This window comes from Peromyscus eremicus, chromosome 8a (assembly GCF_949786415.1).
Source record: "Peromyscus eremicus chromosome 8a, PerEre_H2_v1, whole genome shotgun sequence".
NCBI classification, from domain to species: Eukaryota; Metazoa; Chordata; class Mammalia; order Rodentia; family Cricetidae; genus Peromyscus; species Peromyscus eremicus.
Genome location: NC_081423.1, coordinates 88,489,433 through 88,611,328, shown reverse-complemented (window position 1 = coordinate 88,611,328; position 121,896 = coordinate 88,489,433). Strand labels below are relative to the sequence as shown.

Genomic DNA, 121,896 nt, shown 5'->3' with positions numbered 1-121,896 from the left:
AAAAGTGACACATCTTCATACAGGGTAAACAAATATTCCCCAACAGTCTTGTTTTTTTTTTTTTTTTTTTTTTTTTTTTTTGGTTTTTCGAGACAGGGTTTCTCTGTGTAGCTTTGCAACTTTTCCTGGAACTCACTTGGTAGCCCACGCTGGCCTCGAACTCACAGAGATCCGCCTGTCTCTGCCTCCCGAGTGCTGGGATTAAAGGCGTGCGCCACCACCGCCCGGCCAACAGTCTTGTTTTAAAGGATAATTCTTAAGAGTAAAATTGCAATCTCAAACACATATAAAATAAATATTTATCAAATATTTTCTTACCAACTAATGCAGTCAGTGAGAATCATCATTTGCCTGAAAGAAGAGCATATATATATATATAATCCTAGCACTGGCTGAGGTAGGAGGATTGTCATAAATCTGAGGCTATCCTGAGCTATACAGAGAATTTGGGGCCAACTTGGGTTACAGAGTGAAACCCTGTCTCAAAAACCAAACCAAGCTCTTCCGGTCCCAGGCGCTTCGGGAGCCATTCCGACATGGCCAAGTCCAAGAACCACACCACACACAATCAATCTCGAAAATGGCACAGAAATGGTATCAAGAAACCCCGGTCACAAAGATACGAATCTCTTAAGGGGGTGGACCCCAAGTTCCTGAGGAACATGCGCTTTGCCAAGAAGCACAACAAGAAAGGCCTGAAGAAGATGCAGGCCAACAACGCAAAGGCAGTGAGTGCGCGTGCAGAGGCCATCAAGGCCCTTGGGAAGCCCAAGGCGGTTAAGCCCAAGATGCCAAAGGGCCCCAGCCGCAAGCTCAGCCGTCTCGCTTTCATCGCTCACCCCAAGCTCGGGAAGCGGATTAGAAGCTATGTGGCCAAGGGTCGTAGGCTCTGCCAGCCAAAGCCCAAGGCTCAAACCAAGGCAGAGGCCTCAGCTCCAGCTCAGGCTCCCAAAGGTGCCCAGGCCCCTGTGAAGGCCCCATAGAAAAGGTTTCTGTCTGTCAGACAGATAGACTGGTGTAACACACCTACACACTATTTGCAGATGATCAGGACCCCATGCTGTTTTTACAAATAAACTTGAGGCAGGATCTGTTAAAAAAAAAAACAAAAACAAACCAAACCAAACAAACGACAAAATAATATATATGCATATATGATTAGCTGGATGATGGACTAGCAGATCAATTCCTCTGTAGATACCTATCTGCCATGAAAGATGGTGAGATGAATTTGCTTAATGGATGTCAAATCATTCCATATGATTAGGACAGAAATAAACTGCACCATCCCCATCCCATCCAAGTTGTGTTTTTCTGGATGTCAATCATCGGTGTCACTGCCAGAATTCTACAATGTAGGGAGATATAAAGTATTCAAAGGCAGTGCAAGGCACAGATAATCTATAGAATCAGACAGTCTACAAGAGTGAGATGATTGGGGGGGGTGTAAGAGTGCTTTGCCACCAAGATCAACAATCTGGGATCAATGCCCAGGACCCCCAGAGTAGGGGGAAACCAACTCTCTCAAGCTGACCTTTGACCTCCACATGTATGTTGTAGCAAGTGCATGCTCCCCCTGTACTAAATAAGTAGTTGTAATTTTTTTCTTTGCAAAATTGTGCTTGACAATGACTATCTTTTACTAGAGGTAACCAAGAATGTTGTTGATCTATTACAAAATCTTCCCCAACTTTTCCTGGTAGCTGTTAATTTGACATAAAGTTAAGTCAAAAGGATAACATTTGAAGTTACCTAGATCTCTGAAGACCCCCTCTGCCCCCCTCTCTCTTTCTCTCTCTCTCTTCTCATGTAGTCTGGGCTAGCCTTTAGTTTAGGAGGTAATGAAGTATGACCTTGAACTTCTGATCGTCTTACCTCTGACTCCTGAGTGCTGGAATTACTGGCATGAGGCACTGTACCCGTTTTCTTGATGCTGGGGATCAAACCCAGGGCTGTAAGAATACTAGACAAGCTCTTTATTAGCTGAGTTACATCCCTGGCCCTCCTTGGTGACTTTTCTTATGCTAAGACCCATGCTGGCCTTGTAAAGATCAGTCTTTCTGGATGAACTGGGGTGTAAGGAAGACTTGGGTCCAGGAGCTTGGCGCCTTTCCATGCTTGTGAGATGGAGGAAGATTAATCTTCAGCCTTTGTCAAATAGATGTGTAACGCAGGTTATTTATAGAGCCACTTAAAAAATGAAGCCATCCCCCTGCCTGTTTGTAGCTGCATGTCATGCCCAACACAAAAGACCAGGAAATTCCTTTGGCTCTGTGCACTCAGGATCTGAGACCTCCGCCCTCCCTTCATGGAGCATCTGAGTGGGTACTCTGACACCATCAGCATGGCTTCAGAACTAAAATGACCCAGCAAAGTGGCCATGCACAGAGGCCCAAGGGGCTGGGGCTGGGGGAAGGGTCCCCTGTGCACAAGGTTTCCAACCTGTCCGATGGACTTCCTGAACCTGTAAGAATGAATGGCAAATGTGTGGCCTGTGCTGGGCACTTGAGGAAGCCGCAGGAGCAGGGAGGGTAACTGTTTGACTTGTACTATGTACTAAGTACTGTGCCATAGTCAATCATGAGAAAACAGTAGCAGTGTGTGTGGGGGCGTGAGGAGTGGGCCACTTTTGCCAGGAAATCTTGTAAAAAGCCATCAGATCTGAGGTGTTCTTTTTTCTTTCTCTCCCCCCGCCCCTCTTTTTTGCTGAAAATCAAACCCAGGACCTTGTACACACTGGGTGGATGCTCTACACCTGAGCTTCAGATCCAGCAGTGAAAGTCTTCCATAAATTGGCATGGAGGTACATGCTTACAATCCCAGCACTTAGAAGGCTGAGGCAGGAGGCTTGCTGCGAGTTTGAAGCCAGAAGGGATTCTATGAGACCCTATTGCAAACAAAACCAAAACAGCCAAAAGTCTTCATGTGAGCCATCAAAAAGCATGTTGAATGGGACAGAGACAACAGCTAGGCAGGCTGGGAGTGAGCCCCAAGGGTCTTCCTTCCTGATGTGTGACAGTTTCCTCTGCTTGAAACATTCTATCCTGCAGGGAAGCTCCTTGAGCAAGAAGGTAAACAAACACAAAATAGCTTCAGGAAGTCCCTGAAACTGAGCAGATTCACTAGGCCTCTCCCTGTCAGAGTAAGCAATAAAGATTACTGAGAATCCCTCTCAGACAAGCCAAGCTGTGAGGAGGACTCTGAGACCAGAGCAGCTGCTCAGAGGAAGCAGAAACCAGCCTGGCTGCCTAGAATAGGTTTAGACCACTGGGTCACTTGAAAAGGACACTTCCCAGCCTGTTGGACTGCCTACACGCTGTGCAGTGTGCTTCAGGTTCCAAGCTTCTTTGAGCGGTCACCCGTGCTGAGATGGGCTTTGATCATGCAGCTGTCTTTGAGACATTTCTGCTCCTCTAAGTAACCCTTCACCCATATTCCTGTAAGTAACTCCAATAAAACCCATGGTTTACCAAGTTGGACTCTGGTCTGTTATAGGCTTCCTTTCTGGAGTGAGTAGACGTGTCTCATCTCCCCAGGAAAAGTCTGGTCACACAACTTGTCTCTGCCTCCCCAGCTTGGCTCTGTTTTTTACGTGGGTGCTGGGAATCAAACTCAGGCCCTTACCTTTGAGTAACAAGCTGAGTACTGATGTCACAGGTTGGAACCCCTATATCCAGTTTATGCAAGGCTCTGCCAACTGAGCCACACCCCCAGCCCTGATTTTATTTTTTGAGACAGGGTGTGGTTATGAATCCCAGGCTATCCTAACACGTTTCTTGGTATTTTAATGAACCTTTTCTTTTTATCTCTTTCTTTTCTTAAATTCTCAGAGTTGGTTTGCAGAAATGGAGCAAATTGTACAGTGGGCAGCATGAAGGCAGCCATTACTCTGTGCCCCCACTTCTTGGATCCTGCTTTATTCTTGATGATTTATCATTATTTATTATGAATTTTTATTTATCATTTTTATTAATTTTAAATTTTGTTTTCATTATTTATTTACTATTACTTCTTATTCTGTATTATTATGTCCTTATTACAGCCCAGCAATCCCAGGTTTTAGAAATGGCTGCCACCTTTTCCTAGACCATTAGCAAGACGCTAACACTGCTGGGGCAGTGTGATGTGTATAGAGATAGGGGCTCCTGTATGTCAGGCTGGCTTCGAAAGTGCCGTGTAGCAGAGGATGGACTTGAACTCCTGATCTTCCTGCCCCTACCTCCCAAGTAAAAGTTGTAGACTTGGGACTTAGAAATTCCTACGGACAAGCAGATGCTGGGTCCTACCTGCTGCAGCTGGGTCCTACCTGCTGAGAGGGAGCAAGCTGGTTAGCCTCCTCAAGTGCCCCTCTCCCCACTGAGGCCAAAGGGGTTCAAAGCCTGAAGGCCAGAAGTCTGAAGAGACTCTGGGCTTAGGCTTAATGGTTCCATCTCTTTCCTTCCTTCCTTCCTTCCTTCCTTCCTTCCTTCCTTCCTTCCTTTCTTCCTTCCTTCCTCCCCCCCCCCTTTCCTTTCCCAGCAGGGAACCCAGGTCTTTGTATCTCCTATGCAAGTGTCTTCTCAGTGAGCCTCCTTCCCAGACCCTAACACCTTAAGAGTGCAGTTTCAGCCTCCCTGTGCACAGCGGGCTGGGGGAAGGTGTGGCTAGAGAACTTAGTGGGTATTTGTCAGCTTGCTCAGCAGCCAACTTAAACGTCTGGATCAAAGCCTGGTGATAAGCTAGTGACTGCCTGTCCTTCCAACCAGTGTTACTGTTCGTACCCAAGGTTCTCCTGCTGACCTCTAGATAACCACAGCCATTTCTCCCAAGCTGTTCCTGGCAGGGTAAACTGCTCCCTAAATTTTTGATAAACCAATTAGAGGTTTCCTCTTATTTTACCAAATTTCCTTTTGTCTGAGATAGAAAGGAGAGAGAGGAAGGCAGAGGACAAAAAGTGCTCCTGAGTTGGTTTGACTGTTAAAAGCATCACGGTTGCTATGGTAGCAAGAACAGCCCCCATCTATTGCATTCAAGTGTCAAGTCTCAGGAGGGAGAAGGCCCAGTGGGTAAAGCGCTTGCTCTGTGTGCAAGCATCGGGATCTGAGTGAGTTCAGATCCTCAGCACTTATATAAAAACTGGTGTGGTGTCAGCTGTCTGTGAGTTTGAGGCCAACCTGACCTGGTCTACAGACTGAGTTCCAGGACAGCCAGGGCTAAACAAAGAAACCCTGCCTTAAATAAAAAAAACACCCAAAACCATCACCATCACCAGGCATAATGATACCTGCCTGTATCCAAGTGCAGTGGAGTTCAGGCAGTGTTGGCGGTGCAGCAGGAGGACGAGGAGATGCTATATAGTGGTTAGCCGGGACTCTAGGAAACTCTGTCTGAAATCAACAACAGTGAAAACTAACCAAACAGGCGGAACAGTAGTAGAGGAACTGTCCTGTAGGCAGACCGCATTGTCTAGCGTGGAGGTGGAGGGAGGTGGAGGGAGGAGGAGAGAGAGAATGGATGGGAGAGAACGAATGGACCACTCACGTCTCTCACCTGGGGCCTTCCTATTTTGGGCCTCCCAGCACTCACTCAGCCTGGAAAATATAACTCAACATGGAAAGATCTGCTGATGAACCAGCCTCCCACAAAGCTCTGAAAGGCAGGGCAGTCATCCGCCTCTTTCCTAGGTGTCCAGCCCAGAGCCCCTCCTTGTCCCATGGCCTCCTTCCTGGGCCTCTGGATCCAGGCCTGTCGTGGAGAAGCATCTGACCCCTTGAAGTCTCCAGCCTTACTCAGTGCTGTCTGGTTTGAGAAAGCAATGACATTGGGAGACGGATTGCTTCAGCCCTGGGGAGGTCTGTTATTTCTGTGCAGGGTGCTCCAGAGATGGGCTTCAGCCCCACAAGGTCCTGAGGAGGCTGACATCAACACAGGATGTTCAGTGACTGTTGAGTCCCAAACGAATTGGCTTTTATAAGATAGGATTCTGAGCAACTAGCTGGAATCACCTCTGGCTCTTGATTGCCACACCTGTAACGTGGATCGTGACACACTCCATGTGGGAGGCTGAGAGCGGCCCCCAAAGTATGAAGTAAATCCTGATTCCCATCCTGTGTGATGCTACCCTATGTGTGGGTTAGTCCCTTGGGCTGCTATACGTAATACCATAGAGTTATTGAAAACAGCAATGCTGGATGTGGGGACTAGAGAGATGGCTAAGTGGTTAAGAATATTTACTGCTCTTGCCTGGCGGCAGTGGCGCACACCTTTAATCCCAGCACTCAGGAGGCAGGGCCAGACGGATCTCTATGAGTTCAAGGCCAGCCTGGTCTACAGAGTGAGATCCAGGCCAGGCACCAAAACTACATGGAGAAACCCTGTCTCGAAAAACCAAAGGAAAAAAAAAGAACAACAAAAACAACAGACAGAGAGAGGAGAAGACAGGAAAGGAGAGAAAAGAAGGGAGAATAGGAAGGAAGGAGGGAGACAGGGAGGAAGGGAAGGAGGAAAAGGGAAGGAGGAAGGGAGGGAAGGAGGAAGGAAGGAGGAAGGGAGAGAGGGAGGAAGGGGGTTACATGTATAGTGCTCTTCCACAGCTCGTATCAAACAGTTCAGAGCAAGGAATGATTTTCTAGGCGGAAACCGTCATTTTTTGGCTCTTGCCTTGAGACAGAGAAGACTAGTCCTCATTGAAATGTGTCTTCGGTGACCCTGTTAGCCGTAAAGGGTGGTGCGTCAGACACAGCATGGCAGGCCAGGCTCGTTGCTGCATGCTGGATGCAAGCAGAGGTGTTAGGGAGCAAGGAGTTTCCACATAGTGAGTTCAAGGCTGGCCAAAGCGATATGAGATCCTGTTCCTAAAACAAAGAAGGGAGGGAGGAGGGAAGGAGGGAGGGAGAAAAGAGAAAGGAAGGAAGGAAGCTTTTCTCTGTCCCACCCCGTCCTGTAGTCCTGTAGCCACTTTTAAATAATCATTCAGAGGCTTATATTAATTACAAACTGTTTGGCCTGTGACGGAGGCTTATTGCTAGCTAGCTCTTATATCTTAAATATTCTATTTCTATTCATCTATGCACCGCCATGTGGCCGGTGGCTTACCACTACTTACACATCTTGCTTCTTAAGCATCTTCATGGTGTCTCCCAGACTTCTCCCTTCTCCTGTGTCTCTGCTTGAGTTTCCCGCCTGCGTCTATCCTGCCCTGCCGTAGGCCAAAGTGGCTTTATGCATTAACTAATGGGAGCAACACATATTCACAGTACAGAAAGACATCCTGCATCACAATGCAGGAAGGAAAAGGCACCATCAAAGCAGAAATAATCCAATCCTAACAATACACTAATTCCAATCACTGGCCTAGACAAATACCAGACTCATGCTCCTTGGGATTTGTTGGTTTGTTTTTGTATTGTTTTGAGACAGAATCTCACAATGTGGCCCTGGCCTGGAACTCCAGTCTAGCCTTGAACTCATAGATTTCTGTCTGTGTGCCTCTGCCCCTGGAATCCTGGAATTAAAGGTGTGTGCCACCATACCTGACTCTTGTGTTTTGTTTATTTGTTTTGAGACAGGGTCCTCTGAAGTCCAGTCTGTCCTTAAACTCACTCTGTAGCCAAGAATGACCTTTAACCTCTGATCCTCTCCCGCCGCCGTCTGCAGTCTCCCAAGTGGGATTACAGACATGCCCCTCGCATCTGATTTATGGGGTGCTGAACATCAAACCCCAGTCTTCCTGAATGCTAGGCAAACACTCTGCCAGCTGAGCTGCAGCTCTAGTCTCTAATGTTTTTTATTTATTATTATCATTTTTTTTTTTTTTTTGAAGACAGCGTCTCTCTGTGTAGCCCTGGCTGTCCTGGAACTTGCTCTGTAGACCAGGCTGGCCTCGAACTCAGAGATCCATCTGCCTCTGTCTCCTGAGTGATGGGATTAAAGGCGTGGCCACCATCACCCAGCAGCTTTCAGCTTTTTAATTTTTTAAATTTATGTATATGTATGTGTCTATATGAGTGTCTGCTGCGTGAGTGTGTGTGTGTGTGTGTGTGTGTGTGTGTGTGTGTGTGTGCTCGAGAGTGTGTGCCTGCACAAGTGCACTCAGAGGCCGGAAGAGAGCATTGGCTCCCCTGTGGCTAGAGTTCCTGGCAGGTCTGATGTGGTCCTCCAGAGGAGCGCAAATGCTCTTAACCACTGAGCCATCTCTCTAGCCCCTGACTAGTGCTTCTTGATCGCTAAGTGCGGTCACTTCCCCTGCGATCATTGACGTGTCAGTCTACTTGAGGAGAACAGACTGTCGCCACATGCTGTAGGGAGGGCCTGACACGGAGAAGGTGAAGGAGGTAAAGGGGCATGTAGGAAGTCCTCTCAGTCGAGAGAGCGTGGGGAAATCTTTAGAGAAACTGATATCTGAAATGAGTAATAATTAGTCAGCAAAGAGGAGAGGAAGGGATGCTTCAATGGGCAAATAAGCGATGGGAAACGCCTGTGATGCATTCTGGGAACGGTACGTTTCAGGAGCCAAAGCCTAGTGTAGGGAAGGACACAGTGGTAGGGTGGTTTCAAGCTAGAGGGGTCAGCAAGGGCTGGGTAATGGAGGCTTGGGGTCTGCCTTTCCCCCAGTGTTACAACCTTTCAAACATCGAAGCGGGAGAAACCCATTTATAGTCTAGAACATTCCCTAGGAGGCAAGGCCGCACACATCTGTCATCACAGGGAGGATTGTGTTCAAAGGTAAGCCTGGGGAATTTAGCTAGCCCTTGCATCAGAATAAAGGAAGGAATGAAGGAAGGGAAGAGGGAATGTTAGCTCAGTGGTAGAGCACACACTTGGCATTCCTGACACCCTCGGGGGAGGGGAGGGTGTAGGGAGGAGGAAGAAGGGTGAACTGGGACTGGAGAGATAGCTCAGCAGTTAGGAGCTGGGCCATCATGAGGACTGGAGTTCGGATCCCAATAGTCAAGCAGCATCAGTTCTGGAGGACCTGACACCCTCTCTGGCCTCCAGGCACACACAGGCATACAGACACCCCTCTCACAACCCACATGTTCATACTCTCGGAAGATACATAAATAAAGGGGGTACAGAATGGTTCACTGGGTGAAGGTGCCAGCTGCCAAGCCTGATGCTCTAAGTTTGATCCGAGTTTGATCCTGGGACCCCCATGGTGGAAGGAAGGAGAGGATTCCTACAGGTTGGCCTCTGAGCCCACCCACACCCCCCAAACACACAGCAGCCCACATGCACTCTATGCCACTTCCGCATACACAAATAAATAAATGTTTAAAAAAAAAAAGGTTGGGGGTAGGGGGAGACGAAATTCCCTATGGTCTAGTATGGACTACATATACATACATACACCTGTGTATGGCCAAAGGGGGCTCTGAATGGTGCCTGGGTCAGTAATTAGAGCCCACTGCAGAGGCTGAAGAAAGTCCCTGTTGTTTTTTTTTTTTTTTTTTTTTTTTTTTTTTTTTGGGTTTTTCGAGACAGGGTTTCTCTGTGTAGCTTTGCGCCTTTCCTGGAACTCACTTTGGAGACCAGGCTGGCCTCGAACTCACAGAGATCCGCCTGCCTCTGCCTCCCGAGTGCTGGGATTAAGAAAGTCCCTGTTTCTACTGAATCGTGAGCCCCGTGCTCGGGTACAGTGCTCTTCACTACAGTGCTCCTCACTACAGTGCTCCTCACAACACTGCTCGCTGTCAGAAAAGCTAGCTATGAAAGGTCAGGAGGCCCAGATTTATGCTGTATGGACACAGGCCCCTTGGGGAGCCCACAGGAAAGGCCGACAGGCCTTACTGGGTATCCCACAAAAGGACTTTGGTAGAAGCCGAGGAGAGAACCCCTCACCTTGTTTGAGGAAGGAGTCCCCAAACCCAGATGAGGCAAGAGACTCAAGAACTCTGAGGCAAATGTCACTTCTGACTTTTTGTTGTTTTCTCCTCCTCTAGACAAAGCCACTGGATTCCGTGGTCCCTCCGGAAGGCCAGTCATTTCCTGAGGAGATATCAGGCCAGGCCAGACCTCATTGTTCTTCGTTTCCAGCTATGGCCACCATTACCTGACAAGCACCAGCACTGGTCTTTCTCCGGCGCCTGGAGAAGCTGTCAGAGTAGTTTCTGCTTTCCCCGAGGCGGGTTTCTGGTCTGTGACGGGGAAGAGGATTCTGCCCCTGAGGCATGGCAGGAAGGCAGAACTAACTGTGAGCTTCAGTCTACAAGTGTTCCTCTCAGGATGCAGCTGAGGTGGGCCTCAGTCAGCAAGATGCACCGGGTTGTCCTGCTCACACTGCTGCTCTGTGAGTTTTGAACTTACTTTTCTCTTCAGTTTCATGAGACTTGAAGTTAGTGAAGTCAACAGATTTCTTTTTTCCCTCTCTCTTCCAGATTCAAGCCTCCAGGCTCAGGAAAACTGTAAGTCCTGGTGTTTTTACCTACCCTCCTTCTCCGTGTGTCTTTTCTGAGATTCTTAACTCGTGCTTGGGGTTGGTATTTGTAACAACTGAGAAAAATATTCCAAAGGAAAACTGAAGTGGACTCTGTCTTGGCATTTTTTTTTAAAGAGGCTTTTAGAACAAAATCTTGTTATAAGATTCCAAGAATATGTTTTAGAAACATGGCTGTAGATCTTTCCAGAATATAGTCTTAGATCTTCGTGGGCTGCCATTTGTTGGTATTGGGGAGATGATTTCTTAAAAATCCAGTGATCCATCATTTGTTTTCAGTCTTTCTATTATAAACTGTTTTTTATCTCACACTGCATCTCCAACTGTTTACTTTCAAACTCTTCTTTATTTGGTTGGGTTTGGTGCCTGTAATCCCAGCACTTGGGAGACAGACACAGAAGGATCAGTACTCAAGGCCAGGTTCAGTTACATAGCAAGTTTGAAGGAAGTCCGAGCTATATGAGATCCCATCTGAAACAAAACAAAATCAACTCCTCAAAACCAAAACCTAAAAAAAAAAAAAAAGTGTTTTCTTTTCATTGTTTTGATTTACAAATGAGACACAGTTCACTTGACAGACTCATAAAGAAGAAGGAACCGATTGTAAATTGGTATTAGGACTCCTTTTCTCTTAGGAGATTAAAAGGAGAGACCAGATCTCCTTTTCTACCCACCTAGGAAGCTCCATTTCTACCCCAGATCTTCTGTACCTGCACACGGGGAAGGGTTCTGTCTTGAAATCCCACCCATCATCCCTTTGAGATCTGATTTGGAACCTTGGGGATTTCAGAGAAGGAGTTTTGTTCTGCTTGGTCTGGGACACTGAAGGGTCCCGGGGCTCAGGCCAGCCCAGGGGCTGTGGGCTGGAAAAAGGCCACAGGTTACATTCTCAACAGTCATTCTGGTGTGGGAAGAGGAACCCTGGGTTGCAGGCTCACCCCTATAGCTCTTTGGACTATGTCGTCAGTCTTTAGCACATGACGGAGTTGAACCAGGGATGGAGCTGTGGCCCCAGGCTGGGGAGGGCTGTGGTCCATGAGTCTCTGATTAGTCTGTGCTTCCTTAGGCATCTAACTCCCTTGACAACTCATGGAGGCAGACTATGTATTATCTTCAAGCCATCCCCACGTAAGGATGGGATCACTGAGCCTCAGAGAGACGTGACTCAGCCTGAAAAGCCAGGGGTGGTCAGCACTGTGTTCCGATCTCCACTACCTAAAACCCAGATGTCTGTCTGTCTGGGGCTCATCTTTTGCTTTGCTTTGCTCGGTCTGGTTTGAGACAGGAGTCTCACACAGCAGCCGAAGGTAGGCTTGAACTCACTGTGTAGCCCAGGCGCCTTTGAACTCTCAGTCCTTGAACTCTCGCCTCTGTCTCCCTAGTGCTGGGATCACAGTCGTGTGACGCCACCCCTGGTGTCCCTCATCTCCTTTTAAGTGCAGTTTTGCTTTGTTTCCTCGACCCTCCCCCCTTGCTATAAAATGGAACGGCCCACAGACCCTGTGGCATGGAGTAGGGTAAGGTTGAGATCACAGTAGAGGAGGTGACTCGCTCGCCCTGAATGCAGGGGTTAGTAAGTGACAAGGGTCTTCACTCCTAGCCCACCTTTATAATTTAAACTTCTGTCCCATCTACCCCCCACGCCAGCATGGCCCCCTATTTCTCTGTCGCTGTCTCTCTTTCACACACTGGGCGTCATGTACCTCAGACTCTCTGTGTAGCTGAGGACGACACTGAGTCTCTGCTCCCCCTGCTTTTGTCTCCCAAGGCTGGGATTATAGGCACACATCTCACACCAGGTTTATGCAGTGCTGGGGATCAAACCCAGGGCTGTAAGCCTGTTCAGCAAGCACTCTACCGACTGAACCACACCCCAGCTCCCCCCCACCCCCATCTCCTGTCTGGATTCTGCTCTGCCAGCCCTAGAGGCTTCTTGCTTCTCAAGATCCCATAGCCTGTTTTCCTGGCACCCAGTGTTCTCTCACCTCTTTCTCTGCTTCAGACGACACCAGCTGTAAGAAAAATGAGGCTGCTTTATTGGAACAGCTAGGGGCCTCACTCAGCCTTTCTGAGGGATGAAGGCTGAGCATGCTTAGAGCGGTTGGTGTGTGTGTGTGTGTGTGTGTGTGTGTGTGTGTGTGTGTGTGTGTGTGTGTTTGGACTGAAGCAGGGTGGGTTCTCTTAGATACCCAGACATATTGTTTCTGCAGGTGGAGTGGACTGGTCAGGCCAATGCTGAGCCATTCTTTATGGCTAGGGGCTTTTGCTCAGTACAGCCTGACTCAATTCCTTGTGACCTGAGGCGACTATACGATATGTCCCAACTCTGGGTGGGTAAGAAGAAGAGGGGAGAAGGGTTGTAGTGGAGGGTCGGAGGGCTTCTTCCGGCTGGAGGACGGATGGTCTCAGTGGTGGAGGGAGCACGCAGAAGTCCCTTCCAGGTGGGATAGGGCGGGTGGTTTTTGACCATGAAGAACTGAGTGAACCCCTGGGAGGTTAGAGCTTGTCGTCTTTGTTGGAAGAACCTGGTGAAGCATCTGAAAAGGTTGGTACCAAAGACAAAGTTAGTGCAATCCTAAAGACTGGGTCTGCCAAGGGGTGACCCACGCCCCCAGCAGCTGGGCATCCTTGCGGAGAATACTGTCACCTTTTCTCCACGTTGATGCTTTCTAAGAAGCATTTAGCATTTCCCTGCACTAGGCCATGCTGGTTTGCATAAAAACAGCCCCTTTCCCTCTAGGTGGGCCTAGGCGCTCCCTTTTTGGCCATCACTAATTAAGTCTAGCCCTCTGTAGCTTCGGAGGACCACTGCAGCCAGGGGATTTGGTTTTGTAGGGTGATTAGGATTTGCTGTACCAAGATCAGGTCTTCCTTAACCTGACTGGTCACTTGGCTGTGTTGTACCTGTTGGGGCCCTATGGCTTGTGGTAGGGTCACAGTTTGGGGGGCTTACCTATAAACACTTGTTCCGGTATAAGGGAAGTTCAGAGGGTAAAATACTTAATAACCAGGTAAAGACGTGAGTATGAGGAGAACAAGGAGGAAAGGAGTGACTGGGAGAGGAGCCAGAGTGGGAAGGAAATAAAAACCCGTACACAGGAGAAGGCTTATGGCTGAGTTTTTGTCTGGTACCTGTGGCTTTGGGTGCCATCTCAAGCCCTTTGTGATTTGTTGGTGTGGAAGCAGCATCATTCTTGCAGGAGGGCCCAAATCCCACCCCCAGCCCTCATCAGATTTAGCTGTGGAGCACACTGGAGCAGCCGACGTGTGGAGCTGGTTCTGAAGGATGTTAAGCGGATCTGGAGCTTCTCTTAGGTTTTTGAGAGCTGGGGAGGCAGCGAGGCTAATTGATGCAGCAGAGACTTCGGTTGCTGCCCCAGTTCTGAGTCCCAAAAATGATGTCCATAGTGGCAAAGAGAGAGATGAACCGGATGGAGTTGGATCCCCTTCAGGGGTCCCCTGAACTGCTTTTTGGAGTTTAGTGTGCAGATTTCTCTTTGTTGACAAGAGGGGCAACATAGGAAGCTGCAGGAGGAGGAGGAGAGTCCATCCAAGGGGCCTCATGAAACTCAAGACAGCAAAGATCTGGAACAAATGTTAGGAGGTAGTAACTGTACAACCTTGTGGGGAACATTAAGAGTCAAACTTTACACCAGCCAGTCCCTTTCTTGGGTTCCCAGGGAAGGTCCTTTATTCCTCCAAGGGAGGCTGTGGAAAGAGGACTCTCCTGCTGACCCCTCGGATCCCTGCTTTGTTTCAAGATCAGGCTAGGCAAGGTCAACACTAGGGGTAACCAAGCCAGGCTCCACCTCTGCCAGCCAAGCAGAGTATGAGAAATGCATGTCTTACTGGTTTATTCCATGTTGGCCACTCCTCAGGTCATGTTCCCGCCAAACTTGTCCCTTGTCCCTCCTATCTCAGGCCCCTGGGCCATCTCTAGCTCTCACCCCACCGCAGCCTGCCTCTGTTCATTTCAGAAGATGACTTCAGCTCCATCTTCATCTAGAAAACAGCGGGCCTGGAGGGAACTCCCTGGACTTTCCGCCAAACCCTGGCTGATGGCTGCTCTGCCTCCCCACCCATCCTGCTGGCGCCTCTCCTGGCTCAGACAGAGCACAGGTCCATCCCACAGGCTGGTCAGGGACCCTGTAGGACAACCTGGGCCCGCGCCTCTCCCTCACCACAAAAACCTCACTGCTGCATTTATTCCTGTCTTCTTTCCCACTTCCACTTCAAGAATCTCCACTTTACTTCCGGTTCCTTTCTCTGCGTAGACAAACCCAATTGGTGGCTATTGTTTTCTCAGAAAAAAAAAAGGGACAAAAAATCATCCACAAACTCCCCACCCACCCCACCCACCCCTCCATTTCCCTGTGCTCCTCACCCCCAGTTGCTTCCATTCTCAGTGGAACTTGGAGGCTGGTTTAGAAAGGCCAGTCTCCTCTTCCTCCTGTCATGGCCTCCCTGCCTGGAATCTCCGAGCCCTAAGGAATCGCCAAGGACCTCCTGATGATGCCGGGTCTATTCCATCCCAGAACTTTGGCAGTCCTTGACTGAAGATCACACCCAGCATCCGGCTTCTCTGACCTAGGATTTCCTTCCCGGTGTTTTCTCTTTCTTAGTAAGCCCTCCTTCCTCACCCCCAAGGAGGCCAGACTCTGCCCTGGTTCTGGATCTAGACACCACCCCACCTCCCACCGAAGCTCCGGGTCACAGTCTCTCCATAGCCAGTCTCCCTCCTCAGCATGCCAGGCCTTCAGATTTTCCCACAGTGCCAAGGTTTTATTTCCTCTCTTAGCTTTTACCTGGCATTCACTGTAGTCAGGAACCTGGCTTCCACTTCTCTGTATTCAACCAAATTAGGCATTAAAAAAAAATGTGGTAAAATATAAACAATCAAAAATTTATTCTTTAAATTCTTATTTATTTATTTTTGAGGCAGAGTCTCACTATGTAGCTCTGGCTGGCCTGGGACTTGCTATGTAGACCAGGCTGGCCTTGAACTCACAGAGATCTGCCTGCCTCTGCCTCCTGAGTGCTGGGATTAAAGGCATGTGCTACTTTGCCAGACTTTAAAGTGCATTATTAGTGACATTTAGAGCATTTACAGCACTGTAGAGTTCTAGAATATTTCTGTCATTCTAGAAACGAATCCTCTTTGGTCCCCCTGATAGTCTTGTATGTGCTTTGATTCTGCCCCACCTGCCTGCCCTGCCTCGGCCACTTTCATCAGAACTACACCAGGCTTCCTGCCGCGGAGTCTGAGGCCTCAGTGACCTTTCTAGAACCCTAATCCGTGACCTTTCTAGAACCCTAATCCATTCTGGCACTACCATCCTGACCCACCTGACCCTCTTCCCCACATTCTGCTTCCCTCCCAGAACGGTCATGCCCAGGATGTACAAGTGTCTCATGCCCTGGTACGTGCTGTTCTGGAGGACCCAGAGCTGGCCTGCCCTGGGGGTGTGTCCTGCACACTGCACGCGTCCTTGTGCTCTCGAGCAAACCCTTTCTGTCTGCGTCATCACCCTGACTGAGCCGTAGCCAGCCCTCCACCAGCCCGCAGTGTCTCAGGCAGCAGGGGTAATTTCTTATTTTCCCTGGAAGCCCAGCACCTGGCACAGGTGTTGGATAATGTCACCTGGCTGGGAACTTGAAGTGAACTTGGAGTTGCTTGAGTGTGTCATGGCGGATGGGTCAGGCATGTTCTCTGACACCACAGGAGTTCCTTAGGGACCCCATGCTTCCAGGAGCTTTGTGGTTTTCCTGACAATAGTGGCTATCGCCTCCTCCTCTCCCTCAGCTCTGAGTCATTTCCAGTTTGAGAACCAGGTGGCTGGATGGGGTGGGGGTGGGGCTCATCTTGCCAAGGGGCCTTGATTTTGGAAGGGAGGCGGTCGTTTTAGTGTTTGGCATTGTATCTTTTTGTTGTTGCTGTTGTTCGAGACAGGGTTTCCCCGTGTAGCCCCAGCTGTCCTGGAACTCACTCTGTAGACCAGGCTGGTCTTGAACTCAGAGATCGGTCAGCCTCTGCCTCCCAAGGGCTGGGATTAAAGGTGTGCTCTGCCACCACCGCTGTGGTTGCCACCACCGCCTGGCTTGGCATTGTGAAGGTTTTGTTACTCTGGCTCTCTTCATCGACCTTCTCTCTCAGATCTCTTTAGGCTGTTCTGAGTCCTGTTCTCCATAACAGTTTTGAGCAGTCTGAGGCTTAATGAGGAGAGTGGAAGGAGTGGAAGGCCCCCCAGAAAGATACATTTGTGCCTAGCAGGAGGTCTGTGGGGTACCTCCAACATCATGAACACCTCCCAGAGCCAAGGTAACCCAGGCGGGTGAATAGTTACCCTCCTGTGTGCAGTTAGACCTCTGTGCGGCACCTCAGTGAGTTTCTGCTCCAGGGACTTGACTTAAGAGAGGAGTAAAATTTTTGTTTTATAGACATGGAGAATTCAAGATTGGCTAGTTGCAGTGGGGTGTAGGTGGCGCTCGCCTTTAATCCCAGCACTCGGGAGGCAGAGCCTGGTGGATCTCTGTGAGTTCAAGGCCAGCCTGGTCTACAGTGTGAGATCCAGGTTTGTTTTTTGCAAAACAATACCAAAGACCAATAAACAAGACCAGGTATGTTCCTTAGCATTGTTTATCACTCATAGAGCCCTGGTCTTGATCCCCATCACTGCCTAAACCACACATGGTGACACATGCCTGTAATCCCAGGACTTGGGGGTTAGAGACAGAAATCATAAAATTAAAAACTCAAGCTAGTCCTTGGCCACATAGTGGCTTCAGACCAGCTTGGTTTACAGAACTGTTCCAGGACAGCCAGAGCTACACAGAGAAACCCTGTCTCAAACAAACAATAAATGAAATAAAATTACCCCATGGGCCAGGCCCACGGGCACAGTCCTGTTCTCACACTTACGTGGGAAGCTGAATCTGGGAGGTTGTACATTCTAGGGCTGCCAAGGCTACAGGGGGAGTGCGCACCCAAACTGGGCAACTTAGTGTTACACAGTCTTGAGGGTAACTCTGGCTCGAGGTCTCATGTGATGATAGACAAACTTTTGGTCAAGGTCAAAGTTATTTCATGAAGGTGACTGAGCCTGGACCATCTGCTTCTGAGCTCACTCTCATGGGTGTGCACTGAAGGTTCCAGTTCCTCATCCGGTGAGACATCCCTTCCCTAGGCTGCTTCTGTGGGGTGGGACAGCTGGCTTGGCCCAGTGCCAAGGTCCTGGAGGAGCGAGCTTGTCTAGATGGAAACTGTACATGTCTATAACTGACATCAGAAGGAACATCTCGGCTCTGCTGGAGTCCCACAGATAGCCCTGGTATAATGTGGGAGGTGTGATAAGCAGGGGGCAAGGGGTCATTTCGAAGGCTGGCTAGAGCAGGTTGGTTGCCATGATAGTGAACAGTTTGTTGTGTCCATGTTTTCTGTTAGGGTGAGGAGCTGGGCTGAGCTTGTTTGGGAAATTTTTCTTTTCTTTGTTTTTAGTTTTTAATACATTTTTATTTATTTATTTATTTTGTGTGTGTGTGTGTGTGTGTGTGCCTTGCTTGTGTGTGTGTGTGTGTGTGTGTGTGTGTGTGTGTGTGTGTGCATGCCATGATGTACTTGTATAGGTCAGGGGACCACTTGCAGGAGTTAATTCTTTCCTACCATGTGGGTCCTAGGGATCCCCAAAACTCACCCAGTCAATCAGGCACGGCAGTAATAACCTTTGTTTGCTCAGCTAGCTCAACAGCCTTATTTTTATTTTATTATTATTTAAAAATAATTTTCTGTGTATGGGTATTTTGCCTCCAAGTAGGTCTGTGAAGCATGTGTGTGCAGCGCCCATGCAGGCCAGAAGAGAGCATTGAATCTTCTGGAACTGTAGACCAGACTGGCCTTTGGCAACCCCCCTGTCTGTGCCTCCTGAGTGCTAGGGTTAGCAGTGTGTGTCCCTGCACCTGGTTCCTTGAATTTCCCGCAATGTTTCTCTCCTCTTCCATCCTGCAGTACTCCTGCTGGCTGGCAATATAAAGTTCCTCCCAGGGAGCCGGGTGAGCGGTACACAAGCGGATGTGTGTTGGAGAACTCGCCCATGGTGATAGACACCAGCCTCACTACAAAAGCCACATACTTGCCAAGCATGGTGGTCACACCTTAATCCCAGCACTGGAGGCAGAGATGGGTAGACCTCTGTGAATTCAAGGCCAGCCTGGTCTACCTAGTGAGTCTCATGCCAGCCAGGGCTACCCAGTGAGTCCTTGTCTCAAAAAAGAGCCACACTTGGAGCTTAAGTTGAGTTTGCTTTGAACTTTTCTTTCTTTTTTTGAGACAGGGTCTTTCCGGGTAGCCTTTGCTGTCCTGCACCACTGGCCCAGCTTTGAACTTTTTTTTTTTTTCTTTAGAGTTTAGGACAGTTTTATTAGTTTATTGAAAGAAAAACAATAGAGTGTGAGCTATAAAACTTCAGGGAAATGGAGAAGAGAGAAAGCCTTTTGCAATGGGGGGGCAGCTAGCAAGTAGCAGCATGGCAGGGGGGTGGAGAGGTGGAGGGGTGGGGGGTGGCTCAGGCCATGGAGGAAAGCATGCCCAGACCTGGGAGGAAAGGAAATAGAAAAGAAGGGATGTTTACAAGGGCCAGCGGTGGGACTCTGCTAACAGCTGCAGACAGCTGCCCCGAGGCAGGAGACTTCTAGGATGGAAAAGTCTCTTATCTCATTAAGGGGATAATTAGGCCGCCCTTGCCCTAGCTAGGCTTTAGATGGAGCAGATTTCCTGGAGGGGAGGTGTTCCTGGCAAGTCTACCCGGTTCCTGGTGATTGACTGGTCGGGTTGGATTAAGAGGCAGGGGAGAGAGAGAGCTCAATAGTTAAGAGCTCTTACTGCTTGTGCAGAAGACAGGACTTGGGTTCCTTGAACCCATGTTGGGCAGCTTGCAAGTGTCTGTGACTCCAGCTCCAGGGACCTGATACCCCCTTTAGCCTCCTTGGACATCGCACTGATGTACATAAACCCATACACAGGCATGTACTCAGAGACATGATAAAACATTTAACAAGGGGACAACGGTATGTAATAGTTGGTTTGAATTTTTTCTCATTTTTTTTTAAAATATGTATGTATGTATGTATGTATGTATGTATGTATGTATGTATGTATATAGTGTTCTCTTGTCAATATTCTGATCCTGTCCCTTGGGGCCACCCTGTGTCCTGATGTAAAAGTCTTTTAAAGGAAAAAACTCCACCCCTTTCTCTCTTCTCTCCCTCCACTACCACGAGGTGTTCACCCTTTGACCCCCTTTCTCTCCCTAACCCCCTTCTCTCTCTCTCTCTCTCTCTCTCTCTCTCTCTCTCTCTCTCTCTCTCTCTCTCCCAAATTTAACTTTTTTTGCATGTATTATTTTTGTGTGTGTGTGTGTGTGTGTGTGAGAGAGAGACAGAGAGAGAGACAGAGAGACAGAGACAGAGCGCTCCTTAACCACTGAACAGTGGGGACAGTGCCTGGCCTGGAGAGGCCTCTGTAGTGTTTGCTGTGAATGGTGTGAAGGAGGAAGCAAGCGAGTATCCAGCAGTTCCAGGCCCCTTCAGTACCACAGCACCCTGCCTCAGTCATTGTCCAAGATAAAAATATGGAGGTAGGGGAGTGAGGTGAGGTTGGGCGAAGTGCGGCTCAGTGGCCGAGTGCTTGCCTAGCATTCAAAGCTTTGATTCTCCAGCAACTAAGACAAAAAATAAAATAAAATAAAATAAAATAAAATCCCAAGGAGTGTATGTGCTTACATTCCCTTTCAACATATAGAAGCAGAAAGCCTATAGGAGTACAAAAACAGAAAGCAAAACATCTTCCAATTAGCTGGGATTAGTGCCCCACACCTTTGATCCCAGCACTCAGGAGGCAGAGGTAGGTGGATCTCTGAGTTGGAAGCCTGCTTGGTCTATAGAGCAAGTTCCAGGATAGCCAGGGCTACACAGAGAAACCCTGCTTCGAAAAACATAAAATAATAATAATAATAATAGTAATAATAATAAACCTCTCAACTCCACCCAGCTAAGGGCTATGGACACAGGCCTTTGATGAGAACCTGCCTATCTTTCCACACTTGGGACCCTAACCCAGCCTGAGGGCAACTTGTTCCGGATGCTGTCCATACAGTAGCCCCTAATTGGGGTGGAGACCACACATGAATATAAACAGATCTGGGAGCCTGCTTATTTCTGGCAGTCCTGTGGATCGAACTTAGGAATCTTTCACATGCTAGGCATGTGGTCTACTGCTGAGTTATACCCCCATTTTGGACATTAAGATGTTACAGGTTGTTCCTCATGAAATAAATCTCTAGAGAAGAGATGAACTTTTCATGTATTCTGAGACAGACAGAATCCAGCTACCATTTCCCAAGCCTGGCCTGGCTGAGAACCATGCTGGGTCTCCAACGGTAGAGTGCTTGCCTGGAGTTCGCCAAGCCCTCGTTCAGTCCTCAGCACCTCATAAACCAAGTGTGGTGAGCCCTGCCTGTAAGCCGGCACTTGGGAGGCGGAGGCAGGAGGATCAAAACTCTGAGGTCATCCTCCACTACAGAGGTGGGACCCAGTGTTAACAACAGATTGGAGTAACTGACTGTCCTGCCCAAGAAAGAGGTGCTCTGTGTCTCTTCAAGGCCTGATAGGAACCTGGTCAAGTCTTCTTCTTTCTTTTTTTCTGTTTTCTTTTGGATTTCCTAGACAGAGTTTCAGAAAGAGGTCAAGTCTTGAGAATTTTGCATTTTATGTATTTTATTGGAGCGTTTCTGAATTTCTCGTTTTTTTTTTTTTTTAATGTGTGTATGAAAATTTACGGTGAATAGTTACTTTAATTTCATCTTTTCCCTATTTATATTCACATTACGTTTTGGGGGACATGCACTCTAAAACCTTCATGAAGAAGCGAGCAGGGCATGGATAGCAGACTCTGAGAAGTTGGAACATGTGGGAACTTCCGGTTTGTTAGCCCCCTCTTTTTTTGGACACAGGGTCTCACTGTATAGCCCTGGCTGGCCTGGAACTTTACCCACCGAGCCCCAGATCTTGCTTTATGTGTCTTTTTGAGACAGAGTCACAATATATAGTCCAGGTTGGCCTCAAGCTTGCTAAATAGCCCACGTTGACCTTGAACTCCTGACCTTTCTCCCTCTACCTCACAAGAGTGGAGACTAGAGCCAGGCACCACCCCGCTCAGTTCATTTGAAATTAGAGAATTTTGGGGAACCCAAAAGGGAAACAAACAAAATCCATTGGTGGATTATGAGGCCAGAAAGGAGCTAGCCATGCTTCACGGGCGTAGCTCCGTCTAGTGCTGGACGCCCAGCTCCCAGGTTCTATTGTGGTGGTTGTTTTTCTCTTTTCCTGGTGCTGGAGGCTGAACCCAGGCCTCACACATGCAAGCATGTAGAATTATACTCTCTGCCCTCTATAAGGCAGTTTTGTGAATGTTGGTTTGGAGGGGGTTTATTTGTTTGTTTTGGGAGTTGTTGTTTGTTGGTTTATTTTAGACAGGGTCTTACTATGTAGCACTGGCTGGCATGGAACTTGTTTTATAGACCAGGCTGGTCAACTCACCTGCCTCTGCCTCCTGAACGCAGGCATTAAGGGTATGTGCCACCAGAGGATAACTTGATGGAGTAGGGTCTCTTTCTCTCCATCATGTGGGTTCCAGGGCTCAAACTCAGGTCAATAGGCTTGGTGGCGGGTCCCTTTACCTGATGAGCCATCTTGCCAGGTCTTTTCTTTTTACAAATATAGTGGTGGAGATTGTGGCCTGGGCTTCATCATGCACGCTAGGCAAACATCCAAACGTCAACTAAGCCATGTCACCGGCAAGGCAGGCTTTCACTATGTAGCTCAAGTGGGACTTGAACTCACAGCAATAATCTTGCCTCAGTCTCCTAAGTGCTGCGTTTATGGGCGTGTGGCACCATGTGTAGCTCCATCTGTGTTAGTCTGTGTAAGCTAACGCAGCAAACACCACAGACTGGGTGAATTGAAGAGACCCTGTCTAAAACAAACCAACCAACAAACAACAACTCCCAAAACAAACAAATAACCCCTCCTCCAAAATAGAAATATATTGCTCTTCAGAAGGCTATCAACTTGTGTTGACCGGCTTCTGTGATCTCTCCTGGATGACTGCCTCTCTCTCACTCTCTCTCTCTCTGTCTTTTCTTTCCTTCCTTCCTTTTTAAAGATAGGATCTAGTGTGTAGCCAGACTGGCCTCATTTCAGTTTAATGCAATGGCCGCAGTACCAGCCTGAGGTCCACACAGGGTCATATTCTACAAGACTGGAGAATAGGACTTAACGTGTGAATCTGGCGAGGGAACAGAAGTCAGCCCAGATTCCTTCCCTCCATCAGGCTGACATAGTACCTGTGGGTATAGCAAGGTGGTCCAAAAATTCCTGGCAACCTTTCCTGGTGACAATATGGTGATGTAGACCATCATGTAACAGACATGGTAGTCATGACCTATGGATATTTTCCTCTTGCCAGGGAATCTGGTAAGAATAGAACTTTTAGGGGGCCTTATTTAAGCCACAGGATCCTATTTGGCTGGCATAACTTCTTTGTACCTATCTTAGTTAGAGTTTTATTGCTGTGATGAGACACCATGATTACGGCAACGCTTATGAAGGAAAACATTTAACTGGGGGTGGCGGTTTACCATTCAGAGGTTTAGTCCGTTATCATCATGATGGGAAGTATGGCAACACTCAGGTAGACATGATACTGCCGAGGTAGCTGAGAGTTCTACATCTGGGTCCACAGGCAGCAGGAAGAAAGAGTGAAGCCGCCAGGCCTGGCTTGAGCATCTGAGACCTCAAAGCCCACCCCCAGTGACACACATCCTCCAAAAAAGCCACACCTATTCCAACAAGGCCACACCTCCCAATGTGCCACTCCCCATGAGCCTATGGGGGCCATTTTCGTTCAAACCACCACAGTACTGGACATCTTCCACCACCTTATCTAGTCTCCAAATTTCTCTTAGCCACATATATTTCGGGTTTACCGTGGTCAGCTGCCCAACTTGAAGGTGTCAACCTATGTGTGGTGTGTGGCATGCTATCTCTGTGTAAACTAGGCCGGAGGCATAACCAGGAAGTTATGTTTCAATTTCCTTACGTATGCATGTACACCTGGAACCCACAAGGAACTTCCTGCCTCAGTTTCCTCGTGCAGGATTACAAGTGTGAGTCAGCCACTCTGCTCCGTTTTAAATTCTCTTGAAATTCTCTCTCGATTTCTTTTGAGGTTTATTTATTTTATGTGTGAGAGTGTTTGGCCTTCATCTATGTCTCTGTAAACCTGGTGTAGTGACACACACCTTAGTCACATCATTTAGGACCGTGGTTCTCAGCCTGTAGGTCACAAGCCCTCTGGGGTCAAATGATATGTCGCAGGGGTCACATATCATATCAGAATTTACATTACAATTCATAACAGCAAAATTGCAGTTATGAAGTAGCAATGAAAATAATTTTATGGTTGGGGATCACCATGACATGAGGAAGTGTATTAAAGGGTCGCAGCATTAGGAAGGTTGAGAACCACTGCCTTAGGAGGTGGAGGCAGGAGGATCAGAAATTCAGTTATCTTTAGCTGTATGAGCTAGAGACATTATAGGCCACATAAAACTCCAACTTGAAAAAAAAAAAAGAAGTGGTTTTAGGTCTTCCCCATCTGGTGACATCCCAGAACCCACTAAACGGCAAACACCAGCTGGCCACAGCCCAGGGAGTTTTAATTAAAGATACCTATTTTGGACCCTGTCTCGAAAAAACAAAAAAAACAAAACAAAAAAAAAAGATACCTATTTTGGGTAATGACTATTATTTTAAATGTTGTTTTTTTGTTTTTTTTGTTTGTTTGTTCGTTTTTTTTTTGGTTTTTTTTTTTTTTTTTGTTTTTTTTTTTTTTGGTTTTTCGAGACAGGGTTTCTCTGTGTAGCTTTGCGCCTTTCCTGGAACTCACTTAGTAGTCCAGGCTGGCCTCGAACTCACAGAGATCCGCCTGGCTCTGCCTCCCGAGTGCTGGGACTAAAGGCGTGCGCCACCACCGCCCGGCTAAATGTTGTTTTTATTCCCTAATGTGCTTTCTGAACTCATGGCCTAGGGACACTCTCTGTGAGCTCTGACTCCAGCCTCAATACATACACATTTTTATTAGTGGCACGAGGGGTTGAACCCAGACCGTTGTGCGGGCTAGGCAGGCGCCCTGAACTGGGTCCCGGTCCTCTCTCAATACATGTATTTATTTATTTATTTACTTACTTACTTATTTACTTATTCACTTATTTAAGATTTTAGCATTTCCCTGGCTTGCCTGAAACTCACTATGTAACCTAGACTGGCCTTGAACTTGCTATAATCCTACTGTTCTCTCTCTCTCTCTCTCTCTCTCTCTCTCTCTCTCTCTCTCTCATTTATTTATTTTTACTTGAGATGCAGTCTCACTTCAGACATAGTCTCACTCTGGGACCTGGGCTGGCCTTGAGCTCCTAGCAATCCTCCTGCCTCAGCCTTCCAAATGCTGGGGTTTCTACATGTTAGTCCCCACATCTGACCAATACTCTACCTTACTTTTGTGTAATGTGGTCTGTATTTTTCCACAGTGTCTTGAAAACAGTTACTAGAGGAAACATTTTAAATGTAACAAAGGAAAAAAAGGGGAGAAAAGAGGGAGACAGAGGGGGACAGGAGGAAGGAAAGGAGAGGAGGGGTAGAGGTGGGTAACGGGAAAGGGAGAGAACGAAGCGACGACTAGAGCCCCGCTGGACCCACGAGGTCTGGAGCGACCTGGATCTGTCTGACTTTAGGATGGAGACTCACTGTTTCTAAGCAACCACTGTGTACCACGTTGTACTGCATGCTTTCTGGCCACTCTCCTATACTTCTTTTCTTGTTTGTTTGTTTGGGTTTTGAGACAGTTTCTTTGTGTAGCTTTGGAGCCTCTCCTGGAACTGGCTCTGTAGCCCAGGCTGGCCTCGAACTCACATTGGTTCACCTGCCTCTGCCTCCTGAGTGCTGGAATTAAAGGCGTGAGCCAGCACTGGCCACCTATGAATTCTTTTTTTTTTAAGGACTTATTTTGTGTGATGTGTGTGTGTGTGTACAGGGGGTGGGTATTTGTGTGGTGTGTATGTGTTTGTGGTGTGTGTATAGTGTGTGTGTGTGTGTGTGTGTGTTTTGTGTGTGTGAGTGGTGTGTAGTGTGTGTGTGTGATGTGTGTGTGTGTGTGTGTGTGTGGTATGTATATCCATGTGTCCACCTCTTGATGATGCTGTTTCTATGGTAACAATGTCTGCTTTGCCTTTAGCTTTCACCATTAACAGCATCCACATGGAAAGCCTGCCAGCCTGGGAGGTATCGAACGGGCACAACCTGACCCTGAAGTGCCTTGTGGATATCAGCACCACCTCGACAGTCAGGCCCCAGCATCTGGTGCTGTTCTATAAGGACGATGTGCTGGTGTACAACGTCTCCTCCAGGGAGCACACAGAGAGCTTCTTTATTCCCCAGGCTCGGGTCTTCCACTCAGGGAGGTACAAATGCACCGTGATCCTGAACAACAAGGAGAAAACCACTCACGAGTACCAGGTGTTGGTGAATGGTGAGTCCTGGGATTTATTTGTATGTGGGCAACACGAACAGTAACTGAGAAGGGACGGTCCGCTGGCTTACCTTTCCATCCCGCATCACCCTCCCACTCACTACCTGCGTTCTTCTATCCCGAAAACGTAGGCTTTGGAAACGCTCCCCTTGTAGGAGGGCGTTTCTGACTTTTGCTTTTGGATGCTGTTCCCCCTTGTGGGAACACCCTTCCCCTTCCTTATCTCACAGACTACACTGTCCCCTTTTTTCCTCAGGACTCTACTCAATGACTTGTTTTATTCACCGGCCCCCCAAACACACTCTCCCGGCAGCCCCTGGGCTGGCCTCAAACTAAGACCTAGGAACAATCCTCCTGCCTCAGCCTCCTGCAAACTGGGGTTGCAGGCATGTGCCCCCACACCCAGCTCCTGAGTTACTTCTCTAGTGTTTTCTCAACTGAGTTGATTTCTCCTAGGGTGCCAGTGCTTCCAGCTTTTATGCCCCTCTGGCCTCAGTAGAGTCTATTTGCAGGAAAGCCACTGTGAGTCTGGAGTGGTGGCACACACCTTCACTCAGGAGGCAGAGGCAGGAGGATCTCTGTGAGTTCAAGGCCAGCCTGGTCTACAGAGCAAGTTCCAAGAAAGACAGGGCAGCTACATAGAGAAACCCTATAGAAAAACAAACAAGACACCAGACTGTGCAGTCTCTCTCCTGGGTTACCACATGGGCAGGTCCTATTCTAAACTTCAGAATCAGGGGCCACAGAGGTGGCTCAGAGGGTAAAGTGTCTGCTGTCAAGCCTGATGGCCTGAGCTCAGTGCCCTGAACCCCTATGGTGGAAGGAGAGAACTGACTCCCAAACTCCTGTAGCGTCCTCTGACCTCCACATGCGCACTATAGCACCCTTGGGACCACACACAACACCAAACAAATACTAGATAAGATGTAATAAAAACATTAAACTCGACCGGCGGTGGTGGCGCACACCTTTAATCCCAGCACTCGGGAGGCAGAGCCAGTCGGATCTCTGAGTTCGAGGCCAGCCTGGGCTACAAAGCGAGATTCAGGACAGGCACCAAAACTGCACAGAGAAACCCTGTCTTGAAAGAAACAAAAACACAAAACCCCATTAAACTCTGGAGTCCTCCTGAGTGCAATGAAGGTGACCAGGTAGCCCGTCAGGGATATGGAGAGGGGTCACGTGGTAGAGTGCACAGCCCCCAGCCCACTGGTGGACCACACGGACAGCTGTATGATGTACACTGTTTCAGTCAATGATGAACAACACAGACAATAGTAGACCCATGGGATGTATCACCTAGTGATATTATGCCACCTTAATCCGGGTAAATGTCCTCCTGGGATGACATCACCTAACAGCATTTACCAGGCTGTGTCTTAGCTGTTATGAAACTCATGACTGTTTCTCACACATCTATCTGCTTTTTGGGGCTATGAAATTTCAAGAGAGATTACATTTGGCCTATTTTCTATATCCTGGGTGAAGAACCAGGCTAGTAGTAGGCATTCAGGAAATGATAACAGTAGCTGGAAGATGACTTGGTCAGCAAACTGCTTTCTGCTCAGACAGAAGACCTGTGTGCAGTTCTGAGTACCCACGTGAACAGCCAGGCCTGGCATGTACTTGTAATCCTGGAGCTGGGTGGGACGCAGACAGGAGGATCCCTGGGGAGAAGTGGGGACAGACAGGAGGATCCCTGGGGGGAGGGGGCAGACAGGAGGATCTCTGGGGGGAGGGGACAGACAGGAGGATCCCTGGGGGGAGGGGGCAGACAGGAGGATCCCTGGGGGGAAGGGGCAGACAGGAGGATCCCTGGGGGGAGGGGGCAGACAGGAGGATCCCTGGGGGGAGGGGGCAGACAGGAGGATCCCTGGGGTTTACTGGTCAGCCAGCCTGGTTGAATCAGTGAGATCTAAGTTCAATGAGAGATCTCTAAAAGTAAGGTGAGGGACAACTGAGGAGGATGCCCAACATTGGCCCATGGCCTCCACACACACAGACACAATTAAAACAACAGACACACAGACACACACAGACACACAGGCACACAATTAAAACGTCAGCTGTAGTAATATTATTATATACTGACTTTTTAAATAAAAATTTTCTAGACAGGGTCTCTCTGTGTAGCCTTGGCTGTCTTGAAACTCACTCTGTAAACCAGGCTGGCCTCGAACACCCAGAGATCCGCCTGCCTCTGCCTCCCAAGAGCTGGGATGAAAGGTATGCGTCACCACACCAGGCTTCTTTCTTTTTCAACTGTACCAGTTGGGAATCTAATTGCACCACCTGTGGAAGGGGATTGGAAACCATCGGGAACACCAATCTATTATATTTTTAAAGTGCCCAGTACAGTGCCAGGCACATACATGTCCAGTGATTACCTGGGGCAGCTGAGTGAGTGTTCAGGAATAAAAGGCCCCCGGCTGATGAGCCACCGTGACAGATAAAGGAGACTGGGCCATTAGGAGCACCTGATCCTAACTGCACTTTCTCATTCTCCAAAGGTGTGCCCAACCCCACCGTGACACTGGACAAAAAGGAGGTGACAGAAGGTGGGGTTGTGACCGTGAATTGTTCCGTGAAAGAAGAAAAGCCACCAATTTATTTTGAGATTGAAAAAGTAGAACTGGATACGAAAATTGTCAAGCAAAAGAGACAGAAGACGTCGCCCCAGAATTTCGTGCTGATGGACTTCCCCATTGAGGAGCAGGACCACGTGCTGGTGTTCCGCTGTCAGGCTGGGATCTTGTCCGGGATCCGACTGCAGACCTCAGAATCCACCAGGAGTGAATACGTTACCGTGCGGGGTCAGAATCCTGATCTCCTTACAGTCTTTGTGGTGACAGGTTGCATGTAGCAAAAAGGAGCCCAGAATAGAGAAGCTGGGCCGTCGTTTGGGGTGGTTGTTCTCAGAATTTAAAACCTGGTAGCACAGACTGTAATCCCAGTGCTGGCAAAGGCAGGAGAGTCCGGCATTCAAGATCAGCCCTCAGCTGTGAGACGCTTTCTCCCCAGAGCCAAATAAATAAATAAAGTTAATTAAAAGAAATAAGCCAGAGAGAGAAGAACAGCAGCTGGGTGTGATGGTGCCTGTAATTCCCACCTACTCAGGAGGCAGGAGGATTGAAAGTTCAAGGCTGGTCTCAGCTGTAGAACAAGTTCAAGGCCAGTCTGGGCAATTTAGTAAGACCCTCTCTCAAAATAAAAATGAAAGAGAGAACTGGAGATATGGCTAAGTGGTAGAACACTGGACTAGCATTTAGGAGAACCTGAATCCATTCATGGAGGGGGGCAGTGGGAGGGAAGGAGCCAAGGAACCCAGGTTACTGGGAGACAGTTCAGTCACTAAATGCATACAAAGCCGGGTATGGTGGTGCACGCTCGTAATCCCAGCCCTGGGGAGCCAGAGACAGACAGATTCCTGACACTCCATGATTACTCAGCTTAAACTAGTTATCAAGCCCCAAGCCAATGAGAGGTCCTGTCTCAAAAGACCAAGGCAAATGGTGCTGGAGGATGGCTCAGTGGTTAGGCACACTGACTGCTCTTCCAAAGAACCCAGGGATGGATTCCTAGCACTCACGTGGTGGCTCACAACCATCTGTAACTCCAGTTCCAGGCATCTGATGTTCTCCTCTGGGCTTCATAGGCAGCAAGCATGCATGTAGTACACAGACATATATAGTTGTTGTTTTTTTTTTTTTTTAAGAAGAAAAAAAAATAAAAGATACACCAGTGTCTGAGAAATGATATCTGAGGTAGACTTTTGGCCTTCACACACACACACATGCACTGGAAACCCCACCCCCACCACTGACACACACACACACAGTTCCTCCCACACAAATATTAAGAGTAGGAACTGCCCAGGTTTGAACCTGAGTCCAACTGGCTTATCGTCTACTTTCTTGCAGAGTCCTTCTCTACCCCCAGGTTTCAAGTCACGCCTCCTAGAGTGATCATAGAAGGAGACCAGCTGGACATTAAGTGCACAGTCCAAGTGACACACTTGGTCCAGGAATATCCAGAAATCATAATCCAAAAGGGCAAGACTATTGTGGCCACCTCCAAAGAGAAGAATGAGGCCGTCTACTCAGTCATGGCCATGGTGGAGAACAGTGGCCGTTATACCTGCAAAGTGGAGTCTAGCCGCATCTCCAAGGTCAGCAGCATCGTGGTCAACATAACAGGTAGGGATGCTGAGGAAAGCCTGGCAAGTGGTAGGCTCAAGAGGCAATTGTGGCTGGGCGAAGTTCCACGTGTCCATAATGCCAGCGTTCGGGAGAATCATGAGTTCGAGGCTAACCTGGGCTACCTAGGGAGACCCTGTACTACAATCCAGGGTGGCCAATGGGAGTGATGCCTTTTCTGCCCCTGGTTGTCTTGGGTGTGTTTAGGCTGGGCGTTGGGGCTTGTGGGAAAGAGTCAGCGTACAGCAGTCGGCTGTGGGTGGCTGAGTTCAGGTGTTGGCACTGACCCAACCCTGATATGCTCACTACTTCTGTGCCGAACTCTTGAACCTGCCTCAGTTGTGTGAGATGCAATGGGATGGGATGGTGCTTGTAGGATGTCACGTTTAAATGAGATAGCTGTGGTCTGCATTCAGTGAGTATTAGCTATTATCTCTATAGGTACATAGCTTTCCTCTCTGACAAACTAATCTCCACCTCCTCCCACTCCCCAACCCCCCACCCCCCACCCCTGCCCAGAGACAGGGTTTCTCTGTGTAGTCTTGACTGTCTTGGAACTCACTCTGTAGACCAGGCTGGCCTCGAACTCACAGAGATGCCCCTGCCTCTGCCTCCCGAGTGCTGGGATCAAAGGCATGTGCCGCCACCATCTCGCCTAAACTTTTTATTTTATTTTGTATGGATGGATGTTTTGCCTACAAGTCTGTGCACTACTTGTGTGCTTGGTGCCCATGAAGGCCAGAAGAGGGTGTAGGGCATCCTAGAACTGGAGTTGTGAGTTACTGTGTGGGTGCTGGGTATCAAACCTGGGTCCTCTGCAAGAGTAGCCAGTGCTAGGCCGGGTGGTGGTGGTGCACGCCTTTAATCCCAGCACTCAGGAGGCAGAGGCAGGCGGATCTCTGTGAGTTTGGGGCCAGCCTGGGCTACAGAATGAGTTCCAGGAAAGAAAGGCTTCAAAGCTACACAGAGAAACCCTGTCTCAAAAAAAAAAAAAAAAAAAAAAAAAAAAAAAGAGTAGCCAGTGCTCTTAAATGCTGAGCCCACACTCCAGCCCAAACTCTTTTTCTTAAAGATTTTTAATGGGCATGGTGGCACACACCTTTAATCCCAGCACTTGGGAGGAAGAGGCAGAGGCAGGCGGATCTCTATGGGTTTGAGGTTAGCCTGGTCCACATAATGAGTTTCAGGACAGCCAGAGCGACATTGTGACACCCTGTCTCAAACAAACAAACAAACAAAAAGATTTTGAAAAAGAACTTATGTATGTCTGTTTGTATTTCTGTATTTCTGTTTGTATGTCTGCATGTGTGTTCAGGTGATGTTGAGGCCAGAGGATGTCAGATCTCTTGGAACTGGAGTTACAGGTGGTTGTGAGCTTCTTATTGTGTGCTGAGAACCAAACCCAGATCCTCTGTAAGAGCAGTAAGTGCTCTTAACCACTGAGCTATCTCACCATTTCCCCCCAGTTTTTAAAGATGAGATCTCATATTAGCCAGGCTGGCCTTGAATTTACCGTATAGTGCAGTTTGGCCTTGAACTCCTGATCCTTCTGCCTCCACCGTCTAAGTACTAGGATTCCAGGCATGCACCACCATGCCCAGCAGCATAGTTTATTAAAGAAAAGCAGTAACAATCTCCCACTGTTGAGTGCCATGTGATGGGTTTATATGGGTTTTTAGTTCATGCTCATCTCAATCCTAGGTGTCATGAGACACATTGTATGACATGGAGACTTAGACTGGAATGTTAGCAACTAGCCTCATGATTGCAAAGCCACCCAAGTGGCAGAACAAGATACTCCCTAGGCCTGGTTAGATTGCCGACCCTGTGCATTTTAAAGCTCTCTCAGACTTCTTCTTCTTCTTTTTTTTTTTTTTTTTTTTTTTTTTTTTTTTGAGACAGGGTTTCTCTGTGTATCTGTGTAGTTTTAGTGCCTGTCCTGGATCTCACTCTGTAGACCAGGCTGGCCTTGAATTTACGGAGATCTGCCTGGCTCTGCCTCCCGAGTGCTGAGATTAGTGCGCCGCCACCACCGCCCAGCTCTCTCAGACTTCTAACCCTTGTACCTGGCTTCATTTCTCTAAAATACTTACCACTAAAAATATCCTTATTTATCTTGTTTGCTGTGTGTATTCAGCCACTAGAGTGTTAGCTGCTGAGGGCAGAGACCTCCACTCTTCTGCTCAATGCTATATTCTTAACTCACAGCCCAATAGGAGTGTAGCACTATTGTTAGATGGAGGACTGGGCTGAGCCGTGTGTTATAGTGTTTCTAAGGACAAGGTCACCTCTTCTCGATTCTCCATTGAAAGTCTTTGTTCATACATGAGTTCATCCATTCATTCAATAACTTCCTCCAAACCCCTAAGTGTCAAGCTCTGAGCGTGCACTCACGGCCACTGTCCCCAGTCTTCCAGGTAGGCAGGTTGTCAACTGGCCAATTGAGGGATTAGCACGACATAGTAGAGCCTCCTGTTGTAGGGTGTGAAGTCACGTGCTAGCAATTTAGTTAGATATTTATTTGTTTATTTTTGAGACATTACCATCATGTAGCCCTGGGAACTCCCTATGTAGACCAGGCTGGCCTAAAACGCACAGAGATCTATCTGCCTCCCTCTGCCTCTTGAGTGCTGGGATCAAGGGTGTGCTCCATCATGCCTGGAGTAGATTTATTGATAATGACAAATATTTGGAGTGCTCTTGATAAGGTATACATTCTTTTGTTAGAGAAGGAAAACTATCAATTCATCATATGTACTGGACACATTCTGTATGCTGGGCTGGTTATTAAGAATGGAGAGCACTGGGCAGTAGTGGTGTATGTTTTTAATCCCAGCACTCAGGGAGGCAGAGGCAGGTGGATCTCTCTCTGTGAGTTCAAGGCCAGCCTGGTCTACAGAGTGAGTTCCAGGATAGCCAGGGCTACAGATACAAACAGGCCGGGTTTGGCAGCCATTTTGAACTTTCAATGCTGTCTAAAATACTTTCTCGCTAGTCAACCGCCTAGGACAACTTCCTTCCAGGACTGGTCCCTTAATTCCCCCAAGGTGAAGTTAAGTTTCCTCTCTGTGAGCTCTGCCACAGACACTATTCCGGAACTGAGCACTAGGTATAAGTTCTTTGAAGCTGGACTGTGTCATAGGCACTGTTATCTCCCCAATGCCCAGCAAAAGGTCTTCCCTACAGTCAATACTCGTGGAAGCCAGGCATAGTGTTCTCCCCACACCAGGAAGGTGGAGCTAGGGGGACTGGGTGTTCAAGGTCAACCTAGGCAACTTGAGACCTGCCTCAATAAATGAATGAACAAATGGATGAGTGAATTTCTGTAGCCGGAAATGTAAGAAGCGTCTGCAGTGAGACCTCAGGTCCAGAGTGAGCCTTGGCTCTTTTTTCGGAGCTGAGGATCGAAACCAGAGCCTTGTGCTTGCTAGGCAAGTGCTCTACCACTGAGCTAAATCCCCAACCCCAAGCCCTGGCTCTTTAAAGCCGTGCCCATCGGGCATGTGAGCGGCTTGTGAGGAAGATGTTTGGCAGGCTGAGAGGAGCTGGACCGCAAGCATCTCCAGGCAGTGGATTGAGGTAGTAACCAGACACGTCTCCCTCCTTCCCACCTGATGTTCTTCAGAGCTGTTTCCCAAGCCCAAGCTGGAATTCTCCTCCAATCGTCTGGACCAAGGGAACATTTTGGATCTGTTTTGCTCTGTCCCGGGCACACCTTCAGCCAACTTCACCATCCAGAAGGAGGGGATGGTCTTGTCTCTGAATCAGAATTTCAGCAAGATTGCTGAGGAGAGGGACAGCGGGGTGTACAGCTGTACCGCAGGCATGGACAAAGTGGTCAAGAGGAGCGGCTCAGTACAGATCCAAGTGTGCGGTGAGTGTGTCCCCAGCTCCTCAGATACACGATGGTTGAGTAGGAACAAGGAGTGAATGGCCAGCCGTCCCCAGTGTGGTCTCAAAGGCTGACCAGATTCAGGTAGGTTGAGAACTCCAGGAAGGGCCAACAAAATGGCTTAATGGGTAAAGATGCTTGCTGTTAAGCCTGACAACCTGAGTTCAATCCCTGTGACCCACATAGTTGAAGTGGAGAAACAACTCCTACGAGTTGTCCTCTGACCTCCATATTCATCCTGTATGTGCGGTGGTGGCGCACACCTTTAGTCCCAGCACTTGGGAAGCAGAGCCAAGCAGATCTCTGTGAGTTCGAGGCCAGCCTGGTCTACAGAGTAAGATCCAGGACAGGCACCAAAACCACACAGAGAAACCCTGTCTTGGAAAAAAGAAAGAAAGAAAGAAAGAAAGGAAGAAAGGAAGAAAGAAAGAAAGAAAGAAAGAAAGAAAGAAAGAAAGAAAGAAAGAAAGAAAGGAAGAGAGGAAGGAAGAAAAAAGAAAAACTAGGTGGTAGTGGTGCACACCTTTAATCCCAGCACACAGGAGGCAGAGGCAAGAGGATCTCTGAGTTCGAGGCCAGCCTGGTCTACAGAGTGAGTTCCAGGGCAGCCAGGGCTGCACAGAGAAACCCTGTCCTGAAAAACTAAAACCAAAACAAAAAAAAGAAGGACCTACAGGTAGGCATGTGCCACCACACCTAGCTCTTCCACCTCCGTTCTCCTATCACTTCCTCCTCTTCCTCTCTCCTCTTTCTCCCTCACTTCTTCTTCCCCTCCTCCTTCTGAGACAGGGCAGGGTTACACTATGTAGCCCAAGCTAGCCTTCAACTTGCTATCTCCCTGCCTGCCTGCCCACCCAGGTGTGGAATTACAAGTGTGCTCTACCACCCCCAACTTTTATATCATTATTTTGCTTATAGAAATTAGATTAAATTTTTTTTTGACCTTTTGACACAGGGTCTCACTATGTAACCCTGGCTGGCCTCAAACTCACAAATCTCTTCCTGTCTCCACTGCCTTAGTGCTGGGAATTGAACTCAAGACCTTACACATGCTAGGCAAATGCTCTAATGCTGGGCTACATCCCCATCTGTCTAAAATAGCTTGTTTTCTCCCTTGTTACCAAATGCACACACATAGACAGGCATTGCCTGGCAGCCTTACAGGAGCCCCTTGAAGGTGAATAAGGCAGGCAGGCAGGCATTTGAAATCATGATCTTGATGGAGAAAGCCCAACCCAGAGTCTGCAAAAGGAAGGCTGAGTTGTTTCTGTTTTACTTGGATTGTTTTTCTCTGTTGTTCTAGAAATGCTCTCTAAGCCTAGGATTTTTCATGATGCCAAGGCTGAGATCATAAAAGGACGTCCCATAACCATCAGCTGCCAGTCAACAAATGGAACAGCACCTGTCACTTACTACCTTATGAAAGACACAAACATCTTCCGGAATCTCATGATGAACTCCAATGACCCAGCAGCATTCACAGATACGCCCACCAAAGATGTGGAATACCAGTGCAGAGCGGATAATTGCCATTCCCACCCTGAGTTGCACAGCGAGATCCTGAGGGTCGAGGTGATAGGTAAGCTGTTGTGCTGTGAGAAGCAAGAGAGGGAGGGGTTTTAACGGGCTGGAAGGTTGGGAGCCAATTAGGGATTGTGGGGAACAGGGATGATACTTGTGCATCCCACAGAGCAGATCAAAGCAGAACCAAGCCCCAGCAAGTGGGTCTGGGAAATATCTGGGGGCTCTTCGCACAACCATTGGAATCCCTTTTGACCTTTCAAGTGACAGCTGAATCCCCTGAAAAGGGAAGGTGGCTGGACTTAAAGAACTGCTGCTGTTGTGTACTTGGGCTTTTTTTGGTTTTCGCGCCTTTTCGGGTGAATAGAGTGCCACCCCCAAGAGCTGCAGGCCAGAACTCTTTTCTGCTGTTGACCTGGGCAGAACATCTGGGTTCTGCAGGAAACCTGCAACAGGCGGGGTTTTAGACCCTTGGCTCATGGGAATCGCCTGGGATTCTCACCATGGTCTTGGGGATGGATCTCTTTATCTCCGCGTCTGACATGTGCCTTTGAGTGGCCTTTGCAGTAAGTAGCACTGCTTACCTTGCTCTGAACCCTGTTGAGAGATGCTCAACCAGCCTCCCTCCTCTTGTCCTTTGTCAACGTTTGTTTAACAACTCTGTGTCGTCAACACACAATTTATAAAGACATACTGTCTACATGTGCTGGTGTGGGCAAGAGTTGTCCACAGGATATGGACAGTGAGCGAGGTAGACAGGCCTATAAGCCCAGCACTTAGAGGCAAGATCTGCAGTTCAAGGTTATCCTTGGCTACATAGTGAGATCAAGGCCATCTGGGGTTACATAAGACCCAAGTCTCAGGGGACAAGAGAGAGAAGATGGGCACAATAAGAGTGGGTTTGGGGAAGGTAAGCCTGGTTGCTGTGCTTTCGGCTGTTGGTGAGGAGCAGAGACTTGCAACCTCCAGATGTTAAGAAGCCAATGTAAATGCCCATGAGAAAGCTGAGTTTAAACAGAGTCAGTGTTAGCGGCTAGCATTTACTAAGCCCTCTTCATGTGTCCAGCCCGGAGTGAAGCGCTGTAGCCAATTAAACCTAGTAATACTTAAAACAGCACATGAGATTCATCATAGTTCACCCTTGGGTTTGCAATGAAGTCACTACATGGTGGGTAGTCGGCCCGGGATTTGATCCCAGGCCGTCTGGCTCTTGAGACCAATTCACCACTAATCCCTTTTGCTTCCCCGTGGGAAAGGCTGTCAGGTTTGGCAATGTGCTCAGGCTGTCTGTCCCTGTGTGGAACACTATCATCCCAGGCCTGAAGCTTGGCTTCCTTCAGTTCTGACCCCCCTTTGTGCTCAAGAGGCGACCATGTCTGTCTGCTGGCCAGTCCATTGTGACTAGTAGGGAAGGTGGCCTGGGACAATGACATACGAACGAACGGAATTTGAATGGTTAAAAACGCTGCTGAGGAAAGGGGGCACAGTAGGGGGTATGGCGAATTTGGCTTTCTAAGTCTCCAGGTGGGAAGGGAGCCTCAAGGTTCCGGGAAGCTGTCTGGACAGGAAGCTTCTATTTAGGTTTCAATACTCAGAAATAAAAGCTGAGTGTGGAGGTGAAATCCCCAAGAGTGGAGATGGAAGGGCTGGCGAGATGGCTGAGCAGGTTGAGATGCCCGCCCAGCCCGATGACCCGAGTTCAATCCCCTGGGACCCCACGTGGTGGAAGGAAAGAGTCTCACAAATTGTTCTCCGACTTCCACACGCACACCCGTGCATAGAATAAATAAATCAAAGTGTTATTTTTTAAAAAGAGTGGAGTTGGAAGACTGAGGGCCAGCTTTGCAGAAATTTCGTATTTCACTGTCAAAACCAGTAGTAAAAGAGAAAGAAGGTAAGAGAGAAGAATCAGCTTTGGAAACAGCACAGCTGGTGAAGCCACATCAGCAGGAGGGGCCGGTGACAGTCTGGCTGTAGGAGGTTAAAACCCGGAAACCGCCTGAGGAACAAATGACCTCCTCCTTTGACTTTACTCTGCTGGGCCATGGTCTGAGGGTCAAGTGACTTTTCCAGTTTCTGTGAGACTAGAAATAACAACGCAGTTTCAAAAGCAGATAGGTATCTGGGGCTGGTGGCACACACCTGTAATCCCAGCATTTAGGAGGCTGACACAGGAAGATCTGGAGTTCATGGCCAGCTACATGAGACCCTGTCTCAAAAAAAAAAAAAAAAAAAAAAAAAAAAAAAAAAAAAAAAAAGGCAGAGCATGGTGGTGTATGCCTTTAATCTCAGCATTTAGGTAGAGGCAGGCAGATCTCTGAGTTCAAGGCCAGCCAGGGCTACATAGTGAGACCTTGTCTCAAATAAATAAATGAATAAATTAAATAAAATAGAAACAGCCAGGTGGTGGTGGTGTATACCTTTAGTCCCAGCACTCAGGAGGCAGAGACAGGCGATTTCTGTGATTTCCAGACCAGCCTGCTCTACAGAACTAGTTCCAGGACAGCCAGGGCTACACAGAGAAACCCTGTCTCCAAAAAAAAACAAACAGGCAAACAACAACAACAACCAAAAAACCAGAAACAATGGCAATAATAAAGAACACTAACAAAGCCAGATGGAGGGAAGGCAAACTGCAGGGATAGCAGAGAAATGGGAAATGAGGCTGTGAGAGCAAAGAGGAAAAAGGAAAGAAACCAGTTTAAGTGCTGCACATCTTTGTAAGCAGAAAGACAGAGAGAAAGCGTTCAAACATATGCATATGCACTCATGTGCGTATACACACACACACACACACACACACACACACACACACACACGTCTCCAAGAGAAAACACAAGTTAATCTTGTAGTGCCGCTGCATGGCCAGTCATGCTCAAGAAGGGAGGATGGGGACACATCCCTAGTGTGTAGAAAGAGTTTTTTTGTCAGGACTGCCGGCTCCTCAATAACCACATAGAGACTTATTATTAACTATAAATGCTCAGCCTGATAGCTTAGGCTTGTTACTAACTAGCTCTTACAACTTAAGTTAACCCGTATTTCTTATCTGTGCTCTACCACAAGGTGGTACCTTTTTCCAGCATGGCATGTTCTTCTTGCTTCTCTCTGCGTCTCACTGGTGATTTGCCTCTCCTCACCAATCCCTTTTTGTCTGCAAGTCCTGCCTAACCATTTCCTGCCTAGCTATTGGCAGTCGACTCTTTATTAAGCCAGTGAAAGTAACAAATACTCACAATGTTCAAAAAGATTATTCCACAGCATTTCTCCCTTTTTGTCTAATTAAAAAGGAAGGTTTTAACTTTAACATAGTAAAACTATATATAACAAAAACAATTATCAAGTAAGAATTGCAGTTACAATATCCAGGCTATTTATAGAGAAAATTTATTGGCAAAATTAGAGAAAAGACTCTATTATCTATCTTTGTGAGTCTAAAGTTTTATACCTAATTTACCTTTTATCATAACTAAGGAAAAAGTCTAATTATTTAGTCTTTAACTCCATCAAAGACCCCAGAAAGGTGTAATGTTACCTAATGACAGGAACATCTGGCTGCCTGGCCATAACCCAAAGTTCTGTAATGTTGGGGCATCTGTCTTGGTCTATAGGCTTAGTGTATTTGCCAGACTTTTCTGAGAAGCAGAGAATTTTTTTTTTTTTCATTTTTTCGAGACAGGGTTTCTCTGTGTAGCTTTGTGCCTGTCCTGGAACTTACTCTGTAGCCCAGGCTGGCCTCGAACTCACAGAGATCCGCCTGCCTCTGCCTCCCAAGTGCTGGGATTAAAGGCGAGCGCCACCACCGCCCGGCTGAGAAGCAGAGAATTTTGAAGGACTGTCCTACTTTGTCTTGGCAAACTTCAGCAGTCATCTTTCTTGCGTCTTGCTGGTCCAATTTGGACAGTAACTGTCAGCAATTGAGACAAGGGCGGCTTCTTTACTTAAATGGCTATTTTTGCCATAAAGAAAGCAAACTCTGTACAGAATTTCTTCGATGTCCATCATCTTCTCTGAAGTAAATTGGTGCTGCCAGGAGCAGATGTATCTCACTGTTAAGAAAAATCTTATGTTATTAAAACATTTTAGCCGGGCGGTGGTGGCGCACGCCTTTAATCCCAGCACTCGGGAGGCAGAGCCAGGCGGATCTCTGTGAGTTCGAGGCCAGCCTGGACTACCAAGTGAGTCCCAGGAAAGGCGCAAAGCTACACAGAGAAACCCTGTCTCGAAAAACAAAAAAACAAAACAAAAACAAAAACAAAAAAAAAAAAAACATTTTAAATGCCATATTCTATATTTGAATCTGTATTGAATTCTGTAATTGTATCAGGTCTTTGAAGTATTTGAAGACCATCTATCTATCTAAATATATCTGTTTAACCTTGAAAACATATCTAATATGACTACAAGTTTGATTATTATAGATGGCTAACTACTAACTTGTATTTCATAGTACATTACATTTTTAAATGAGTTGCATAAGCACAATACCCCAAACAAGAGTAGAAACATACATATAGTATTACTAAACTAACTTTAAATTTGTATTTAAGTAAACCAAAATCCATACCAATGTAAAATATTGAAATTAATAGTTGCTTTTTGGATTAAAGTAGTTACAATAATCTACCCTTTTATCCTATCATTTCCATATACCCCCTTTTTCTTCAGAAAGATATCTTTAAATCTAACTCCTTTGTTTAGTTGTTTTTGTTTTTTGTTTTTTTCATGACCAATAACAACTTGTAACCAACCTCCATAAATAGCGACAAACATCCATAGCCCATCTCTAGACTGTTTCTTGTTGTCTGGGAGTGCCAGCATCTTTGGGGAACCCTGAGAAAATTCAGGATAATGGTTAAGTCTTGGCTGGAGTAGTCAGTGAGGCTGGACCATCTCAGCCAGCAGTTCTGAAGCTGTTCTGGATACAGATCTCTGAGGAAATTGTAACAGAAACATTTTGAGATGTTGGATATCCTGAGCCATTTGTTTTTATTGGTGTCTGGTCTCCTTGTTCTAAAAATATATAAACTTTAAAAAAGAACATACATATCTGCATTAATACAAGCATAGACTGTGCATTGTACACAAGTCAGCCAAAGATGATTTTTTTTGTTTTATGTTTGAGCAGGTAAAATATATATTACGTGTCTTATAGTTTTTCTAGGTTTATTTCTTTATGTCTGTAGCTAGGATTTTCAGGGGGTCTTCTCCAGTCAAATCTGATCCATATCAATCTGGAATGAATCCACAGCCTCTCATTTCCTGTGGAAATAAAAGCATAACCTCTCCCCCAATGTAATACAGCTTTTGACTTACATTTTGAAGTGAAGACATCTTAAAAATATATAGGTTGGTTTATTTTAGCAGTTTCCACAATCCAATGACTCTTAGAAGCTATCATTTGTTCATCAGCAATCAAAAATTTCAAAGACAACACAGTAACATGCAGGATCCAGGCTTTTTGTGTATTTCCCATCTCTATGTGGCTTATTCCTTTTTTATTATTTTACTTCTCTCTTTAAAGACTTAACTTTATTATCCTTAACCTATTTTTATGACTGCCTATATCCTCTCTCTTTTCTCTCTGTATGCACATTTTTAAACACACTGTATCCCATTTAGAGTTGTTGTGGTTTTTTTTGTTTTTTTTTTTTGTTTTTTTGTTTTTTGTTTTTTTCTCTTCTGGGTCTGTCTTTACTGAGTATCTGAAATGTTCTCTGACTGTATGAGATGAATTTTAAGCTGGTATGTCAGCTACCAGCATGGCTCAGCTCAGTGGATGGCTCTAGCACATGGAGGCTGGCAGCCGGCTCCACCCTGCAGGCAGCTGTCAGGAGATGCATCTCTGTATTGCAGCTGGCATGAGAAGCCACCTTTGGCTCCATTTTTGTGTATTTTGAAACTTTTTTTTTTTTAAGATTTCTTAGGTTTTATGTGAATATATGTTGCCCCACATTGGGCACCGTGTGTAGGTAGTTTTTCATCAGGACTGCTCACTCCCCAGTAACCACACAGAGACGTTATTAATTATAAATGCTTGGCCAAACTGGGCAGTGGTGGCGCACGCCTTTAATCCCAGCACTCGGGAGGCAGAGGCAGCCAGATCTCTGTGAGTTCGAGGCCAGCCTGGGCTACAGAGTGAGTTCTAGGAAAAGCGCAAAGCTACACAGAGAAACCCTGTCTCGAAAAACCAAAAAAAAAAAAAAATGCTTGGCCAATAATTTAAGCTTGTTACTAATTAGCTCTTACAACTTAAAGTAACCCATATTTCTTATCTATACCGTTCTACCACGTGATGGTACCTTTTTCAGCGTGGCATGTTCATCTTGCTTCTCTCTGCATCTCACTGACAACCTCACCCTCCTTCTTCCCCACATTCTCTTTTTGTCCCCAAGTCCTGCCTAACCTTTTCCTGCCTAGCTAGCTATTGGCCAGTCAGCTCTTCATTAAACCAATGAGAGCAACAAATATTCACATTGTGCAAAAAGATCATTCCACATCACTAGTGTTTTGTGTTTTATCGATGAATGAGAACAGGAAGTATCTGTTACTGTCTTTTAGGGCTAATCAGGAAAGGGACCATGTGTGAGTGGGGAGCAGAGGATTCAAGTCCTAGGTTGGTAGAAAAGTTGACAAGAAGTGGCTTTTCCGTGTTCCTTTGTTCCTTCTCTGTTTAATTCCCTTCCCCTCCCTCCTGGGTTCTCTGTGACAGGGTCTTTTTATGTCTCTATGTTGCATGCTGGCCTGGAACATGCAATCCTTCTGTTCCCATCTCCCAAGTTCTGGGGTCACAGGTATGTACCCCATTCTTGCCTCTGCCCTTCTCTGCTCAGGGCTAATCCTTTGCTTGCTTTCCAGCCCCGGTGGATGAAGTTACGATTTCTATCCTGTCGAGTAATGAGGTGCAGTCTGGGGATGACATGGTACTTCGATGCTCCGTGAAAGAGGGCACTGGCCCAATCACGTTCAAGTTTTTCAAAGAGAAGGAGGACAGACCCTTCCACGAAATCATCCTGAATGCCACTCAAGCGTTTTGGATCGGGAAACAAGCTAGCAAGGAGCAAGAGGGACAGTATTACTGCACAGCCTCCAACAGAGCCAGCCTGACATTGGCCAGCCCCCGGAGCAGTACTCTAACGGTCAGAGGTGAGTCCAGGCCTCACCAGCAAGGTGCAATATGGGGGCCTCCCGGGGGATGAAAGCACACACGCTCCTCGTAAAGGGGAGAGGAGCGGAGACTAGCTCATTTGAGTGAAGGTTAAGAGACCAACGTCTAGCCAGGCATGATGGCACACGCCTTTAATCCCAGCATTCCGGAGGCAGAAGCAGGTGGATCTCGGTGAGTTCGAGGCCAGGTGAGTTTGAGGCCAGCCTAGTCTACAAATCAAGTTCCAGGACAGCCAGAATTGTTACACAGAGATACCCTGTCTCAAGGAAGAAAGAGAAGGAGGGAGGGAGAGAGAGTGGGGACAATATCTGATTAGTTACAGCTGGCAGAAGTCTACTCATATGAACTGGAGTGAAAAAAAAGAGATGATTAGCTATAAGGATCTGAAAATATTTTATCCAGTTCCAATTCCAAGTATCTAACAGAGAGACACCAGATGTCCATTTGTGAACAAGCTGTGTCCAAACACAGACATGTTTATAGGAGCCTAACGGTGTGCTTGACTGGGAGAGTTCTATAGAGACGGAGGAGGATGGAAAGGACACCCCAAATGGAGCCACATCTCAGCAAAATTGGCTTGGTGCCTTCTTGAAGACTGTAGCTGACCTTGGCTTCTAGCAGAAACCACCATCTCTGCACCGGCTGAGGGCAGAGTCCCTCGCAGGCCACCGCCAAAGCAAGATGCTATTTACAGGGATCGCAAAAAAACGGGTCTGCGCTGCTGCTTAAGTCTGCTGGTCTTTTTTGCTGTCAGGAGAAAAATATGTCTTTCCTTTTTCCTCCCCCACTTCCAGTCTTCCTTGCTCCGTGGATAAAAGGGCTCATTGCCGTCATTGTCATTGGAGTGGTCATCGTTGTCTTGATAGTTGCAGCCAAGTGCTACTTCCTGAGGAAAGCCAGAGGTGAGCACCTATCCGGATGTCATTCTTGCTAGGAAACTGGCCATGGCTACGAAGCATCCCGGAGGAGGCTAAGGAGGCACCCATGGATTCTCCTTCTTGGGATGTCACTTTGATAACTCAAGGTTCTGGCTTTGGTGGGTGTGAAGCTTTTGTGGCCATGAAAGTGGGTACTTGTCTAGTTGCGGGGAGCTGGATGACATTATGTCTAGTGTAGTCAAAAGAAACTATTTCTTGGAGTGTGCTGTGCGTGGGAGTTACACACGCACACGTGTACACACGCACACTTACACTGTGTATTTCCCAGATAATCTTCCAGTTTGTGCCATGATCTTGTACCACGTACATTTGTGGAAGCTAGGAGCACTAGCTAGCACTTGGGAATCGGGTCTAGCCCAGGCTCAAGGAAAATGACACACAGTACCAAAGCATTCTGGGGCATGTGGGGAGTGGGGCAGAATGACGGAGAGGTAGGTTCTCAGGAGCCTCTGGTGCTACTGTCTGGCCTGGGAGAGCAGATGGGAAGGGGAGGGGTCTTTCATCTTTTCTGAGGTAGGAAGATTGCAGCTCCTTTGGGAACAGACAGATCTCAAAGAAACTTCTTCCTCAGGTTGATCCTGACTTTGGTCTCAGGCCAGTTTGGACCCGAAAGCACAGGAATTGGCTTAGGCTTTGCCTTTTGCAATCATCTTGAATCCAAGAGATAGCTGCCTGCCTTTCGGGGAATCTGAGTCCTGTCCCTGGTCTCGGTCACATGCTACGAACTAAAATTGCTTCTGGCTAAAATGTTGCATGTATCTGAGAAAGTTACATAAAGTCTCTTGCTGTACAGCCAGGAGAAGGGGAGGGGGTGCGGCTCAGTGATGGTAGCGTTTGCTCAGCGGGCTTGAGACTCTGGCACAGCTCCTCGGCTGCTTGGAAGCAAGCAAGCAAAAGTGTTGAGGGGACCCTGCCTTCCCCTCCTTTCATTGTGAATGAGTATGACTTCATCTGGCACATTCTCTCTCTTTCTCACCCTCAACCCATCTACTCTCTTACCTTAGGCTAGCCCCAACTGAGCTAAGGATGCCCTTGAACTTCAGATCCTCTGCCTCCACTTCTGGAATGCTGGGATCACGGGCAAGCATGCGGTTTCTGTGGTGCTGGGGACTGAGTCCACGGCTTTGTGCATGCTTGGCAAACACTCTACCAACTGAGCTACACCCCCAGTTCCTCTTTCCCCTTAATTTTTATGGATATTCAGTCTTTAAGAGAGTCAAGAGAAAGACTGTTGCTGTCCAGCATACTTATACTGACCTACATTTTTCTTTCTTTTTTAAAGCCAAACAGAAACCCGTGGAGATGTCCAGGTCAGTGTCTTTGTATGGCTGGCAAGGGTGAGAGTGGGGTTGCTTTGTGGGCAGGGCTGGATTTGTCTGCAAGCACAGTCTGGTCATTAGGAAATTGTTGGAAATTCTTGGCAAACTCATAAAGAATAAGGGCCTTGGGTATAGTGTGTGTATGTGTGTGTGTTTCTGTTTGTATGTCTCAGTGAAAGATTGCCTACGATGCATACTTAGAATAATAGAGTTAGCCTTTTTTGTTTTGTTTTTTTGAGACAGAGTTTCTCTATTTTCTGTGTAGCCTTGGCTGTCCTGGAACTCAATCTATAGACCAGACTGGCCTCGAACTCACAGAGATCCACTTGCCTCTGCCTCCTGAGTGCTGGGATTAAAGGTGTGCACTACTACCACCTGGCAAGAGTTGGCCTTTTTAGAAAAAAAAAATGTTTTTACCATGTTGGAGAGATGCCTTAGCCTCTGCAGGTACCCATACACAATGCACATGTACATATCACACACACACACACACACACACACACACACACACACACACACCCCTAAAAATAACAAAAATTTAAAAAATGTTTTTATAACCTTTATCTTCTGTTTTTATTTTGAAACATGATCTCACGTAGCCCAGGCTGGCCTTAAATTCCTGATCCTCTTGCCTCTACCTCCCAAGGGCTAAGATTACACATGTATGCTTCCATGACAAGCTATTTGTGTCTTACTGTGTAGCCCTGGTTGGCCTCAAACTCACAGCCATTCTCCTGCCTCAGTCTTCCCAGTGCTGAGATTACCAGTGTGTAATGACATATTTCTTCTTGCTTTTTCTTGATCTTCCATTGATGGTTTTGTTGGTTTGGGGGTACAGTGAAAAATGTTAACATCTATTTTTCTCTTTCTTTTTGATTTCCATGTGAAGACCAGCAGCTCCACTTCTGAACTCCAACAGTGAGAAGGTTTCTGAGGCCAATGTGGAAGCCAACAGTCATTACGGTAAAGCCAAGGCTTCCTGTAATTATAAAGATTTTTACCAACTCAGAGTAGGTGGGGTTGGGGTAGAAGGGAACCCCTGGCAGCAGTACCTAAGCTAATCCACCATTGGAAGATAAGCTAATAAAAAAACAAACTGAGCCTGGGCTACCAAGTGAGTTCCAGGAAAGGTGCAAAGCTACACAGAGAAACCCTGTCTCGAAAAACCAAAAAAAAAAACAAACCCCAAAAAACTAAAAGGACTCCTTCTGTTTTTACCCTTCTATGTTTCACTTCTCTGGAATGAAAAATGGAGACTAATCTTAATGCTTGTTGCCTCCAAAGACTGAAATTGCCCTGGAGAAACCCAAATTGTCCTTGTGAGGCAGAAACCACATGTGAAATTAAATTGTCGGTAACACATCTCAGATAGAATCTCCACCACTTCACTTAACTTTGCCACAAAGGGAAACCAATGGAAATATTCTGCTCTTAGCAGAGGCATTTTTGAGAAATGCTGAGATACCACCACCACCCCACCCCTGAGACAGGGTTTCTCTATGTAGCCCTGGATGTCCTGGAACTCACTCAGTAGACCAGGCTGGCCTGGAACTCACAGAGATCCGCCTGCCTCTGCCTCCTGAGTGCTGGGATTAAAGTTGTGCGTCACCACCGCCTGGCTAAGAAGCTTAATTTTTAATTAATTCACTTAGAGCAGACCCTTCTGACTTCCAAATAACTCTCAAACAAAAGTGCTCCACGTCAGCCATGCATTCTACCCTGCAGTGAAGGGGTCCAACCACAGTTAGGAAAAGACCACACAGCAGAGAGACCCAGCACCCAGAGGCAAGGGTGTTTGTCACCCGTACTGAGGAAATCACACTCTGCTTTCCTAGCAGTACTAGAGTTGTTAGAAGTTACAGGAGGCTGGGGAGATGGTGCTGTTTATGGTGCGAGCATGAGGACCTGAGTTCAATTCCCCTGCACCAACATAAAAGCCAGGCGTGGGGGCATGCACCTATCACCCCAGCACAGGGGGAGGTGGGGGTGGGTAGAGATGGACATATCCCCTGGGCTCGCTCATGAGCCAGTCTAGTCAAAACAGCAAACTCCAGGTTCAGCAAGAGGCTCTGTCTCAAAAGAATAAAGTTGAAACCTGGCGGTGGTGGCGCAGGCCTTTATTTCCAGCATTCCAGAGGTAGAGGCAGGCGGATCTCTGTGAGTTTGAGGCCAGCCTGGTCTACAGAGTGAGTTTTAGGACAGCCAGGGTTACACAGAGAAACCCTGTCTTGAAAAAAGGTGGCGAGTAATAGAGGAAGACGTGTGACATTGACCTCCGGCCTCCACACACACGCATGGGGAAGAGCATGCGTGTGTGCACACATATGCACTCGTGGCTACAGGAAACTGATTTCTACCGTCACTCACTGTGATTGTTATTTTCAACCAGGCTATGACGATGTTGGAAACGATGCAACAAAACCGATAAATCAAAATAAAGGTAATTATTTATATGTTTTATTAGAAACATTTACATTAAAAAAAAAAAAAAGATTCACAAGCAGCTCTGTGTGGTGGCACATGCCTTTAATTCCAGTACTCAGGAGACAGAGGCTGGTGGATCTCTGTGGATTCAAAGCCAGCCTAGTCTACATAGTGAGTTCTAGGTCAGCCAGGGCTACATAGTGAGTAGTAAGGCCCTGTCTTTATAAATAAATAAATAAACAAATACCCACAGGAAAAGGCAACTTAAACTCTGAGGTGGCAGGATAATTTCCCACTCCTCTTCAAGGCCCTGTGTATGGTAAAGTATAGACCAAGTGTTTTCTCCAAGAAGGCTAGCCAGTGTTCTGAACGGTAATGCCTCCTAATCCAAGTAGAAATGAGTGGTTACACCAAAACAAAGCAAAACAAAACAAAAAACTTCATGGCACTCGGAGTGACGTTAGGAGGATGTTTCTCTTGGGTGACTGAGGTGGAGCTCTTTAAGATTTTTTAAAGACAGCTAACAATAGACAGTTTGTTTCTGCCTCAAGCATAGAGGTGTTTTTCTAGTGCATGCTGCTCTCATGAGAACTGAAATGCCCGACCTCCTTCTGCAGAGTCTCTTTGGCTACACAATCTATTTTAGCTGCTAGCAAGAGCTGCTCATTCTGTGGAGCCTTAAAAACAAAAGAAAGCCAGACACAGCTTACACCTGTCATCCCAGCACCCAGGAGGCTGAGGCAGGAAGACCAGGTATTCAAGGCTAACCTTGGCTACCTAGCAAGTTCCAGGCTGCCCTGAGATATACCTGACCCTGTCTCAAGAAACAACATCAGGGGGTGGAGAGATAGCTCCGTGGTTAAGAGCACCGGCCGCTCTGTCAGAGGACCCGGCCTCAGCTCCCATACAGTAACTCCAGTCCCAGAGGACCTGACACCCTCTTCTAGGCTCCTTGGGTACCAGACACAAACAACAGCGGCAGCAATACTTGAAAACAAACTCATTTCCTGCGTGTCTCCATGGAGCCTGGAGATTTCATCACCTCAAATGTTTTAGCTCTTGGAACACTTAGATGCTGGTAGCCTGGTCCCATAGCACTCAAATCCTTTGCCATGTCCTTGAGACCGGGTAGGAGTTAACTGTGGGGGTATGCCTGGGCTGTTTTCCATGCCCATTAACCTGTTGAAAGTCTTCCCACACTGTAGAAACTGGACCTTGGCAGAGGTTCCAGCCACACTCAGGTAACAGGAGTCAGAGAGGCTGCCCAGACAGCATAGGGCTAACTGCAGTGAAGGTCTCTAGTGTGGGTTGATACCTCTAGAGGAGATGCAGTCTAAAAGGTGCTCTGATTCCTTTGAACAGACCCTCAGAACATGGATGTGGAATACACAGAAGTGGAAGTCTCCCCCCCTGAGCCTCATCAAGGTAAGCATCCTCACCAAGTGAGCCAAGACCACATTAGGCTCTGGGTTTGGATGGAGATACCTCATGGGAGTGCTTTGCAGTCAGAACTGTCAGAGGGAGGTGGTCTGCAGGCCTACTGGATGTACCTGTCTTAGTTAGAGTTTCTGTTGCGGTGAAGAGACACCATGACCAAGGAAACTCTTATGAAAGAAAACATTTAATTGGGGCTGGCTTACAGTTCAGAGGTTTAGTCCACTATCATCATGGTGGGAAGTATGGCAGTATGCAGGCAGACATGGTGCTGGAGAAGAAGCTGAGAGTCCTATTCACAGGCAACAGGAAGTGAACTAAGACACTGGACATAGCTTGAGCATAGGAGACTTCAAAGCCCAACCCATGGTGACACACTTCCTCCAGCAAGGCCACACCTCCTAATAATGCCATTCCCTATGAGATTATGGGAGCCAATTACATTCAAACTATCACAGCACCTAAGTCTGGTCTTGCCCTGAGTATTCACTGGGTGCCAGTACTAAGGTGCAGGCACTAAGAGCTAAGCACCTTGTTTCTCTGGAAGAGTCTTTGTGGGGAGCCCCCTCCACCCTACAGGTGTTCAGGCCTTCGTTCAGAGGCCAGCCCCTACCTAGATGCACTGGGTTCCTAGAACAGTTGCCTGCGTGAACCAAACATGTCAATCAAATGCATGTCTAAAATGGGGAATGTAGGGCTGGAGGGATGGCTCAGTGGTTAAGAGCACTATTTTCCTAGAGAGCCTAAGTTTGGATCCTGGCACTCATATTCAGTGACTGACAACCACCTGTAACTCCAGCTCCAGGGGATCCAGTGCTGTCTACTCCCAGCTCCAGGGGATCTGCTCCTCTAGTCTCTGTAGGCCCTGCACATACATTTGCACATGGCAGTCCCCCCAACTCCACGCCCCACCCCACCCCCACACAGTAATAAAATCAAACAGGGACCGTGTATATGTTACTTACTTTGTTGCTGTGACCAAGTGTCCGACAAACTAATTTAAGGAAGAAAGGGTTTATCTTGACTTACCATTGGAGGGGATGCAGTTCTTCATGGCAGGGAAGGTGTGATGGGAGGGACTAAGGGAGGTTTTGACGCTAAGTCCCAGGAAAGCAAAGTAATGAGTGCTGGGTTCCAGGTAGACTTTTCCTTTTTATGCAGCCTGGGACCCCAGCCTTTGACATAATACCACCTCAATTAACCTAACTTAGAAACTCCCTCTCAGACATGCCTAGAAGTAAAGCTTCCATGCTGAGTCTGAATCTATTCAAATTAACTTGAAGATTACCCACCATAGAGGACTTTCCTTTTTAGAGGGACTTCTGGGCAGAGTACAGAGTCCCTCTTTCAATGTGGTGTTGGATCTGTGCCTCAGCTTTTTTGTTGGGTGTGTGGTTCACACACAAGGGCAAACTGCCTGTAAGTAACCATCTCCGATTCAATGCTGGGAGACTGACGCACAGTTAGGTAGGCCACAGCAAATACAGAAACATAGATCTCAGCAGTTTGGGGCATCCGAAAGCACACCTCCCAATCCTCTTCCGCCTTAGCCCACCCTTGGACTCCTGCATGCTTCAAAGGAACTGGCCATCCCAAGCCTTCCGGCCCTTGGGGGAAGCTCCCTGGACTGTTCCCATCTAGTGCCCTTTGTGTTGAGGCTAAGGCTGTGTGCTGTGTTCTCGGCCAAGCAGACCTGGGCAGTTTTCCAGGCTGGGCCTGCCAATCACTAGCTGGAGCCACACGGTGATGGCGTCCTGAAGCTACCTCTTGCTCAATGATTTAGGAGTAGTTCTGGAGTTTTTCCTCCTTCTCTTGCTGAGCACGGTTCCAAGTGCCACATCCGTAGGGGTGTGTGTGTGTGTGTGTGTGTGTGAACTTTCCGCTCAGGGGACATGTCCTGTACTGTCTCTGTGTTGCACCACTGGCCCCTTTCCCACGGTCTCTGGTCAGAACTGCCCCCAAAGGTGTGTACCAGAGATCTTAATGTGCTTAGCTTTATGGGACCCCTATGACATCTGTGTCTTGACTGGATCTGAGGGGTGAGGAACGTGGAAGGCCTGCTGTTCTTGTCTTTTTATTTTATAGTAAAGTGTTTCACTCATTTTGGTAGACATAAAAGGTACCAGCTACTGCGCAAGACACAAAGGCATGGGTGGTCCCTCCCTGGAGGGAGTATAGAAGAAGTGGGAGCTGGGAAAACTGAAGACTAGTTGATATCAGGTGACAGGAGTTCTGGGAATGGGTAGAGTGGAGTATGAGAAGGTGTGAAAGGGGACAGATGTCTGTCTGGCCTTTTCTGGGCCATGCAAGAGGGCCTCGTTGAGAGCCATAGATTAAGCAGGACTGGAAGTCTGTAAAGCAGGCCCCTGCCTAAGGGTGGGAGTGCTTAGGAGGACCCAGGGAATAGGAAAGGTTGTTTCGGCAGGTCAGAGCTAGCTCATTTATTTTGGTATGAAAGGGGATCTGGCTGTGGTGGTACATACTCACACTCAATCAAAGCCCAGGTGATGGTGGTGCACGCCTTGGATCTCAGCACACTCGGGAGACAGAGGCAGGTGGGTCTCCGTGAGTTCAAGGCCAGCCTGGTCACAAAGTGAGTTCCAAGACAACGAGGGCTGTTACACAGAGAAACCCTGTCTCGGAGGGGGAAAAAAAAGTATCTAGTAGGTTCATGTGTCTGCAGAGACAGAAAGGGAGTGGATGGAGCTAGAGGGACGGGTGGAGGGACCGGGTGGTGGTGGGAGCACATGGGGCCAAGTCTTATTCTAAATGGATGAGCGAACATTTTGGAAGGCTTTAAGCTGGGAAATGGCAGGTTCTAAGTTCCTTCTCTAAAAAAATAAATATCTTTAGGAGCTGGGGAGATAGCCCAGTAGATAAAGCCCTCACCTCACCAGTGGAAGGACCGGAGTTTGGGTCTCGAGAGCCCACATAAATACTGAGTGTGCAGGGTAGCCCTCCCAGAGTTCCAGTATTCCTCACAAAGTACACAGGGACTTCCCAGAGCAAGCTGGCCAGCGAGAACAGCTGTGTCAGCATCTGGTCTCAATGAATACGGTAAAGAACTATTTTTTTAATTAAAAATAGATTTTTTCCCATACACTATATTCTGATCCAGGTTTTTCCTCCTCCCTCAACTCCTCCCAGATGCTCTGCAACCTCCCCCACCCACCCAAATCCACACCTTATCTTTCTCTCATTAGAAAACAAACAGGCATTTCCATTTCGTTTTTTGTTTTTTGAGACAGGGTTTCGGGGTTGGGGATTTAGCTCAGTGGTAGAGCACTTACCTAGCAAGCACAAGGCCCTGGACTCGATCCTCAGCTCCAAAAAAAAAAAAAAGAGAGAGAGAGAGACAGGGTTTCGATGTGTAGCTTTGGAGCCTGTCCTGGAACTTGTTCTGTAGACCAGGCTGGCCTCGAACTCATAGAGATCCACCTGCCTCTGACTCCCGAGTGCTGGGATTAAAGGTGTGCGCCACCACCTCCACCACCACCACCACCTAGCACAAACAGACATCTTTTTAAAAAAGTAAAGTGCAATATAATACAATAAAATGAACAAACCAGAAAAGTACAAGAAATACATACGGACTCAGAGACACACCCAGAAGTCCATAAAGACACAAAGGTAGAGAACTATTGAGAAAGACTCCCAGTGTCAACCTTAGACCTCCACAGGGGCATTCACAAATGCCCCAACACATGCTTACACACACACACACACACACACACACACACACACACACACACACCCCATACATACATATGTATATAAAAACAAACTCAGGACACGAGGAAAATGGCTTACAGAACAAGAATGAGGGAGAGATGAGTGTGCTGTCTGTAAGGATTCAGTCCTTAATTACGCCATCAGCCTTCGACGGCATCCCAGCCTAAAAAGCGGGTGGGCCCTCTGTGTGTCCCTGTCTTTCCCTTCTGCTCCTTCCTTCCATCTGGACCTCCTCCTCTCCCCCCCCCCGTCTCCCTCCCTCTCTCCCTCTCTCCCTCTCTCCCCCCTCTCCCTCTCTCCCTCTCCCCCCTCCCAATAAAGCTCTAAAAAGTTAACCATGGCTATGATTCTTCCAGTCAGCACTCTCCTCTGCAGCGTAACCAACACTGTCTCCATGCCAGAGATGAGACGGGGCTAGGGGAAGGGTGGGCAAAGTGCCTGCAATGGATGGAGTCTAGGTGTGTTTCTGAGACCGATCACAGCCCCTGGCCAGGACAGGGGAGCCAGCACCCCACGTTTCTTGCTGGAGTAACTGCGTGGATCGGGTTGCTGTGGTGTTTGAGGATGAGATTTGGCTAGATTAAGTCTGAGATGCCTGTGAGACACCAAAGAGGAGGAAGCATTGGGGTCTGGGGCTCAGAGGAGTCTGTGTAAGCTGTGATAGCTGAAACTGTGGAGTACTCAGTACTGGCTGTCGCTGGTCCAGCCTGGGCTCGGAATATCCTCCAACCACTGGGCATCGTGGGCTTGGCAACACAAGTAACAGCTTTCTCCTTCCTAAGGCGAAGAAAACAGGATTGGAGATAAGGGGAGGTTAGCAATAAGGGCGGGGTGACAAGAAGCAACGTGGCCCACAGAGCTGGGATGGAAAATCCCACCTGCCTCTCTGTTCTTGACCTCCACACTCCACGGAACACTCCAGCGGATGGTGAGGAGTGATGCCAGAGGGGGATCCTGGAGTCCCTGCCACCCCGGGCTCTGGCACCAGCCTGCTTCAGTCCTCCCACAGTGATCCAGTTCCTGAGTCTGGGCAGGGAGAATTCTGAGGAATCTACCTGGTACCTGGGGCACCAGTGCCCTTGAGAAAGGCTCGATTTCCCCGTCGTTGGGAATGTGTCCTTGTATCTGGTGTTCTTTTGCTTTCTTGAGGGTGTGGGGGATTAAATGGAGGAAGTTCAGCAGTTCCTAGAATAGGGTGGGACCGTGACAATTGCCTCCGGCTTCCCTCGCCAGGCTCCGCAGCTGTCCCCTGCAGCCAAGCTGTCAGCCACATTTCTCAGCTTGCACAAGTTGCTGTGTGCTCAACCAGGGCTCCGGGGAGATTCTAGAATAAAGGTCATTCGGGTGGCAAGGGGGAACTTTGGGGGAAACAAGCTGTATGTTTTTGTCCCAGCCTCCTCCTTGTTGGCACAAGGGTGGCGAGGAACTCAAGTCTGAACCCCTGGTGCGGGGCCCCTTGTCCCCTCCCAGGCAGGGACTAGGGCGTTACTAGATGGAGAAAGAGCTTTGTGGATTCAAGGCCAATGATGACTAACCGTGAACTAGTGTCTGCCAACCTGGAGCCCGGTTCTCAAGATCTCCCATCCTTCACAGTTGGAGGAGGCTAGAGGACCCTGTCCAGCTCTAACCCTGGCTGGCAGCTAACCAAGAGGGATGGGGATGGAGGAGGGCGGGAAGGAACTCATTAAATCCTAGTTTGCTCTCTGTTTGCCTAGAGGCTAATTGCTGGGAAAACCCCATGACGTTGGTTTCAACCATCTCCTCTCTCTCTCTCTGTTAACACAGAGAAAAACAGAAACCAGAATAGAGTCCCATCCGGAAACGCCTCTGACAGCGGAGACAAATGGCCTGTTGGCCTGGGTTAGTCATTAGCAGGCAGCTGCTGCCACAGGGACATAGGAGGAGGAAGGGTAGCAAGCAGCTGCACCCTCCCCCACCCCCCACCCCCCACCTCCACCCCCCCACTGAGCTGGGCAAAACCAGGGGTAATGATAGACCACGGATGCAGCTCAGTCTAGAAGTAGAAGCCGTCCCTGACTGGCCTGAGTTAGGCACAGATTGAGAGTATTAGAGTATCGCCAAGGAGACCAGAGGGGTCTCCTGACCACCCCTGCATGCTTTGGGGGACGGTGGTGTTCACAAGATGCCCAAGTTTGGCTGCCCAGCCCTGCCCCAATTCATCCTTTTTTGTCTTAGCTCTGTGTTAAGATAGGGCAGAAGACCTGGCCATCCCTCTCATGGACAATATCTTATAGCAGTTATCATAGTATAGTTTTAACTCTGTGTGTGTGTGTGTGTGTGTGTGTGTGTGTGTGTGTGTGTGTGTGTGTATACACATGTCCCTGAGCACATGCGGAGGCCAAAGAGGGATGTCAGATGCCCTGCTCTATCCTTTGCCATCTTATTCTTTTGAGATAGAGTCTCCTGCTGATTCTGGATCTAGGCTGGCAGCCAGCAAGTCCCAGCAATCCTCTTGCCTCTGCCCCTGACATGCTGGGATTACAGGTACCTATAGCCATGCCCCAAATGTTTTGTGGAGTGCTGGGGATTCAAGCCAGGTTCTTATGTTTGTACAGCAAGTGTTCTTAATAATATTTGAGACTTACCCACTGAGCCATCTCCCCAGCCCTGTGGTATTTGCTGTTTCTTTGTTTGTGCCGGGACTTAAACCTGTGCATGCTGAACCAGTGCTGTACCACTGAGTGACGCCTTCAGCTCATTAACGCTCTTTGCGCATCTGTGTTCCCCGAAGCCGAGAGCATCTGAAAGGTAGGACTAGGTCCACATTTTCCTCTTCAGTGGTTCAGGCCACATAGGAGGTGTGTACAGTCATATGGAATGGGTCTCTTGGGTATGTGAACAGCCTCACAGCAGGTTTGGAGATCCCAGGAGTTTCCATCTCCGCTTTCAGAACTGGAATGTAGCAGCTTGGGTGGGCATCTGTGCCCTCTCTGATCAGTCACCCTTGCCCTGGGAGACTGGTTCCTCAGCCGCTCTACTGAGCTCCGACTCCTGCCTGGAGAGTCACTTTATTTGCTTCTGCAATGCCTTCATCACTATGGGTACCCCAAGTTCTCCTGTGGGGATGTGGACTACTCCTGGGCTTTCTCTGATGTACGGGACTTATACAGCCACCAACATCCCATGTCTGATGAAGAACCTGGACTTTAGTCTCTCAGCGGCCTCCCATTTGTCTAGTGGTATGCTCAGGAAACCTGGGAAAGGAGCTGACTGTGCCTAGATCTTCTGAAGTTCAAGGGTCTGAGACAGAGATGCCTTCAGGGCACGAACTAGTGTTTTTACCATCACTGCTGACAGTGACAGGTACCCCCTGGGAAACTCTGCACAGCCTGAGAGTGAGATGGGGCATAAACTTGGGCTTTGGTCTAGAAGAGCTTGGGTTCCCCCAGGGCAAACAGCTGTGGGAGCGAAGGAAGTTAATGTGCTCTGGGTAAGCGTCTCTAAAGTGCTGTGGGGGCCCAGGAGCTCATTAACTGCTCAGGGCACAGAGGGGAGGGAGAATGCAAGTGTGTGTGTGGGGGGTATGAATGTGGCTGTGGGGGTGATGCATGGTCAGAATCTTGGAGCAGTGGGGTAAGAGAAAGGACAGTGTCCGCAATGGAAGTGTTCAGGGTCCAGAGAAAGGAAGAAACCCTGGAGGAATGGCCTCAGAGCAGAGCGAAGAGAAGGTATCTTCGGTGTCGTTAGAATCCACGTGGTGCCCCAGGCGTCTGCAATGAGGACAGTGTGCCCACACGACACTGTGGCGGCAGGGCATCTCAGCCTGTCTGGGGGAGACAGGCAGAGGAGGGTGCTGGCCCATACCCAGCCAGCTGTGCAGGGAGACTTCCTGATCTCTCCCGCAGGTGGAATCTAGGATGTGTTCAGGTTTTGTCCTGCTTCCTCAGGGTCTCTGGGTATATGTATGCATGCCTGTGTTTGTGAGTATGAATACTGTGCACAAGTGGGTATACATAGATACATGTCTGTATGTATAGTGTGTTCATGCTCTGTGAGTGTATATGACGCCTGTGTATACACATCCTGTGAGTGTATTTCAATATGGAATAAACGGGTAGCCTTGTCTTCTGTTCTGAAAGGGTCTAACCCAGAGAATTATGACCCTGGCTACAGCTTTGAGGCCCTGCAGAGCTCTAGACCAGTGCGCCTAGGTATGACGGTACAGGTCTGTAATCCCAGTACTTGGGAAATGAAGGCAGGAGAGTCAGGAGTTCAAGACTATCCTGGATTACACAGCAAAATCTGGGATAGCCTGGGCTACATAATAACAGAACAATAAGACAGTACAAAACATCAAACTAATGCCAGGACAGGCCCCCCAGAGTGCTTCACTTAGAATCTGTGCTGAGCCCAGATGTTGTCACCAAAGGTAGCTAACCCAGCCAGCTCTATCTGCAAAGTAGCCATTGTCCCAGCTGATCTATACGGCCACTGCTGATGCTAGGCTCTAACCCAGACCTCAGGATCCAGTTCTAGTTCCTAGGATCCAGCCTCTGTGGAGCCTTAGTCCTGATAGCAAAGTCCTGGCAGAACAGCTAGTACAGGGCCTCTGTGGCAGGGGAAGAATGACGGGGACACTAGGCTAGGGACTTGGGGTCTGTGCAGAGTCCCTCTCTTGGCTCCTCAGCCAAGATTTCTCTCTGCAGCTTTCCTCTTCACAGGGTGGCCTGTTAACCTACTTTCAATCTCACTGAGCCTCTAGTTAGGTCGGGATATTCTGAAGTTGGAGAATGGCATGTCTTTTTGTTTTTGTTTTGTTGTTGTTTTGGGGGGTTTGGGTTGTTTTGTTTTTTGTTTTTTTGTTTATTGAGACAGGATTACTCTGTGAAACAATCTTGGCTGTCCTGGAACTCACTCTGTAGACCAGGCTGACCTCGAACTCACAGAAATCTGCCTGCTTCTGCCTCCCGAGTGCTGGGATTGAAGGCGTGCCCACCACCGCTGGGCTGAGAATGGCATGTTTTGTGACGCTCTGGACAGGGCACTGTTGGGTGGTGGGTAGGTACAGCAGTGAGCTGGCCTGGGTCCTGGAGGCAGCTACTGACCTGTGTGCCTGGTCCCTTTTCAGCTCTGGGAACGAGAGCCACAGAGACGGTGTACAGTGAGATCCGGAAGGTCGACCCTAGTGAGTGAGGGGCCCCTGATTCTCGGAGTGGGAGGGTCCATGCTAGAATCATTGATGGGGTCTTGAGAGTGGACTGAGGGAAAAGCCCAGGAGAGCATCAACTCTTAGGGTCTGACTCTTTCCCTCCTACCACCCTTAAGAATACGGAGGCACAGACAGTGTAAGACACTTGCCCAAGATCACGAAAACATGCCTCTAAGTACCAAAAGCTAGATTCCCCATTCCTGATCACTGAGCTTCATTGTCTTTGGCTGGGGGTGGGGTGGGAGTGGGGGAGCGGGGAGAAGCTGGTAGAATAGTTTTTTTTTCCTTTATACTTCTGGGTTTCTGGTTTCTGCCTGAGGCCTTGCACATGAGACAAGTCTGACCGACAAGGGATGAACAAACTGGGTTAACTAACATGCAGGAGAAATCTCAGTGAGGAATGACGCAGAAAGGAGATTAGAGGACAGGGATTTGTGTAACTGCCTAACAAAGGACCATTAACATGGAAAGGAATGACAAGATGCTGAGCACCACAGTACACACCTGTAATCCCAGCACAGCAGAGGTAGAGGCTGGAAAATCAAAAATGTAGGTCACCACTGCCTATATATCAAGTTCAAGAATAGGCTGGGCTACATGATACCTGTCTTTAAAAGATGGAAGGAGGGAGAGAGAGAGAGAGAGAGAGAGAGAAGAATGAGGAGCCGGAGAGATTGCTCAGCGGTTAAGTGGTTAAGAACACTGGTTGCTCTTGCAGAGAGGATGGGCTTTGGTTCCCAGCATGGACATGGTGACTCACAGCCATCTGTAACTCCAGTTCCGAGGGATCTGACACTCTCTTCTGACCTTCAGAGGCACCAGAAATACACTTGGTACAAGGACATACATGCAAGCAAAACACCCATACACATAAAGTTTAAAAAAATAATAATAGTTTGAAAAGAAAAGGAAAGAAAAAGAGATAGACAAGAAAAATGAAACAGAGCTTTAACCTTCCAAGGAAAGCAGACTACAGGAAGTTATCTGGGGCAAACTGTCCTTATGCTTCTCACTTTCTCCATTGTCCGTCTGTCTTGGCTTGGATTCCAGTCATCACCAGATCCATTGAAGAATCCAACTCTACCAACTGTAGAAGTTAAAATCAGCATCCTTGTGTGGCCGGGGTGGCCCTGGGTGGTCCTGGTCAAGTCATGGAACATTCCAAGACTTCCATAACTGTCTTAGTTAGGATTTCTATTGCTAAGATAAAACATTATGACTAAAAGGAACTTGGGGAGGGGAGGGTTTATTTGGCATACATTTCTACATCATGCTCTATCACTGAGGGAAGTCAGGACAGGAACTCAAACAAAGCAGGAACCTGGAGGCAGGAGCTGATGCACAGTCCATGGAGGGGTGCTGCTTACTGGCTTGCTCCTCATTGCTTGCTCTGCCTGCTTTCTTATAGAATCCAGGACCACCTGCCTAGGGTTGACACCACCCACAGCGGGCTGGGCACCCCACATCAATCATTAATCAAGAAAGTGCTTGCCTATGGGCAATCTGATGGAAACGTTTTCTCAGTTGAGAGTCCCTCTTCCTAAATAACTCTAGCTTGTGCCAAGTTGATATAAAACTAAAGAACATAGTTACCTTGCCTGTGAAATGAGGGGATGGACTGGATTCTAGGTTCTCAAGATTTGTTAAAACTCAGATTTCCCGATCCACTCCCAGCCTGAATATTTAAGTCCTTTAGGTTGAAGAATTCGCATTTCCAACCACCCATATGCTGTTTGCCTGGGCTAGCCTGGGGACTTAGTGTCAATCTGTGGGTGCTGTTAGTGTGCCACACAGGTCCTGCTCCTAGGGTTTCTCTTACTCCCCAAGCATCCTGGAGTGATCAGCCAGGGATGCTGAGAGAGAAAACAGAAACACTGTGTGTGCAGAGGGTGACATGGAAGGAAAGTGGAATCTGGACAGCCAGGAGCTGGCTGGGTGTAGGGCCGGGTCTTAGCAGACATTCTGGCTGGGTGTAGGGCTGGGTCTTAGCAGACATTCTGGCTGGGTGCAGGGCCGGGTCTTCTTAGCAGACATTCTGGCTGGGTGTAGGGCTGGGTCTTAGCAGACATTCTGGCTGGGTGTAGGGCCGGGTCTTAGCAGACATTCTGGCTGGGTGTAGGGCCGGGTCTTAGCAGACATTCTGGCTGGGTGTAGGACCAGGTCTTAGCAGACATTCTGGCTGGGTGTAGGGCCGGGTCTTAGCAGACATTCTGGCTGGGTGTAGGGCTGGGTCTTAGCAGACATTCTGGCTGGGTGCAGGGCCGGGTCTTCTTAGCAGACATTCTGGCTGGGTGTAGGGCTGGGTCTTAGCAGACATTCTGGCTGGGTGTAGGGCCGGGTCTTAGCAGACATTCTGGCTGGGTGTAGGGCCGGGTCTTAGCAGACATTCTGGCTGGGTGTAGGGCCGGGTCTTAGCAGACATTCTGGCTGGGTGTAGGACCAGGTCTTAGCAGACATTCTGGCTGGGTGTAGGGCCAGGTCTTCTTAGCAGACGTTCCCCTCTCACATTTTTTGCTCTCTTTCAACCAGTGGCTGTTTGGGGAAATGGCTCATAGGGCGTAGTTTTGGCTCTTAAACCCTTTTCCCCTGAGAAACTCAAAGGAAAGCCACTCCCCTAGATAAGCAGAAGGGCATGGGCCGGACCAAGGAGCTGCCCTTGGAGAGATTGGGGGTGGGGTCACAAAGAGGCAGGAGGGAGCTTGCAGGCCATGGGAGGTGCCATGGGAGGTGAGTGCTGTTTGCAACTGTGGCCTTGGACTTTAAGCTTTCCTTGTATTGTAAAAATGTATAAAACTTAACATTTCAACCATTCTCAAATATTGAGATCTTTTTTTTTTTTTTGTCAGAGCTGAGGACCGAACCCAGGGCCTTGCACTTGCTAGGCAAGCACTCTACCACTGAGCTAAATCCCCAACCCCCATTCTCAAATATTGAGATGGCTGATTTAGTGTCCTTAAGTCCTTTCACACTGTTAGGCAGTCATGGTTCCCAACGTCCATCCTCAGAATCTTTTCATCTTTCCCGTTCCTTAACCAGTAACTTTATCCCCACCGGCTGCCTGCACCAGCCATTGGTCAGTTTGGCCAAGCTCAGCTTTTTCATCTGTCAAATGAAGGGACTGAACCAACACTTTCAGGCTCTCTTATAATCATAACATTCCAAGAGTCCCAAGGTTGCACTGGCAACGTGGCTCAGGGGGTCCAAAGGCACTTGTCACCAAGCCTGACAACCTGAGTTCGAATCCTGTGATTCACATGGTGGAAGGAGAAACTGAGCCCTGAAAGTTGTCCTCTGACCTCCAAATGAACACTGTGGCATGTGCACCTCCCCCCTGCCCTCCCACCTCCCCCCTGCCCTCCCCCCTGCCCTCCCACCTCCCCCCTGCCCTCCCCCTTGTCCTCCCCCCTCCCCCCTGCCCTCCCCCCTGCCCTCCCCCCCCATTAAGTAAATGTAGTCAGAACAATTAACTAAGCTGGACATGGTAGTGCACAACTTTAATTCCAGCACTCAGGAGGCAGAAGCAGGCAGATCTCTGTGAGTTCAAGTCCAGCTGGTCTATAAAAAAGTTCCAGACTAGTCAGGACCGCTAAACCAAACCAAGAAATGAATAAATAAAATAGTTTCAAGTTCCTGGCATTTGAAAATTGAGATCATTTCCTCAGCATTGGTCCCTCTAGATCTGTCTACTAGGAAATTCAGAGGTGTAGTCACTTTAAGGATTAGTCCAGCCTTTAGTCTCAGCACTCAGGAGACAGGCAGACAGATCTCTGAGTTCGAGGCCAGCCTGATCTACAGATCACAGATGGAGTTCCAGGACAGCCAAGGCCCAGAAAACCACTGAGCCTGGATATGGAGTTTAGCATTTCATGTTTTGTGTCTAATTTTAGAAAACATGGGCTGGGCAGGAGGTGCCAGAGCATGGGGCTCATTCTCCTACAGTGTAGACTTGGGATGGGAGGTGCTGTTATGGCCTCCCTCATGGGTGGAGGTTGACAAAATGATTGACTTGTGCCTAGGCTGACTCACACATTTACGGGAGGCCAACTACCTTTGGCCCAGCTAGGACAGAAGAGGGGTCCCCTTAGGGATGGCTGTTCCTGTTCCCTCTAATGGGGAACAATGAAATATTCTAAGACAGGGTTTAAGGGCAGGTAGAATTGAGAAAAGCAGGTTTTTATTTGTTTGTTGTTTTGAGTCTGGAACTCTTGGTAATTCTCCTGCTTCAAATCTTTTTTTTTTTTTTTTTTTTTTTTGGTTTTTCGAGACAGGGTTTCTCTGTGTAGCTTTGCGCCTTTCCTGGAACTCGCTTTGGAGACCAGGCTGGCCTCGAACTCACAGAGATCCGCCTGCCTCTGCCTCCCAAGTGCTGGGATTAAAGGTGTGCGCCACCACCGCCCGGCTTCCTGCTTCAAATCTTGAGTGCTGGATTTACAGCAGTGAGCCTCCATATATGGCTCAAAGTTTTTTGTTTTGAGGATTTTCTTGTTTTGCCTTCTTTCTTTCTCCTCCTCCTCCTCCTCTTCCTCCTCCTCCTCTTCTTTCTTCTTCTTCTTCTTCTTCTTCTTCTTCTTCTTCTTCTTCTTCTTCTTCTTCTCTCTGTCTCTCTCTGAGACAGGGTCTCCTATATACCTGGTTAGCCTTGAACTCACTACGTAGCTGAGGATGACCTTGAACTTCTGATCTTCCTGCCTCCACCTCCCTAGTGCCAGGCATTACAGGCCTGTGCTGCCACACCAGTTTATATGACACTGGGGGCAAACCCAGAGCTCCATGCATTCCAAATAAGCACTTTACTAGCTGAGCTACGCCCTCCTCCCTGGCCTTCTCACTGTGACCTCTCCCACCCATGAGGGGAGCCACCCACCTCCACCCTCAGCACCACACAGGAACCTTTCCTCAGAGAGCAGATGAGGTCCCTCCTTGCTACTGTTTCCACAAGTCCATGTCCTCAGTGGGCTGTCTGGAGAATCAGCTCCAACACTGAGTCTCTGGGATGAGTGGGGGTCTGGTCTTGTGCAAAGAGGCAAATCATCCTCCCCATCCACCCACGCTGCCTCCGTCTTGTGGTGAAACACACCTCTCACTGATGAAGAAGGCATTGACACGATCCTTCCGTGCAGGTCTTCCTATTCTCCTTGACTTTCTCTCTCCACTTCCAAACTTTTGGCCAAGGCCATATTCACAATGGCGGCCTGAAGCCAGGTACAGTGTGCATTCTGGCAAAAGGATGAGTCAAGATGAGCCTTACTTGGGAAAAAGGAAATGGTGGCCCTGTCCTTCAGGCAGTTTGGGCATGATGTCAAGAGCTGGAGCCACCCTCCCGCCTCCTGATCCTCCAGCCTCACTCCTGGGAATGGGCAGACAAAATAGAATGATCTAGAGAGCAGCTTTGCAGCCCAAGAGGATATTGGCGGCATTCTTTAAAACAGCAAAAACCTGGGAGCGACCTTTTTGTTTGTTTATTTATGTGTGTGGGGGGGTTCTATTTGTATGTTTGTCTGTGTGCCGTGTGTGTGTGTGTGTGTGTGTGTGTGTGTGTGTGTGTGTGTGTGTGTGGTGCCTGAGGAGGCCAGAGAGGTTGTTGAATGCCCTGGGACTAACGTTACAGCAGTTGTGAGCCACCATATAGCTGTTGGGAATCAAACTCCTCTGGAAGAGCAGGCAATGTTCTTCACCACTGAGGCACCTCTCCAGCCCCAGAACCCACCTTTTTAAAGTAGAGAACTGGTTAAGTAATCAGTTGTGCAGTCACTTAACTTGATGATGCAGCTATTTAGACAATTGTGTTTGAGAAGGTGCTTGAAAGTTCTATAAACCATAAAGTTCTACATCAAAGGATAGGGTAGAAAATGTCACAGGCCCTGTCATCATAATTTCCCTGGCCCTCTCCAGGGTACTCTACTCAGGACACCACTGGGGAAGAGGGAGAGGCCAACAGTGTGTGCAGGGTGGGAGCAGAGATCACTGTGAGATGCAACTTCCTAATTTCCTATTTTTATATATGAATTAAATGTTCCCCATTCTTTAAAAATATCTTTATTTGTTTTTTTGTTTTTTTTTTTTTTAGTTTTTTTTTTTGAGACAGGGTTTCTCTGTGTAGCTTTGCGCCTTTCCTGGAACTCACTTGGTAGCCCAGGCTGGCCTCGAACTCACAGAGATCCACCTGGCTCTGCCTCCCGAGTGCTGGGACTAAAGGCGTGCGCCACCACCGCCCGGCTAAAAATATCTTTAAAATATTTTATTCCGGCTGGGTGGTGGTGGCACAGGCCTTTAACCACAGCACTCGGGAGGCAGAGGCAGGCAGATCTCTGTGAGTTTGAGGCCAGCCTGATCTACAGAGTGAGATCCAGGACAGCCAGGACTGCTTCACTGAGAAACCTTGTCTTGAAAAACTAAGCAAGCAAGCAAACAAAAAATCAAAAATAAAATAAGGTGGTGGTAGTGGCACACATCTTTAGTCCCAGCAGAGGCAGTTGGCTGTCTGTGAGTCTGAGGCCAGCCTGGTCTACAGAACAAGTTCTAGGACAGCCAGGGCTACACAGAGAATCGCTATCTTGAAAAACCAAAAAACTAAAATAAAAAACAACTTTAAAATGTCAAATGAGAAGCCAGGCATAGAGCTATATGCCTTTAATCCCAGCATTCCAGAGAGCAGAGGCAGGTGGATTTCTGTGAGTTTAAAGAAAGCCTGATTTACACAGAGAGTTCCAGGATATCCAGAGCCATATACTGAGTTCCTGTCTTAAAAACAACAACAACAACAACAAAAAGGCACTGGGCCGTGGTGGCGCATGCCTTTATTCCCAGCACTTGGGAGGCCAGCCTGGTCTACAGAATGACTTTTGTTGTTGTTGTTTTTGGTTGTTGTTGTTGTTTACAAAAGTGTTCTACAGAACAGTGAACTATTTCCCAATTTGCCCAGGGTCTGCTTTCCACTAATTCTTCCCACCACCTCATTTTAACATGGCCTGTTTGAGACCAGGAGCCCTGGGCTCCTCCAGCAATCTCAACCAGCTCCAGGATTGGTTCTCTGTTCCTGTTTACACCATCACAGCTCAGCGTGTGATGAGAAGACAGTGGCATGCCTTAGTACTAACATGTCTGAGGTGGAGGCAGAAGGCAAGCCTGGACTAGAGTAAAATCTGTCTCTTGTTAGCTAAAGGAGCTTTAGGTCTTATATTTCAGTCTCTTAATTGTATCATGAGATGTCAAATGATTGATCTGGTAACATTTGCATTTGTCCACACACATTTTAAAATGTTCCCACACTGTCACAGAAGGGATAGGGTTCATGAGGGAGGGCCCTTCATTCCCTGAGGGTTTGTACAATTGATGGTTGATGAGGCAGAAAGATAACTCTTCCCTTGTATAGACACTGGTTAGGTGCCCATGCTCTTGTAAGTAACCCTGATGAAGCTCATTGGGTCACCCCCCCCCAAAAAAAAAGACATGGAAGCAGAAGAGGAGCTATGGGGAAAAGGAACTGTTTTGGGGTGGGGGGGAGATGATGTGAATGTGTGATCCAAACACAGTGTGAAAATGTCATGAAATCCATTGTATATAATTAATATATGCTAATAAAACTTTTTAAAGACAAAAAAAATAAGAAGACGGTCTCAGGCATAGCAATGCAGGCTTGAAAGGAGAGCTGGAGTTCAGGGCCAGTTTGGGCTACATATTAAGTCTCTGATGAGAGAGGGAGGAGGAAAAGAGAAAGAGAAGAGAGGAGGGGGTGGGGAGATAGGTCAGTTGGTCAGTGACAGTGTTTACACAAGAATAGGATTTTTTTTTTTTTTTTTTTTTTTTTGGTTTTTCGAGACAGGGTTTCTCTGTGTAGCTTTGTGCCTTTTCCTGGAACTCTCTTGGTAGCCCAGGCTGGCCTCGAACTCACAGAGATCCGCCTGGCTCTGCCTCCTGAGTGCTGGGATTAAAGGCGTGCGCCACCACCGCCCGGCAAGAATAGGATTTTAATCCTAGAACCCAAAGTGAAAAATTCAGGTGTAGTGGCACACACCTGTAGCCCTAGACCAGGGGAGGCGAAGACGGGCAGATCCCTGGAACTTGCAGACCAGCCAGTCTAGGCTACTTGGTGAGCTTGAGGCCAGTGAGAGGTCTGTGGAAAGAAAGGAAGAAAGACAGAAAAGAAGAGAAAAAGATGAACAGTTCTTAAGGAATGGCATCTGAGATTGACCTCTGGCCTCTCCACACACAGGAACATGCACACACATACACACACAGAGGAACACACAAGAAAGGAAGGAGTGGGGGAGGGTGAAGGGTTACGTTCAATCCATGCAGAACCCACTGCCTTCCGGTTCCCAGCCTCTCTGGGGCACCCGGCAGTACAGGGGTTACCAGAGCAGCTATTATCTTCAAAATGAGGAACTTGCCTCTGAATTGGCCTTTTGGGTCTGGGCGAAACTTCCAGCAAGACTTCTGCAGCCTTCAGTGGGCCCCTGGCTTCCTTTGTTTGGCTGGGTCTGAATTCTTGTTAAACAGAGTTCATTATGCTCGTGACAGACAGGAAGGCCGGCGCTGACATTCTTTGTGTGGAGGAAAGCTATCCATTTGAGGAAAAGAGGAAAGAAATGAACGGCTTTTTCCAGCCTGCACCCACCCGGGCTTCTGAAAGCACTGTTGGATTGGAAGGGGTGAGGGGGCCTATTTTATAGATGTAGAAACAGAGGCTTGGCTTGGTAAAAACAGCTTGCCCAGAATCACAGAGCCTAGAACAGAGCCCAAGTCCCCAAAAGTCCTGACCTATGCTCTGCCCTCAGGGTTAAGAAGTGACATGAGTGACAACTTTGCTCCTTAAGCAGTGGAGGACCCTGATAAAAATGAGTTCTCTGGCTGTCTGCATGGCTGCGTGTGTCTGTGGCCACCCAAGACAGGGCTGCGGCCTGGCAGTCAGCCCTCTGCAGAACCAACTTCTTACTTCGTCTGCCACCAAACGGGCCGCTCTGGACAACGGCTCTGAACTCCAGGCTAGTGGGGGAGTGGCTTTCCCTCAGCCCCCCAAATCTCCTCGGCTCCCAGGGTGCTCCAAATACTTGGGCTAAGTCCTACCCCTAAAATAATAAAGCCATTTGGCGGGAACTCAGGGGTTCCCAGCTGTCGAGAAATGAATTTTGAATCTTGAAGCAAATAGATTTTGTTTATGAAAGAAGTAGGCAGTTTCCCTAATAAGCAGCCGTGGGGGTCAGAAGAAAATTAACAGAATTGCCCAGCGGGGGAAATGGGAGGGGCTTCCTTCCTGAAATCAAACCTGGCGATCATTCCCTCTTGTTTAATGGCCCTTGCTTCTGAAAACATATTGGAGGAAATATCTGGACAATGAGACAGTCGCTCCGCCAGCTACTGACTTGGTATTGTTTGACTTGTTTTAATGGCACACGCTGACTTCATTTTTCCTCTGCCATTTCTGCCTTGTTTATAAATTGTGTTTGTGGCCCACGCAGACAGATAACGTGGACGAGAACAGCTTGTACTTAAAAGCAAGAAGTTGAATCTGGACCTGTTCGGGTCTCCAGATTTGGGAAGGAACCCTGACTCTTAGGGGTCGGGAACAAGACATTGCCAGTTATGGTTCCCTTTCCTCCTCCCCAGGGCCAGGAGGGGGCTTCACTGTGATAGGACCTGCCCCAGGAGTGGGGCTGAGCCTGCTGGAGAGGGGGGTCCCAGTTCTACAGCCTGCTTGTGGGTGACTTCCTCGAGCCTAAGCACCCTACCTATAAATTAGAGGTGGAGATAGTGATGATGGTGGTGATGATAATGATGTTGATCATAAGGATGATGGTGATGATAACGATGGTGATGATGATGGTGGTGATGATAAGGATGATGGTGATGATAACCATGGTGGTGATGATAATGATGGTGATGATAAGGATGATGGTGATGATAACGATGGTGATGATGATAAGGATGATGGTGATGATAACAATGGTGGTGATGATAAGGATGATGGTGATGATAACGATGGTGGTGATAATGATGGTGGTGATGATAACGATGGTGGTGGTAGTGATGATGATGAGAGGGATGGAGATGATGATGGTGGTGGTGGTGATGATAATGTTGGTGATAATGATAGTGATGATGACGCTGATGATAATGTTGGTGATGATGATGGTGATAATGATGATGGAAGGAATGTTGACATCAACAATAACATCTGCCTACTAGGATTTTCTTAAGGGTTAAACGAGACACTTTGCAAACGCCAAGCCATCATAGAAAACCACTTATCTTCTTTAAAGATCTCTTCCTCAAGTGCTCTGGCAACAGCGGGTGTGGTTAAGAGTTTACTTTATTTGGCTCTGAAATGCCCCCACCCACCCACACTCAGGGGAAACATACTCAAGGCTTAAGAGTCAACCAAAGTGAAATCTTGGCATAGGCCTAGGAGACCCACATTCAATCTTGAGTTGCCCTAGCTAGGTGCATAATCTGTATGTAAAATTCTATTTAAAAAACTCTGTGTGTGTGTGTGTGTGTGTGTGTGTGTGTGTGTGTGTGTGTAAATGCAGATGTGCACATGATGCAAGCAGGGTAACTTTCAAGAGTCCGTTCCCTCCGACTGAGGGATAGAACTCATGTAAATATTCAGGCTTGTGCCTGAATCTTACCCAGCCTCATTTCCACATCTGTAAAGTGGGTGACTTCTCAACCTAGATACTGCAGGGATTAAGTAAGCACTCAGCACACTCCTGAAAGTGCTTGTACTGGGTGCTCTCTAGTGCTCATACAGGGTGTTCTCTAGAAGTAGGAATTAGGGCTCCAGGAGAGGAGGTGGAATCAGAGGGCTTTTGGGGTTACTCAGCACCACATTCTGAGCAGAAAGCAGGGCAATCCCATAGCTGAACGTGGGTGGCTAACAGCAAGGCCAGTCCTCACTGTGGGTGTGTTAACCTTTACTTCAAAGTTCCTGGGGCCCTGCTGATGGCCCAGCCCTTCCTGTCTGTGGAGTTGGTCCCGCAGCGCTATCCAGAGTGTTGTTTGCCTCAAGAGAGGGAGAACAGAGGCGTCTGGGAGAGACTTGGTCTGGGGCCTACAGAAAGTCTGGACACGAGGATCACGAGGATCACGTCTCCCTTCTCTGGAGAGCGGAGGAAATGGCAGAAAGCGGCTGCCAGCGCTGGCAAGCCTCCAGCCCCCGGGGCCACACAGCTCTGTTGGCCATTTGTGCAGTTCTATCCTGGCAAAGGAAAGGGCTAGAGCCTTGGCCTTCTGGTTGAACCTCTCAGGTCTGCAGCGTGTTCTAAAAGCACCAGACCCAGCAAAACAAAATGGAGACCATCTCAGCTCCCCGCCAGGAAGCCAGGCAGCCTGGGTCACCAGGTTCCCAAGATGTCAGGCAACCTTTACGTCTTCTTTTGCTCCCACCTCTGTGAGTTCTACTTGTAGCAAGGTGTCTTGTGTCCACAGAGGGTTCAGAACAGTGGGCCCTGACGCTTCCTGTTCTCTGGGGTTCTCCATTCTCAAGGGCTCTCTGCTCCCAAATCTCCCAGCATACCCAGCCCCTTTTCTCTTCGTGTTTACAAAATCTTCCAAGTCAATTCAAGTCACACCTGTGATTGACTCTTGCTCAGTACATGGTGCCCTTGCTGCCTCCAGACTACTTCATAGCAATGTTGTTGATCTAGTAATTGGTAAAGGGTGGGGACAAGGCTCAGTGGGTCAAAACACTTGCATGGCAAGTGTGAGGACCTGAATTCAAATTCCCACAATCCATATAAAAGGCAGGTATCTGCCAGGGGGGGGGGGCAGTGGCGCACGCCTTTAATCCCAGCACTGAGGAGGCAGAGCCAGGCAGATCTCTATGAATTCAAGGCCAGCCTGGTCTACAGAGTGAGATCCAAGAGAGGCACCAAAACTACACAGAGAAACCCTGTCTCGAAAAACCAACAACAACAACAACAAAAGCCAGGCATCTGTAATCCCAGCATTCCTTTGCAGAGATGGGAGGTGGGGAACCCCTTAGAAGCTCTTGGGCCAGCTAGCAACAGTGAGCAATAAGAGACTTTGTCTCAAACAAGGTGGAAGGTGAGACTGTCCTCTGACCTCCACACGAACCCCACAGCGCACACACGTTCACACTCACACAACTGAATATACACACACACTGTCCACACACACACAGACAAAATCACTGATGGAACATGAAATCCTTGGGGCAGAGTCCATCCTCTTTGGTATAGAGAACAGCGCTGGGTCAGCTAAGGGTCCAGGTGCCCCGAGGTGAGTGGGTGACTCACGCTACCATTCAGAACTCTGTTTGTCGTCATTATATGACAGCCCAGGTTAGCCGGGAACTGTCTATACAGCTGAGAGTGGTCTTGAACTCTCGATGTTCCTGAATGCTGGACTGTAGCATTTGTCACCAGGCCTGGCTGTTTTTCCCCCCTTATTTATTTTTTTAGTTAGAGTAAAACATACACAACCTAAAATTAACCACTGTATTATTGTAAAATATATCTTTCAAGAGCTGGGGTGCGGCTCAGTGATGGAGCCCATGCCCAGCAGTATGAGGCCCTTCTCCGGCACTTAAAAAAAACAGTGAATTTGGTACCTGAGGTACATTCATATTGTGTAACTGTCGCCACAACAGTTCTCCAGAGTTTTTTCCTTAAATTCTTATTCTGCGTTTGTTTGTGCATATATACAGGCATACAAGAGTCAGGGACAGCTTTTGGGGGCTGGCTCTCTCCTTCAACCCTCTGGGTCTTGGGATTTGAACTCAGTTTATCAGCCTTGGCAGCAAGCTACCTTGACCCACTGAGCCATTTCACCAGCCCCTAGAAAGATTTGTGTGTGTGTGTGTGTGTGTGTGTGTGTGTGTGTACAGGCTAAGTGGGTGGTAGGTGTTATTTATCACTCTCCCTGAACCTGGGATGAACATATTTTTCACTAGACTGGAAGCCAGAAAGCGCTCCAGAGCTGAAATTAAAAGCTGTGTAGACCAGGATGGCTTTGAACTCACAAAGATCCATCTGCCTCTGTCAGCTGAGCACTGGGCTCAAAGGTGTGCGCCACCACTCCTAGCCAAAGTTTTTTTAATTAAAAGGCTGACCCAAGGACCTCAGATGGCCTGGTGACTCACACCTACAATCCCAGCCCTGGGAAGGCTAAGGCCAGAGGACCACTGACAGCCTCAGGCTGGCCCAGGCTATAGAGTGAGTTTCTGTCTCAAAAACAAAGGCAGACTGGAGAGGGGGTCTGTGTTAGCTAGAGGTCCTGAGGTCCTCGCTTGAGCCAGATGTGAGATCTCTGGGACCTGATGTTCCTCTCTGTGCAGGGTCTATGGGACACCACACTGGGTTCTCGTGGGTCCTTGATGCAGTGGCTTGCTACTGATGTGCCGTAAGAATGCAGGGGTGGAGACCGCAGCTCCTGAGGAGCAGGCGTGGAGAGGATGGAAGATGGGTTGGGACAACCATTGCTCTAGAAGTTGGCTTCCCAGAGGATGGCGGCGTAGTTGCCAGTGTTTTTGTTTGAGTCAAGATCTCATATATCCCAGGCTAGCCTAGAACTGGGCTTTGAACTTGTGATCCTCCTGTCTCTGCCTCCTGGGTGCTGGGATCACAGACACGTACCATATGTGGTGCTGGTGACGGAGCCTAGGGCCCCTTGCAACGCTAGGCAAGTACTGTACCCAAGGACCCACATCCCAGTCCCTCTGCAGTTCTCTTAGGCTGTATTGCTCCAATTTACACCTCTCTCCTCCGGGGGAATCTCTAGTCCTAAGGGCATGGCCTAACATGTCCTGTCTTCTTTCCTACAGAGAACGAAAGACTCCCTTGATGGAACTTAAGACAACCAAGACAGGTGCACATGCCTGAGAGGACGTCCGTGTCCCGAGAAGAGCAGCCGATTCCCGTATCCCAAGAGTCCTGTGCACTTATTTATGAACCGGCCCTGGCCCCACTGAAAATAGCAATTCCTCGGGCCAAACCATCCATCCTCAAATCCTCCCGCCTTATTAATGTTGGGTGTAAAGAGAATCAGAGGCACTGTTTAGTGGCCAGCCTGACCGACCTTCCAAGCTAGAAGCACCCTTGCAATTTGGAAGAGTGAGAGGAAGTTCGGGGTGAAGAAACCCCTGGGGTATTTTGAAGCTCAAATACTGTGTCTCAGAGAGACAAGGCGCTGTTTCGTGCACAGAAGCCGGTTTTTGTTCCAAATGGTCTGGACTCGGGAGTTAGGTTTTTTGTTTTTTGTTTTTTCTGTCTTTCTTTTTCCTTCTGGGCTGACCTTGTTCCTTGGAGGTATCGAGTGCTGCTTCACCTCGTCCCCTGGATGGTGGCTTCACTCCTTGGGGGTTGGGGGCAGCTGATGGGGAGCAACGCCTGTGGAGTGGGGGACCTGGAGTCAAGCCTCAAGCAGGCAATGCCAAAACTAGATTGGAGCGAGCACCGGTGACCTTCAACTGCTTTCCAGATCTTTCTTTTCCTCTCCCATGCTGAAGGCCTAAAGAGGAGAAACAGTTGGCTACAGCAAATGGTATTTTTTTTTTCTTAATAGTAAAAGGAAATGTGTACTTTTCTCACTAATTTTTCTTTATTTATTCCCTGCTAAAGAAGCAATCTCGGGCTAGAGAGATGGCTCGGTAGTTGGGAGCAGTGGCTGCTCTTCTGGTAGACCCGGGTTCAATTCCCAGCACCCACGGGGCAGCTCACAACTGTCCCTTGGAAAAAGACTGCTGGCCTGTTTCTCTCTAGTTCACAGAAAAAAAAAAAAAAAAAAGGAAGAAAGAAAGAAACAATCTCCTGAGGTCCCAGGCTGTTTGCGAGGGTGGCTTGAGGGAGGGATGGGAGCTGCCTCCATTTCGCTGTGGAACACTCATCCCTAACATTATCTTCCCTGTTTGCCTCAGCCACCCAGCTGCAGGACCCCTGAGGAGTGTTGTATTAAATAAAATGGATTTTTACTCTTCAGTGAGCTGTGAAGTGTCATCTTCTGAACCAGGCCACGTGCCAGGAGAATGAATAACTGTAGCCCTAAGGGACTCCCGCTGCCTCTGGTGTCGGAAGAACCAAGCTGTTCTGTCTGTGGGCGGAGCCTCATGTGGACCAATGGCGGGGTCGCTGGATTCTTTGCACTGTTCTGGGGGTCCAGCTCAAGTCCGTGCCTTTGCAAGGCAGGCGTTTTACCAACTTCTCTGTCATCCCAGCCTCCACCATGCTCTTTTGTTTCTCATTTTGTCTTGTTTTTATTCATTTTATTTTACTTTATTCTGTTTTATTTTGAGATGGGTTCTCACTATGTGTAGTTCATTAGTCCAGGCTGGGCTGGACTTGAAACGCATTATGTAGCCCAGGCTGGCCGCAAACTCTCGATCCTCTTGCCTCTCCCTCTAAAAGGCTGGACCATCTTTCATGCTTCTTCCTTCCCCTCCTCCTTCCATCCAGTTCTCTCTCACGTTCGTTCTCTTCTTCACATTCAATAGTCAGAACAGAGCCGAAGTGTGTGCCAGCTTACAGTTACTGATGAGTTCTACATTCCCAGTGGTTTATTCCAAAAGCCAATACACGGGATACTTTCTGTAAGGTTGTTTTCCGAATGTTTCACCCTTTGCAGATGATTTTTTTTCCAAGTGTTTACTGGTTTTAGGAAAAAGTCCCTCGACAAGGACTTTCTTCCTCCTGGCCTGGGTGTGGTTTTCCTGGACTAGCTTGGCACAGGCTGTCTGGTGTGGTACCAGCAATTGTTCCTTTAGTCTCTGGTGTACCAACCCTCCCTCCTCCAGCCTTGCGTTGTTGGGACCAGAATTTGCAACGTGAGGAAAAACTCTTCCCACTGTCAGGACCTTTACAGGGTCCCAGGAAAAGGAAGTGAGCCTGGACCGGATGCTGTCTCTAGAAGCTCCTCCATGCCACCATGTACTGACTAGAAGTGTGTGTGCCCGGCTGGAGATGTGGCTGCGTGGGTAGCGTGCTTGCCTGGCGTGCACTAGATCAGGAGGTAATGAGGCGGCAGCTAGGTTATTTTTTTCTAACAAACCCAATAAATACTTGGAAAAAATAATCCACTAAGGATCAAATACTTGCAGAAAGGAACTTTACAGATTTTTGGAAGTGCTGGGTTCTATTCCCCCCTCCATTCCCCCACTCTAATCCTCACTCCACTCCCCACTCCACTCCCCACTCCTCCCCCCACTCCTCCCCCCACTCCTCCCCCCACTCCTCCCCCCACTCCACTCCCCACTCCTCCCCCCACTCCTCCCCCCACTCTTCCCCCTACTCTTCCCCCCCTCCCCCACTCCTCCCCCCTCCCCCACTCCTCCCCCCCTCCCCCACTCCTCCTCCCACTCCTCTCCCCACTCCTCCCCACTCCTCCCCCCCACTCCACTCTCCACTCCTCCCCCCACTCCACTCCCCACTCCTCCCCCCACTCCACTCCCCACTCCTCCCCCCACTCCTCCCCCCACTCCTCTCCCCACTCCTCCCCCCACTCCACTCCTCCCCCCACTCCTCCCCCCACTCCTCCCCCCACTCCACTCCCCACTCTTCCCCCTCACTCCCCCCACTCCTCCCCCCACTCCTCTCCCCACTCCTCCCCCCACTCCACTCCTCCCCCCACTCCACTCCCCACTCCCCCCCACTCCTCCCCCCACTCCCCCCACTCCTCCCCCCACTCCTCCCCCCCACTCCACTCCCCACTCCTCCCCCCACTCCTCCCCCCACTCTTCCCCCCCACTCCCACGCTGCCCAAAACCAGGTGTAAAGGTTTTTTCTGATTGTCGGCTTGACATCCTAGAACCACCTGGGAAGGGAGTCAATGAGGAACTATCTAGATCTAACTGGCCTGTGAGCATGTCTGTGGGGGATTATTTTGACTGCCTTCCTCGATGTGGAAAGACCCAGCCTGAAAAGTGGGCAACACCATTCCTGTGTTTGCGCCTCTGGACTATGGAAGGCAGAGTGGCAGCTGAGCAGTACGCATGCGTACAATCATCTTCTCTGCTCTTGACCGTGGATGTGACTAGCCAGTCCAAGCTCTTGCCAACGTGACTTCCCGACTGTGAAGGGCCATAGCCTGCCACTGTGAGATGAGATAAATCCCTTTTATCCCCCCTGTTGCTTTTCGTTGGGTATTTTTTAAAAAATTTTTAAAGATTTGTTTATTTTATGTATGAGTGCTTGGACTGCATGTGTATTTTGTATATATGCACCGTGTGTGCCTGGTTCCTGAGGAAGTCAGAAGAGGGCATCAGATCCCCTGGAACTGGAATTATTGGTGGTTGTGAGCTGCTCCGTGGGTGCTGGGAATTGAACCCAGGTCTTCTGCAAGAACATGTGCTCCTAACCGCTGAGGTGTCTCTCCAGGCGCTCCCCCACATCAGAGGATTTTCTCAGAGCGATGGGAATGAGACAAAAACACCCAGTGTGATGACAGACACCTGTGCTTCTAGTACTGGGGAAGCAGAGGCAGGAGGTCAGAAGTTCAAGGTCAACCTTGGCTATATAGCTAGCCTGGGCTAAATGAAAGCCCCATTTCAAAACCAAAACAACGTCAGACTGTGTGTCCTGAGCCAAGATGAGTTTGTTTTGCTGGTAGCTTCTCTGGTAAGTTAGTTTCTGAAGAAAAGTTGACAAAAAGGCAAATTCTTTTTACTTATTTGTGTGTGTGTGTGTGTGTGTGTGTGTGTGTGTGTGTGTGTGTGTGTGTTTATGCACACACACCATAGTGCCTAGCTGGAACCAGAGGACAACATTCAGGAGTTTGCTTTCTACCATGTGGGTCCCTAGTAACTGATGTGGGAAGGCCCGCCCAGCCCATTGTGCAGCAGGTGGTCCTAAGTTGTATGAAAATTTTCAAGCCCAGCAAACCATGGAGAACAAGCCAGTAAGCAGGGCTCCTCTGTGGCCTCTGATTCAGCTCCTGCCTCCAGGTTCCAGACTTGAGTTCCTACTGACTTCTCTCAGCCGTGGGCTCTGACTGGGAAGTATAAGGTGAAACAGACTCTTTGCTTCCCCAGCTCTCTCTTGGCCATGATGTTTCTTTCAACAGAAGCATACTGAGCCATCTTACTGGCCCACACGTTCTTTTCACCCTGAAGCTTCTCCCTGGGGTCCTTCCAGTCCATCCTCTACCTCTGCACATTTGGAGCTTGGCTTATTTAGGAAGGATCCTGAAAGTATAGACGTAAGCCAGGCAGGATTTCTCTGGGCACTTGTGAAACAGAAGGTATCAAACCCTTTGGTAATGGACTTTTATTATTATTATTATTATTATTATTATTATTATTATTAATGCATGCTGCCCAGTGTGGGTGCTGGGAACTGAACTCAGGTCCCCTGAAACAGCAGTAAGTGTTCATATCATCTGAGTCATCTCTCCAGCCCACAACTAATTCTCTTGAGAACTAAATTAGGGTCCCATGAGAACTACCTTAATTCCTTCAGAATTCAGTACCCTCAATGGTGGGGTCTGGTGAGGGATCTAAACAGCCCCCACCAGGACCCACCTCTTCTCAATATCACCACCATGCTTCCAACACATAAATACTTGAGTCACTCAGACCATGTCCACCTTAGCAAAGGCTGAGGCCACTGAACACTTGGTGAGTTCAAGTCTCAGGCCTGCTTACAGCCCCAGATTGTCAAATTGGTAGAACCAATGCCAGATGAAAAAAAGCACATGGAGGGCTGGGGTGAGCTGCAGGTGGGATAAGGAAAGACGGAGTGGTAGGGGCCACTTTAAGACATAACCACAGTGACTTCTGCTCATCAAAAAGCCACCAGAAGCTGGCTGTGGTGGCACATCCCTGTCATCCCAGCACCTAGGAAGCTAAGGCAAGGGAATTACTGTGAGTTCAAGGCCATCTTGGGCTACATCGGGAGCATCAGGCCAGCCAAGGCTCCTTAGCAAGACACTGTCTCAAATACGTAAATAAACAGCTGGAGAGACGGCTTGGTGGTTAAGAGTGCTTGCTGCTCCATCATGAGGATCTCAGTTCGGATCCCAGCACCCACATCAAGCAGCTTTTCACAGTCTGCAACTCCAAAAAATCTGAAGCCCTCTCCAGGCTTCTGCAGGTACCTACACACACATGTACACATACACCTCCACAGACATACACCCACACCTAAATAAAATAAAATAGGGAGATGATTCAATGGTTAATAGCATTGCTCTTCACACACACACACACACACACACACACACACACACACACACACACCCGAGACAGAGTTTCTCTGTGTAGTTTTGGTGCCTGTCCTGGAACTCACTCTGTAGACCAGGCTGGCCTTGAACTCACAGAGATCCGCCTGGCTCTGCCTCCCAAGTGCTGGGATTAAAGGCCTGCTCCACCACTGTCCGGCTACACTGGCTATTCTTGCAGAGGACCTATGTCTGGTTCCCAATACCCACGTGACGGCTCACAACCTTCTGGAACTCCAGTTGTAGGGGATCCGAGGCCCTCTTCTAGCCTCCAAGGGCACCAGGCACACACCATACATATATATGCATAGAGACAAAACAGTCATATACATAAAATAAGTCTTTTCAAAATAAACAAACAAAAAGAACCCCAGACAGAAAGCAAAATAAATAAATGCCCCAGAAAATCTTAAATAGAAAAAAAATGTAAAAGACCAGGAGTATATAAAATAGATACTGGCTGGGCAGTGGTGACGCACACCTTTAATTCCAGCACTCAGGAGGCAGAGCCAGGTGGATCTCTGTCAGTTCGAGGCCAGCCTGGTCTACAGATTGAGAGTCAGAACAGGCACCAAAACTACACAGAGAAACCCTGTCTCGAAAAACCAAAATAAATAAAATAAAATAGACACTGATATTTATTTAAGGATATTGATTAGTGCTATGTGCTGTGGTATATACCTTTAGTCCCAGCATTCAGAAGATGGAGGCAAGTGGATCTCTATATATGTTCAAGGCTAGCCAAGGCCACATAGCTGGGTGTGGTGGGACATGCCTGTAATCCCAGCACTGGGCAGGCCAAAGCAGACTGCTTCAAGATAGAGGGCATCCTAGGCTACAGTGTGAGCCCAAAGGCGGGAGGAGAGTCTGGGACTGGAGGGATTCTCGGCCGATGGCTAAGAGCTCATACTATGACTATTGCAGAGGGCCCAAGGGAGCTGGAGGAATCAGTGATCCATGTCTTCAGATGCCTTCCCCAAACTCCTTCATTCAAAGGGTGCCCTGCTGACCCACCCAACAGCAGTGGAAATGTAGAATCTCCGGGCACATTCTGTGTCTACCAAAGCGAGACCTGGGTGATTCGTGAGAAGTCCTTCTGGAAAGGATGCCGCGTGTCTTTACAAATATACAGACGCTTCCAGCATCTTTCCAAGCTCGTCTGGTCCGCAAAGAACAGGTTTGCCGGTTTAAACAGCTCTTTCCCAAGGGCCTTTGAGGATCACGGGATGCCAAGATCGCCACCTGGTGGCAGAGTGTGTTAATAACATTTACCCTCCTAGGTCACAATCCTGAAGAATTTGAGGGTCATATTTAGCACAGTAGTCTTGGCCTTTTCAAAAAATGTGATTTTTTAAAAAAGCATCTCATGTAGCCCAGGCTTGCCTTGAATTCTATATGTAGCTGAGGATGACCTTGAAGTCCTGATCCTCCTCCTCCCTCCTTTTAAGCTCTGGAATTACAGTTTATGTAATTAAATCCCTGGGGATCTAACCAGGGCCTCCTGCAGGCTAGGCGAGTACTCTACCAACCGCCGTACGACCCCGACCCTGTAATGGTTACTCAACTGGACGGGTTTAGGATTGCCATGGAAACACCCCTGAGTGGGTCTATGAAGTTGGTTTCAGAAAGATTTAATTGAAGAAGACTCACTTTGACTCCATGGGTTGGGGTCCTGGATTGAATAAAATGAAGGTGAGGGGCTGTTAAGATGCAGCAGCTTGCTACCAAGGCTGACGGCCTGTTGGATCCTGGGACTTAGAAGATGGGAGGAGAAACCACTTCCTCCCAATTATCCTCTGGCCTCCACATATCCACCTCCTCTCTACGTAAGATAAACAACATAATTAATAGAAAAGAAAAAGAAAAGGGATCTGAGAACCTGCATTGGCCTCCGTCTGCTGCTGGATTTCAAGCAGGACTGACCAGCTGCTCGTGTTCCCGCCACTGTTCTTTCTCTGGTGTGAGACCCTCAAAATGTGGACCACAGCAAACCCTTCCATGGGGGGGCTTCTGTAAGGCATCTTGTCACGGCAATGTGGCAAATAAGTAATACAGATGCCACGTCAGAAAAGACCAGAAGGACTGAGCAAGGGTCCTATGTCAAAAAAGACTAAAGAAACCCAAGCACGGTGGCAAGTGGGATTTCAGCACTGGGAAGCTGGGACCGGAGGATGATGAGCTTGAGGCTGGCCTGGGCTACCAGTACATCGGTAAACAGATAAATAAATAAATGAATGAATGACTAAATAGATAAATAAATAGGTAGATAATTAGGACTATGGAGATTGCATGCATCCATGTAACACAAGACCCTGGGTTGGTCCCGGACTTTAAAAACAAACCGCTGGTGAGAAGACACATCTGGTAAGGGAGGAAGAAGGGGAGGAGGGGGAGGGAGGAAGGAGGGGAGGAGGAGGGAGGAAGAAGGGGAGGAGGGAAGAAGGGGAGGAGGGGAGGGAGAAAGAAGGGGAAGAGGGGGAGGGAAGAGGGGAGGAGGAGGGAGGGAGGAAGGAGGGGGGAGGGGGGAGGGAGGAAGGAAGCTACATTTGGTGGCACAGGCCTTTAATCCCAGCAACTCATAAGATTTAGGCATGAGGATCTTGAGTTCAAGGACAACCTGGACCATTTAGTGAGATCCTTCCTCAGAATAAAGAGTAAAGAGAGGGCTGAGTCACTGAGTGGTGGTGACACATGCCTTTAATCCCAGCACTCACGAGGCAGAGGCAGGAGGATCTCTAAGTTCAGGACCAGCCTGGTCTAGCCAGGGATACACAGAGAAATCTTTTCTCTAATAAAACCTAGGGGGAGAGAGGGCTGAGGTGTGAGAGCCTGGGTTCAAGTCCCAGAGCCAAGGAGAAGGGGGAACCCAGGGCCTGCGGCTCCAACACCACATCTGTGGTGACCTTGACTTCCCCTACAAGGTCATGTCCGCAGCTCTGGCTTTTTCTCATATGCCGATGATTAGCATGTGAGCAGGTGCAACTCTGGGGAGATGATGGGTCGCTGCCATGCGCTGTGAGGGGCTGGCAGTGGGGGGCTGGCAGTGGGGGGCTGGCAGTGGGGGGCTGGCAGTGGGGGGGCTGGCAGTGGGGGGCTGAACAGCGCCCTGGGTGTCACAAAACAGCTCTTTTCTTTATCCAGAGTCAGGATTGTTAGTTCTCACAGGCTCTCCATATGTCCAGAAAGAGCTCAAGCTGGACTACAGGAGGATTTCTGGCGGTTAGATAAAAGCCAGCATTCCTCAGGAACTTGAGAAACAGGTTTTCTGTCCCCCAAGAGGAGTCATTTCCTTTACCTCTGGCAGAAGGGACATGTGGCTCTCCTGTTGACATATACCTGCCTATCAGCATATCAAAGTCCATGCTGGCCTCCAGGCTCCCTCAGTATCACGAGTACCTGTTATACATTTCTAAGTCGCACTCACATCCTACTCTTCTCACCTCCTCCTCCACTCTAAACTCCCTCCACCTCAGGGGCTCCCCTCCCCCCAGCCACTCACTATTCCCTCTCTCCACTCCTGGCTTTGCTCTCTCGACTCTCAGATAGCCCTGGCCACGTCCAGTCTGTCTTCTCTCTCTGCTCTGGACTCTTTCAGATCTCTCTCTCTCCACCCCTTCTTCCCCCTCTCTCATTCACAATAAAAGCCTTCCCCCCTTAAGACTTCCTAATTGTTTTAGGAATGACCGAGCTGGGCGGTGGTGGTGCACGCCTTTAATCCCAGCACTCAGGAGGCAGAGCCAGGTGGATCTCTGTGAGTTCAAGGCTAGACTGGTCTACAGAACGAGATCCAAGACAGGCACCAAAACAACACAGAGAAACCCTGTCTCAAAACAAAAACAAAAAACAAACAAAGAGACACCATGATTATGGCAACTCTTACAAAGGAAAAAGCATTTAATTGGGGGTGGGTTACAGTTTCAAGGTTTAGTCCATTGTCACCATAGTGGGACGTGATGGTGTGTAGGCAGACACAGAGAAGGAGCTGAGAGCTCTACATCTTGATCTGGAGGCAACAGGAAGTGAACTGAGACACTGGGTGTAGCTTGAGCATAGGATACCTCAAAGCCTACCCACACAGTGACACACTTCCTCCAACAAGGCCATACTTCCTATTAGTGCCACTTCCTGTGAGTTTATGGGGGCCAATTACCTTCAAACTCCCACACAAGTTTTCTCTTATTTTCAGACTTTGGTCATCAGCTAAGCAGAAGTATCAGGTGCTGGAGGCTGAGTGGGGCGACTCAGGGTAAACAAACACTACAAGAGAAGGCCTCTCATGGGCTGAGAGAAGATTGAGTATAAGAGTCAGGAGGGTGCCCCACTGAAGGCTGAGTGAGTCAGGCACAATGCATGCTCCTCTGTCTGCAGCTCTACCATTGTGGGCGGGTTGATCACTTGTGGGTGGGGCTGAGGTTTCTCTTTGTCAGGGTAGAGGATGCCCAGGCTCACATCTTCCTTGGCCTCCTTATGTAGGGGTGGATGGGACACACAATCCCAGCCCCCTTGTGCTCAGAGTACCCAGGCAGCTGCAGGCTTGATGCATTCATGTGCTAAGCCCCTCTATAAGTCCTTGCTAGAAAAATGACCCTGAGGAAGGAGCCCTGAGGCAGGATCCTGTCTGTGGCAAGTTGTCCCTGAGCCCAGGGCTGTCTTGAGCACCTGCCACTCCTCCAGAGAAAGGATTGGTCTCTGCACATGCCTTCGGGGTCCAGAGAGAGAACACAGTAAGATGAAGGTGAACCTCAGGTTTAGGGGTCCCCTTGCATTTCCCTCAGGCTTTTACAGCCAGCTTTTACCCAAAGGGTTGAGGAGACCCTTTGGCCCTCCATACTCTTCTTATCCCAGCCAATCAGCTTCCTTTCTTTCCTGCCCATTAACCCAGGCTTGCTCTGCCCAGCCCCCAGCTCCACCTGTTTCTGCTGATAACCAAGTCCGACTGCCACGTCTTATACTTTCTCCTGCCTTATACTTGGTTCTTTCAAAGAATAAACTCATTTACATCCACCTTACTCTACCATGTGTGGTAGGCCTATTTTATAAATGAAGTTCAGGAGGTCCCCCCCCCCATGTATCCATGGTTACACAACTGGATGGGGGAGGAGTCACAACCCACTCACTTCTCTTCCCCCAACTCAATTGTGGCACGGCCCCTCAGGCTTAGAAGCTATTCAGATTTTCACAGCCGCTGGAAACCAGAGCCAGAGAAGATGGTGAATTCTGTTGATGGTGAGTTTCTGTTTTGAGACTCCCCCCTATCCCCAAAAAAGCCATGGAGTTTATCCCAAGGGACCTCCATCGGGGGGTTCCCAGGTTGGCTATTCAAGAGAGAGTTCCAGAAACAGAACCTGGTCAGTTTATTCTGAACTCCCAGTCTCTCAGACCAAGCCACTCACATGTCTTCTGGCTCCCGTGTCTGGGAAGATTATCTGGATTATTCCTGAGTTCCCACTATGTGCTAGGCATATAGAAAATCCCTCAGGTCTAGTGGAAGAACACATGAACAGAAAGGTTCCCGCCCTCAGAAAGCACCCTGGAAGGGGGGGGGGTAGCTGAGATAGACCAGAAACCGCAGGTGAGCCTGGAGGGAGGGGCTTGCCTGTAGAAATGCAGCCGAGAGTCAAGCAAGACTGCTCTGAGAAGGTGACATTTAGGGTGGGAGTGGGGTAACGGCTTGACGTCTTCAGAGTCAGCTCCAGCTGAATGAGCTACAGGAGATGGTAACAGCACTGGCTTACTCCATTAGGCTTTGAAAGGCAGACGAGCTGATGGTGTAGCTCAGTGGGTAGAACGCTTACTCAGCATGCACAGAGCCCTGGGTTCAACCCGCAGCATGACATAAAACCAAATGTGGTGGCTCACACCTAGAACTTGGGAGTTGGAGACGGGAGGATCGGGAGTTCAATGCTAGCCTCAGTCACATAGCAACTTTAAGGCCAGCCTGGGCTACATGAGTTGTTGCTTTTTTGGGGGGAGGTTGTCTTATTTTATTTATTTAAGGCACTTAGCAGTAGGTGCTGATCCTGAGGGGTTGATAGGTAGACCAGGCTGGCCTTGAGATCTGCCTTCCTCTGCCTCTCGAGTGCTGGGATTAAAGCATACACCACCACGCCCGGTTTACACTTGGTTTTGAGTGTCTCAAATGGGTGAGGCTCTGCTGGTAAATTTTTATATCAACTTGACACAAACAAGGAGCTTCTGGGAAGATGGAATCTTCGAGAAAATGCCTCCATAGGATTGACCTTTAGGCAAGTCTGAGGGGCGATTTTTTGGATTGATGATTATTGTGGGTAGGTTTTCCCACTACAAGTAGTGCCATCCCTGGGCAGGTGGTGCTGGATGGTGTAAAAAGGAGGTGGGGCAAGCCATGAGGAGCGAGCCCGTGAACAGCACTCCTCTATGGCCTCTGCATCAATTCCTGCCTCTAGTTCCTGCGCTGATGCCCCTCAAAGATGGAGTGTGACCTGAGACTTGTAAGCTGAAATAAACCCTTTCCTCCCCAAGTTGCTTTTGGTCATGGTGTTTTATCACAGCAGTAGAAACCCTAAGATTTGTGGTGGCCCAGAGACCCATGGGAAGCACTCACCACATACACACACTCACATAAACTCAAAATGGCTTTTTGTTTTTCAGAAGGTCGAGATGGCCTACATATGACCGTTGACCTCATTTGAGAAGTTCCTGTCTGGTCTAAAGGAAGCTCCATTTCTCCAAATTCCAAAAGGCAGAAGGGACAAATGGCTACTTGTGGTACCTATTAGCATACCAAAGCTCATGCTGGCCTCCAGGCTCCCTCAGTACCACAAGTACCTGTTACACATTTCAAAGCCCAGGCTAGCATCCTGGCCCTTCTCACCTCCTCACTCCCCGACCCTAAACTCCCTCCAGCTCTCTGGCCTCTCTCCCCACAGCTACTCATTCTCCTTATGACCCTGCCATTTTAGCTGTGCTCTCTTGGTCTTCCTCTCTCTGTCTCTCCTCCCCCTCTCCCTGTCCTCCCTCTCCCCACGGTCCTCTCTTTCCCTCTGTCTTGCTCCTGCTTCTCTCCTGGGCACCTCCAGTCTGCTGGCCCTGTTTAGTCTCCTACTTTCTCTCCTTGCTCTGGACTCTTCCAGGTGCCTCTGGCTGTGCTCTCCCACACATCTACAGTAAAACCCTTCCCATTGGCCTAGCCATAGTAGCATTTGCCTTTAATCCCAGCACTTGGGAGGCAGAGGCAGGCAGATCTCTGTGAGTTCGAGGCCAGCCTGGTTTACAGAGCGAGTTCCAGGATAGGCACCAAAACTACAGAGAAACCCTGTCTCAAAAAACCAAAAACCAAACAAACAAAAACAAAAACTAACTAACCACCACCAACAACAAAACCCTTCCTCTTAACCAAACCATGGACTGGTCATGTCCTTACTTTATACAGTTCCTTTGGTCAAGGGTGGGTCATTATTGAACATCTGAATGGATATTACCCTTCTTTGCACTTAGTTATAGCACAATTCTCTCCTTCTAGAAATTTCTCTTTGCCTATTCTTTAGTTCCTGGAGCCCCTCTACTCCTGGAGCAGAGCAGAGTGGTGGCCTTTTCCATTCTGAACAAGAATGAGCTACCAATGCCAGGTGGTGATAGGGAACATCTTTAATCTTAGCACTTGGGAAAGACAGGCAGGCAGATCTCTGCGAGTTTGAGGCCAGCCTGGTCTACAGAGGGAGTTCCAGGACAGCCAGGGCTACACAGAGAAACCCTGTCTCAAACAAACAAACAAACAAACAAACAAACAAACAAACAAACAAAACAAAAAGAATGAGCTGCTTTGTGGGGGCTTCTCTCTCCAGGGCAGCTGCACCCAAACACTGTTCGTGGCTCATGCTAAGCAAGTACTCTACCACTGAGCTGTATCCAAGCTCCATGGTAGACACAAACTTTGGGAAATTCTACCTGGGACACCTTGCTTGCCACAGTTGGATGAAGAGGAAAGGTGGGAAAGGAGGCAGCTAAGAACCTGGAAGGAACTTTGGGCACAGCCGTGGGCCTTGGCAGCCCTGCCCCGCTGGCCCCGTGAGCCTCTCTGTGAAATTGTTGTCTGCTGAGGGAGCCTGTCGCTTAGATAAGTGGACGAGGAGGAGGGACTTTGCTGGCTTCATCTGAAGTGGGAAGGGAGCCTGGAAAAGCATATGAAGGGTGCTCCCAACACTGGCAAAATTACCAACCATGCCTTGTAATTCCCAGCCTCTGCAACAGGCAAAGAGTGAGTCTGCACGTTCCAGGATTGATTAAACAGTAATTAGGCTTCAAAAGCTCGCAAAATGCCTCCCTTTCAAAAGCTCCCAGCTAGGCAATTTTTCTCTCACATTTAATAGCGACTATTCTTGTATTCTTTTCTGCCCAAAGTGGCCATAATTGTTGGGGGGCTGACAAAACCAGCACCCTAGGATGCTGCTTGCAGTGAAGGATGTGCAGCAGCTGCTCGTGGGGAAGATTCAGGGACAGTTTATCCTACAGATCAGGAAACCCTTCTCTGGCTCAGTGACTCCATCTCTTGGAAACTCTCCTAAGGTGAAAAACAAGGCTGGGGTGTAACTCAGCTGGCACACAGGAAGCCCTGGGTTCAAGTCCAGCCCTTGGGAGGTGGAGGCAGGAGGAACAGAAGCTCACAGTCATCCAGGGGTACAGCCTGGGCTACATAAAATCCTGTCTTGGGGCTGGGAAGATGGCTCAGTGGTTAAGAGTACTGGCTGCTCTTCCAGAGGACCTGGGTTCAATTCCCAGCACTTACATGACAGCTCACAACTGTCTGTAACTCCAGTTCCAGGGGATCCAAACCTCACACGGACATACATGTAGGCAAACACATGAATGCACATGAAATAAAAATAAACAAAAAAATTGTTTTCAAAGCCCTGTCTCAAGGCAAAAAAAATAGATCCAGAAATGAAGATTTATGCATGAAGACCTTGGTTATTGTACAAAAACATTGGTAATCACTTAAGCAGTGCCTCCTAAAGAGATATGGGCCATTTACTTTGTGTGTGTGTGTGTGTGTGTGTGTGTGTGTGTGTGTGTGTGTGTGTCTTTCTCTGTCTTTGTCTCTGCTCTCTCTCTCTCTGTCTCAGTCTCTGTGTCTCTGCCTCTCTGTCTCTGTGTGTGTTTGCGATGTGGCATGGGTAGACTCTGGACTTCTAAAAAGTACAATCAATATGGTAGACACCCGAAAGGTTCTGAGTGATTGTTGTCACCATTATAATCTTGTATTTATTATCTTTAGAAAGTTGTAGCTTAAGCTGGACATGACATCGTATGTCCTTAATCCCAGCACAGGGAGGGCAGAAGCAGACAGATCTCTTCATGTTCAAGGCCAGCCTAGTCTACATAATGTGTTCCAGGACAGCCGGAATGACGTAGTGAGAACCTGTCTCAAAAAACAAAACAAAACAAAACAAAAAGCTGCAACTTGGACCCAGCCAAGTTCAGGGTTGGAGGTCAGGAAGCTGTGGAATATGCTGCACAATTAGTCAGGTTGATGAGGTCAAAGTCAGTAAGGCTAAGGCGGAGACCCCGAGCTGTGAGAGAGCCCTGAAATCTGCAGGACTTGGTGACAGGGCACCTGTGACCCTAGGGGTGCCAGGGGTCGGGTGGGGAGAGGATTAGACAGAGCACAAAGTCCAGGCAGAGAGGCACCGAAACCATGGCTCTAGGCCTCTTTCAAACTCTGCTTCTCTGGCAGTGACTTGGGCAGCTCTAAATGCCACTCCTTGAATTGTTTATTTTTCTTAGAACTGTAGTCAGAATGATTGCTTCCGTTTTCAAAGAGCAATTTATTTTGTTTTTCTTTGCCCGACTGGAGTTTTATTATGCCTTTCCTCCAGCCTGTGACAACAGAAGGAGGAAGAATACATTTTAGACCCTTGGCTCTCTTCCTGGAAGCTACCGCGTATGTCCGTCCGAGGATGTAGATGGCTGTCGTCCTGCTGCTGAGGAGCCCGGCTGGGGGTGACAGTGTCGCCTTCCGAATGGATGCTGGTGGTACATCAGTGTTTTCCAACTGGGAGACGTCAGCACACCTTCTTGTGAGTGGTGGCAACAGAAAACATTTCCAGGCATTTTATGTGAGGTCGATTCTACCCTCCAACACACAGGAAAGACGGGTAAAAAGAAGGTCATTTTTCTCTTTACTTAAGATTTCTTTCTTTACTTTTTGGCTTTTTTGAGACAGGGTTTTTCTGTGTAGCCCTGGGTGTCCTGGAATTCACTCTGTAGACCAGGCTGGCTCCAAACTCACAGAGATCTGACTGCCTCTGCCTCTAAGTGCTGGAATTAAATGCATGTGATACCACCACCCTGCTTATTTAAGATTTCTTAATCAAGGTTCTATTTTTTTTCTTTATGTATTTGGGTGTTTTGCCTGTCTGTGTGTGTACTGTTACACCCAGCCCCTTATGAACCACAAGGAAGGAGAAAGACAACATTATGGGTTCCAAAGACTTTAATAAATCACTACATACATGGGTGGCTGATCGGTCAGGGCCGCAGGACAAGGACCCAGGAGCCTTGTTTCTCCTGGCAGCAAAGCAGGGACAGAATTGGGGTTAACAAGCAAACACCACAAACATTTGTTGCCAAGTTACAGTTACAATTTTCACCAATCAGGAATCAAAGATTAGGGACTTTCCTTGTGTGTTCCATCACTGTCAACCAACATACAATGCAAGCTTCTCAGTCCGACCAATCAGGTTTGTTTGTTCTTTCTGTTGTTAGGAACAGCCGTAATGTTTCTAGAGAACTAAAGATGCATGACGACTATATTTCTACATTCTAAGGAGGTTGGTCAGCCACGGGGAAGTTCTCAGCTCCCCCAGGGCTCGGGAACCTGAGCTCTATTTCACTCTTCAGGTAAAATGGAGTCTGAAGTCAAAATGGTCGTACTCAGGCCAAGGAGCTTTCACCTGTCCCCTTCAACACCACTTGCATGCCTAATTATTTCATAATTCCTCGGCAGTTGTCTTTGTGTTTGGAGGGCTATGGCAACAGGTTAGCACAGACGGCAGAGCTGAAAGCCATGGGGAGTTCTCTCTCTACTACTGGGCCGGGAAACCCCAAATCAGTAGCATCACAGGGCGGAGGCCACCTTGTCATCAGGCTCCCAAGTGACCCCTCTGGATGCTCAAGGAGAGAGTCAGCGCCTCACCTGTTGATCTTATCCTGTATCTCAAGCAGGCCCTGTCTGTCCTGGAACTCAGTCTGTAGACCAGGCTGGCCTCTGCCTTTCAAGTGCTGGAATCAAAGGCGTAAACTACTGCCATCCAGTCCAGCCTTGAACTTTTGATCCTCCTGCCTCAGTCTTTATAGTAGCTGGGACTACTGACCTATGCAACCACTCTTGGCTTGATTTTTGTTTTTGTTCTTGTTTGTTTAAAGACAGGGTCTTAGGATGTAGCCCAGGCTAGCCTTCAGTTTGAAATCCTTCTGCTTCAGTTTCCTGAGTGCTGGGATTGCAGGCATGTATCAACTTGTTCTGCTAAAGGTCAGCATCTTTTTCAACATTAAAGAGAAATTAAGCATTATGTGTATATGTGTGTGTGTGCATGTGGGTGTGTACATGTATGAATGCAGGTGTCTAGAAGAGTGTTGGATCCCTGGAGCTGAGAGTTCCAGGTGGCTGGGAGCTGCCCCATGTGGGTTCTGGGAGTCAAACGTGCATCTTCTGGAAGAGCAATGGTCTAGACAGCTGAGCCATCTCTCAAGCCCCCAAGTCCGGCACCTTTGCTTTTGGCATCTATATGCGGTCTTCTTCATGTGTCACGTGTCGCAAAGTTTTCCTACTACAAGGACACTTAGGATTTCACGGAGGGCCCACCCAGATACTCCAGGATTGATTCCCTCTTAGGATGCCCAGCTACTCTGATCCTTTCAAGGCTTGCTCCAAATCTTGCTTAGTTTGGATCAGAACAGTGTTTGGAACTTATTCTTGCCACTGCTGAGGGGAAGTCCTCTCAAGTGTTCAACGTATGCCTGTGAGCTACAGGGTCTTCCACTCTAGCCGACAGAAGCACAGACTGGTACTCAGGAGGCAGAGACAGGAGGATCAGGGACTCATAGCCATCCTCAACCTCATAGTAAGTTCAAGACCAGCTTGAACTACATGAGTTCCTGTCCCCAAAACAATCAAAACCCATAGAATAGTCTTCATGCTTCAAGTTCTTCAAAGATCCCCATTCCCTCTGCTCTTTCCCTGCAAATCCTCCTAGTCAGTATTTAGCTGATAACTCCAGGGGAGCTCTATAGGTTTCTGGAAATTTCTTTCTGTAATGGTCTCTCTTTTCCAGATGTCCAACCTGAAGACTGGCTGTTCTGGTCTCACTTATTTCCTCTACACAGTGAGCTGCCACCCTTACCAGGTTTATCCTACCCACTCCAGGACTGTGAACTCTCCAGGTAGTTATTCCGGGTGACCTTAGGACTGTGTGTCCTTCTCCAGGTCAGTGTCCTTTTTGAATTTTTTTAGACTTATTTGTTTTTATGTGGTTGGGTGTTTTGGCTGAATGTATGCCTGTGCACCACGTACATGCCTGGTGAGTATGGAGGCCAGAAGAAGGCCTCAGATTCTCTGGAACTGGAGTTACAGATGGCCGTGAGCCACCATGTGGGTGCTGGGAGTTGAAGCCTGGTTCTCTGGAAGAGCAGCCAGTGGTCTTAATTGCTAAGCCGTCTCTCCAGCCCCATATTGTCCTTTATTATTATTATTATTATTATGTTTACTGTGTGTACATAATGTGTGTGAGTGTGTATGATGTGCATGTGAGTGTGTGGAGAACACGCGTGCCATGGCACATATGTGGAGATGAGAGGACAACTTTCAGGAGTCTGCTCTCTCATTCCACCTTGGTATCAAACTTCTTTGTTGTCAGTCTTACACAGCAAGTGTCCTTTGCCTAGAGAGCCTGATGACCTGAGGCCTAACCTCAGATCCCACAAGGGGGCAAGAGAGAGCCAGCTCTGGAAAGTTGTCCTCAGCGTCCACGTGAACCTAGCACGCAAATGCCTGCATGCATGGGTACACTCTCTCTCTCTCTCTCTCTCTCTCTCTCTCTCTCTCTCTCTCTCTCTCACACACACACACACACACACACACACACACACACACCACACTCACTCACTCTCACACACATGAACATGAGAAGGAGGAAGGGAGGAAAGGAGGGAGGAAGAGAGAGAGAGAGAGAGAGAGAATCAGACTCCGAGTGCCTATGTGTGGAGACAAGCTGGGACAGTAACACTGGGACAGGGTAGGACAGAGACAGCCCAGCAGTGGTCTCCAGATTCAGTGAGAGTCTGTGGGCAAGTGGGTAAAGGCACTTACCACCAAGCAAGACAACCTGAGTTTGATCCCTGAGTCCCACATGGTAGAAGAGGAAACTGACTCTTTCAAGGAAGGAGGGAAGGAAGGAGGGAGAGAAAAAAGGAAAGAAGGATGAAGAGAAGGAAGGAAGAAGGACGGATGGAAGGATGGACAGAAGGAAGGAAGAAGAAAACTGTGGAAGCCCATGACAGGCTGTGAGGTTGGACCCCTGGGCTGCACCCCTACCAGTCCTGCCTGCCCACCACCGATCTGGGTCCTGCCTCCCTCACCCCCAACCCCATTCTGGGCCTGCCCCTTCTTTTCTTTTCTAAGATAATTCACAGAAGCCTGTCTGTGCTGTATGAGGCCTGGCGAAGGTCATGTGCAGAGTCTCCAAAGCTGGACTAGTGTAACTTATGGGTTTGTTTGTTTGTTTGTTTGTTTTTCGAGACAGGGTTTCTCTGTGTAACAGAGTCCTGGCTGTCCTGGAACTCACTTTGTAGACCAGGCTGGCTCCGAACTCACAGAGATTGGCCTGCCTCTACCTCCCAAGTGCTGGGATTAAAGGCGTGCGCCACCACCGTCCGGCGTAATTTATGTTTTTAATTCCATCTTTCAGCATCCCAGGAGGAGACCTCCTCCCCTCCTATAGCTTCCCACTTGGCTTTCTAGTAAATAGATTGAGATCAAACCTCAAGGTTCCTTGCAAGGCCACTGACAGACGGCCCTAAGCTGCAGCTCTGTCTGTCTGCTAGAAGCCAAGGTCTCACAGGCCCTGTTACATACTGCCTCTTCTTCCCGGCTCATATTTATTAGTCTACTTTAAAATTTATTATATTTTGCTTATATGTGTGCACATGTAGCATGCCAATATGGATTTTGTTGTTGTTGTGTATTTATTTATTTATCGGTAATTCACTAATTTACATGATGGAGTGTGCTTTATTGTACCAGGGATCTCTGAAGGAACAGAGTTCTTAGAATGATACAGAAGGGATTTATTAGATCAGATTGCAATGTAGGGTTGCATGCATAGGATTGCATGTATAGGACTGCATGTATAGGATTGCATGTATAGAATTGCATGCATAGGATTGCATGTATAGGATTGCATGTATAGGATTGCATGTATAGGACTGCATGTATAGGACTGCATGTATAGGATTGCATGTATAGAACTGCATGTATAGGACTGCATGTATAAAATTGCATGTATAGGATGTATAGGATTGCATATATAGGATTGCATGTATAGGATTGCATGTATAGGATTGCATGTATGGGCGGGTGGTCAAACAATGGTGTTGGGGAGGCTGAGGACTTGGTAAGGAAGCTGGGAGCTTCAGTCCAGTCTGGTGCTGCAGGCCTAGAGGATTCTCGGAGTCTGTGGTCTTCAGTGCGTGTTGGAAGGCTGAAGAGCTGGGTTCCACTGTCAGTGAAGAAAAGACGCAACAGCGGCTGGAGAAAGTAGACGCACTTAGCATACAAGCAGGAGAAAACACAAAAAGGCAAAGAGCCCCTCCCCCCCTCCTTTTAGGGTTTCCTGCAACCAGAGGGCCAAGGAATGCTGGAAAAGAACACACACACAACAAACTTCACACAAAAGATTTATGGCGCGCATGTCAGTGGAAATGTCGAATCTGGCAGTGCACCCTGAAATGCTTCAGTATACCTCAGTGCACATTTTAAAAGCATGGATACTTATGTAGCTAGAGTTTTCCTGCCTGGCCCACAGTCAGGACAAATCTCTGACACCCGCCAGTCCCACAGCCGCTCAGACCTGACCAAGTAAACACAGAGACTTATATTGGTTACAAACTGTATAGCTGTGGCAGGCTTCTTGCTAACTATTCTTACAGCTTAAATTAATCCATTTCTATAAATCTATACCTTGCCACGTGGCTTGTGGCTTACCGGCATCTTCACATGCTGCTTGTCATTGTGGCGGCTGGCAGTGTCTCTGACTCAGCCTTCCACTTCCCAGCTTTATTCTCCTCCTTGTCCCGCCTATACTTCCTGCCTAGCCACTGGCCAATCAGTGTTTTATTTATTGACCAATCAGAGCAACACATTTGCCATACAGAACATCCCACAGCATACTTCCCTCTCTGTGATATCTTTATCCTAGCCACTAGACCACCAGGGACAAGTGTGACATTCTTACCACACCTGTCACAGTGCTGGGGGCTAGGCATACAGTTGGGGAAAAGTCAAAGGTCACGCCCCCTTACAGGGGTCTAATACATTCACTTGTATTTAGTTGACTTCAATCAAGAAACAAAAAAATTGCTGGGTGTGTTGGCACATGCTTTAATCCCAGCATTCAGGAGGCAGAGGCAAGAAAATAAATTTGAGACCAGCCAAAGCTAGTAAGACCCTGTCTCAAAACAAACAAGATGGGCAGTGGTAGTGCACGCCTTTAATCTCAGCACTTGGGAGGCAGAGGCAGGTAGATTTTTGTGAGTTCAAGGCCAGCCTGATCTACAGAGGAAGTTCTAGGACAGTTAGGGCTACACAGAGAAACCTTGTTTTGGAAAAAAAAAACAAACCAAACAACAACAAAAAACAAATAGACAAAAAAGAAACACAATATCCAAGGGTTAGAGATGTGGCTCAGTTGATAAAGTACCTAGCTAGCATGAATGAGACCCTGCAATCCCAGCACTCCTCAGGGGGAAGCTGGAGGATCAGGAGTTCCTATCCCGCCCCCATCACACCCCGCCCCCGCAAAAAAAAAAAAAAATAGAATAGCCAGATCACTAAGGCTTATGTCAGCAAAGCCATCACAGACAGGGTAAGGTCAGTGGTGTGGCCCCCTGGACCTGATGACCAGTTTGGTTTTCTCAGGCTATCAGAAACACTTGAGTTTTTCAACATTCCCTGCTGCAGGAAACCCTGTGATGTCATTTCCTTTTGGTTACTACATTTGGCCTTGCTGGTTCCTGGGAAGCTTCACTTCTGAAAAGGGCACAGTTGTCCATGACGAGGGTTTCGCGCCTGGACTCCCTGAGCATCCTTAGGAGGGGGTTGCACCCTGCACTTCGGCCACACCCGCAGGTGCTTTTTCAGGATGTTGCTTTAGACGGTTTGTGCTGTCACACTAAATGGTTTAGACGGAGGGGCTGACGGTTGATGACCCTCTGCTCTGGGAAGCTTAGCAAATTTGTCTGATGAGGGCTCACGTCCTTCTTGCAAGATAGAACCTTAAGCTGGGGACAGTGTGGGTCAGTGGTAGAATGTGTAACATGCACAAGACCCTGGGTTTAATCCTCAGCAGAGAAAAAAAAGAAGGGTGTGTGTGTGTGAGGGGAACGACACGATGGTGTGGCGTCCTCCAGAAGGACAAAAGAGATGAGCTCTCTCTCAAACACTTTTCCTTTCTTCTCTCTCTCTCTCTCTCTCTCTCTCTCTCTCTCTCTCTCTCTCTCTCCTCAAGGACTGTTTGAGAGGAAAACAATTAGGAGGGCATACTGTAACCCTCCGCAGCTGCTGGGAAGAGGGAAATGGGAAAAAGGAAGGAGGACGCCGTGCCTTTGAGTTAGGGTCCAAGGAAGCCAGCATGTTCAACGCCGGAGGTCCACAAGCAGCTGCACGGGGTAGAGGGACTTCAGAGAGAGAGAGGGGCTGCCCAGGAGGTCAAGGCCAGCGTGCTTAGGGCTTTTAGAGTTAGAACTCGGGGAAGCAGGCAGGCTCAGCAGTGAGGATTTACAAGCAGCTGCCTGAAACCCCCCGTGTAAGTACACTGATCCTGTCCAGGATGGAGCCTCCTGAGCACATCACTCAAAGGTCTCCCCATGTGATACTGTTCCACTGAAGAGTCCGTGAACTTGGGAGGGACACAGGTATTCAGGCCATCACAGCTGCATTTTTTATATGTATGTGAATGTTTTGGCAGCATGTACGTATGTGTTTGGTGCCTACAGAGGTTAGGAGAGGATGTTAGAGCCCCGGAACCGGAATTACAGGTGGTTGGGAGCCACCATGTGGGTGCTGGAAATAGAACCCAAGCCCTTTGGAAGAGCAGCCAGTGCTCTTAACCACTAAGCCATCTCTCCAGCCTCGAAAGCTGTATCTTTTTAAAACTATGTAGGCTGTGGCTGAAGCTACAGCTCAATGGTAGAGCATTTCCTTAGGATGTGTAAGGGCCTGAACTGAATTCCAGCATTGAAACAAGTAAGTAAAATAGGAATTGGGCCAGCAAGATGGCTTAGCAGGTAAGGGCATTGGGCACCAAGCCTGATGACCTGAGTTAAAACCTGTATTGTGAAAGGAGAGAACTGATTCCTGCAAATTACACACACACACACACACACACACACACACACAGACACACACACCCCATACCACATATACACACACTCCACACACACAAAACCCACACACACCCCCCACCTTACTATTAATCATAGACCTGTGTTTTAGACGGGAGTTGTAAGGCTTTTTTTTGGGGGGGGGGTGTTCCACAAATACTTATGACTAAATGTAAACAGTGACATTAGGCAATCTTCAATGCTGCAAGGCAGTTACTGATATTATCTTCATTTCACAGACGTCATCTGAGGACCCCCAGGTCCCTCCCAGGTCCCCAAGCCCACTGAGCTTTTATCATTTATAGAGTACCAAGCTCAACCTGAACACCTATGTCAGAATTTCTGGGTCAAAATAACAGACTCATTACATCAACAGCCCGCCCCACAGAGGCTGCGGCTCGGCCTCCTTCAGGCACTAGCCTCTGCAAGCCTCAGATTTCTCTCCTCAGCTTGGCATGGCTGAGTGACTTTAACAACCGCACACCTAGCTTAGGCTGCATGCAGACAGGGTGACCGGGAAGATTCCCACGTGGGTAGAGTTTCCTAGGTGAATGCAGATGTGAGTTCCTCTAGGGCTCTACCTGTTATGCCCAGATTTCGACCCCAAAGAGACCACTGAAGACCGAGGATGTCCAGAATGCAACAGCAAGGTTTATTCTATAGATACAAGTCTAGACAGGGAACTCATTCCTACACCCAATACAGTGAGGCAGGGAAGAGTTGCTCTTTCTTTGTGAGGCTAGCTTTTTAAAGGCAAAAACTGCAAGCCCTTCAGGGGGGTTGGGGGGGGGGTTTGGCACGGGTGCCTTTTAATTAGGTGAGGGTATGTAACCTTTGAATTTACTGGTTGGGGGTTACAATTATCATTTTGGGGCCTGTCCGGGACAAGTCCCAGGCTTTGTCATGAGCTTCCATGGGGGCTGGCTGGCCTAGCATGTACTGACTGTGGGGGCTGGCTCAGTGGTCCAGGCTCTGTCCTTGACTCAGGTACATAGCTCCAAGTTGGTGAGGGGTCCCAGACAGTAAACAACTGGCTGAACTTTGAGCAGTCAGAGTATGTGCAGAAAGGGAGCTACTGCAAGGACTATGTCTTTTGTTCATGGCCCTCCCAGAGACTGCTTGCTCAAGTCTCAGGAAACTGAAATTGAGGCCTGATCCCTGAGAGAAGACTGAGCAGCTTGTCATGGCGTCTGCTTGGTCCTTTCACCACCCTCCCTCAGGTGACAGACATGCTGGCGGGCACACCTTGGGTTTTTGAAGCACTGGCCTGAAACCCTGGACCAGCCAGACTCTTCTCTGAAGGTTAGACAGAGCAGAGACAACTCTCCAGAAGGGTTCAGACTAGATGTAGACTAGCTTTGGAGAGAGTGAGATATGCTCCCAGAGAAAGCAGAGGATGAGCAGTCAGCCACACATTTCTCGCCTATCCCTTAGGGATACTCCTGTGACGGTGGACCAAGATGGACGCCATACTGTAGGTGACCCACTGTGATGTTTATGATGCTTTATAGAGGTGTGCCATTGTCCGTTTAATTTTCAATAGTTTTTTTTTTTTTTTTCCCTGAGAGTACTTACTTAAAACTATCTGGTGGTAAGGGCCTGGGTTCATTCCCCAGCACCCACATGGCAGCTCACAACTGTCTGTGACTCCAGTTCCAGGGGATCAGACACTCTCAGACAGAAATACATGTAAGCAAAACACCAATGCACATAAAAAAAATAGAAAGGAATAAAAAGAAAAATAAAACCTATCTGGTGGTGCTGGATGTGGTGGGGGTGCACACTTGTGGGGATGCAGAGGCAGGCAAATCTCTGAGTTTGAGGCCAGCCTGGTCTACATGGTCAGTTCCAGGACAGCCAGGGCTACATAGAGAGTATGGTGGCGGCAGATATCTGTAATTTCGGCACTCTTGAGGCTGAGGTAGGAGAATTGTTCGAATTCAACGCCAGCCAGGGCTGTATAGCTGAAAAGAGTAGATGCTTAGTTTAACCACAAGGTGGCGCGAGCGAGCTGAGTAGCAAATAGCCGGTGTCTGGCGCTTGCCCTGCTCTCACTGAAGAGAACCCAACTGTATGAGGAAAGCTGAGCTGGGAGCCCTGGACCCCGCTCACTCATCCAGGGGCCTTCACCTTCTTCTAATGCGCAGCATTCTGTCAGCAACAGCGTTTAAAGGGGCCTGCAATGCCCTGGCCTTGGGGAAGGAGGGAAAGATGAGCGTTGGTCCCTGATCCTCTGGGGTGGGGTGGGGACACCAGTCATGGCTTGAATCACTCTCAGTAAGTGCCATATAGGATGCAGAGACCACAGCAAGAGAAGAGCAGAGACATAGGCCACTCTCAGTTTACAACCCAAGGCCAAAGGAACCGGTTACCAGGGTGACAGGCTTGATTTCATCTTTAGAGGAAAAAGAACGTAAGCCTGGTGAAAGGGGAAGAGGTCTGAGGAAGAGGAGGAAGAGAAGGAGGAGGGGGGGGGGGGCGGCTAGGGTTAAGAATGGATTGACCTCCAGAGAGCCAGAAAAGGCAGGAGGTTTCATGTGTCTCCTGGGACAGTCTTCGTGAGCATAAAGGTTAAACAGAATTATAGCTGATAGATGAGTTTGGTAACTAGATTCTTGAACAGGTCCTGGCAATTCAATCCCCAGCTCCACAGGAACCTCGAGTGACCCTGTGAGGGCCCCTGGCTGTCCCATCCTTCAGAGCAACAAGGGATCAGTCATGGATCTCTCCCAGCGGGGCCCTCTTTTCCCTGCTCCTCACGCACAGGTGGGATCTGGGTAAGTGAGGACCGAATCATTTCAGGTTTCGTTTGCTTGTTCGTTTGTGTGACGCTCAGATTTTTCTGCTTTGCCCAAACATGTTAAAAACAGCAGTTGTGGACACTCGATGAGGAGAAGGGGCACATGTCATCCTCCTGCTCCTTAGCCTCTTAGGCGTTTGTTTCTGGAGGAAGAGAGCAGGGAGGTGAGGACGCTGTTGGAGGATTACAGCAGCCACAGCATGGCCTGGCCATGCCAATACTCCGCCTGCGCTTCCTGGCATGGGGTGGGGGTGGGGTGGGGTGGGCAGATGAAGGTCCTGCCTCATCGAAAAGGGCCACCAGAAATGTGTGGTCAGGTCTCTCGGTCCCACCCCAGCCTGAAGACAATTAAAGACCAGAAGAGAGTCCCCGATCGAGAGGTGCTGATGGGTGCATCGAGAGATAAAATTGCAACGAACAGGGCTAGCGATGTAATTGGCTTTTATTCGTGATTCCTGAGTAAAGCAGCCTCCATTTTACAAGGCCAATGAGAGCTGCCATATCTCTGGGCGGACCAGAAGGGTGGGTTTTGAAAGGTGAGAACAAGGAAATAGAACAATAGAAGAAAGGGGGAGGGGGAAGGGGAGGGGAGGGGGTGGGGAGTTTGGCTGAACAGATAAAGGCATTTGCCAAACAACCCTGGAACCTTCTAACTTTCACACATGCCTGCACTTAGACACACAGACACGTACAGACAGACAGACAGACACACACGCACGCGCACACACACACATTAATAATAAAATAAAGCTAAAGGAGAAAAAAAGGCCAGAGTAGAGACTGGTATTCCCACTAGGTAGTGTCCTGGGGGCTGACTTGTGCCTCTAGCACTTTCTTACCTGGGTCAGTAAGTGATACCATGCCCTCCAGCCTCTGGAAACTGGGTGTCTTCTGAAGTTGGGGGCAGATACCTTCCTGGCTTTATAAACATGGCTTTGGGCTGGAGAGATGGCTCAGAGATTAAAAGCACTGGCTGTTCTTCCAGAGGTCCTGAGTTCAAATCCCAGCAACCACATGGTGGCTCACAACCATCAGTAATGAGATCTGGTGCCCTCTTCTGGTGTGCAGGGATACATGCAGGCAGAACACTGTATACGTAATAAATAAATAAATCTTTAATAATAAACAAACAAACAACAAACAAACAACATGGCTTTACTAATCATGATGACGGTGTAGGGAAGAAGCAGAGTCAGGAAGGGTCAGTTGCTGTTGCCAATGGCGATGTTAATGGGTCACTTCCACAACTGATCGGTGTGGTGCAAGAGGCAAGGGGAGGGGACAGACACACAGACACACACACACACACACACACACACACACACACACACACACACACGCAGTAGGGCTTGGGAACAGAAGGGAGGCCAAGTTCACTGGTTAGTCATGCTTGTGAGCAGAAGCCATAGCCTCTTGACTTCTTGACTTTGATGAGTTTAGTCTTCTACTGGGAATGATTTTGATCTCGCCTCACCCATGGCTATAGGCTCTGCTGGTAAAAGTAACTGTGGAGACTCTTTAGTAAACAGAGGAACTTAATAAACCAGCAGGGAGATCTTCCCGGAAACGGAGATCACAGCCCTGTATTAAACTTAGCTCAGGCCACTGGTACTGTGAGAGGCCAGTCACTTCTAACCAATAAGCAGCTACAGGACTTGGCCTTGTGGAAGGCTGGGTGATAGGCTACCTAGTTTATGTCAATTTGACACACACTAGAGTCATTGGAGAGGAGGGGCCTCAATTGAGAACATGCCTCCAGAAGATCTGGCTGTAGGAGGAAATCTGTGGGGCATTTTCTTAATTAGTGATTGATGAGGGAGGGCCCAACCCATGGTGGGTGGTGCCATCCCTGGCCTGGTGGTCCTGGGTTCTACAAGAAAGCAGGCAGAGCAAGCCGTGAGGAGCAAGCCAGTAAGCAGCACCCCTCCATGGCCTCTGCATCAGCTCCTGCCTCCAGGTTCCTGCCCTGCTTGAGTTCCTGTCCAGACTTCCTTCAGTGATGGATTATGATGTGGAAGCATAAGCCAAATAAACCCTTTCCTCCCCAAGTTTTTTTGGCCATGGCGTTTCATCCCACAACAGCAACCCTGACTAAGACAGTTGGGAAACAACATTTGTTCCACTCTGCCTGTGTGTCCCAGGGACCTGTTGGGTCTGTTTGGGACGATAGTTTCCAGTTCCCTCTGGCTACACAGAGCAGGTGTCACCTGTAAGGCGGAGGGCCCAACTGCTCTTGTGTCAAAGCCTCGTGATAGAAAACCTCTGGAGCACTTCCTAAGCAAGCAGCTGCCTGGGCCTGTGAGCACCCACAGAAAAAGGAAGAGTCTTAACCCCAGCCATCTTGCTTCCTCAGGTTGCTGTGGGTTGACTGAGCTTAGCTGTGTGTTCTGTTCCATGTCAGGATAGCTAAGGTAGCAGTTATCTAGGGTCCAACACAGCGGGAACCTCCACGCTTCATCCAGAGATGGCCACTGGGGCTGGCTGTTGGCTGGCCAATCACTGGGCAAACGTCCTTCTTATGTGAGTTTCCCACATTGCTTGGGCTTATAACATGGGGCCGGTTGTAAGCCAGAATGAAACCTTTGGTCCCCTTAACCTGGGCCAAGTGCCAGACTAGCTCTTCTGCCTTGGTCCATTGGTTAAAGCTAGCCATAGGTGTGATCATTATCTGCTGGTATATGACTAATCCCAAACCCATTGGTTTAAAGTGATGATGGTAAACAGGGCTAGAGATGTAGCTCACTTGATAGAGAGCTTATTTGGCACTTGTGAGGTTCTGGGTTCAATCCCCAGCACCACTTAAACAGAGTGTGGTAGCACATGCCTGGGATCCCATGCGAGGGAGACAGGAGGGCCGGAAACTCAAGGACATTCTTAGCTATACAGTCAGCTCAGGGCTAACCTGTGCTATATGAGATCCTGCCTAGATGGGAAAGAGTAAAATAAAAGGATTATGAGCAGTTATCTTTCACATGTAAGTGGGTCAGGAATTAAGGGAATAGTTTTTCTGAACATTTCTTGGAAGTCTCACGAGATTGCAGTCTAAATGTCAGGAAGGGGTCTGGGGAGGTGGGCTCAGCCAGTACAGCGCTTGTAGCACGAGTGTGGAGACCTGAGTTCAGATCTCTAGAATCCACATAAAAGCTGAGCATGGTAGCATGCATCTGTGAGCCTGGCGCTGAGGGTGGGAGGAGAGAGCTGCGGGAAGGAGACAGGCAGGTCCCCTGAGTTCCTGGACAGCCGGGCTAGCCGATCCTTTAGTTCCAGGTTCAGAGAGAATATCTACTTCAAAAATAAATAAATAAATACATACATACATAAATAAATGAATGAATAAATAAATAAATAAATAAATAAATAAATAAGGTAGAAAGCAAGGCATGGTGCTGCACGCCTTTCATCCCAGCACTCAGAAGGCAGAGGCAGATGGATCATTCAAAACCAGCCCTATCTACATTGTGAGTTCAAAGCCATCCAGGGCAGTATAATGAGACTCTATAGAAAATAAGTAGGTAAGTAAGTAAGTAAATAAATAAATAAATACTATTGGAAATGATCAAAGAAGACATCTGAAGTTGATTTCAGTCCTCTCTATATGCACGCGCGCACGCGCGCGCGCGCGCGCACACACACACACACACACGTTTTTTTTAGCCAGGACTACATTTGTCTGAAGGCTTGATTGGGACTGAAAGATGGATTTCCAGGGTAGCTCATTCATCCAGTTGTCCAGTTGGTCCTCCCTGTTGGCAGGAAGCTTCTGCCCCTCAGCACATGGGCCATTCTGTGGGCTGCTGGAGGACTGTTATAACATGGAGGCTGCTTCCCCAGAGTGAGGGATCCAAAACACCAAGGCAGGACCCTGAAAAGCGCTCTCTTCACTGTCCCCCCCACAAATCCTGTCTACCACCAAGAGCAGCGCTGGTTCATCTGAGGAAGACTGAAAAGTCAGGAATGAGCAGAAAGTGAGGCTCACAGAGACTGTCTTGGAGGCTGGATACCACACAAGGGCAGAGAAAGATTCCAAAGGCCGGAGAGAAGTGCTCCTGAGGATGGTGGAGCCTCTGGGGCTTCCCCCCCCCCCTCTGGTTTTTCGAGACAGGGTTTCTCTGTGTAGTTTTGGTGCCTGTCCTGGATCGCTCTGTAGACCAAGCTGTCCTTAAACTCACAGAGATCTGCCTGCTCTGCCTCTGCCTGGGATCAAATGCATGTGTCACCATCTCCTGGCCCTGGACTTCTCTTCTTACAACATGGCGTCCCTCATTAATTTAGCAGAGACCAGCTGCCGTGCTGACCATCTAGAGGACCACATAGAAACCCACCATCAGAAAATGGCTGTGTCCCTTGGTTTTGATCCACAAAAGATGAATCCAAGACTCAGAAAAGGTAAGTCCCCGAACTCAAAGGCAGGTGCGGAGCTTGAATTATGTCTTATGCCACCCCAACCCCTTCTCTGCCTTATGCCGTTTTGCTGATCACTGTGCTTCAGTTAGATTTTAGATTTTTTTTTTTTTTTTTTTTTCTGAAACAGAGTTTCCATAGAAACCGTCCTGACTGTCCTGGAACTCTTTCTATAGACCAGGCTGGCCTCAAACTTACAGAGACCCACCTGCCTCTGCCTTCCAAGTGCTGGGATTGAAAGTGTGTACCACCATCACCCAGCGAGGTTAGATTTTAAATAAGGTATAGGAGATTTATATATTACCAACAACAGCAACTGTAAAACTTGGCTTTAGAACGCACACAGGGAGATTCGGCCGTGTTAGCAGTTGGGAATAGATTGAAGGAAAATGGGTGTTTTCTCCCGTCTGTGCTGACAATAGAAACTGCTATCATATTCATAACAGAACAACTCAAGCCATTTCCTGCTGTGGTGGATGACAGGGGCCTGGCAGGACAGGGCTGGGAATGGGGCTGGAGATGAGGAGGTGGAGCCCCTCCCCCTGCGGATTTGGTTCCTCCTCTGTGGGGTGGTATTTTTGGTATTTCCAGTATATGGTTTATGTGACTGTGAATTAGCTCACCTGTGTAGGCAAAGGGGCCTCTCTGCCTCTCTCTCTCTCTCTCTCTCTCTCTCTCTCTCTCTCTCTCTCTCTCATCCATCCTAACTTTAGATGATAGCACACCCTCCCCCCACAATCCGGGTCAGCAAAAGTTCTCTCTTTTTTGAAAATGGTGTCTGTGCCAGATACCACCTGCCAGTCTTCCAGATACTGCTGGAGTCCAGATCTGTGACCGACTCTGGTAGCTGCAGCTGGCTGTACGTGGCCTCCAGTGTGCATGTGCGACCTCTCAGTCTAGTCCCATGCTCTCTGCTGCTGACACAGTGGTTTAGCAGATGTGGAAAGCCATTGTGTGCCAAGCCAGTGCGCGTGGAAGCAGGACTGACACCCTCCCCCCTCCCCCCCCCCCCCCCCCCCCCCCCCCCAAGCAAAGCCTGGCACCTACAAGTGCGGGAGACAGTGAGTAAACACCTTAGAATCCTCTGCATCTGAGGTGCCCAGAGCGGCTTCTCAAGACAGTCCCCCCAAACCAAGCAGCCAGGAATACCACCGCCCTAATACCACATCGCAAGCGTCTCTGTCCCATCCCTGCTCCGTCCCCTGAGCCTCAGGAGTGCATCTTGCATGTATACACCCAGTGTGTTCATACATGAGCTTTTGTCTCTTAGCTTTAGGCCGTTCCAGTCAAAACAGATCTAAACATTTTCTTTGTCAAAGTTCTCACCCAAACATGGACCATCTTTGTTTTCTGAATCAAGTAGTCATTAAATGACCATGTGGAGATGGCAGGGGCTAGTGAGTCCAGCATTTCCATTCACAATTCTGTTGAGCAACTTTGTGGAGAGCTGACATCTACTTCTAGCTGTATTGCATCAGGGTGTATAAGTCACCATTTTAAAGTTAAAAGCAAGTAGGGTGGTGGTGGTGCGTGCCTTTAATCCCAGCACTGGAAGCAGTGGCAGGTGGATCTCTGTGAGTTCGAAGCCAGCCTGTTCTACAGAGTGAGTTCCAGGACAGCCAGAAGCCACACAGAAAATCCCTGTTTCAAAAACCAAAAACAAATAAAGAAGTTAAAAGCAAACAGGACACATCTGAGCCTCCTCTGTGTTTATGTGAATACAGGTATCACTAAGAGAGTCTTCCGACTTCTGCAATCTGAAGGGTTGAAAGAGGCGGGGCTGGAGGCAGGACTCTGTGTAGGTGGGCTGTGCTTCTAAACACCGCCCTCCGCCCCACCTCTGGAGTTAGAATTGTTCTTTATGGTTGGGCACAGTGGCCCATGTCTATAATCCCAGCACATGGGAGGCAGAGGCAAGAAGGATCAGAAGTTCAAAATTACCCGCAGCTATATAGAAGGTTTGAAACAAGCTTGGGCTGGGCTACAAGAGACCCTGTCTCAACAAACCAAAACAAAAGTAATTCTTTGCAAGACCATCCGACCTCCAAGTGAGGTGGCATCTACAATCACCTCAGAAAGCCTTTCTACAAATTCTCGTCTCTTGAGACAGATGGCAGACCTCCTGATTATCAACAGATTGTCCTTCTGAAGGAAAGCTAGTTTAGAGGACAGCCCTTCCCTACCCCACATCCACCATGGAGTATTGCTCCCGTGGGGTGAGATAGCGTGGGCAGTTGAGGGTTGTTCCAGGTCTCAGATGAGTCTCCACAGAGGAGCCAGAGTTAACACCGAAGAGTCAAGTCCCTTTCGAAGTTAAGTGCTCTGCTGCTGTGGTCACACTTGACCTTCTCACTGCTCAGAATTTGCCTGTGACTGCCTGGCCTCCTCTGTGCCTGGATGAACAGGAAGTCTGGTTGTTCCCAGCTCTTGCTCTTTTGGTTTTCTTTCATCATCCAACACGGAGAGAACCCGTGACACATCACTTCAGCCGCTGGGTACTGAGTTCTCCGAGGACTGTTGTTCCTAACCCAGTTAGTCACTGACCCTGAATTCTTCAGGCCTGACCCAATGGCCAAGGCCCCAAGATCTGTTGTCTTTTTTGTTGTTTTTTGAGACAGGGTTTCTCTGTGTAGTTTTGGTGCCTGTCCTGGATCTCACTCTGTAAACCAGGCCTGCCTTGAACTCACAGAGATCTGCCTGGCTCTGCCTCCCGAGTGCTGGGATCAAAGGCGTGCGCCATCACCACCCGGCATGATCTGTTGTCTTAAACTTAGAGGCTTGTGACGTGATGGTTAATATTGGTTGTTAACTTGACAATATAAAGGGTTACCTAGGAGACAAACGTCTGGGCATGTTGGTGAGGGGTTTCTAGGCTGAATTACCTGAGGTGGAAAGACCCATTCTAAATGTGGGAGGGGTCACAGGTGGAACCAGAAAGAGAGAGAGCTAAGCATGCTTTCATCTCTCAGCTTCCTGACTGTGGACACAATGTGACCAGCTGCTGCCTCCCGGCCTGCGGCTGTGGCTTCTCCACCGAGCTAGGTAGCACCCTCGAACTACGACACCCCCCCCCCCAAATCAACCCTCTTACATTAGATTGCATTTGTCAGATATTTTAGTCACAAGAAATGTGAGGAATGCAGGGTCCTTGGTGTTGCATAGGGACACTCCCTCTCCGGTGGCAGCTCCGTCTTTCATTCCCCTCCATGGCCTTCCCAACAGCCACCGTTGGCCACGAAGCCTCTAGGCTTTTGGCTCCTTACCCAGTCTCAAGAGATTAACCTCATTCCTACTTATAAGCTAAAAGCCAGAAGCCATCAGGCCAGAGTTTCCTCCGCTTCCTGCCTCCGCCTATGAATGAATCAGCACCATGCCCCTCCTCACTCTCATCCAGTTCTGGGGAAGAGGTGACCATCTTCCTGCCCCAGGGTAACATCCTGTCTCCTCAGTCCCCTCAGCCTCCACATTCTCTTTTCTTCATATCTCTTCTCCGCTTGGCTCCAGAGAGGCTCAGTACTTCCAGCCTCAATTACATTGCTTATGTCGACAATTAAAAAAAAATGAACCTAGCCCGGTGGTGGTGGGGCACGCCTTTGATCCCAGCACTTGGGAGGCAGAGCCAGGTGGATCTCTGTGAGTTCGAGGCCAGCCTGGACAGAGTGAGATCCAGGACAGGCTCCAAACTACACAGAGAAACCCTGTCTCGAAAAACCAAAATAAATAAACTAATAAAATAAAAATTAAAAAAGAACCTTTTTTTCCCTTGGTTTCAGTGTCAACACTTTCCTGGAACTCGCCCTGTAGACCAGGCTGGCCTTGAACTCACAGAGGTTTGCCTGCCTCTGCCTCCAGAGTGCACTGGGATTAAAGGCGTGCGCCACCACTGCCTGGCTCCAGGAGCATTTCTTTTCTTTTCCTTTTTTTTGTTTTTTTTTTGTTTTGTTTTGTTTTTTTTTGTTTTTTTCAAGACAGGGTTCCTCTATGTAGCTTTGGAGCCTGTCCTGGAACTCACTCTGTAGACCAGGCTGGCCTCGAACTCACAGAGATCCACCTGCCTCTGCCTCCTGAGTGCTGGGATCAAAGGCGTGTGCCACCACCGCCTGGCCAGGACCATTTCTTATGTAGCCCAGGCTGGTTTCAAATTCACTGTCCAGCCAAGGGTGACCTTGAATTCCGATCCTCCTTCTGGGGTTATATATGTAAGCCACTACATCTGGCTTATTTGGGTTTTATTACTTTATCTTAACAACTTCTATCTGGTTATCCTAAAACATTATTGGGAACCTCTGGGGTTGATAAAGGTCTAGTCCTTTCCCCCAACACTCCTGGGTTTACACCTGAGGGAGTCCTCACGGCTCTACCAGTCAACAGGGCTTTCGTTCGTTTCTAGATCTGGTGTCCCAAATCCATCAGGGCATTGCTGCCCGTCATTCCACCTGGTAATTCTGGAAGGTGTGGTACAGCTTATGACTCAATGGGTCCCAACCTTTGTTAGATGCACAAGCTGTTCAACTTTTAGTCTTGTTTTTTGTTTGTTTGTTTTCTTTTTTTCTCTTCCTACCCCCTTCTCTTTTCCTTTCTGGTATCATGTAGCCCAGGCTGGCCATGTAGCCGAAGTTGACCTTGAACTCCTAATCTTCTGTTCACCTCCTACGTGCTGAGATTACAGGTGTACGCCATCATGTCTAGTTTATGTGGTGCTGGGGCTCAAACCTAGAGCTTCCTATGTGTTGGGGAATCATTCTACCAACTGAGCTACATGCCTGGACCTGTGCTTTTCTTTTCTTTTCTTTTTTTTTTTTTTTTTTTTTGGATTTTCAAGACAAGGTTTCTCAGTATAGTTTTGGTGCCTGTCCTGGATCTCATTCTGTAGCCCAGGCTGGCCTCACACTCACAGAGATCTGCCTGGCTATGCCTTCCGAGTGCTGGGATTAAAGGTATGCACCAAGACCGCCCGGCTAACCTGTGCTTTCCTTAACCATTTCTCTCTCCAAATGTTCAAGGCTGTGGCAAAAATGGAATTAGCTTTGTTGTTTATAGATTCACGAGAAAAGGATTATCTTGAAGTTTCTAAGACGTAGGATTCTACCATATGGCTGGAAAGGTGGCTCTCTAGGCAAAAATGCTTGCCACGGAGGCTGATGACCTGAGTTTGATCCCTGGGACCCACATGGTAGGCAGGTATGGGCTCCTGTAAGTGTCCTTTGACCTCCACATATCATCCAGGCATGAAGATGCCTATGTACATACACACGTGCACACAAAATAAACAAAAATGTGGTTTAAAAAAGACTCTACTGTAAGGAGACCTTGTAAGGAGACCTTGTGAGCTCACTCTGTACACGCAATGCATCTAGAACATCTAGGATGTGGATATAAAGAAAGGAACCTTAGTTGATATGTAAATTTAGCATGCCAGCCCCTGACCTGCATAAAATCCTCTTCATTTGTAAGTTCAAAACACATGTCTCTATACTCCTTGACCTATGGATGAGGTTACGTCAGAAGTAAACCAACCAAACAAAAATGCATTAAGTACATCTCACCTACCAGTCTTCAGAGTTTAGTCTCAGGGCGTGCTGTAGAGTAGTGGCCATTTCCGCTCACAGTCACATGGTTAAGTGGGAGCTGTTACTGCCATTGCCCAGCATTGAGAAAGTACCATGCCCCGTACTGACGATGTGAGAAAATATCAACATGTGAAGCATAGTTTCTATTGAATGCCTTTCACATTTATCCTATCAGAACATTTAGAACTCATCAGTGGGGGCCAGAGAGATGACTCATGAGTGAGGGTGCTTGCCACCGAGCCTGATGACCTGAGTTCGATCCACGTCACCCACGTGATGGAAGGAGGAAACTGACTCCCACAAGTTGTTCTCTGACCTCCACATGCATGCAGTGGCACATATGTACCCCTCAAAAATTGGTTATAAAAATCATCAGCTGAACCATCCTGAGTTGGGGCCATCTGTATAGTCACATATGGTCTTTAGTTAATGTGATCTTTGTGCAAGCCCAAAGAGGCAGAATTGTTATTTCCAGGGACGGAGGGGGAGAATAGCCCAGTTGGTAGGGTGTTTTCTTAGCATGTATAAATTCCTGGTTCAGTTCCCAGCAATGCATACATTGAGCATGGTGGTACACACCTATAATCCTAGTACTCATGAGGTAGAGGCAGGAGAATGAGTTCAAGGTTATCCTTGGCTATATAGTGAATTTGAAGCCAGCCTGAGCTACATGGAAACCTATCTCAAAAAAAATTATTTCCATTTTATAGATGAGCAGTCTGATAGTCAGCGTTTTAATTATATAACTGTTGGAGTCAAGGGCAGGCAGATGGTAACTGGACTTAAACTCCAAAGCTGTGCTCCTGTATTGTATTTCCTTTTGGCACAGATTAGTGCTGTTTGCTTCTTGCCTTGTGAAGTTATGCTGTGTCTGGCAGCAAGAGGTGTTTGTCAGGCCCTGTAGCAGAACGGTTAGGAGGAGCCTCGTCTTTAGGGTCAGGGGTGCTGACTCTTTAACCAGCTATCCCTGTCTTAGACACACCACTGGTCCTCTGTGAGTTTGAGTTTCTACACCTGTACGTACGCTGGAGACAATCACGTCTACCACGGCAGGTTACTATACAGTTTCAATGAGTTCCCATGTGCCGGGGGTTTGGTATGATGACTGGAGCATAGTGGCCTCTTAGGAGGAAGCATTGGCGATAAGTTATTATTTGCTCATATTTTCAAAGCATGCAAATTCTTTAATCTTTTTTTCTTTCACTTATTTAGTTGAGATGGGTGTGTGTGTGTGTCTTACTTTAGAACTTGCTATGTAGACCAGGCTGGCCTCAAATTCATAAAGATCCCCATGCCTCTGCCTCCTGAGTGAAAGAATCAAAGGATGTGCCTCCATTCTCAGCCTCTTTCCTTTTTAAATTACATTTATTTATTTCATGTGTGTATGTGTGGGTATGTCTGTGTTTCGGTGTCTGAAGACATCCTTTGAGGGTCAGCTCTCTTCTTCCACCAGAGGGGGCCCAGGGACTGAACTTAGGTTGTTAGGCTTGATGATGGCCATCTATACCTGGTGAGTCAGCTTGATGTCTCAAAATCGTCACTCTTAAAAAAGGGCCTCTTCCAAGTTTTCACGCTAGACCTTATTGTCCTTAGTTGGAGGTCATGCTGATGATAAACTGAAAAGTATATTTGTAGAGGGCTAGGTATGGGCAAGGAGGGAGGTGGTCACCATTTCTCTGTCCCCTCCCCACTCCTGGGGTGACAGTTTGGATATGCGGCCAAGACGAGCTTAAAGCTGTGTCACCACCGATATCCATGCTTGCCCAGTGGTTCCAGGCCTCACGGGGCAAAGACCCCAAGGAACACTGGTCTGAATTTGAGAATCAGCTGCCTGGAGAAACAGTTCTCACAGAGCAGCCCTGACTGGTTTCTGCAGGGAGCTTTTAAAGGAAAACAAAACAAAACAAAACAAAAAACCAAACCATATCCTGGTTGGCAGTTGCAGGAGGAAACAGAGCAAGCAAGCAGTTTAACAGAAGCAAAAAGTGGCAGTTAGTTGGGGCATCTTGACCTCAAGTTCCCTGGGGCAGAGTTTGGTAATTTTCTAAGACTTTGCTACAGGAAGAGGTGTTGGTGGGAGGGGGGGGTGGAGGTGGGGAGGTGGGGTGGTGGGAGGATAGGAGGGCTGTCAGCTCTAAGTCAGCCCTTAGATGGCTGCAACAGGGACAAGATGGTGGCACCTTGGCTCCATCATACAGGTACTAATGATGAGATCCCTCTCCTATGAAGATGATAACATTTTCTCTCTCTCTTCCTTCTCCCTCTTCCTCTTTTTCCTCCTTGCTTCTGTCTTGCCCAGCTGGCCTGAAACCCAGGGCAAGCCTTCAGCTTCAGCCTTCCCAGTGCTGGGATTCCAAGCTCCACATGTGATCATTACACCCAGCAATAATTCATTTGCTTTTGAGAAGACTAAGGGAGGCAAACAGTAATTCCAGGCAGATATGTCTGTAACCCTGATGAGGCTGACCCATGTGCTGACATGCCCATTAAACACAGTGCTCATTAGCCCAAAAGGAAGAGAGCTCTAATGGTTAATCTTGGCTGTCAAGTTGACTGGCTCTAGAACCAGCTAGGAGTGCTTCATGCACACCTATGGGGGATTTTCTTGATTAGGCTAGTTGTGTGGAACCTTCTGCAGAGGCTCTGAGGAGGTCTGAGAGGAGAGTTTATGCTTTTTTGCCTGCCTGTCTTTGCTTCTTGATGGTGAACACTACTGCTGTTGCCAGGATGTTTCGCTGACGTCAGAACCCTGCTTCTTTGGACTTTCAACATGGACTGAAGACTAGTGTCTCCCCAGTAATCCTTCAGCCTTTTGATGAAAGAGAGGGCTATTGATTCCTCCAGCCTCAGGGCCCAAGCGGCTCTCCATTCTCGGTCTCTCTAGTGTGAAGACAGACTGTATCGTGTAAGTCAATCTAATAAGTCCCCTTTGTTTTATGTATTCGTGCCATCCATTCTATTCCTGTAGTGAAACTTGACTATACAAGGGCTGACCTCTAAATCCAGGGCAGTGACTTCTGGGTCACACAGGTGTCTGGGACTCTAGGGCCTGAAAAGGAATTTGGCCAGGAGGGTAGGCAGTAGGGCTTGATGATGACATTGGAATGTGACACCAAGGGGGCAGGGTATCCTTCTGGAGTTATGACTGGTCCTAGTGATGAGTGTTGATGAAGGCGTGTGTGCCATTCAAATGTTTATGCCTTGTTTCACTGGACAGAGAACAAGACTGACTTCCTTGAGTGCCTTGATCTTTTCCTCCAGCAGGAGTTCAAGCTGTCATCTATCTGTTGCTTCGAGGGCTCTTCTAAATTCAGCCCTTGCTGTGTCCCACGCAGGGAACCCACCGGTTTGAGTTTGTGATCTCTAGATTTACTAACTAGCAAGTCTCCCAAACATGCTGTGGATTTGGATCATAAAGAAGAGTCTAGCTTTATTTTGGCAGTTGAGCTTTGATGTAACAGCTATGATAGACTCAAAAGAGGATGGCAGCCGGGCGGTGGTGGCGCACGCCTTTAGTCCCAGCACTCGGGAGGCAGAGCCAGGCGGATCTCTGTGAGTTCGAGGCCAGCCTGGGCTACCAAGTGAGTTCCAGGAAAGGCGCAAAGCTACACAGAGAAACCCTGTCTCGAAAAACCAAAAAAAAAAAAAAAAAAAAGAGGATGGCCCTCGCAGTCCTCCCTAGCGGAGTCTCCTGGGGAAAGTGTTGAAATGTCACAGACCCATTCAGTGATAGCGAATTAGAGACTTGGTGTGAGACTTAGGGATCTGCATGCTAAAAGCCTCTGGGATGGTTTGATGCTGAAGTGTGGGACCCACTCATTTAGAAGGCAAAGTGGGTAAGCAGAGAGTTCTGTCCCAATCTGCCAGCAGGCAGCTTCCTGCCTGCCTCAGTGACCTCAACTCCTCCCCTCTACCCTGTAAGTAATTGGTAAATGTAAAATATCCCTCACCATCCCAAGAAAGTCATTTTAAGTGAAAACGCCTCTTAAGAGTAATTTTCCGCTTCCCGCCCGCAGACACCTTCTCTCTAAGGTAAATTTATGTTATTCAGGTGTGGTGATGTTTGCCTACAGTCCTAGCCCTGGGAGGCCGAGGCAGGAAGCTAAGAGTTCAAAGCTATCTTTGGCTACATAGCAAATCTGAAACCAGTCTGGTCTACAGGAGACCCTGTATCAAAAAACCCAAGATTATAATATGATATGATTTATTTACGTTACACGAGTTCTAGGCGCTAATTCTATTTATCAGTTTGGGATTGGTTGTTATGGTCAGGTGTGGAGGAGGGGCTTGGAATTTGCCTTTTTAATCCAGTTTCTGGAATTGGCAGGACAGGGACAGATGTGTCTGATCACCTCCTAAGACCCCAATTCGTAAGAATCTGCCTAGCCAGAGAGCTCCAGATTTTTTTGTAACCTCGGTTTCCCTCCCAGTTGGAGGCACTTGTTGCTAAATTGCGGGGAAGAGGAAATTAAGTAATGAAAAAAAAAAAAAAAAAAACTGGGGTAAGCGCCTCAGCCTCACTGGGAGAGAGAAACTCTTTGCTCCACCCCTTGGGACTCGGCCAGGTAACTCGCTGTACCTTGGGGCTGCCCCTTCGCTCTCGTCCAAAGCGCCGCAGCTCCTTTAACAGCCCTGACCAGTCGCCGGCCGATCCCCGCGGCCTCTCGCAGGCGCGCGGCACAGGCTGGATTGGTCGTGTCTGGTGCGCGGCTGACTCCGCCCCCTCCGCCCTGTGGTTGGTGGTGGGGGCCGCGGCCGCGGGGCGGGTCTGCCGGCGGGGCGGGGCGGCCGGTGCCCGGGGGCGGGCGGGCGGCAGCACGGCGGCCCCAGCCAGAGCCCGAGCCGGAGCCGCGGCGGCCGCGGAGCACGGTCGCCGGCGCAGTAGGATGAGGCAGCCAGCGGATCCAGGGTGAGCGCGCCCGGGGCCAGGTGGGGCGGCGCAGGGAGCGTCGGGCGGAGCAGGCCCCGGGCTGGGGTGGCCCGGCGCCGGGGTACCCGCAGCTCCCGCAGCCGTTGGCGCAGCGGGGCTCAGTTCAGCCTCTTCCACGCTGCTGGGGCTCGGGACGCCGGCACGGGTGGCCCTGGGAGATCCCGTTCCTGCTTGATGGCCGGGCGGGGCGGGGTCGCCCCGGGGCTAGAGGTGCAGCCTGCGGGTCCCAGTCCAGCGTCCCCCACGGCTCGGTGTAGGTCCCGGGAAGCAGCATCCACACGCTCGCTGAAGGAAAACACTTGTCACTTCTGTGCGTGGGGCCTCGGCTTCCCGCCGCCCCCTCGGCCACCGTGGGAGAAGCTTGGGAGTGGAGAAGCGCGGTTACTTTTGCGCGAATCTGTCAGCGGCTGTCGGCGCCTCGCTTGTTTTTCTGCAACTCCTGGCGGACGCCAGGGACCGAGGGGGTGATTTGTGTGCTTTAGGAGGGAGGCGGCGGCGCACCGAAACCCGGGGAGATCGGAAGGTTAACAAGTGACATTGGGCTGAGGCCTAACGCCAGCAGCCCCGCTGGGAGCGCGGGGATGATGGTGGCGGCGGAGACCCGGGGACCGTAGCGGGGACGGGAACCGCCGGCTCCATTGCACCACACGCCACTCCGGAGCGCCGACTCCGCGCGGGAGTTAGTGCAGGGGAGTTTAACCCCCACTGAGAAGGATTTTTTGGAGAACTTAGCCCCTCAGTGGGTTGATGGTTACCTAAACCATCAGTTGTTATGGTTACACGGCATCAGATTTAAGGGCAAAATCTGTTAAACACCCTCGCTCTTTTTTTTTTTCCAGAGCTAAGGAGCAGTTTGTCATTAGATTTCATAGATACTATGTAAGGAGGACATACTTTTTTAGAGTTGAAGGAAAAGTGTGGGATCCTTGAGCACACAGGTTGTGAGCCCTGTTCCTGTGTGAGGTCTAAATGTCTTGACACCGTCGCCCAACGCTCAATTGAGAGGAATAGTCTTTCAAATATTTTGATTATTCTCCCCAAAGGATATAGAGCAGACATCCCAAGAGCCAGACTAAACTCGAAGAACAGTGGCCTTTAGGTGGCAAATAATAAGGAAGAATGGAGGGACAGGTGAACTTTGACCCTTGGGGAAGGGAGTTGGAAGGGTCTGGGTTTGAGTTTTGTACTGGAATGGCATGCAGGGAAAGCTTATCTTATACTGGTCCGGGGAAACCGCTGTTTCTGTTAGCTTTTCCCAACCCTTAAAGGATTTCAGTGCCTTTCAGAGTCTTCAAAACAGGTGAACCTTTTGAGGCAGAGAGGATGGAGTCAGAGTTTTGCTGATGTCTTTGCTACCCGAGCTCCTCTGGAAGTGGACATGAAGACTTGGAGAGGGGTAGTGGAGGGCTCTGGGGGACTGCACTTGCACACATTCATCTACGGGAGAGGAGAAGATGAACGAGGCGGTTCAGACCAGAACATGGTGGTAATGAAGTTCACTGACAGGTTGTCCAAGGACAGATGAGGAGGAAGTACAAGTTAAAGAGAGGTTTGGGCTGAGTGATAAGAGATACAGCATATACCTACCAGACATACTACTGTATGTTATTAGAGATTATGTTCTTAGTCTGCTGCTAGGAAAAGCAGCAGAGGTTAGGCTGTGTGGTATGTATGTGTGCATGCATGTACGTATGTATGTATTTTGAGAAAAGGTCTTCTGTATTCCAGGCTGGCCTCAAACTTGTTACCTAGCTGAGGATGACATTGAACTTCTGATCCCTCTGCCGCCAATTCCTGAGTGCTGGGATCACAGGCCTACACTACCACACCAGGTTTATGTGGTGCTAGGAATCAAAGCCAGGGCTTGGCACATGCTAGGCAAGCCCTCCACCAACTGAGCCACATTTCCAGCTTGATTACACTTTAGATAGAATAATTGGAGGGTTTTATGAACAAAGAAATTGCCTAGAGTCAAGAAAGGGTATTTATTTGATAACTTTGTATTGTGAGTCTGTGGTGTGCTAGAATCTTCGAGGCTTTGTGGATATGATAGAGGTGGGGCAGGAGGAAGGGCTCCTTCCAAGTCAAAAGCTCTTGTTTTCTGAGGCTCTTGAAGGAAGAAGGGGAGAAATGTACAGAGTGTTGCTTAATAAAAACAGAGAAAGGGAGAAATCCTTCCACTGTGGATTACTTTGATATCAAACTGAATCTTCAAAGACCAGTTTCTGTGTCAGGTTCTGTATGAATTAAATTTACCCTTGTGTCTGTTGACGAGTGTCTCTTGATTTTAGGTGTCTCTTTGCCTTTCTCCTGTCGATTCACTTGTATGCTAGGAAGAGCATTAAAGAACACTGCCCTTTTCTTCTGGGTGCCTCTAGTTTTTCTTTCCTTTCTTGTTTTTCTCCTCCTCAAGAATTCGTTCTTGGGCTAGAGAGATGGCTCAGCTCCTAGAGATGGCACTGACTGCTCTTCCAGAGGACCCGGGTTCAATGCCCAGCAGCCACATGGCAGCTCACAACTGTCCAGTTCCATGACCCAAAACACATGACAAAAACACTAATGCACTTAAAAAAAATTAATTAATTAAAATATTTCTTTTATCTTGTTTGACCTTTAATACATTCTAAGGGTCCCACTTAGGAGTTGTTGAGGTCACAGGGGATGATGGGTTCTTTGATTCTATCCCTGAGCAGAAGTTGGCTTCACTGCAAAGATCGTTTTTTCAAGTCTAGCTCTGCCACCCACGGCTTCCCAGTCTTGTTTTGCGGCAGCCTCTGGGGGCAAGATGGTCACCTGTTTTTATGGAGGTGGAAAGGGGCTCAGGATTGTCCGTGACTTAACCAGGGTGACAAGCTCACTGGACAGAGCTGGACCTTCCATGTAGGGATGTTTGATCCCAAGATGTGCTTTCCCATCGCACCATATTCCTTTGCCTGGGAGCCAGGTGGAGTTTATGAGAGTTGATCTAGAGCAGCGTCTGTATGACAGGGCGGACATGGCTCCAGCTAATGAGCTCCTGTGCTGTGGGAGCGAACAGTCTGCAACTGTGTCCCACCTCTCTGCTGGGTGCAGTGTAGGGGAGATCCTTAGGAACTCTGGAGAAAGATGGGCAGGCTGCCTGGGAATTCGTCTCAGTGCGTCTGCTCTCCAGCTCTGCAACCTTGGGGGAACTGCTGTCTCTGTACTTCAGTCTCTTCATCTGTAGACACAGTATTTATGGTGTTGCAATACCAAGACAGTTCAATCTGTATTGCCTTCTCATCCCTAACAACAATCATCTAAAGACTTATGGAGGATGTTGGGGATTTAGCTCAGGGGTAGAGCGCTTGCCTAGCAAGTTCAAGGCCCTGGGTTCGGTCCTCAGCTCCAGGAAAAAAAAAAAAAAAAAAAAAAAGACTTATGGAGTCTTACATATGAAATGTGTTTTGGTGTATAAAGCACTGGTGTGTCTTACAGTCAGTGGTCTTAGCTTAGATGGATGATGGTAGTACATTATTTACCGGAAGTTAGGAGAGTTAAATGAGGCCACTCATGTGCTTGGCATTCAGTGAGCCCCCATAACAGTCGATGTTCTCAAATGGTAGAGTGAACAGTTAATTGTAGGTGGCTCTGGGGTAGAGCTTTGGAGCATCCAGTGGGCACGGAGTCCTGGTGATAACCCATGAACTGGGCTCATGGGCCGGAGGAACAGTTTCTAGTTTGCCCGGAGTGCTGTCCTTTAGCCGACTGTTGTCCCCATGAGAAGCATTAATTTCAGGAACTAATGAGCCATGGCCAGTCAGCTCCCTTTGTCCTGTCTGTTCATTAAGTTCTTTGTCACCTTTAAATCCCCCAGTTAAAAATAAAGATCGGTGTGAAAAGCCTGGAACTCTGTACTGATGTGCTCTTCCATGGGAGTTTTAAAGTGACTTGAGATTATATTCGAGATTCTGTGGTGTTCCTTCCCAAACTCTTTCTGGTCTTGATGATATAAAGTGAAATGAGACTCTGCTAATGAGAGGGATGCTAGAAGACACGGTGTGGAGAAGCTCTTGAGTGGCACTGGAGGACGTGAACAGAGCCCTGCACTTGGCACCTAGAGGCCTGGCAGAAGGCCTGGCGGAAATCACCTGTTATCCCTGCATTCCTAGGTACATCTTTACCCAGTTAAAGTTCTCACGAATTGAGGACCTCCTTTCTTAATTACTTGTCCCCTTGCCTCCAGCCCCAACACAGTCTCACAGTACATGAGCTTATGAACCCAAGGAGCTGAGGTGTTCTGTGGTTGAAAGGAATTACTTCATTCAGAACCTTTTGTTTTGGAGATTAGGTTTCATGTCATAGCCCAGGCTGGCCTTGATTTTGCTTTTGTTTCTAGAGTAGCTGGGATTGGGATTACAGGTGTGTCCTGGGATTACAGGTGTGTCCTATCATTTGAGAGTCTTGTTCAAGACTTTCAGAGTCTCACTCGGATATTTGTGACAGTGTTTTGAAAAGTAGAAAACAGCACTTGGTAGGCAGAGGCAGACAGATGTCTTATGAGTTCGAGGCCAGCCTGGTCTACATAGCAAATTCCAGTATAGCCAAGGCTACATAGTGAGACCCTGTCTCAAAAAGAAAAGTAGGAAACAATTAACACTTGATAACAATGGGACTGGTTATAATTTAGGGAGAATTGCTGTGGCTGGGGTCTAAACTTGTACCTGGTTCAAAATTTCGAACATTCTGGGTTTGTTTGTTTGTTTGTTTTTGGGAGGGGTTGTGAGACAGGGTCTATGTAGTCCTGGATGTCCTGGATTTTGCTACATAGACCAGGCAGGCTGTCTTTGATCTGAGAGAGGTCCTCTTGTCTCTGCCTTCTGAGTGCTGGGATTAAAGGCGTGCGCCACTAAGCCTGGCTATGAAAAGACTGAGGTTCAAAGAGGTTAACTAATGATGGCAAGATCACAGGACAAAGTCAGAATCTGACATCAGGGATCGGAGCCCAGCCTTGTGCCGCTCCAGCGTGAGTTCTGTGGTTATGGTCATGTGTGTCTCACCCCATCCGGGAACCCTTTCAAGCCCTGTGCCCCAGGAGCTTTCCCCAGTTGAAAGGGGAGAGTCCTCCCCTCTGAGGTCAGAGCCTTCCGGCCTGTACTTGTTCAAATCTGAGTGACTTGGGACAACTTGGTTAAGCCTAAAGATAACTCCTACTGAAGTTAGAGGGGAGTTAAGTCCTTGAAAGGAAGGGTTTTTCTTTGGTGAACAAAGCCAGTGGCAGGCCACTGAGCGTAAATGGGACTGTTGAGAGAAGAACATGGCCTCTTCTGTGGACTCTCACAGGCTGGGAGACTCAGGTGGACTTTGAAGCAATGAAGTGACTCTCTGCTGGATTTGCCTGGAACATTGGTTCTCAGAGCTTTCTCCTGGGAGACCGTTGAACTGAGACCCCTGCACCCTCCCAGCTCTCACCCCCCAGCTCTCACCCCTCCCCCCACTTTCACCCCCAGCTCTTACCCCCCAGCTCTCACCCCCTAGCTCTCATCCCCCAGCTATCCCCCCACTAGCTATCCCCCAGCTCTCACCCCCCTGCTTTCACCCTCCCTGCTCTCACCCCGCCCTGCTCTCACCCCCAGCTCTCTCTACCCCCCTCTCTCCCCTCACCCCCTAGCTCTTACCCCCCCAGCTCTCACCCCCCAGTTCTCACCACCCTCATCCCCCAGCTCTTATCTCCTAGCTCTCACCCCCTAGCTCTCATCCCCCAGCTATCCCCCTTAGCTATCCCCCCAGCTCTCACCCCCCAGCTCTCACCCCCCCTTACCCCCCAGCTCTCACCCCTCAGCTCTCACCCCCCCACACCACCCCCTAGCTCTCACCCCCCAGCTCTCACCCCCCTCACCCCCCAGCTCTTACCCCCCCCCCCCCCCCCCCCCCCCGCTTTCACTCCCCAGCTATACCCCCCACCCCCCACAGCTATCCTCACAGTTGAGAATGGCAGAGGGGTGAGGAGCTGGCTTCAGTCCTAATCTTCTTTAGGGTCAAACGCCACTGTTGGTATCTGCAAGAGGTCTGTCAGAATCAATGTTGTTTCCCCTTTGCTGTTCAAAGCTTGCATAAGGTGGTTTACTCTCTTACCCAATTCTTCCCTTTCTTTGTTTTTTTCTTTTTTCTTTTGGTTTTGAGACAAGATTTCTCTTGTGTGGCCCTAGCTGTCCTGGAACTCACTCTTTAGACTAGGCTGGCCTTGAACTCATAGAGATTCACCTGCCACTGCCTCCCTAGTGCTGGGATCAGTGTCACCACCACTTAGCTCTTACCCAATTCTTGGTCCATCCTTACACCCAATGCTGTCTTTTAAGCAGTATTCCTAAAAATGTTAATCTTTATTATTTGGGTTGGAAGTAGAGAATTTAAAAAATGCCCTATTGAAAGGACTGATGGAGCAGTGGTTGTCAGTCACCAAGCATTTGAGTTTTCCCTGGTCCCGAGCACTGTGCTTGGCATTGGGAATCTGATGGGGAGCGAAACAGATGTGGTCCCCACCTGCCCATGGCACCTTCTGTGGTCTAGACAATAGACGAGCCAACAGATGTACTGAATGTATGATACATCCCAAACAGTAGGGAGTGTGAAATCTGTCTGAAGGGATGAACAAGGCTCTGGGAAGGAGAAGAGTATTGTAGGAGAGGGAGTGACCGGTGGGCAGTGTGACTGTGCTGACCAGGGGTAGAGACACATGAGGGCCAGCATAGCCTGTGCGTGTGCCTAGCTTGGGACAGAGTAGAGGGGCCTCCAGACCCAGGCAGCTCTTGAGAGGCTTTGGGAAGTTTCTTAAACTCTTGGGCCTCCTGTGCTTGTGAGATTGAGTGACCCCTGAGGGCTGTTCCTGGAATGGACACAAAGAGCTGTGAATAAGGGTTTGCTGACTCAGCAGTGGGAAACTTGACCCCGACACAGTCCAGGTAAAAGGTGGATGGCTGGCTGCCTTGCAGATTTTCTGAGGCATTCTCAGGCAGCTCGGGCGGATTTCTGCAATGCACCTGCTTCTGGGGAGAGCCAGCCCTGCCTGCAGGAGGCCCTGCATCAGACCCAGTGCTTGGTACGGAGCCAGCTGAACTGGAAGCTGGTGCTAGTGTCGGATTAAAAAAATAAAGCTACATTTATTAATTTGTGTGTGTGTGTGTGTGTGTGTGTGTGTGTGTGCGCGCGCGCGCGTCAAAGCTGACGTGTGGAGGTCAGATGACAACTTTTGGGAGTTGGTTTTCCCTTCCCCCCATGTGGGTCCTGGAAGTTGAACCCAGGCCGTCAGACGGGGCACAAGTGGTATTGCCCATGAGCCTTCTGGCCTCATGTCTGCTTTAATATTGGATGTGGGAGGTAGGTTGTTGTTTTTTTCCCTTAAGAGACATCAGACACCAGTGGCTTCATTATTAGGTGGTCAGATGTTGCTGATGTGTAGTACCTGTCCAAGACCCATCTCTAGTAGGAGTTGGTGTCCTGTTTTGGCTTTCATAAGGACAGCTGTACCCTAGGATCATGAAGTCCATTGCTTTGGTTCTTTGATTTGGTATGGTCAGTAATAAAATAGTATAAACCCAACCATGTGATAGTTTGTTTTCCTAGAAAGTGTTCAGTATGGCCAAATTTGTATATTATTGAATTAGCTTTTCGAGTCTTTTAGCTTGGAAAAAAAATAAATACACTGTGTAAAAGATAATATAATAGGGCCGGGCGGTGGTGGTGCACACCTTTAATCCCAGCACTCGGGAGGCAGAGCCAGATGGATCTCTGTGAGTTTGAGGCCAGCCTGGTCTACAGAGCGAGATCCAGGACAGACCCAAAAACTACACAGAGAAACCCTGTCTCAGAGAAGGAAAAAAAAAAAAAAAGGAAAAAAGATAACATAATAGAACCTGTGCACTCATCGTTTAGTTTCAATTATATCTTTTTTTCCCCCGTTTGAAATAGGATTTTGTTTGTTTTGTTTTGTTTTTGAGATAGGGTTTTGCTGTGTAGCCCTGGCTGTCCTGGAACTTACTCTGTAGACCAGGCTGGCCTCAAACTCACAGAGATCCACCTGCCTCTGCCTCTGTTCTGGGATTAAAGGAGTGCACCACCATCCAGCTTGAAATAGGATCTTAAGCATCGTAAACTGCCCTTGAATTCTGTATGTTGCTGAAGAAGGCCTGAACTCCTGATCCTGCTGCCTCCACCTCCCCGGTGTTGGGACTAGAGGCAGGTGCTGTCAGTCACGCTGGCTGCATTTTTCTCATCTCTTTCTCAGATGGTTTCACACTGGAGCGTCTTGGATTTTCAGTCATTCGGTATGTGTATCTTTAAACTGAAAACTCCTGTGATAGGTGCGATCAGAGAGAAATGTCCTTGGTGTTGAAATTCACAATCCAAAATGAAAACTTCTTGGAAATCTTTGTAGCCTTGGCTGGGACAAGTAAAGGGCTAGAGAGATGGCTCCATGGTTAAGAGCAACTGCTGTTGCCGAGGACCTGGGTTCAGTTCCCAGTACTGACAGGTGGCTTCCAACTGTCTGTAGCTCCAGTTCCAGAGGATCCAATACCCTCTTCTAGAATCTGCCAGTACTGGGTATGCAATGGTGCACATACATGCAAACAAAACACTCATACTCTTAAAATATAAAATAAAATCGTAAAAGAGAAAAAAAGAGAATAGATGGGCATGGTGGTGTATGCCTATAATATGAGCACTTGGGGGCAGAGACAGGAGGATCTCTGTGAGTTTGAGGCCCTCCTGGTCCACATAGTGAGTTATAAATGATAAACTTCTGCTTTTGTATTTTATTTTTAAAGGGACAATTCAGATTTATCATGCAGGTAACTCTCCAGCAGTGCCCCCGTGGACCACCGTCCATCTGTAAAGTTAGAAATATTCTGGAACTGGGCTCTCTAATGGTTGCTAGTTACCCTATGTGATGACCATTGGGAAGGTGGTAATTAGCCACGGAGAAACTGAAGCTTCAATTTATTAAATTTTAAGTACTTTTAGTTTCACTAGTTCTATGTGGTCATATTAGACAGTGAAAATCCCAGTTTTGGCTGGGAATGTGCTTAGCATGTGCAAGGGGCAGAGTTTAATCCTCAACACCACAGAAACGCTGAGACCAGAAACATCAGCCATGGCGTTAAGCTAAGAACCCGACAGGACTACTTTTTATTTTGGTTGGGAAGGAGTCTAACCTTTAATGGCTGAGCCATCTCTCCAGCCTCCAACGCAACTAATCAGAGCAGCAAATGCAAGTGTACGCATTACGTGTATTTCCTGAGCTCAGTGCATTGATTGTGTGGTGGAAGGGAGGACCACTGAGTGGGGTGTAGGGTCTTCAGTGCTGGTCTCAGAGACTCAGAAGAGTTGGATTTGGTGCTGTAGTGTCTCCTGAACCTAGATAGGAGCCCTGAACCCTGAGCTGCTCGTTCACTGTGCCCTGAGAGGTGGAGAGGCAGAGGAAGCGGCTTGTCTGAAGGCTTCAGACAGCAGGATGACTACTGTGAGATTTAGAAGCTGTTCCAAGATGACACCCAGGGGCTGGGAAGTGACAGCTGCAGAGGGCACAGGATG

The 121,896-nt window shown here is 48.5% G+C and overlaps 4 protein-coding genes across 6 annotated transcripts in view; 3 read left to right on the top strand and 1 right to left on the bottom strand.

Moving 5' to 3' along the window:
- Positions 1 to 535: 535 nt before the first annotated feature.
- Positions 536 to 983, top strand: LOC131916436 (large ribosomal subunit protein eL29-like). The gene has a single exon (XM_059269779.1). It carries the CDS (start codon positions 537 to 539, stop codon positions 981 to 983), a length of 447 nt encoding a protein of 148 aa, XP_059125762.1. The 5' UTR covers position 536.
- Positions 984 to 9,954: 8,971 nt separating this feature from the next.
- On the top strand, positions 9,955 to 72,781 carry Pecam1 (platelet and endothelial cell adhesion molecule 1). 2 transcript variants are annotated; one of them, XM_059271991.1, is made up of 15 exons: positions 9,955 to 10,267; positions 10,356 to 10,382; positions 25,758 to 26,051; positions 28,562 to 28,864; positions 29,972 to 30,247; positions 33,873 to 34,121; positions 35,443 to 35,718; positions 42,519 to 42,806; positions 43,623 to 43,730; positions 45,049 to 45,076; positions 45,975 to 46,048; positions 47,475 to 47,525; positions 48,872 to 48,934; positions 57,765 to 57,821; positions 71,629 to 72,781. In XM_059271991.1, exons 1-15 carry the CDS (start codon positions 10,204 to 10,206, stop codon positions 71,646 to 71,648), a joined length of 2,178 nt encoding a protein of 725 aa, XP_059127974.1. In that variant the 5' UTR covers positions 9,955 to 10,203; the 3' UTR covers positions 71,649 to 72,781. The 2 variants fall into 2 exon arrangements, with proteins under 2 accessions (XP_059127974.1, XP_059127975.1); XM_059271992.1 differs by lacking the exon at positions 57,765 to 57,821.
- Positions 72,782 to 110,439: 37,658 nt separating this feature from the next.
- On the bottom strand, positions 110,440 to 112,986 carry LOC131917109 (uncharacterized). Its single transcript, XM_059270744.1, has 4 exons — positions 112,902 to 112,986; positions 112,593 to 112,707; positions 111,997 to 112,498; positions 110,440 to 110,466 (listed from the first exon to the last, which is right to left on the bottom strand). Exons 1-4 carry the CDS (start codon positions 112,984 to 112,986, stop codon positions 110,440 to 110,442), a joined length of 729 nt encoding a protein of 242 aa, XP_059126727.1.
- The window catches only part of Tex2 (testis expressed 2), a 122,318-nt gene continuing 112,634 nt past the window's right edge, over positions 112,213 to 121,896 (top strand). For both annotated transcript variants that reach the window (XM_059271988.1, XM_059271986.1), the window contains exon 1: positions 112,213 to 112,326. The gene's annotated coding sequence lies outside the window, so the exon portion shown is untranslated. The remainder of the gene's footprint in view (positions 112,327 to 121,896) is intronic.

What these genes read in the sequence shown, in the direction of transcription:
- Pecam1 (XM_059271991.1), top strand. Translation starts at nt 10,204, where the DNA reads ATGCAGCTGAGGTGGGCCTCAGTCAGCAAGATGCACCGGGTTGTCCTG. An exon ending in AGTACAGATCCAAGTGTGCG is followed by an intron (nt 34,122 to 35,442) that starts GTGAGTGTGTCC and finishes CTGTTGTTCTAG; the next exon opens with AAATGCTCTCTAAGCCTAGG. An exon ending in AAACCCGTGGAGATGTCCAG is followed by an intron (nt 45,077 to 45,974) that starts GTCAGTGTCTTT and finishes TTCCATGTGAAG; the next exon opens with ACCAGCAGCTCCACTTCTGA.
- LOC131917109 (XM_059270744.1), bottom strand. Translation starts at nt 112,986, where the DNA reads ATGGAGCCGGCGGTTCCCGTCCCCGCTACGGTCCCCGGGTCTCCGCCG. An exon ending in CCCGGGACCTACACCGAGCC is followed by an intron (nt 112,499 to 112,592) that starts GTGGGGGACGCT and finishes GGGATCTCCCAG; the next exon opens with GGCCACCCGTGCCGGCGTCC. An exon ending in AGCGAAGGGGCAGCCCCAAG is followed by an intron (nt 110,467 to 111,996) that starts GTACAGCGAGTT and finishes ATTCCTTTTCAG; the next exon opens with GCCCTAGAGTCCCAGACACC.
- LOC131916436 (XM_059269779.1), top strand. Translation starts at nt 537, where the DNA reads ATGGCCAAGTCCAAGAACCACACCACACACAATCAATCTCGAAAATGG.